This window comes from Gymnoscopelus braueri (genome assembly GCF_963280865.1).
Source record: "Gymnoscopelus braueri genome assembly, chromosome: 6".
Classification (NCBI taxonomy): Eukaryota; Metazoa; Chordata; class Actinopteri; order Myctophiformes; family Myctophidae; genus Gymnoscopelus; species Gymnoscopelus braueri.
Window position 1 is genome coordinate 30,724,316 of NC_137607.1, and position 114,146 is coordinate 30,838,461.

Genomic DNA, 114,146 nt, shown 5'->3' on the forward strand with positions numbered 1-114,146 from the left:
ACACTCCCAAAGCTGGCGCCGCCGGCAGCTCCGCGGCAGCTTCCGCTGCCGGAAAATGCACTCGCTGTCCCTTTTTTGACCTGCAGTCTCTCCGGCACTTTGTTACTGCCACAAAAGAGTCACTCCTCACTTCAGTGTGACGTTGATTCACATCCCATCTATCATGCATGCAGCCCTTTGTCATCACTTGGTAGGTCTTGTCAAGGCCGATATATGTCTGTTCTTGATGTTGCTTTTGACTGGCACCTCATGAAAACAGAGTGTCATAATCTATCTGAAAGGACGATGTCTTGGTGATGCAATGAGTAAGAGGATAATGATGACAATGAGTTTGAAACTAATGTTGGAAACACTTCTCATCTTAGAGCTGAAGATAAGATAAGTTAAGATAAGCCTTTATTGATTCCAGGGAAATTCAGTCATAGCTACTGTGTATGGTAATCTGTCACCTTTGTTCACGAGTGAGGTTTCTTTCTGAGGAAATTCAGTCATGTAAGAAAAAGCTTGGCTTCATCCTTAGATGGAACACAGGTCTTGAGTGTGGGGGATGGACAAGGTCATTAGAATATATTATACCGCCTACATCACAGATTAAAGGATTTTTGTCTCAGCCGGATTTGCATTCATCTTCAGTAGACTTGACTACTGTAATGGTGTCTTTACAGGACTCGCTAAAACATGATCAGAATGCTGCTGCTCGGCCCGGACGGCTAGGGTAGCGATCTGGGCACCTAGGCTGCCCGCTTGAGTCCTTAGCATAATCACTCCAGTTCTTAGATCTTTCCTGGTAGGCTATGTCAAAAGAAAATATTTCAAAATGTTGCTGTTGGTTTATAAAGCACTGAATGGTTTAGGGCCAAAATACATTAGTGATCTTGCGCGATATCATAAAACCATTCAGACCTCTCAGGTTATATGGGAAAGGTCTGCTTTTTCCCCCCTAGAATCAATACTAAACATGGAGAAGCAGCGTTCAGTTTTTATGCACCACATATCTAGAACAAACTTGCAGAAAACTGCAGGTCTCTTCTTTTAAATGACAGCTAAAAAAACTTTCTGTTTGCCGCTGCCTTTTATTGAGATTTCTTTACTTATTATTCGGCACTGTAATTTTACTTTTTTTATGTGAGTGTGAGTTTTGTTTTTATTGTATTCAAATGTCCTTTTCTATTGTGTTTTTTGCTCTATGTCCTGAACAGGTGTTTTCGATTAAGGAGATAGGGTGTTTAACTTTCTGAATTTTTACTGAATTCAAATGTCCTGTTATGATGTGTTTCTTTTACTTAATGTTTTGTATGATGCGCATTGAATTGCCTTGTTGTTTAAATGTGCTATACAAATAAACTTGCCTTGCCTTGCCCATATGCTCTTGGCGTGCTGGCAATCAAAACCAGTTGCTATGATAGTAATAGCTATAGCACTACATATGCTCTGCTTAATAACCACATCTGGGATCACTCCCACAGCAATGGCATCATTAAAAGAAGGAAACACGCCTCTCCGTCTTTACAAGGACCCCATGGGGAGCAAGAGCCCAAGAGACTTGCCCCCAAGAGCAGAGCGCAAGAAGCACTGACAGAATGTTAAGTCTCTGCTCCTGTACCCCCATGCAATGTGAAGTGAAGTCTTCACTAAAAGATGGACGGACGGACGGACGGACGGACGGACGGACGGGATAGACAGACAGACAGACAGACAGACAGACAGACAGACAGACAGACAGACAGACAGACAGACAGACAGATGGTTAGACAGATAGATCATATACAGTAGAATAGATGAACAAAAGGACAAATTAAGTCCGATTCAACAGGGCCATTCCACTGTGATTAATTTACCTCATTAGTCCAGTGTGTTTAAATACACTATATTTTCCCTTTTGGTCAGATCTGTTCAGCTTTAATGAGTATATCAGCTGGAGTCACACAGGCAGCAGTTAATTACACTCTTTGAAAGTTTGACTTGTTTGACTTTTGTAACAGCCTCACTGATACCCTTTCGCTTGTTGACTCAATGTTCCTCACACTATTCTTTATTTGGTGGCTCTATATGGCTGCCAAAGAGTTACGTATAAGTCTAAGTTAATTGGATGGAAAGAGCCAACTTGTCTGCACTTCCCCTCTAATGATGCCTTGTAATTGAACAATGCCAGCCTTGCATTAATCACCATTATCGCTGTACTGCAAAATGTATTCACAAACAGGATATTAGGGCTTTGTCGTTCATTAGGATGCTTTTCTCAGCTCATTGCAATATTATATTCAAGTGCAGGGTTTATGCATATGTTACTGTCGTATATGGTCCCATTGATCAGACAAAAACAACACTATTCCCTGAGTGTAAGAATAACAAGAATCCAGTTTGAAAGTGGGTTTGTCCATAGAAATGTTTCTAAACAACAATATCATTATCAGTTTCTTTTTTCATGTAATTATATGGAAATGACTTAGAATTTGTAATTGATTGAATTTTCCATTTTTCACAGAAAGGTATGACAATAAAGGTATTCAAATTGATATTTATTGTTTATGAAAATTATCTGTTGCCCTGCCTTTAAAAGTATAGGGTAAGTAAGATTTTTCTTTGTTAAAATAAGTTATAAATAGCTCTATATATAGCTCTATATAGTCCTCTAAATTGAGTGTTTGTTCAGTAACAGGGGTCTCCTTGTCTCTCCAGCTCTGTAGTAAACAGATCAATTTTCAGGTCAGGATACCAATTTGATACAATAAGGAGATACAGTAGAACTCACACAGAATACAAGATAAACAAATGAAGCTGGAAGTAATGACACAAAGAAATGAGCATACAACATTGGAACTGTAACCCGTTATTGAACAAACACTCTATAGCAAGGATTGCTATACGAATATAATGCTTTAAACCTTTAAGGAAAAACTTTATGTTTTAACCAAAAAATATCTCTTATAGCCTACCATACCTTTAACTATGAGAACAAATGGAACCAAATGGATCTTTACGGGTCCTTTTGGTTCCATTTTTACACTCTCAAAGTTAAATAAACACGCAGGATTCTCTTATCCACAGGACCTAGCCTAATACAACATCAAAGAGCATGAGAATCGAGCATGCGAGGTGGTGTATTTATAAGAGTCCTGAAATTTTTGTTTTAAATGATCAGGGACATAATCCAATGGTTCTCAACCTGTGGGCCGGGGCCCACTGGTGGGCTATGAAGATATTGCAAGTGGGCCCCTAAATAATTGGCAAAACACTCAAATGATATTATGATAACATAACATTATACATAATATGTAAAAAATTACATGGTATTCTGTTCTTTTAAATGAGTTTTCACTACCGATGCCGATAAATAGGAATACTGTGTTAGTTTCATTGATCCACGCGGGATCAACTTCAATTGATTGATCATTAAAACAAACATGCTCTGAAAATGCACGTGGCCCACCCACTTGACCACTTAAAATGGCTGCCGTGCCCGTTTTAAGGGGTCAAATACTACCCGCGATGAGAACAAGCCTTCAGGCTTTTAGTTAGCTTTTATCCTTTTGAATTCATTTTCAATAAAGTGCTCAATCAATCAATCAATCAATCAATCAATCAATCAATCTGGGTGGGCCGTGAACACTTTCAAGATTCTTAAGTGAGCCCTGATCCAGAAAAGGTTGAGAACCACTGCTGTAACCTGACCGTTAGGAGCTCATGAGTTCTTTGTTCTTTGGAGGAACCAGTCGGTTGGGGACCATTGGATGATTGCTTAGTAAAAAAAAAACAATGGATTTCAGAAATCCCCTGCCACCCCTCTGAGCAAGCTCAACTTTCCAGTTATTGTGGTGTGTAAATCAGCGATAGACCCATAGGGAACGTTTGTGTTGAAAAGGATGACAGCAGCCAAGCTGGTTCTGTCAGACCACATCACAGGCCGGCTATGGGTAGATCGTTTGTAATTCAGTTCCGCGTGGGTAGCATTCAATTGCATGTGTTATATTTTATGACTACGTCAAGTAATGCGTGCGATAAACAATTCACAGAAAAAATTAAGCTGAGGGAAATTCACATCTGTCACGCCTCAGCCCTCTTGGGACTCTAGTAATATTTAATGGACAAACATGGCAAGGACCTGTCAGTCACAGTGAAGTGGTTTGCGCCACAATCTAAAGCTCACATTTTGTGCTATAGGGCATTGCAGTGGCGGGCATTTTGTGGTGCCGCAGATCGAAAGCCCATAAATTCCTCCCATAGAGATTTACGAAAATATTTATATTCATTATTTTATGCATGCAACCAAGCCATCCAGGCTCATGGTGAATCATGGTCATAAAACATTTGATTCTGTGTCAAAGAAATATTAGAAAAACGCAAAAAAGGGTATTCATTAAATATAGTATATAATGTAATTATATATTCAAATACGTTTTGACACAGAATCAAATGTTTTATGGCCATGATTCACCAGGAGCCTGTATGGCTTAGTTCCAGGCTTAAAATATTTAATATAAATATTTTTGGAAATGTCTTTGGGAAAAAGTAAAGGGCTTTTGATCTGTGGCACCAGAAAATGGCCGCCACTACTATGCCCTATAGTCTTTGAATGAGAATTTGAGGAAAATAGTGGCTGATAGGTGATAGTGCTGGGATGTGTGTGACACGTGTGTGTGTGTGTGTGTGTGTGTGTGTGTGTGTGTGTGTGTGTGTGTGTGTGTGTGTGTGTGTGTGTGTGGGGGGGGGGGGGTACCTTTACAATAGTGAGTTATGATGTGAGATTGGCTAGCCTCTTCACTTGCAAATTATTTCCACGAGCAGGTAAAAGATGTTCTCTGTGTAATGGGCATACTGTGACATTCCCACAGGTACCCCATGTCCTCACAAGAGAATTCAAAGGTACCCCACAGTGTCGCAAATGAATTTATGACCCATGAGATGTAAAAGACATGCATACTCCTATACAGAACTCTCTATTCAGGCACCGTGTGTGCTTTAATGACACATTTATGAGTGGCGATAATGATAAATTATTAAAAGAGCATATGGCAATTGAAAGTCATAAATCTCACGGGTGCATCCAATAAAAGCCCCCTGTCTCACGGGAGAAGAGGACCTTTGCAAATGGAAATTGAGCAATGATGAAATGTGGTTATTCATCAGTATTGCTTTGTTCGTTATTCATTTATTGTACCTTATTGCAGGTGCGACAATTACGAACAAATTCGTATTAAGTCATTCTGATTAAAGGCCATGACCGTCTTTATGGAAAGGTGATTAAATATTATCAAGGGGGTTTGCAAATTTGGGAGCCAAGAAACACCCAAGCAGAATCCCCACATATAGAAAGGTTTTATGAAGGCTATGGCTATGGCTATGGCTAAAGAAGATGATGTATGTATGTTCATTTGTTTGTGATAGGGTTATATGTTATCTGTTTTATATATGTGAGTCATGTATCAGTTTGTGGAAATATGTAAAAACTTTAAATAAAATGATTGAAAGGAAGGAAAGGTGATTAAAATATGTAGTCTTAATGAATATGTAGACTAAACATACAACTCTGTATATAGGTTCATGCTCTTCATTGAGACACTGCTTGGTTGGTTGATTATCCAAAGAAGAAAACATAAAGGTCATTGTTTAGTAATCAAGTACAGTACAGTAGGCTACTGCTGTTGTCCTCCAATCCTTGCAGTCGAACAGCAGACCTCCCATGGGAAATATCCCAGTTTAGAGACAACATAGTCATGTTCAAATAACCACGGCGATACAATGGCTTCAGCTCCATACAGTGGAATGGATGAAACGTCTTGAAAGTAGTGGGGGCAGCCCATGAAACATTTAGATCCATACTGCTGATCTCTTAACAAAACAAAACAATACAAATTTGGTGGCAGGAATGGGCTTCCATAGTGAATGGCTGAGTATATTGATTTGCAGTGCCGTGGGTAACTTGCTGCACATGAAGGGAGTCACTCCTTTCATGGTCAGCAACCTTCTATCAATAAAAAGGACCGAGGAGGTGATAAGCCAGTCAGCTGCCATGTCTTCCTGAGGGGTCATACAGCAGCTGACCAATCAGCTCAAGGAACTTGGCCACCAAACATGATTGCTGTGGATGATGTTTAACTGGCACAAACACTGTAAACAGAGTGGTAAACAGTGAACTTAGATGCTTCACAGAACGGCTTTGTACCATGAGGCACGCCAGCAATGGTTTCCATGTTCTGAGACAACTCTCCCTAGTGGTACTATGGACTGTACCATTTCATTTGCTGGGGGAGTTCCTCGTTGACAGTAATGTTAAACATTCATTTAGGCTTAGCTCTTCCCCCTTTTCTCTCAATTTAGTCGTTACGCCATTTCCCATTTATCCACACATGTGTTGTCCCTGTCACTGCTGACCCCTACACTTGACAGTGTGGAAGGATGTAAGAGAGTTTCACCGGGAGGGCATAACGCATGCACATAGAACATAGTTCCTCTCCCTGCTGAACAGACATCCTGACCAACCTGTAGAGTCGCTAGTGCAGCGGAAATTGTCATTTAATTTTGTCACTTCCCTTCTTGAGGACTTAGGGAGGACGTAAGGGCGCGCTACATCCAGGAGGACATAGTGCCGCCATCCTACTCCTCCCGTTCAACACCCTCCACTGACAGCTTGTTGAGTCGCTAGAGCCTCGGCTTCCCACCCAATAAATCAATTAGTCAGTCAGTCAGTCAGTCAGTCAGTCAGTCAGTCAGTCAGTCAGTCAGTCAGTCAGTCAGTCAGTCAGTCAGTCAGTCAGCCAGCCAGCCAGCCAGCCAGCCAGCCTGTCTGTCTGTCTGTCTGTCTGTCTGTCTGTCTGTCTGTCTGTCTGTCTGTCTGTCTATCTATCTATCTTGTATACATACATAGAGAGAGAAAGAGAGCGAGAGCTTCTATGAGCCTTGTTGGCCGTGACACTTCAGTGGGGAATCCTTAGAGGGTATTCAGATCACGTGAATCTAATTTCCCTTTGACAGAGTGGACGTAAGCCAGGAAAAAAGACCCACATCAAAGCAGACCTGATACGCATTTCTAAGTGTGATAGACATTACAAAAGACTGGAAAAATGGCCAAGACTATGACAATCACGTTACAGCAAACCTTTGATATGCAGGAAGCAGATATGATGTGAATTGTAGTACTACTGTATATATCACAACACGACCAGTGTTGGACGTGTTTTGTGTTCAAAAGGCCTGCGTGGTGATTTTACTGTATATGAGAGCTGATGAATAGCTGAAACACTTGAAGGGGCAGTCATGTCTCACTATTTAATAATACAGGGTTCTATACTAGGTCCTCTGCCTTTTCCCTCTACACCGAATCTCTTTGCCGAAAATAGCTGAGTTTGTATCGAATATTTTTCACAAATGTTTGCCCCAGAATAGGGACGCCAAGGTTCATGTGCTTAACTCTGTTCAGTATAGTGAGCTGAGATGGACAGGCCTTAGAGTCCTTCCAAGCCATGTGAGGGTAAAACGTCTCTCTCCAAGTGTCCGTCCAGGTTGTTTAGGCCTACAGTATACAACAGATTACACACTACACTTTACAATTTTGATTCCATCAACCATCCAAAGAGTCTATTTGCACTCGACATGTTCTCACCGCGGTTTTACCCAGGTCCAGTCTGTAAATGATGATCCCGTTTTTTTCATTGTAGGGAAACTTGGCTGTATTTACCCCATGAAATATTCCACATTTGTTAGAATTGTACTACGTACAAGACAGAATAAAGTGTAAATTAACACCAACAGATTTGGATCTGTGTGCTCAGAAAATGAACACGCACGCACACACACACACACACACACACACACACACACACACACACACACACACACACACACACACACACGTGAATCTGACCGGTGCCCCTGAGTGCCCAATGAAACCTTTCCCTCTGCCATTGAATCAAGATGACATTTCCCTGTGCAGCAAACCTCACGCCTCATGGATCTTTTATGCATTAGCATTATACTCTGGCTTTTTAAATAGCTGTCTGAAAAGCCTCGCTGTTTCAAGTCCCCATCACTTTAGACAACACATTCCATCCCATGTACTGTCTATTCATCCTTCTTTCATTTGACTGGAGGGCAGGCAATACAGAGGAGAATAACTGGACACTTGGCTACAAATATTATAATGCATGTCCACCTTTTTGTGTCCATCTCTCCACCCTAGCATATCAAAATATGACACTGAAAGCTTGCTTGCTTGTTTTTTGGTGAGAACATTTTTACTGAGTAGAGGAAATAGGCCTATACTGTAGGTGCAAGTTTCTGTGGAATGGTTTAATACAGCACTTAAACCCTGTATACTTAGTTCACAGGGGACCCCCTGGGCTCAATACTAGGTCAGCTCCTTCTTTCCTTCTAGTCTATACCAAATCTCTAGACCGGGTGCAATTATACGTACATAATATAGTGTTATATACTAGAGGTTCGGGCTGCTATGAGCAGCAGATTGTGAGGGCACACCGATGCTGCACCTCTGATCTGTCCCTTTTGTGCCCATATATGGAGATGTCTGTTTCTGTTTGTCTACCTGGGTCCCTTTTATGCCCATATATGGAGTTTCCTGATGTCATCAGTATATGCCCATACATTGGAATGCCCATATATGGTCAGCGATCAGCGCGGTCGGCGGTTCTGGTCTGGACAACTGGATATCCGAACTAGTCGACGACGGGCACCGCGCTCCCTTGAGTCCATGCCGCTGCGCATGCTGAGTTTGAGTTTGAGTCGGTCCCATATATGCACATGACCAAATCTGGGCATAGCGGTCAGATCTGTGGCTCTGGACAACCGGATCTCTGTATCTGTCAGTCCTTGTCCCTTTTATGCCCATATATGGAGATCGCTGATTTCATCAGTATGCCCATATATGGGCATGCCCCCTTTTGTGCCCATGGAGCTGACTAATTTGTTTGGGCCTGATTCCATGACGACACATTGAGTAATTTAATTAGACAACACATTCCATTTTACAAGATGAGGTACTGTACTGACATATCATGTGCCAGACTGGGTGGTCTAGGCAGAATTACAGAAAATGCATTTCAGGTTCGGATACCAATTTCATCCAATTAGGAGATTGAACTCATACAGGATACAGGATAAATAAGTGAAATTGATGACACAAATAAATGAGCATACACAATTGGAATTGGAACACTATAAAATTGAAGCTGATAAATTGGTTCTCTCTTCTGATTGATGAAGAGAAAATGTGTTTTCTGTTTAATAAAGAGATGGTGAGATGGGGAGACTCCTGTTACTGAACAGATTTCTGTCAGATAACTCACGAATAGATTGAACCAATATTATAGACCGAATATATTTAAGCAATATAATAGAATGAGAATACAAGTGTGGAAGTAATATTTTATCTTGGCGTTCAGGCTCTGCTATATTTTTTTCTCCCTGCTCAGCACAATCATACGGCCATCATTAACCATTAAGAGCAGGGAGATAGATATACCATAACATAACAACCCCCCATGGGGAACAGACCAATAGCAGAGCCCACTGGTGGTGCTGGGGTGGTGGTGGGAGCAAACGCTGCATGACAACAAGCTAGAAGACACAACCGGATGGAATGCCCGATTCAAGAGAACTTAAATACCCGCCCAATTGGACAGCTGATTGCCACGTCTGTGTATGACGTAAGGATCTTGCATGACGCTGTAAACAGCCATATAGAATGAGCAATGCATGTAACCTCTCGAGTGTATGCTGCCAGAACTAACTCGCAGGCTACGTATAATTTCTGTCAGATAACTCACGAATAGATTGAACCAATATTATAGACCGAATATATTTAAGCAATATAATAGAATGAGAATACAAGTGTGGAAGTAATATTTTATCTTGGCGTTCAGGCTCTGCTATATTTTTTTCTCCCTGCTCAGCACAATCATACGGCCATCATTAACCATTAAGAGCAGGGAGATAGATATACCATAACATAACAACCCCCAACACGCGTGACCTACGGTGAACGCTCACCGATTCATCCAAACAGATATCCCACTAAACTCCTTCAGGAGACAGTGACGAATATGCAGCTAGCAATTCTGGATCATGCTAGGATATCCTAACATAACCCCCAACACGCGGAACCAAGAACGCCCTACGGTGAACGCTCACCGATTCATCCTAGCAGATATCCCACTAGACTCCTTCAGGAGACAGTGACGAATATGCAGCTAGCAATTCTGGATCATGCTAGGATATTCTAACATTATGTGAACTTGAATGTGAAGCCATGGCTACGCTTGCCGTAAGCCTTATCTATGTGAACTTGAATGTGAAGCCATGGCTACGCTTGCCGTAAGCCTTATTCTATATGATAGGAAAACTATGTGTGGGGTGAATTCTCAAACCCATACCAATTGACCAAGCTGATATCCCATCCACCACAGACCAGCGTCTGGGATCAGCGAGGACATACTAACTTTATGTGAACTAAAAGGCCTTAGCTGCCATGCACAGGCAGCACTTAACCATTCCTCTAATAGCCACATAGAGGAATATACTACATAAACTTAACATGCCTAAGTGTTAAGAGTTGATGCCCCCAACCGCATCCTACTGATGCCCCCAACCGCATCAACTCTTATGCAAGCCAACTGCATCACCGTGATGCTATACCCAACCGCATCAGCCATGATGCAAACCAACCGCATCAACCATGATGCCACGTTTTTTTTTGAGTTTGAGTTTGAGTTTGAGCAACCAGCTGAACTCTTTAGTGCCAACTAAAGAAACATTTAAAACTTAACATGACTTTGAAGTCACGCTACACCCAGCGACCACCAGATATGCATGGTAATAACAAACTACCATTTACATTTAGCTATTACAACACTTGTATTCATTACATCCTGAGCCAACAAAGAACTCCCCATTTTAGCGCACATGACGAACATGGCACTAAGGACCATTTTATTCAGAACGGTTGATCTGTGCACCAACTGAAAATATGCAGATGGTTAAGATTTGTTCTGTTGAATTAAAGCTTAAACTGAAGATGGGACATGGCCTGTTTGAACAAATGAGCCACAGATAAAACATAATGCTGCTTGTGTGAGAACAGACTAAGATCTGTGTTTTAACAGCTAAGATCTATGACTGCCCCATCTAACCATAGATTGACTTCTAATTAACAAAGAATACTGAAGCAGCTTCCAATGAGAGATTTAAGATATATTCATAAAATGTCCCTCCATAGAAATGAAACATCAGAAATCATGGATGCATGACTAACTCTTGATATACACTTAGATTAGACTCCACGTAGATGAAAGCAATGGTTATCGACTTATAGTAGTTAGTAGTACCAACAATATTTAATCTGAATCCAGTACTCCCTTTACATTACATGCTTGTAAAATTGCAACCTTGCTTACAAGACTGCAAGAAGAACCACGCCAACATAATACCAAGAATGATAAGCCACCATTTAAAGAACATAACATTAAATATTTGCCTCCTGAGCAGATTTTAATTAATGACCATAACATTCATTATCCAATAACTTCATAACAATAATAACGGAACTAAGTTTGGATTCCAAGAACCTTTGAAATGCCCATCAACCATGACTCTACTGAAGAGCCCCACCATTTATCTGGTAGCAATAACTTTACTCCTGTAGCTTGTCACACAACATGACATCAATTGTCAACCGCTTTTATAAGAATGCATTACATCCGGTGATCTGAACATATGTTGATCCCAAGATAAGACATGAGTGCCCTCATAAATTGCTCCCCTCCTTTATGCCCTGAGAGCATGAATGCCCTCTGCTGGACTGACTGCATTTCGCAATTAGCAGTGTTAAACCATCTTTAATATAACAAAGACCATTTAGATGGGCTGCTATTGCTAAAAATAAAGAAAAGCAGTTGTTTTCCTTCAAGTGTTTCAAGATTTACTTAAGAAAATCCCTGTAACCTACCAGTCTCTTATCCAAGGTGTAAGCAGCAAAATGTATATCACCTTGACAGCATAAGCAATAGCTTAATTAGCTTTGCAATACAATAGCACAGGGGGTACTTTAGAATGTAACCAAAAGCTTACATCTAACCAAGCACTGCAGCCAACACAGTATAATAGCCCATAACTTACTTGATTTGCACAATTTACTTCATTATTATATTTACCAGCCTCCACTATATCTTAGAGGCAAATTATAACCAGAAAATGTAGCTACATCAGATGGAAATAGCTATAGCCACCAATTAGCACATACTAGCTGCAACATAACATATATTACCACAATATAATGGCCATACTGCACACTATAGTCTACTATAGTATAAAATTATGCACCATGAACCATAAGTTCTCTTTACGCATATTTGAATGCAGTCTCCTAGATTTGAAAAACTGCTGAAAGAATGCATCACTAATATAAATAGCCTATATATATTTTAACCAACTGTAGATTAATTCCTACACTGAGATACCTGGTGCTATGCTGCTTTACTCAAGTAAATCCGCAGACTACTGTCTGCAACACTAAAACGAGATCAAGAAAAATGACTATTAGTTATAACTTGTGCTTATAATAAGCGGACATGGCAACCCAGCACTGTGTTGCGTCTATGCTTGCAGTCCCATAGCCCGGAGGGAACGCACTCGACGTTGATCAGTGAGTGAACCACAACATGTTTGGAAGCGCAAGAACACACACTAGCTCTTCTTCATCCACAAGTGTACTTTCTTATCCCACTCAAGATGACGGCCAGACTGTGCATTAATCGTTTTTAACCAGTACATTATATGAAACATAAGATTTGAGCAATGCACTGCATAAGTGACACTAACTATTGGTCCTCTCTCTCCCTCTCTGCTCTGAACAGCTGATCACTGATACGTGCAGTGATGCCGGTTTGAGAGAGAAATCAGCCAACCTAGACCACGAAAATACTTGTATTTAACCTGTATTATGCTAATGTATGCATTGCCATTGAAATAGCCTAAAGTCAGCTTGTAGATGATCTGCTATTTCGAAATCTTGTGATAAAAGTGGAATATGTATATTTTTAACTACACATTAATCTGGGGACCATGACAGAACCACATAAGAAAGCGATCCCAAAATAACTTTTCCCCAGAAATAAGCCAAACCACCATTAATAAGCGATTTGACAGAAAACCAGCCAATGTTGCTAATAATGAGATGAGGCCCCATAGCCCGGAGGGACACAACAGAAAGCTCTGCTGGCTGAGCTAAAACACCGTTGTTTTTCAGCTTAACTTTGAAAACATTAGCAAGGAGCAGTTTCACTACAATTTAAGTTGCTTTGCTTTTAGTAATAGAACAAGTATTATATAACAACCAGCGGCACCAGACCACCACTGAAACCTCAACAATGACATTAGCATCAACAGCATATTAGCTTTTTTCAGCAGCATAGAGAAGAACACAGCAGCCTTAGTAGATAAACAAACGCGACGCCATACCACCTGGCCTTCACAGTAGCCTATAATAGACAGCAGCTTATGAGCAGAAAGCATGATTCAAGTAGCATGAAGCAGTAACAACAGCAGCTTCTGGGAAGCATGATAGCAAGTAGCAGTAGCTCCAGCAAACAACCAAACAACCAGCCAGGAACAGCAAACGCTGCATGACAACAAGCTAGAAGACACAACCGGATGGAATGCCCGATTCAAGAGAACTTAAATACCCGCCCAATTGGACAGCTGATTGCCACGTCTGTGTATGACGTAAGGATCTTGCATGACGCTGTAAACAGCCATATAGAATGAGCAATGCATGTAACCTCTCGAGTGTATGCTGCCAGAACTAACTCGCAGGCTACGTATAATACTCTAAATAGTAGGGGTGTAACGATACGTTTTAACAACGATTCGATACGTATCACGATACTTGGTTGTCGATACGATACATGAACGATACAGGTTAATTTAGAACGATACGATACGTTTCGATTCAGCGATTTAGTCGATACGATACATGAACGATACAGGACAGGTTAATTTAGAACGATACGATTCGATTCAATGATTTAAAATCGATATAGTAACTATTTATTTACCCAAAAATTCTGTGTGAAAAATAAATACCTGGATACTGGATATAAACCCCTCTTTCTCTTTTCTTCTTCTTAAAAGTACTTAGTATTGATATAATTGATTATTTGCATTGCAGAACGATTCGATACGATTATTTGCATTGCAAAACGATTCGATACGATTCAAAGTCAAACGATACGATATTTAGCTGTTTGCATATCGATATAGTAGATCGTTGAAAATTCAAAACGATGCATCGATGCAGTTACTGTATCGTTACGGGCCTACTAAATAGCAATGATTACTGGTCTGCTGGTTGATCCACCGTCCAATATGCCACCGTCCATTATCCTACAAAGGATTGGACAATCAGTCAGAGATATCATGGAGGTTCAGCTCATGTACATATTTTATCCACAAAGTGTATGAGTTTATTTAGGATCCCCATTAGCTGTTACACCTGGCAACAGCTATTCTTCTTGGGGCCCACACAGAATAATATACAAATATACAAAAAGCTAAAACTAGTTTACAAATATAAAGAATAAATAAAAAGAATTACAGCATAAAACACTGTTAGTGCATACTCATAAGTAATATTACATGGTATAGCGAAATAAACAGAATTACAATTATTCCTCTGGATTTATAAGAAAATGTTTTAGTATTTTTTCTAAATGCTGCAAAACGGGGATAGACTCCCACGCTCTGGCTGATACTGACAATAAGCCTCTCCGACCTACTACTAAATGCCTTTAACCTTAATTTCTGAGATGCATACTGGTAAAGAGTTCCAGAAAGTCATTGCCCTGTAGCCAACATGACTGTATTCTTCATAGCGTCAGTTCTTGGCCTAGGCACTGTAAATTGACCCATCGCTGCATGTCTGGTATTAATTCTGTGTCTATTACTGGTATAATGAATATTTGCCAGACCCAGGGGGTCAGGCCTACATGAGGCTTTGTCGGTCCCTCTTTCGTCCATATATGGACGAAAACGGTTCAACGTTTGTCGGCCCCTCTTTCGTCCATATATGGACGAAAACGGTTCAACGTTTTCCTCCATATACAGTATGGTGCATATATGGTGCTTACATGTCCCTCATTTTGATTGGCGAAGCTTAGCATGACGTAGTGCTCTGTCGGCCATTAGGGGTCTGGCATTAATATCCCTTATATATATATATGTGATAAAGCAAACATTTTTAACATAGCTAGCTCTGACATCAGAGAACCCCTCCTGGAGGCCCACATATGGAGCTAACTGAAACATCCAAGAATGACATCATAGACCCATCTTTGGGCATAACAGTCATCACTCTCTCCATATATGGATATGACTGACATCACCATAATGTCACTAGCACCGCGGCCAAACGTATAAAGGAAAGGGACCCCAGGTTAAGTCAGTCTACTCAGCGACACTCAAAGCAACATGAACTCTCTTCAGAGAAATAGGCATCGACATACAAGCAGCTCTTGAGTCCGGTTCTAACCAACCAGCCCATTATCTGCTTTATAATACCGTTTGCAGAATTTATTGGTGAAAACGGTTGTTACGCAGCACGGCAGCAGCAGAACTAACGAACGTTTGCATCGAGAAAGTCGTGGAGATGTTGACTGCATCAAGGCATGCCCGCAGAAGCAGTCCTGATGGGACTAACGTGGACAACTCATGTGAAAAGGAATTGGATCCCACAAAGGACTGTGACACAGACAGACTTCTCCAGTGTCCATATGATAAAAACCACCAGATTCGGGCATGTCACTTCCAGTTCCATCTGGTTAAGTGCATGAAGAATCATCCTCAACTAGCCCGCAAGTTAAAAACGTGCCCTTTCAATGCTCGCCACCTGGTGCCCAAGAATGAGCTGGCCCACCATACTGCCACCTGCGAGGACAAACATTGTATCCATACTGGAACCAATGACACGGAACAGCAGTACAAATGGCAGGTCCCTTGCCCTACATGGACAACACCTGTCACAGAGGAAGACTGGGAACAGGAATCCGCCGATTCAGCAACTCCTTTTGTTTGGGGCCTTACGACAACTCCAAATCAAAGGCTTGCGTTGGACACTAACAGCCTTACCTCTATACTGCGAGCCCCCAAGACACTGCCATGGCCTGCCTACCGGCAGTAATTGCCAGACCCAAGGGGTCGGCCTACATGAGGCTTTGACCCATTTCGTCCATACATGGGCATAAAAGTATGTCCATCTTGTCCCTTTTTTGACCATTTATGGACACATTCTGGGTCTGGCAGAACCAGGTCTCCTGGCCTTGTTTTATATTTGCATGTTTGCCAGACCCAGGGGGCCTACATGAGGCTTTGTCGGCCCCCTTTTGCTATCGTTTTCGTCCATATATCGACGAAAACGTTTTCTTACATGTCCCTCTTTTTGATTGGCCAAGCTTAGCGTGACGTAGTTTAGAAACCATTCAGATTTCCGGCCATTCAGATTTCAACCACTAGGGGTCTGGCAGTACCAGGTCCCCTGGTTCCCTTGTTTTATATAAGCATTTAGTTTTTTTTATTTACACAAATATTCCAAAAAATATAGCCAGACTGGCAGCTAATCTCTGCTCCACCAACAGCCAGGATAGATTCTGAATTAATAGTGTATTAGATCTAATATTGCACTTAAGGGCAAGACAAGCTGCCTTATTCTGGGCCATTTGTAATTTACGCAGGTCCTTTTTTGCTGCATTGGACCACACAACTGGACAGTAGTCAAGATGCGTTAACCTTGACAGCAGATGTTGGAGTAAAAACTCACAGTACACACTTCACACAGCACATCTCCTGATCATGGACAAAGCCCCTCCCATTTTTGTCTTTGCCAGTCCGAAAGGCATGGCGAGAGTATGTTTTGCACCCTGTCCGTCCGTGTGTCCGTGTGTCCGTGTGTCCGTGTGTCCGTCCGTCCGTCCGTCCGTGTGTCTGTCTGTGAACAGCTAATCTCCGGCACTGTTGGCCCGACCGCTGCGAAATTGTGCACACACACTCCCTGGATGCCAAAGTCGAACCTCTGCCCCAAATTTTTCACATGGGCTATTTACCAGGAGGCCGCTTATTGCAAAACACATTTTTTTGACAGGTCTCCTACAGATTTTGTCCAAACATCACGCAAATTGGTACACAGTATCTCTATAGTCATTAAACAAAACAGGTCTTCACATTTTTCATTTTCCATCCTGATTGGCTAAAAATGGCTTCCAAAGTTTGCAGGAGTGTTGAACAAAATGCCTAAAATCATGAACACAGCATGCAATTTTCGTGGAATTTTGCACGCACATTCCCACTAGCCCGAGGAAGAAATGCCACTTGACATTTTTTTTTTAAAATCAGTCTCATGGTGGCGCTAAAGCAGGCCGATTCGTGTTTTTACCTAGAACTGCACCGATCTGTGTTAAACTTTGTATGCCCAATCCCTAGAGGGCAAGGACAAACCTTTGCCCTGCATTTTTCACATCTGCCTCTTAAAGCGCCACCAGGAGGCCGACTTATGTAAAACACATTTTTATATTACTCCTTCCCATTCTATCGAAATTTCACGCAAATCGGTACACATGATCTCTCTAATCATGTGATCAAGACAAATCTGTTTTTTTTCTGATTTTTCATATTACTTCCTGATTGGCTAAGATTCACATCTAAAGTTTGTAGTAGTGGCTTGTTTTGAACAAAATGCCGCAAATCATGAACGCAGCATCCGATTGCAGTCAAACTTTGCACGCACATTCACACTATGTTGAGGAGCAAATGCCACCCTTTTAACATTGACCTGTTATAGTGCCACCAGCAGCTCTAATTTAGCAAAACACATTTTTGGAACAAAATGCCTCAAATCATGAATGCAGTGTCCAATTGCCATGCAAGGCCTAAGAAGAAATGGCACCCTTTTCACATTGGCCTATTATAGCGCCACACGGAGGCCACAATAGCCTACCTGACCTGGCGGAGACCTGTGCTCCAAGGAGCACTTTTTCTAGTCTTTGTTATGTTTTCAATGTGAGTAGACCATGTTTGATGACTGTCTGTAACAAGTAGTTTTGTTTCATCTACCTGCTCAATTCCTAAATCCCTCAAAGACAAATTCAGTTTGGGGTTTGACTTTAACATATACTGTGATCCAAAGACATTTAGGATTGTGTCTTTGAGATGTTCAGGACCATCCTATGGTTCACCACCCACTCTGTGTTGTAGTTCCTTGTTAATAAAAGCTACAGACAGGTCTTCCATATTAGTAGCAGACATACAAATGTTAGGTTAAGACTTTGACAGGGGCCAGTAGGGTTTTACACTCCTTTACTCCTTTTGGTAGGGCATTCCACATTTTTATTGCATAGCATGAGAAAGAGTTCATTCCCTTTGTTGTGCCAAATCTGGGTTGAACATGATCCGTGGAGCTGCCTCTGGTATAGTGATCGTGGACTTCATTTACGTTTTTGAAATGGATCCCAATGTTGTGTCGTATCTTGTAGACTAGGCCCATTGCAAGTTGCTGTACTCTGTCCTCAACCCTGAGCCATCCAACCCTTGCAAAGTGAGCCGGGGTTAGATGGGTTGTGAGTTTGAGGCGAAGAAGTAGCCTTATTAGTTTGCTTTGGGAAGTTTGGAGCCTTATTTCTGAGGCCTTGGTGGTGTTGTGATACCATGAGGAGCATGCATAATCGAAATGACCTTGTATGAGGGCCCCTGCAAGAATCTTCAAAGTATTCATACTGACTAGGGGGAAATCCAATACAAATAGCGAGAGTAATTGGTTTAGTTACCAGGTGTACATCGATCTTCAGTAACTTTCCATCCAGGTTATCCAGGCCTGCAGACTTCTCACTGTGTATGGAAAGTAAAAGTTTCTCCATCTCCTCAGAGCTAATGGGTTCAAAACTAAACATACAGGACTTATTCTTCATAATTTTGTCTAATATAGAGGAAACACAATGTACATCATTACAAGACCCTTTCTTAACCTGTCTACTTTACTGGTGAAGAAGTCATGTACTGAGCTATGTCAGATGGCTTACAGTATGTAGCTCTAAGCGTAAATTTAATAAAGAAGATCTCTGAGTTGTCATTCACAGCTAGCACTTCTAGCCAATCTGCCAATCTGCAGTCAGCCAATCACGCAGTTGGACTCCGCCTTTAAATATCACTGCCTCTGACACTTGTCATTCTCTTTCCAGCAAGCAACAAGCAAGCCACCTCCATCCCCAAACTCCACCAAGTCTCAATCGTCTAGAGTTGAGAAGGAAGGAGGTTCTCTGCACTGCCACCACCAGCGTCCAGACTCCGGGGGGTTCTCCCTATTAAAAGCATATCTTATCCATATGTACATTGCATATGTACACTCATTCACTGCCACTGACGTAAAAAACGTAATTTGTCCCGTTTACCAATCCTGCCACTGACGTAAAAAACGTAATTTTTTTTTTTTTCAAAAAAATTAATTTTTTTTTTTTTTTTTTTTTTTTAGTTTTTTTTTCAAATTTGACCCAAAGACCAAGGAGATATGATTGTTTAAAGATCTACACTCCCATCCACTTCCTTGTTAACTTAAAACTTAAAAATTCTGTATCTCGGCTCCTGAGTACTTTTTTTTTTAAATGAAAAATCTCTGGCAGTGGGCAAACGCGGTCAGCAATAATTGTGGCAGTGAATGAGTTAAATGTTAATGCAGTCTAATTGCCAAAAATGTTTATTGAATCATTTCCAAAATGTTTTATTCAATAAAATTCTCATTTACAACAACTCGATCTCTCTCTTATTGAAATAAAAGCCCCATCAACTTCAATGAGGAAGCCCCATTAGAACCACTACCCAAGGCATTGTTAAACGTTTTCCACAGCAGTTAACCGTCAGTTTTTATTTCATGTATGCTTGTTTGATAATACAATTTATTTTTCTTTCGATTCATTTTTGGCATATTATTCATTATTATTATATAACATTTACAGTAGATCTGCCAGTCAGCCAAACTTCCAGATTCACTTGCCTTTTGCAAGTTCTTGATTTAACAGTTTATTTTCTAACTGGAGCATGCTTGTCAGCTATCGACAAAAATAACTGCATAAACAAATAAAAATTCAAAGCCAACTTTGGATACTCCTCTTCACCTGCAGTATGCCATGGTATGTTTTCCAGCTCTTCTAAAAATGATCCCTCACTGAAGTTCTTATAAGATCTTTTGTAGATTACTTTTGGAACCGCTTTTGGAATGTTTGCCTTTCTAGTAAAAGCCACTATGTTGTGGTCAGTGCACCCAAATGGAACTGAAATCACATTTGAGCATAGATCAGCTGCATTTGTAAAGACATGATCAATACAGGTATAGGAGATCCCGGATATCGTTATTTGAGTTCTTGTTGGCTTGTTAACTGTGTTGAATGACATGTGTGAGAGGGTAGGAGATTTCCACTTAAGCAAAATTAAACGTCTAGCTAATAAGGTAACAAAGGCTATAAAGGCTACCTCCAAGGAAAAAAGGGACATTGAAGGAGGAGCAACATTGTAGGAGGAATCACCGCTAACAATGCAGCCATCGCATTAGGCTCAATCAGTTTCCCAGTTATTCTAGACAGTGATTCGAAGATTTCACCCAATATGACTGCAAAACAGGACAAGACCAGAACATATTACGCACATGGGCTCGCCAGTGCTTGATGACATCTGTCACAGGTTGGATCCACATCATTATAGATTTGAGTCAGTCTAACCTTTGTGAAATGAGCACGATGATAGATCACCATTCTGATTGTGCAAAGATGTCACAATTGTCCCCGGTCACTCACAGCAACAAACAGAATAGTATTAACAAAGATGTATGACATTTTATGAGCATTAGTTTTTAATATAATTTTGAAAATGATGACATTAAACAAAGATACATATCTTAAGTAAAAAAAAAGAAAGAAAAAAGTAATGGCCATGAGGAGAATGCTCTTCCCTGAGACAAAATTGGAAACGAATATTCCACATTCAACATCTTAATTTAGATTACAGTGGTGTCAGGTATGAGCAGGCCATTAACAAAATATACATTTCCAGACATTTCAGAATGATTTGTTACATGGTTTCCCCTGTCTTTTACAATTACTTGTCAGTGGTAGGGAGACAACTATTCACACTATCGTCACTGTTGGGCGCTATAACCTTGTATGTCCAAAACAGTGGCTTTTCAGAAAATCAACTAATAAAATAACCCATGTGTTCCAATGGGTCTAATGTAGGGACAGACTTAACCACTCCTGCCGTCCTGATTTTGGGTATGACATTATAGTAGGTTTTGAAAATGTTTCAAGCTTACGTGTCGCAGCGCGACAAGCTCTCAGCTTGTAGATCGGCTAATTTAGCTACTTTTGTTTGACACTGTCATACAATCAACTATAATTTATAAGCCTTAATTTATGAAAAAAACATAAAAATATGGAGACATACGGTTTCTGCCCAACGATGCTATGGAGCAAGAATTCGTAGGTTTACAAAACACTACAGAAAAGTAAGGTTCTTACATTAGACAAAATGTGCAAATATCTTATTTATCATTGCCATTATATACATTTTTTATTCAGATTTTCTTCCATCTATGTCATGAGGATAGATAAGAAATTGACATGTACCCCTTTAGCTTACAATCCTTGCAGGTGTTCCAAACTGCATTTTGTCCACATTTCCATATAATGTATGCACTCGTGCACTATTGTCATGGGATATTCCTGCTACGTCGTTCAAGTTATGCACTTGTTATGTATACCATGTCATTGTGTTGGACTGATCAGCTGTGTTTGTCTAGCTGTACCAAATGTTACCTGCTGTGTGGTTAATTATGAAACAGATATACAGTAATTATGGTGGTCAATAAGGCACTTGCATGAGCACAAAAGAAAGGTTATAGTTGGATGATGGATATATTCATAAAGCCAGCATGACATCGTCTTTACCCACATCCATCAAATGCGTTCCATAGTGCAAGGCAGCAGTTTCCTTCCCCTCTGTCTTGTTTTGGAGACCATTTATTACCAAGTATTTGGTAAAGAGATAGAGAGGAAAATGTTCATCTTGCATCCAACAGGCTGGTTAGCCACAATATCCTGCATCATGCTAGCAATATATGACATTAACAACAAAGCTAACTAGTATGTTAGTTTCAATGAACATCTTTATTGCAACATCTTTATTTAGCTGCAATGTGCTTTGCACTAATAAGCGATGGTTTTACCAATCTCTTATCGGTATGGAGCTGTGGGGTTTCCATGGTGGTGAGGTCAGCGGTAGAGGCACATGGTCGTGCTCTGGTACAGGTACATATAGGCGTCGCAGAAGAGACGCTTGGCGACGCCTTTCATGTCACGGGGCACGTGACTGGCCAGCTCCGCTGGCGACATTTCCAGGTACATGCCCACCTCGGGGCAAGCCTGCACCTGAGGAATGTTGAAGCCGTCTGTCCCTCCTGAGGAAACCCACATAACAACGCATGAGTGTGACAAAGCTTAATCACTTGGACCGTATACGTTAGTTGACTAGAGTCTCCCTATAGGCCCACCTCCTTTCCCCTCCTAGACCATTATCTATTCACCAACAAAAGTTGATCTACAAGCTTGCAGACTTTTGCCGAATGTTCGCCCCCAGAATAGCTGTACCAGGGTTCATGTGGTTAGTGCAAGGTGGAGCAGTAATACTGGATCATACTATCAAGATTCACAGTTTGAGGGTCATACAAGGAATGTACTGCTTTACTGCAGAGACAAGCCAACACAACATGATTAACACAGATGAACTGACCACATACATGGATATACAAGAGTCACATACACAATGGGCTTGGGCGATCCTTGCTAATTTGATTCGTGGTCATTAAAATCACTGATATAATCCGATTGCCATGGGGCGGCGGGAGTAGGAGGGGTGGGGTGTGTCATATACGGAAAAGATTTACAATTAGAGATCTGCAGAGAGATTTATTTGAGACTTGGAGTTGACCTGCTATTGAGAGAGTTTAATTAAAGACCATTATTGGAATAAATAAGCCTCTATTCTTTTACAGGGGGAGTTATGTCACAGCACGGAGCTCAGTGAAATCAATGCCAGCATGGCCGGTCTTTAAGTGTTTAAAAACATAACCTCTTGTACTTGTGAATATTATGGGTTGTTCCCTGATACCAAAAGGTGAAAGATTATAATAACTGATTGAATATAAATGTCTCAACAGCTCCCTTTTTAAAGTCTGTGTCTGTGCTTGGTGCAACAATATCACAGCATGATGTTGATGCGCTTAACATCATCTCATCTTTAATATAGCAATCCAAATCATACCCATACGTTAACAACTCCTAACATAGTTCTGATATTAACACATTGATTGCCTAGATCGAATTAATGCGTTTTTCAAATCCATCGCTTGCGTGCCGCAATTCTGAAGAAAGCATATATGCGTTCTTTGGAATTTTCATTGTTTAATCTGTGATCGCGCTTTCCACTTACTTCACACTCACCGGGATCCGGTTTCATGACGCAGATTCCGTTTCCGGTTCTCTTTTTTTTCCCCCGTCATTTTAGGCCAGAATAGGGAAAAACAAGTTTTTTCAACTCTACTTCTATTTTCTTAAGTCTGGGTGACGAACAGTCATCGTCGTCGTGTATCACATCGTACTTAAGCCCGATCAGCGATTGTCGAAAACGTCACATCCGGCTATGACGTATTGACTGTTTGAGCCTGTTTGGGGGGAGGTCGAGCGAGTCAGCGAGTGATCAAGGTGTCCATTTGCTGCTCTCTGCTGGTAGATCTGTCGTATGTGTTTAAAACCGCAGGCAGACCATTTATTTGAATGAAAAATTACAAAATAAAAAAATAAAAAACCACGCAAATCGCTGGCACAGGGGTGAGTACATTATGAATAAACTCTGGCAGTCAATGTGTTAAGTTAGTGATCATCTATCACCAATCGGAACAAGCCCATTACACAATAAAATCCTGAGTGTAACCTGTAACAGTTACAGGGCACTGCATTTAGACATGCAGAGATCCAGACTCAACCCGGACAAAGTGTATTTGCTCACCGTGCCTGTCAGCCATGCTGTCAAAGAAGATCCAGTCATGGTTGTTGGGTCCGTGTTTAATGAAGGAGACATAGTGGCTGGTCTCGATGCAGAGCACGGCAAACAGCTCCAGCTTGTCTCTGGCCAGGACTTGAGGCGCGACGCGTCCCGGGAAGCCCTTTGGCATGTCCAGGCGGGTGGGTCGATGGGCACGCCGCTGGGGGTGAGCGTGCACCTGGAGAGAGTTTACACACACAGTAGTTCTCAAACTTTTTCCTGTCAAGGACCCCAAAATGTATATTTGCCCACAACACAAAATTTGGAAAATGTGAAATATGTTTTTAAATGTGTTTCCATATACGGGATATGGAAACACATTTAAAAACATATTTCACATTTTCCAAATGTTTTCAAGATTGTTTGAAAATAACAGATCTACAAGCTCACAACGCGCATCGCTACATGTTGTAAGCTTGTAGATGAGCTATTTTCAAATAGCCAATGTACAGTATGTACGGTTGAAATGGTTCAACTGATTTTGATGATATATTAACTAATTCTGCTGGGCCCCCAGGAACCCCCTCAAGGACCCCTAGGTGTCCCCGGACCCCACTTTGACCCCATTTTGTGTTTAGGGTGATCAGTTCACATAGTCACTGGCAGGGACTTTAAACTGAACTACAGCCTGTGCTCAAACTGAGATGACAGTGTCAACGTGTCATTTTGCGTCATTCATACAATGATGCAAAGTGAAAAATGACGTGCTTGACATCACATGGCTATTTTAAGTTTTTGCCACACTATGAAGTACTGTATATAAGATCTCACACTTAAAACAATGGGATTTGGCCTGGGCCGCGGCGTGGCGTGGCGGTCCAGGCACCCTAGGCTACAATGCCAGCCTGACAGCGTGTCGCGGGTTCAAATCCCGATCCTGCGACCTTTGCTGCGTGTCACTGAGTCCCCATCTCTCTCCCCATTTTCTGTCAGTCTACTGTCCTATCATTAAAGACATAAAAGCCCAAAAACAAATCTTTGAAAAAAAGAAAAAGAACAATGGGATTTTGGTTCAAAATCCGCAAAGGGTTCCTTATTATTCAGTCTACGCCAGACGTCCGGCCACCTAGGCTGCTAATGCAGCCTGACAGCGTGTCGCGGGTTCGAATCCCGATGACATTTGCGTGTCACTCCCCATCTCTCTCTCCCCCTTTCCTGTCAGTCTACTGTATCTATCAATAAAAGCCAAAAGAACATCTAAAAAAAGAGGGAAAAAAAGAAAGAAAAAAAGGTATTTAGTCCATCAAGTGGCTGCATAGGGGTGCTTCAATTTGTGACCATTGTTATATGGGCGCGCACGCACGCACACGCACACACACACACACACACACACACACACACACACACACACACACACACACACACACACTCCACCTGAGTAGAACATGTGCGGCAGAAGAGTTTGAATCCTGTTTGGCCAAAAAGTGGATCCTTGAAACAATCCACACACTCTTCGTAGGCCAGCTGCCCACACAGTGTGCACTGCTGGGGGCCTGAAACACACAAAACATGTTGTACCTTACTTTATTTGTGGAGGGTTTGAGTGTTTGCTTGTATAACTGCGTGTGAGACAAAGAGAACAAGTGTGAGTGGGAACGTGAGAGAGAGAGCGAGAGCGAGTGTGTGTGTGTATGTGTGTGTTGGGGGTAGGGCTGGGCGACTTCATATCAATATCACAATTATTTCAAACTTACGAATAATGAACGATTATTTATTTTTTAAACTAGTGAAAATAGCAGCTCTACAAGCTCACAACCCATGGCATCAGCCATTTTTACAATTTTCGTACACCGAAGTATATTACAGTGTTAAGTGGTTAATCGATTTAGTTGATTATCTACAAGAATTTCTTCCTGTCCCTGATTCATATGACATTTTTAAATAATAAAAAGAAAACCTGCTTCTCAATTATTCCATTAACCTACATGAGCAAGATTAAGTCGGTTAGAGGTTCTAAATTTCTGTTTTTATATATTTTTGATTTGATTGCCCATCCCAATTTACTACCTTCTGAGAGGAGGTCAGTGATGTCCAGTTCTAGAGAGGGGATGATCTTGTCAAACATTTTGAACTTCTTGCCAAAGCGAGGCATCTGGAGGATTAGGCAGGAAGGCACCTGAACACAAAACACTGTCAGATAACAATACCACAGCCAGCACTGGCTTCATAAATGTAGAGTAGTACTAGGATGTGATGACGAGTGGAAACTGACCAATACCGCCATCTACTGGAAAATAATCTACAATCAACAGTATATGACACAATTAATGGGTTATATGAAGCTAATCTCTCCCACAACACAACACTAAAATCTATTTTGTTACAAGTTGCAGAGTTTAGCCAAAATCAAAGCAAACACAAGACTATTAGTTTGAGTAGTTTGTGTCATGTTTGGTTCAGGACTCTTCTAATGTAAATTGCAATAGTACAACGATTAATCAATTCTTAATAATTTCATAATTATTATGGAGGATACCATACAATACCATTGTGTGTCCGAATCATTACACAGATAACTTAAAACTGACTAGTCCCGACCTTGATTAGCAGTACATTAGGAACATTCCTAACAGGGGCGCTGGGCAATCCCACCTCAGCCAGTTTGAGTCCCGCACTGTGGAAGGAGTGCTCCAGGAGCTGTTGAACAGTGGGCAGCACCAGGTTGTGGTTTTGCTCCAGGAAGATCTGGTAGCAGTAGCTCTCCTGGACTTTACCACCAGCTGAGCTGAGAGTGGGCAGCAAAACAGACAATGACATGTTGATCGCAGAGTATTCAACAGCTTTTCCAAACAGGGAAACAATTTCCCCTAAAAATCTGTGGATTTAAGACCTCTGCCATATTGTGCATAAGTGCAAGCAGCATTTCAGTTTGAACCAAACCATACCCCATCTGACTTAATTAATTAGCGCACCTGACCTTCAAACATAAGAGGAGTAAAAACACTTGGGGTTGTTGTTGGTTGGAAAGAAAAACCTTCATGGCACAAGACGTCTATACTTATCCCCCTCGTTTTTTCCCTCTACACCAAATCTCTTTGCCAAAAATAGCCAATCTACAGGCGTTGTGAGCTTGTAGAGCTGCTATTTTCACCAAAAGTTCGCCCCCAGAATAGGGACACTAGGGTTCATGTGGTTAATAAAATGTGTAAAATCCCAGGGGCCATTATGTGACATATGAGAAATCAGACAGGCGGCATACAGTTTTAGAAGAGGATCCAGGGCGAGAATATAGTGCATGATGACCGTGAGGAACTCTTCTGGATCTGAAATGGAAACACATAAGTAAAATCAAACACACATGCAAAGTGCGGCCAATGAATGATCTCTGTCGTGGCTTCTGTCCAAACACTTACGTATGCCCTATTTTACACTTTAGCTATTTCTAAAATAGCCAATATACAAGCTGTGAGCTTATAAATATGCTATTTAAAAACAAAAACTTTTTAACAATTTTGAACATTTTCACCTATAATGACATGCGCGAAACAGGGATGCCAACACAGGGCAACGTTGCCGATTTTGCACCCAAATCCTGTTTTAATGAAGTCGAGGACATACTAAACATGATGTTGGAGTGTGTTTTGTGTTTGTTCTGTGTTTTGATATTTTGAACATAGTACAGAATGTCAATTTTTACAGCCCGTTTCCCGTAGTTCAAGTCAGACTGGCCCCTCCAGCAAAGTTAATAAACTGACCTTTCTCGTCGGTCGTGAATGTGCGGCTGTAGCCGTGTTCCTGCAGCTGCTGGCGAAGCTTCATGATGTGTTTCCCTTCCACAAAGCCCTCACTGTGTGTGGATAGCAATGCACAGATAGATAACATGTTCATTAATGTATAACAACACTTAATAGGGAACATTATTGCCAAGCTTTCCAAAGCATTGCCATATCAAAACACTAAAAGACTCAAACACAAATTCTTTGCTAGTAAAATGAATGCAACTAAAATGATGTTCAATACCTTATGTGCACAAACACATACCTGCGCAGGGGGTTGACAATGTCATAGAGCAGAGTGTCCTGAATGGGGGTGTCTCGTGGCTCTGTCGACATGAACAGGAGGGAGTCCAGCACGGAGGAGCAGGAGAACAGACTAGAAAGACAAGAGAGAAACAAAAGTCATATGTTTCAATTCTTGCTCCAAGACTCATTATGACACCTTAGTATCACACTGCAGTCCCCTTTCTAACCTAAAGAGGGTGGCATCCATGTAGCAAGAGTTGCAGTGGCCTTGGATCCCCCTCATTTGACCAATCAGAACCTCAGTGACTCGCTCGGTCGTGATGGGAGCGATGGGACTCTCTAGAATTCCTCCGCTCTGTTTTCTCTCTCTTTCTGGAGAAACGCGCACGCACACACACACACACACACAAAACAATGCAAACACATGCTTTAAAGCAGCGGCACATAAAACATTACACCACTTATGGCCTGCAACTTCACATTTTGGAATCTTCTCACCGCAATTGGCTGACGGATTCTGAAAGCGCGAGTCGGGGCGGCAGGAGAGCAGCTTGATAAAGAGAGCTCTTCCGGCAGGACACTGGAAGAATCGCTCGTTCTTAAATGTGCCGTCACTCACCCCACAGTAGTCCTCCTGGAGACAGAGACAGAATGATGTGAAGGAGTGCATGAAAATTACTGTACATAAGAAAAGAAGATGAAGAACTGCACTGCAGTAGTACAACTACAGTAACTCTTTACTGCAATAAACATAGGAGTCCTTTTTCTATTCTAACCACATTGGGAGATTAGGGCCATCGCAGCCAGGTACTTTCTTTCTTCAAATTGTGCCAGGCATCCGGTTAAACTTTTAGACTGATGTGTATTTATCCAACTACCAAAACTCAAATCATAAACCTTTTCGACAGTCACAGAGCAGAAGCTTCAAATTAATGTTGAAAATGTTTGGAGAGTAAGGTTGGACGATATGCGCAAAATCAGATACAAAAAAAAAGCACATCTGCAAGCTCATAATCTGAGCTTGTGAATTGGCTGGTTTTTTTTTTACATTTAAGATGAAAGTATAAAATAGGGCATAAGTGATTAAAACCAGGAAAAGACAATATTTATATAATATATTACCCAGGCCAGCCCAATTTTGAGAGTCTGAATAGGAGAAGTCAGTGTTCACAGTAAAGGGTTCATTTGGTTCCATTTTAGTTTGTAGTTACCAGCTCTAGTCCAGCCATGGTTTCTTCCCGACCAGGCAAAGTGCCGACCCAGCGGATAATCCCATAGGTATTCCCAGTAGCCAATGACATCTCAACCACAGAGTTGACACCCAGGCCCTTGGGATGAGTGTCGAGCGCTGGTACTGCCAATGGAGCATCACTGGTGTCCATTCTCTCTGGCTCTACAATCAATTGAAAGAATTGTTTTTCATTTCATAAATGTAATACAACTGTTACCATTATGTTTATATACTGTTTCCTCAGCCCTTTGGAGATTGTTCAACTTCTTAGTACAGCTTCATTGCTGTGTTTTGCATTTACTTCTCCTAGGAATATCTGTAAAGGACCTTTTAATTTTAAGGGCTACATTATTGACAATTGTTATAATTGTACAGAAATTGTGTGTGAAATTGCAAAAAATAAAAAAGCAGCATATCAATCACCTAAACCTGCAGGATGCACCTCGTCCTCCACCTTACAAACACAGTTCAGAGGAACCTCCGTCTCCCCTCCTCTCGCCCCATTCTTATCCGTATCCTGTGAACACAGACCAAGATGGAAACATTGCACCTATACCACAAACAGTTGGCTTTAAACCAAAGTAGGGATACTTCAATACTTACAATGGACAAATGTCTGCTGTGGCCCACTAAAAACATTACCAATTCAACATATTTTGTTTTCCATAAGGAGGTTTATTTTTCAACATGCGGAATATATAGCTTACGCACAAAATATAGGTTACCCTGCAGCACTGTAAACATAATACATAAATTATAAAATAGGCCTACATAACAAATATATAACTTAAATAAATGTTCAGCAAATAGTAGCCTGACCTACAAATGAACTAAATTTAATTCATCGTTTTATTACAGTCAATTACAACTCGTACAAATGCGCACCACGAGCGCACTCGCCTATTAGTTTGTATTGGCCAGTGCACTCAGTGCTATATTTCCGAACGCACCCTAAATGCCTAATCATTAACATCCCCAAACCAACGCAAATAACTGAGAATGACATCATCACTCACTGTAGAGAGCCGAACCATCTGCTGTCCGTCCCTCTCTACCACATCCATGACCATGCCGTGGCCAAAGTGATCCCCATCCAAAATGAACGTGACTCTGTCGCCTAAGGCCAGGGGTTCTGCTTGGGCCTGTGGGCTGAGCCGTGGTTCTGAGGGAGACGACGGGCTGGACACCACGGGTCTGACTTTGGAAAATGGGGCGAAAACACCACAGTCTCTCTGACATTTGAAGAAAGTTCTAAATTTGTACATCCCATCATTTTGCCCTTTTCCTTTGTCCTTTCCCTGGAAGACAGTCAAACACAAAACATGTTACATTAATTCCTCTCATGCTATGTTCCATATCTGCGGCACAAAATGAACACAAATTGGTCAATGTGAACTACAAAGTCGATTTTAAGTTCATACCTGTAGCTCAATCCCAAAGAACATTCCTGATATAGGATGGGCCCATTCTGGCTCGGTCAACTTGCCTATATAGCGGATAATGCCCTGGAGGCTCTCTCCTCTTTCCTCTACAGTTACTGAGGTGTGCACAGTCAGGCCCATGGCTGTTTGCAGAGTCTCCCTCTCTCTGAACCACTTCAGCCTCTCTGATTCATCCTTCACGGCCAGCAACAGATCAGCCTCCTGACTGACCAGCGGTTCCATGTCACTGATATTAAGTTCATGATCTAGACATGAGGCCCCTATGCGCATCATAGGCAACTTTGTGAGATTTTCATTTCTTCTGAGCACCATAGTGTATCTGTTCTCGGAGATGTAGCATATGCTGCCTGTACTCATTATTCCAATGTTTTTTGGTTTCTTTGTTAGGATGAAGTACATGTGGGTGCCTTGTGAGGCCATGGCTGTGGAAGCAGGAACACAATGTTATAGTGGAATGCAGTTAAACACACAGTCACAGACACGTCTACTACAGTGTGAACTAGTCTCAAGCATTTTGTGATACAACAATAATCATGTGGAATGGGCAGTGGTGGAAAAAGTACTCTATTTTTTTTTTTTTACTTAAGTAAAAGTATCAATGCTGCAGTAGAATGTAGAAGTACTCTGTTACAGGTAAAATTCCGGAATTAAAAATGTACTTGAGAAAAAGTACAAAAGTATTGGCATCAAAATGTAGTGTACCAAGAGTAGAAAGTACTCATTACTCCCATTCACAAGCTCACAATGCGTCACTGCCGTCGCATGATCTCGCATCGCATTTTAGAAGTAATAGTATAGAAAATTGGAAATACTCCATTAAAGCAAATATACCTCAAAATTGTACTTATTACTACAGTACTTGAGTAATGTACTTAGCTACTTTACACCACTGCGAATGGGTTAGCATAGCACAAATCCAATCCCGACGCCTTGATTCTGTAGGCAGCTCTTCACAAAACTAACGTTAACCACAATAACCAGACAACAAGTGAAAGTATAATCAAGGAGAACTTCGGCCTCGGCTAAAGTGCACAGCAAAATCATGGCTTATAATCAATCTAGAGATAGTCAACAAGCTCGATCACACAACAAAACAAAGACACAACTTTAGCATTAAGAACTGTTTAAGTCAGTTCGGATTACCTTCACGATCAAGTCAAGTTAAACTTTCAACAACACTGTCTAATAAATAAATCAGGTTAATGATAGTTAATCCTCAAGTGGTCACCGCTGCCATGTCATGTTTCACTTCCCCTTTCATTTCAGTGTCGTCATCGCAAAGTACCGTTTTACTTCAAATAACTACAATGACATAATTTTCAATTGTTTGTATACTACTTACATGCCTTGTCGTTCATGACTTAGCGTTGGTTATTCGATAGCAGTTATTGTTATTGTATTTAAACACCTTTTTGTTGACGTGTTGATGATCCTGTCGAGACGTTAATAACAAACGACGCATGGACGAACTTGCTATGTGATTGGATCCGTGTAAGTTTAGATCCAATGACCTGGACCGACGCTCACGCTGTGGTTTGCTCGTTGGTTGCCGGGCAACTGCTGACGCACCAATCACAGTGCGTCCACTTAACCATGGCTACACGACGCTCGTCCGTCACGAGCGTCATGGATGAACTTCAACCTGGTGTTTGCACTTTCTTTCTTTATAACTCGTACATCTACGCAAACGTTTACATTTAAAAAAATAAAGTGCTTATTCTATGGCCACAGGTGGTAAAATACTTTACGGTTTCTTATAAGTACCTGTATGTTCCGTATTGTTCAATAAAAAGCATTTTATTCCGATTGGTGGCTATTTTCTCCGAATTATCTCCCCATGCTTTCAATTACGTAATCCTACCGGTTGGGAGGTGTATTGCAATCTTACACATTATAACTCTATGAGAAAATAGCCGCCAATTGGATTAAAATGTTTTTTTATTGAACAATACGGAAGATACAGGTATTTTTGAGAACCCGAACATAATTTTAACATTTGTAACCATGGGGTAAGCACTTTATATTTGAAGTTCAAACGTATATGTAGATGTACGGGTTGTAATAAAGAAAGTGCAAAAACCAAATAGAAGTTTCGTCATGACTGTCATGATATGATATGAGATGTCATGTTTCCAGGCTGTGGGATCCAGACTCGGAGTGTGTAGTGAATAGGGTATTTTAATACCATGAATTGGTTACAGTTGACAATGTAGGCATTGACTGCTGTAATTTTGCTTGTGTATAATGATAATAATAATAATAATAATAATAATAATAATAATAATAATAATAATAATAATAATAATAATAATAATAATAATTATTATTATTATTATTATTATTATTATTATCATTGATATTATTTTATTTTTTATTTTATTTTTTACTAATAGTGTAAAACTGTCACTATAGTTTTACAAATACAAGCAAAGAAAGTTGATGACAAGTGCTTATTTCGAAGTTATCTAAATTAATTTTCTAGAATCTAGATCAAATACTCATGCTTTTATTGCATATGATAAACAGATGATGATGATAAACAGATGACATTTAGATACAAATGTTCAATTTAGATATCCATTAAGATGGGTTGGAACATGGAAAAGGAAGAAAGAAAGAAAGAAAGAAAGAAAGAAAGAAAGAAAGAAAGAAAGAAAGAAAGAAAGAAGACTATTCATGGCTTCTTGTTGAGGTTGTTGGTGCATTATACTGAATGACTGGGTTCAAAGGAGGATACCTAGAGTAAAGGATAGGAAAATATATAGCCTACAATAGACGCTAAGGATATGGCATATGGGTAAATAATATGATATCCAGTGGTGTAAAGTAACTAAGTACATTTACTCAAGTACTGTGCTTAAGTACAATTTTGAGTTATTTTTTACTTCAGTGGAGTATTTCCAATTCTCAGTACTTTTACTCCACTACAATTATTTGAAAACAACAACAACGTTACTAGTTACTTTGTAGATTTAGATTATTATTACAAAACAAACATACATGACCCACTTCAGCCCTACTTCTGCCTTACACTTCAGCACTATTTTGGTCATTTGAATCTACAAGCTCACAATGCCTTGCGATGCGAGGCATTGTGAGTTTGCAGATCTGCTATTTTCAAAATATTTTAATACATTTTATACAGTTGAAAACTTGTGAAGTAGAAAGTACTCATTGTGCAGAAGGTCCCATACCTTCTGCACAATGAGTACTTTCTACTGTTGGCACTTAAAGTACATTTTGATGTCAATACATTTGTACTTTTACTCAAGTTTTAATTTAATTAGTAATTTAATTTAATTTAGGACTTTTACTACTACTGCAATGCAGATTTCTGCATTGCAGTATTGATACCTTTACCTAAGTAAGACATTTGTTGAGTACTTTTTCCACCACTGATGATATCACTTGATAAATTGTGTACAATGGACTTTTAGAATCAAGGTGTTTGTGTGTGTCTGTTTGGCTGAGTTACGGGTACTCCTTTATCTTGCACGAATCATGACAAAAATGTACCCTATGCTTCCACCTTCTACTGTTACGTCATGTCTGCTGCTGTCAGGCGCAGCCTGATGACATACCCGTTTCAAAGGTAAACATGGAGGAGAGAGAAGCGTTGAAAAGACAAATTGAACTTCTTCAAAGTAAGTTGTGGGTTTTAAAGCATCAGTGAATGTGTACGAGGAGCAAATAGTTTGGAGACTCGTGTAGGAAATTACGACCACTTAAACATTCCTGCTGTCATTTTGATCTGACGTTTGATAAGCACATGGAAGGCAAGCTAACAGTTAGCAGCAGAGACGTTGGGACGTGTCCGTTACTCGCCTCCACCAGGGGTGTTCAACAGGGGGTCCGGGATCCCTAGGGGTACCTCAGTGAGTTACTACAGGAGGGCCGCCAAATCTTTGTGTGATTTGATATTTATTTTTTAAATTAACCACTTTGAACCCTAGCATCCATTTTCTGAGGAGAACTTTAGCCAAAAAGTGAGCTTGTACTGTAGATCTGCTATTTTTGGCAAAGAGGTATAGGTAGAGGGAAAAAAGAGCAGACCACGTAAAAAAAATAAGTTTTACACAATTTTATATAATATAGAGGGGGTCCCTGCTTCATCTCTCTCAGCTAAGGGGTCCTTGGCCGGAAGAACGTTGAAGACCCCTGGCCTCCACGATTATGTCACACTTGTCTCGACTGTCATCCCAACACATGACACGAGGCTAGCTACTGTACATGACTATTACTTATTTTCAATAATAATTTGACTCTAATAAGATTCTACTAACTTCTACCGTAGATCTCATCAACAACCACAAGAATGTCCACGGCGACGCCCCGTCTAGCAGCACACGCCAGTGGTATGCAGAAAGACCTGTTTCGGCCAGTAGCAGGGGTCAGAGCACATCCTTCGTCCATCCACACGGCTCCAGGGGAAGCTCCTACGGCCACCAACCCCCTGGACACTGGAGGAAGACGTATTCTCTCAGCAACAAGACCCCACAGTCCTCTACAGGACAGCCCTCGGTATCCGCCACCCCATCCGTCCCTTTATCTGGCACCCTGAAGGAAGCAGGCACGAATACACTGCCCGGCCACAGCAGCAAGGGCCCTGGCCGAGGGCCTGATGGAACCAAAATAGCTGTTGTACCATCAGGGATTCCTCCTGGAGCTAGAGAGGGGCAGAAGAACGCCATCACAGGGATCGGAATAATTGCACCAAGTAGTGCATCTACAGGAATTTGTACAAAGGTGTGTAAAGGGACACCTGAATCAGGGCACAATGTTATAAATAGAGGTCATGCTGGTTCAGGCTTGAAAGGTGCCCTGCAAAAAGACCACCAGAGACAGACCGCAGATCCCCTGCAGAGGGCCGGAGAGAGGAAGGACAGAGGCTCAGTAGATGTCACCTCCTCAGTCAAGACCGATACCTCTGGCCAGACACCGAGCAGCACACAGGTGGAGATCAAACCACGTCTGCCGAGGAAACCCACAGAGGTGAAACCGACAGTTCACATGACAGCCCCTGATACTCTCCCAGTGGGTAAATCCACACCAGCTCTATCTGCTCTGCCCAGCGCGCCAGAACAACAACTCTCCCTTAGTCCCAGGTCTAAGCCCAGCACAGACCAGCTCGCCGCATCGCCGCAGAAACGATTCACCTGGGTGAGGAGCCGGCCGGGCACTGGAGGAGAGGTGTCCTCACAGGCTAGATCCCCACTTCAGTCCCCTGAAAGAGGTTCGAGTCCTGCTCCGACCTCCATCTCAAATGCTTCACAGGCCAGTGAACGTTCGCCCCCAACCGCCGTAGGTAAAAGAACCCCCAGCAAGAAGCTGCCTCGAAGGCTGAGTCAAGCCACTGGAGCCCCCAAGACCTCCAAGTACACCTGGATTTCATCCTCCTCGACTGTCGGAAGCCAAGCCAAGCTGTCTCGCAAAACGCCATCCCCGAGATCTGTAGCTCTTCCACAGAGGGCTTTGGAGAAGGGAGTGAGCGGATCCAAGCTCAGAAACCCCAGCCCAGCTCTCACTCCTAAGGCAAGGAAGGGGATGGGGCCCTCCTCTGCCGGCGGCTCTCTCAGCAGCCGTTACCGCTGGAAGGCAGGCGGCCAGAGCACCGCTGGGGTAGCTGCCGCTGCCCGTCGCGGGTCCACCTTCCACTGGACCTCAGAGAAAAGCTATAAAGCAGCGAAAGGATGGCTGGCTGTTCCACCATCTCTCCCTCAGCGTGCTGCTCTCCAGTCCTCCTCTCCCTCGTCCTTCAAGCTCCGCAGCCGGATGAAAATCATCAGGAGATTCCCTAGCAGGTGAGTCGGACCAACAAGAAAACCGGATCTCCTATTTATCTGTCTATTCTTCAATAAAGAATACATTCTCTGTCCTCTGTGTCCTGTTAGACACCTCAGTCCAGACTTAAGCAATACTGTCTTTTGTCAGTAGGTGGTAGCAAAGTATGACTTTTATTTGAATGTAGCATTATATATAAAATAAAATGACAAATAATAGTGAGCCTGCCACTCGTTCTGTACCATCTTCAAAACCCACCTCTTCCATATCGCCTTCCCCAGATTTTTTCCCCTTCGTTCCACTGTTTTTATTGATTTTAGTCCTTAGTCTTAGTGTTTTTTCCCCCTAAAAAAGTTTTTATTTGTTGTTTTCTCACGCACCCATGTAAAGTGTCTTTGAATACTCAGAAAAGCGCTATATAAATTCGAGATATTATTATTATTATGAATGGAGCATTTGCTGGTTACCATCTTAAGGCCAATGGAGAATTGTTAATTGACCAATGTATGCAGAGCTTGTTGCTGTTCTCTGTCACATGTGTTCCTGTGGTCCACAGCGGATCTCTGTCGGAGAGGAAGACCACAGTGGGGTCACCAGTGGGGATGGTGAGTGGGAGGCACAGCTTCCGGGGACGGGCACAACCCTTATCTAAGAGCCCCACAGGTGGACGGTCGAACCCCTCCAGGGAACTTGTGTCTTTTGGGAGGCATAAACTGCGTCGGCTCTCCCCTGCCTCCTGCAGGACAGGTAAGGGATTATAAACAGGACCCACAGCTCTCTCTTTTTTTTTGTTCTCTTTTTGTTACTCTTTTATACCTACCTAACACCCACCAGACCTAGGTCTGTTTGCAATTTGTCATTCACTCTTCAAATAACTCTCTGATAGCACATCAGTGTGAGGTACAGACCCACACTGAAGTGTGTGTTGATGTTCAGACTGATCATTGATTTGCTGTTCATGTTCATGGAAGATACTATTAATTCAGCAGAGCTTTTTAGTTTTCACCCTCTGCTATGAACAAATGCTCTAATGAGCTCTTAACCCGGCGTGCACGGTACATTTCATTACACGGTAAGACTAAGAAATGTATCTAATCCAGGTAAAGAGTTGAGATATCAGTCTGGGTTCTTATTAAAGGGTCCCTTTTATTCTTAAAAGTCTTCAGCAGACAGGCCCACGATTCTTATGGCTAAGCACCATCCCTAACATCTCCAGCAGAGGGCATCATCACACACCTTTGTACTGCCATAGGCTCTTTGTGTTGGGTGAATGTTGGGGGAGAGGCTGGTGAGTGTGGATGGGGGGGTTAATTGATTGCCCAATTCAGCCGTGATGGTGAACAAGTGCCGATAGTGGGTAATTTGCAGAGGTGGAGGCGGGGAGCGGCCACTATCAAGCCACGGCACTACCCCCCCACCCCCACCCCAGTAGATAAAAAAGGAGCTAATGCATAATTATCCTTTTGCAAATTGGATTGTTTTTAACGAACTGTAGAATATAGGCTCAACCTGATGGAAAGCAATCAGTGTTTTTACAACCTCCCAGGGCCCTCCATCCCTTCCTCTCTTTCTCTCTCTCTCACACATACTCTCGCTCCCTCTATCTTACTCTTTCTCTCCCTCCTCTCATCTCCACCCCCCCCCCATAACCCTATGGTCTTTCTGCCTGTACCCGCCGTCCCCTTGCGTCCCATCTCAATGTAATCTCAACAACCCACTCCTGCCCACCCCCAACTCCAGTCAATGGAGTCAGAAGGCATTAGAAAAGCCATCACTATTAACATTAGGCTTTATTCATCCCCGTGGCCGGTGCGTCTATCAGCCCCGCCTCTCCGCTGCTCACTTCTTCCTCCCTTCTCTCGTGTTTCCCTTCAATGCCCCCCCCCCCTCTTTCCCTAAAAAAATCTCCTGGCTCATTCCTCCCCCCTCCCATTACTTCTGTTTGTTTATTTTTAAAGATTCTTTTGCACACAAGCTGGCCCCAGAATGGCCCGCAAGAAGGCCGCAAAGGTTTTCTCTGGTTAAGGTGCAGTGCATTGAGAGGAAAGGCAGGGGCCCGCGAGTACAAAGGGATGAAGGCAGAGGAAGACGGAGCGAGCGGAGTGGCCTGTATAGCCATCTGCACCGCAGATAAGAGCCGCTAATAAAGAGCAAATTGAATTACTAATGATGGGGAGCAGAGTCTTACAGATGGGCCCGTTAAAATCCAACCTTATGACCACACACTCACACATAGAACTCCCGACCGCTCACACATACGCGATAATACACACACACACACACACACACACACACACACACACACACACACACACACACACACACACACACACACACACACACACACACACACGCAAACAATGTCTCTTAATTTCCTCCTGGATGGCTAGTGTTCTGCCTCCTCTCTGGGCGTTTATTTAGGTGCTCAGTTATCTGCGGTTTAATTTAAAGAGGGCATAAACCTAAGTGAGCAGTTAGGGCTGTAATGAATCGAGAAGAGCCGAGCTGTGTGTGTGTGTGTGTGTGTGTGTGTGTGTGTGTGTGTGCGCACGCACACGTTCATGCATCTAAGTGTGTGTTTGCATGTGCCTACGTTTGTGTCCACAAAATGCGTGTGCCTGCGTGCACACGTTTGTGCCCAGAGACAGCCGTGGAGCCCAGATAACCTAATAAAGCAGATAAACGTCAAGAACGGACAGAACACAGAGTGGAGGAGTGCTGAGCCATGCGCCTTCGGCCCCCATGTGACAAGCTTTTGGAGTGGTGAAGGTCTCTATCTCACTCACTTTCTTTTTCTCTCTTTCTCGCTCGCCATCCCTCATCCAGCCTGCACCCCCCCCCCCCCCCCCTTCTTTCTTTCTCTGTGAGTCTCTTTATTCTCATGCCTTTGGCTCTAGCGGACTTCTCTGTTCTGTTAATTCCCCTCGACTATTATTGTATGAATGCAATCTATAATCCTGTACACTGTAAAATCCTGAGTGATAATTTAACTCAGATTACTAAAATAACACAGATTTTAGGCCCTGCCTAAACGTCATCTTCTCTTTCTGGGTCTGAATATTATCCTGTCCTACTGTCCTCAGTCCGTTTTTCTCCTCAGTTGACCATCAATCTGAAATTGTACATTGATCTGCAGGGACTGACAGAGCTGATTTTTCACCTTTCCCAAATTTAAGCTGGATCTCTAGTCCCCGGGTATGGACTAGTGATTATTAAGATAATGATTATTATGAATGACTTTGAATGCATAATAATGAAATAAAGAATTCCAATCCAGAACATAATCTAATAGGGTGGACTAGAATTGAAAGAAACAATTTCAAAACAATTTGAATGATTTCACAATCAACATTGAAAAAAGTACAGCAGGGGGAAAAAAAATCTGCCATGTTTATGATTGACTCTCAAGGAGATAAAAACCTTCTGTCACCATAGGAACTTACACCCCTTGGTCCATCGCAGAGGGGTGTGTGTCGATCAGGTCAAGAGGGGAACAGAGGTCAAAGGTGTACAGGTCAAGGCGAGAGTTGATGCAGCCAAACGTTGGTGTTTGGAGGTATCTATGTTTGTGTCTGCGTCTGCTGTGTGATATGTGTGTTTCGTGTGTTAGTGCACACACACAGTGAGTTATGCACACAGTGAGTTTATTGCTCAGACTATGGTGAACTGATCAGCACTGAGGAGAGTTAGCAGCAGCATTAATTTGTATCTGGTGACACACACACACACACACACACACACACACACACACACACACACACTCAGTTCCTCTTATCCCCCCGGAATCAGTGGCTGGAGGTAAATGTGTACACTGGCTAATGTTTTACTGCCGTTTCTGTTGTCAGTTGGTTCCCGGCCCTGTTTGCATAAATCATGCCGGGTGAGCCGATCTCTTTCGCTGTCAGGCTCACACACGCACACACGCACACGCACACACACACACACACACACACACACACACACACACACACACACACACACACACACACACACACACGGGAGGGTCAGAGCATTGACCTGTTTGTCTGTCCGAATAGGAGTGGTCCACTCCACATACAGTAGTAGCCCCAGCAGTAGCAGCTCCCATCTGACCCCACTGCTAGCCCCCCTCTCTCTTTAGCGTCAACTTACCGCAAAACCCCCCCCCGCCCCACCACCTCCATACCAAACCTTCACCCCTCTGGAGCCTGTTGCACCCAGCATGAAAAATAAATCCTTTACCCCCCCTCCTGCAGCGACCCCTTCCCCCCAACCCCACCTCTCTCAGGGGTCCTGTTACCGCGTCGACGATGAGCCCCGTTTATTTCGTTCATAAATCACGGGAATGCTGTCTGTCAAGACCCAACTCTCACTGACATTTTCCACTTTCTTCACACACCACACACACACACACACACACACACAGACGCGCACATGCACACACAGACACATTGGGACACAAGTGGCCCATTAATCTTGTTTGTTTCCAAATCGAGTACCCTGCTGTAAAAGACTAATCCTTGGAGTATATTTGAATGATTATTATTATTATTAGTTAATAAATGGTAGATGACTTCCAAAAGTTGTGCGGCCACATGTGCACATTTACTTAAAACTAGCATCAGGGATATCTTGGCCCCTTTTTTTTCAGAGCTCCTTGCTTGTCAAAATTCATGTGTCACTCTATCCCAGCCGAGTAAATCTTAATTCGAACTCGCTGAAAGCTTAACATTTCCAATGAAATCCAATATTGTATTCCGATATTGTTTACGGGTACGAGTGACATCTGTGGTCCGATGCGGTTACATACAGTAAAAAAAGAAAATTACTCGATTTATCGTCGCCATATCTAAGCCTTGGCTAAGTTACTCTTGTCCTAACTGATTATCGAACTCTAAAATAAACCCTTAAATCACTCACACTGCATGACGCCCCAAATGGCCTTTTTCGGCAGAATCGGCATTGGCCTGGTGTTATATTTTTGTTTGCTTATTTGTATCACTCGCTGGTTTGCACTTGCTCTAGTTTCTTCCACTTTTCCTTGACACCACGACCCGCTGTTCCACTCTCGCTCTCTCTCTCTCTCTCTCTCTCTCTCTCTCTCTCTCTCTCTCTCTCTCACACATTCTGTCACTTGTACAGTACAGATCCGTGCATTGCACACTTATAGAGGGGGACGTGGGCTTTAACCCATTAAGACCTGGACCACGTCTGTGTCATTTTAGATTTATTTGGCTATTACATTTTTTTTCTCCAGAAATCGTGAAAATCTTTGCAAATATTTGAATATATATTTGCACAGAAGCAAAGATTTGAATAAGAAATGTTCGCTTTAATATAATATATATATTCACACATTTTCATGATTTTTCACAAATAGCGGATCTACAAGCTCGTAGCGCGGCACTCATAGCCGTGCTATGAGCTTGTAGATCTGTTATCTTTGAATAGCCAAAGAAATCTAAACTGACACAGATGCGTTCCCGATCTTCATGGCTTAAATCACCAGGTCTGTTTGTTTGGTGCTGCTATGCTCACATGCGTCACACTGTGCCGTCTGTGTGCGTGTGTGTGTGTGTGTGTGTGTGTGTGTGTGTGTGTGTGTGTGTGTGTGTGTGTACTAATCGTTCAGCATGCCATTGTTGGTCCCAAATGATTTTAATAGTTTGTTGTGCGTGTTTAATGTGTGTGTGCATGTGAGAGGGGTGGGTGAATATTTGTGTATGTGTGTGGGGTGGTGGTATTTACTGTGTGTGTGTGGCTACCATCAGCTGTTTTTCTAAGTACCGATCTCTAAATGCCATTCCATAGTGCTCCCATAGTTTCATCAGTTGGACACTCTCTCTCGTCTCTCTCACTCTCTCCCTCTCGCTCTCTCACTCACACACACACACACACACACACACACACACACACACACACACACACACACACACACACACACACACACACACACACACAGTCACATAGTCTGGACCCAAACTCAGCACTCACACACACACTGACATTCTGCTCATTCCTCTGCACTTTCTCAGGCCCTCTGTGTCAAACAGGTGGACCACTGTCTTCTCTGTCTATCCATCTTCACTCTGTCTGTCTGTCTGTCTCTTTTCGCTCTCTCTTGTAAACATCTTATACAACCCAATTTATAAACAGACGCACACACACACACACACACACACACACACACACACACACACACACACACACACACACACACACACACACACACACACACACACACACACACACACACACACACACACACACACACACACACACACACAGTACATGACAGTGACAGTACACATACTCTGATTGCCATAAGGATTTGAACCAATATCATGTGAAGCAACACTGACTATGTTATACAATCCGGGCCAGCAGTGGCTCAGGTGGTAGAGTGGCCGCTCGCCAATTCGGAAGGTTCCCGGTTCGATCCCGGGCTCCTCCCCGTGTTACTGTCGAAGTGTCTTTGAGCAAGGCACTGAACCTAACTGCTGAGCAGGTTGGTGCCGTGGCACTATATAAATGTACCATTTACCATTCATACAATAATATTGACAGGGTAGGCTGGGCAACTGTGTGTGAGTGAGTGTGTGTATATTTATGTTCATGTTTGTATATGAATGAGAATGAGAGACCTGTGAATTCTGTATGCTCTATTCATGTAAAAATATAGTACCGAACATAACCAACATACATGTCTGTATGTATGTGGTGCATTTCTTCCTCTCTATATTTAAACGGTGCGGTTGTGATGTTTTGTGAGCGACACTTCACTTAACTTCTCTGTGAGGACAAGCTCATATATAGTTCACTCCGCCTGCGAGTCACGCTAACATTTGGCATTTTGATAAACGTCTCGGGGCCAAAAGAACACGCATGCCAGCTTTACGGCCCCTTTTACCTACAGTATCTCGCTACTGGTGACCCGCGTGACCGCGTCCCCACCGCCATCTGCTCCCCAGGACAACCACCCTCCCCAGCTACTCATCAAACTGTCAACTGGCTGTAATTAAATCACCGATCGACAACACTTATGTTAGGGGCAACGTATAGACCACCCAGGACCCTGGACGGGGTGGAGAGAGACGGAAAGCACTAACATGAACATATCCACACCTTTGCTGGAGTGGTGTTTTGGTTTGTGTGATTAGATGGATTTGGAGTTTGTTTTGTCAGTAAGTTTCTGTGAAATCTCGTGAGGGTTTTACTCCTTGGAATTTAGTCACTTCACCCATATACTTAATTGACCGGGGTCCCTCAGGGGTCTGCACCAACTCTTTGCTGAAAATAGCTGATCTACAAGGGCACAAAGCGACGCGTTGCAACGCATTGTGAGCTTGTAGATTTGCAATTTTTTGCAGAATGTTTGCCCCCATAATAGGGACATTAGTGTTCCTGTGGTTAAAATGTTTTTATTTATTTAAATAGATGATTATGAAAGATGAATCTGTGGTCCAGCCGTCTAGTTGTCTTATCATTGTATCAGAGTGTTGAGGTGAGCTCAGTGTGTGCAGCGCGTCCTCACAGGGGGTCGGAGTATGATTTTCCAATCCACGAGGAGACCCGAGGAGCATGTGTTGAAACGTGTAATCAATACGATTGGGTCCAGAAACTTTATCCCGAATTTACCGTGTCTCCTTCCCAGTTAAGGAGGTAAATGTTTTCTTGGTATCCGGAGGAGCGGCCTGTGTGCCAGGTCAACTCTGAATAAATCAGAAACCTAACATGACGAAGGCAGAGCCTACTAATTATTTGAGAACACATGGCGGGCAGGGCACGTCGGGTGCCATTTAGTGGTAAGTGGCTCCCTTCATGGTGGGGGGGGGGGGTGAGGGGGTGTCGCCATCTTTAGCCGTAGGATCACACTCAGCCACACTCTTATCAGTCTCTATGCCTATAACTGAATCCTGTTTACAACCTTACCGGTATTTAACTATCTCTGGGCAGGCCAGTGGCCAGTATAACTTGGTGCAGTTGGTAGTAATTTACTGCTCAACTTTCTTTCGGTGTTTGACACACTCAAAAATGAAATAAGGGGCTAAACCCTGCTCTCTTGCACCCGATGTGAACTCTGACCATTCCTTGGGTTCTTTTTACATTTAGGTATGGAGTGAGTAACAGTGGATGTGCTGTTTGGGGGTCCTGTTGCATTACGTAAAGCCTTGGTTCTGTTCGTGGTGAAAGGAGAAGGGGACAGTCGGGGGCCCAGGAGTAGCCCTTCCATAAATCTTCACCTTTTGTCAGTCCGATGGCAGGTTGGCACCACCACTGACCCCCCCCCCCCCCCCCACTCACACACACACACACACACACCTCCCTCCCGAATCCCACTGTAGCCCCCTGCCCACAGGACAGTAACCCTATCCACCCCCGCTCTTCTCCATATGTCCGCGGTCACACTGACGTGTCACCATAATAATCATGAGGGTTTGGCATTTGCGTGGGAAGACGAGTACAGAGTCTAAGGAGCGATCGGCATGATAATTATGCTCCCCCCTCAAACACATGCAAGCACGTACACACACACACACACACACACGCACACACGCACACACACACACACACACACACACACACACACACACACACACACACACACACACACACACACACACACAGGCCACTGGATGGGTCATCAGGACCAGGTCTGGGTTGACAGTATACTGTATGTAGCTGGGAGATACAGTATAGGCCTATATGACTTAAAAATGTATTAGATGTATTAACATAATGATCTATGTGCAAAAGTATTCCATATGCATCATTCTCTTTTTATAAAAGTATTTTTTTTTGTCTTTACTGAAGCCTGCTGCCTAAAGAAGACAGTTTAGGGAGTTAAGGGAGGGAACGCTTATTGTTAATTATTTTCTTTTGTTGTTGAAAAGATAGATATTTTATAATGTAAAATTCTTCATGTTCACTGGATATCTCTCTCATATTGGGGTTTTTCAGGGTATTGCCTAGCCCTAGTTTACTTGGTATTGGGCATGTGTTTGAGCCTGGCGACACTGATTTTGCAGGCCTTCGGTGGGTCTTTTAACCACATGAACCCTATTGGGCATTTCATTCTAGTGGAACATTTGGCAAAACATTGCTGATATACAACCTCACTATGCTTCGCAATGAGCTTGTAGATTGGCTATTTTCAGCAAAGAGATTTGATACAGACCCCTGGGGGACCCCAGTCAACAAACTGTATAGGGCTTAAGTGGTTAGGAAAGTGGGTGGGGGCAGCAGCACTGCATAAACTCATCTTCCTCTTAAGGGACGCTTTTTATTAGTTGTAAGCCTCGCCAAGGGGATCGCTATACCCCTATATAGGTTACTTTATTCACTTAGTGCGACAACCCAAGCTGTTTAGGGAATTCAAATTAAACAGCATTACAGCCTAATATGTAGTGAACTACAGACTTCAGCGAAAACCTCCTATTGGGGAATGAGCCTAAATACTAGCTAAAATACTCTCCAAGCTTTTCTACAGGGGACGTTGGACACCGCAAACGGGACAGACGGGCGACTTGTTGTTGTTGTCACCCCCTTTCCATGCGGGTCACGGCCAGTCAACACACTGACCACACACATCAAGGCTGGGATGTATTTTCAAACAGCCCACCCTCACCTCAGATCTGCATTCTCAGATTCTGCAGGTTGCCCCTTCACCCTGCCTCCGACACTCTGTCTCTGCCTTCCCTTCTATCCAGAAGGAGTGAATGTATTATTGTCTTAATTGATGTATTGGCTGGGAATGTGTTGGTAGGCTGCCGGAGTCAAACAGAGGCCAAGGCCCGTATTCACTTAGTCTTCAGTGAAGTATGCACGGCCGCCCGTGACGTGAACGGCCATTCCAGGCTATAGGACTCATGTTTTATGAGTATATGTTTTATGAGTATACGGGGGACAGATCTCTTTATTTCAAACGCTTCTCTCTCTCCCTTTCTGCCCCATCTAGCTCCAGCTGGCCTTCTCCCCAGACTCTCGCGGGGCAGGCTCCAGGCCGTAGGGCCCCGGGCCGTAGGTAGGGCCCCCAGGCTGAAGGGGAAATCTGACCCCCTAATCTCCCTGACATTTTTTTTCCCAGGCTTTCCAACTTTCCATTTCAGTCTTACCAGCTCGGGACACCCGAACCCCCCCACCAAGTCTATTCTGGTCCTGGGGAGTTATTCAGTGACCCCCTCCCCACCATCCTCCCATTGCCTACTATCCCCAAACCTCTCTCCTCTCCCCCCCTTGCTCCTGCCCACCTCAGTGACTCCTTGGCGCTCCTTCCTCCCCTCACGGGGCGCAGTGCGTCCCATAGGGGCAGTTACGTTTCTGCAGTCTCCTGGGGGCCCCTCCGAAGCTATTTGGCTGTGTGCACTTCCAGCCATGAGTGGCACGCAAACCCCAGGGCTCAACACCAGACTTTCCCCCCTAAGCCCCTGACTCTCTCTCTCTCTCCCCACCGTCCGACCTACCGCCACCCTATGACCCAACCGCTCTGCTCTCCAAAACACCCTCGCCATCGCCCACCTCCCCGCCAAGGAGGCCCCTAAACCCCAAAACCTCCTTGTCTCTCCTAGGGCTTTGAATCTTCTGCTATCTCACGATTCGATTAGATTCTTGGGGTCACAATTCGATTAATTTTTTTTTGTATATATATATATTTTTTTTTCCCAATCAGTTTAATCCAAATGATTTCAGTCATATTGTTTTCATCTGGACTTTAACTACCAAGTGTAGCCTAGTTATTTCCAACAGCTCAGTCCAAAAATCATCAAACCATCAAAGTGCCAATGCGGTGCCTACATCTATCAAGCCTATCAATAATCCAATCCAGTGCACTAATACAAATATAAAACCCCATTTGGCTCCTACAGTGTGTTATAGCTATAACTGTTTCGATATGCATAGATTTCTATTCATTTCAGGGGTTTGAGGGGCTGGCTCCCCCAAAACATAATTTGCCTGCGCGGCCGGAATAAGTGTCCTTTATTTCAATTTCTGAAAGGTGGCAACCCTAATGACTGAAGACATGATAATGTTTACTGTGATTATGGTAAGCTTACTTCATATCACAAACACCATCGAGTAAAAACTCATGTAACTTTAACCAGCAAATTAGAAATTGTGAATCGATTTTTAATCTTTGAAAATAGGAATTCTTACATGAATCGATTTCTTTTCAACATCCCTAGTCTCTACCATCCCTCCTCTTCGGCCGTCCCCTGAAGAATTAACAAAGCTGCCAGTGGTGAGAGAAGAGATGACAGACAGGTGTACGCTTTGTGATGGATCAGCCCCCGTCACTCTCCCTGCATACCTATTTAAATTTCTCTGCGCTTTTCAGACTCCACCTTCCCTCAATCTCACTTAACTCCTCTCTCCCCGCTCCCCCCCCCCCCCCCCCCCCCCCGGCCGCCACCAACACCCCCACACACCACAGACCCCACCTTCTCTCACTCCCCCACATGTGTGTATTTAATAATGGATGATTGTTTGTGTTTGTCAGTCAGCGTGCTTCTTGTTAAAGGACTTTAAGATAACTGCTAATTCCAGCAGGGGCTGTATTGATTAACTGTGCCGGGCGGGGGATTGTTTTATAGCCACACCCCGTCCACCCCTCCTCCTTCCCAGTCTCTCAGTCCTCTCCTCTCTTCTCCCCTCATTGCATGGAGGGTCTCTCTCTGGCTGAATAATTAATGCTTAACCTATTTAATTAGTGAGATTTGCTCTGAACAGAGGCAGAGTAATTGACTCCTCAAACTCTGGCTGTGCGTGTGCGTGCAGCCGTGCACATGTCTGTGTGTGTATCAGAGTGGGAACGGTTACATCCGTGCGCAAGTGTGTTTATCCGTGCCTCTGTGTGTGTGTATGTGGGTGTGTTTACTGTCCATGTGCGTGTCATGCCGCTGGTGTGCAGTAAACGTGGCGATTGTGACATTTTACGCTTGATTTGAAGCGGGTAAAGGGTGATGTGCAGTGCATCGCCGCAGCAAGGCTGCCAATGCAGTTGGCATCAGTGGTAAGTGTTGGCACTTGTTTGGTATGGTAATGTTGGCAATGAAAACCGCGCCGGTGCCAGCGTGGGCTTGACAGGCTTGGCACTCAACAGCGCGAGTGGGGCAGGAGAGTAGTTAGTCCGTTTGGCTTATGTGGGTTATAAGCAGCGTTTGTGACACTGACAGTAACCAGACACAACGCAATGATTATCACTTAGTCTTAGTGGTCTAAGAGTGATGGGGGTTAAATATTGGGGGCTGAAATGGTACTTTGTTTTGGTGTGTGGACGCCTTTACGGAGTCACAATACAAGGGGAAACCTTGTTTTTGTGTTGCAGAATTTAAAGGGCAAGACCACTTTGGTAGAGGTTTGGGTTGTGTAGTTACCTTGCCATGATGTAACTCCAAAGGTGGACAAGAAATTAAAAACACTTGCTCCATTGTTTGTAAATGGATAATAATTCTAAATATGCTCCTCATTGACTTACATTGTACGGTGAAACAGCTCTCAAAGTCACTCTTTTAGCATGTAAACGAACGTATACAAAGTTGATTCAGACAATATAGAACATCACCAAACCCAGTACTGGAAAAAAAAAAGAGTTAACTTCCAAGGGGGCACGATGGCACAGTCAGTAGCGCTGTCGCCCCACAGCTAGAAGGTCCTGGGTTCGATTGGTGAAAGGGCCTCTCTGTGTGGAGTTTGCATGTTATCCCCGTGTCCCCTAGGGTAGGTACCCTCACTAAAACATGCAGTAATCCTGTTCTCTATACTGCCTCCCCCTGGTCAGCCGGGGCGCCTGATGGAGGGGAAAGGAACTGGCTGGAATAACGTGTTCCTTCCACGCACTACGTCTAACCAGGGAACCTCCCCCCTGTCAGGTGATAAGAAGCGGCTTGCTAGCTCTCATGCATTGAAGGAGGCTGGGTTTGGTGAGGTTCTATACTGTCTGAATCAGCTTTGTTTGTGTTCGTTTACAGGCTAAAAGAGTGACTTAGAGAGCTGTTTCACTGTACAATGTAAGTCAATGAGGAGCATATTTTGAATGATCAATTTCTAATCAATGGAGCAATTATTCTTTATTTCTTGTCCACCTTTTGAGTTACATCATGGCAAGGTAACTACACAACCCAAACCTCTACCAAAGTGGTCTTGCCCTTTAAGGTTTGCATTTCAAGTTTGAACACTACCACAATAATAATAATTTTACGGCTGCTCACTGCTCCTAGGATGGGCAAAATGCAGAGGACAAATTTCGCGTGTCAAATATACAGTGAGAAAGAACACCCCAAGGAGTGGGGCCAAATGTAGGGCTACAAAGTCAAATTTCAGACTTTTTTTTTACTATTAGGTAATTCCAAGGTACTGTGAGTATTTTTTGTTGTTGTAGAGAATTACATATCTATCTTTCACTCATTAATCTGGAATACCTTGATCGTTGAGTTCAACAAATCGGTGCAATATTTCCACCACCATTATGTTCTCCCCTACTCGTAACTGGACGCCTAACTGTGACTTTTTGCCAGCAGGTTGGTTTCTGTCGGCTGTAATGATGGCTGTACTGTTGTCCCGTAATCACTGACACTAAATCTCCATCTGTCAGTCAGTGCCGAGCAGCGAGACCAATGGTGTCTGTCAGGTCAACTTGGCACAGAGACCAGGCTATAACCAGCAGATATCACTATTTGTGCATACCTGAGACTGGATCAGTATGTACAGACAGATTCAAGAACACATGCTTACATGTACACACACACACACACACACACACACACACACACACACACACACACACACACACACACACACACACACACACACACACACACACACACACACGTGCACGTGCACAAACACACACACGTGCACAAACACTCACGTGCAAACAAATTGTATTGCTTGCATTCCTGCCAGTGTGCTGCAGAGGGGGCTGTACACAAGTATACTGCTGGTTCAGCAACCTGACTTAAGTGAACATAGAACAGAGTGGAGATACAGTACAACCTCACTTTGACCCAAGTTCAGAGAGAGGTTGCTGTGACATGCCCGTGTCCTCTATGGGTCAAACTGTGGCTTTGTGTGTGTGTTTTGTTAGTTTTTTTATGGCATGGCTCCTAGAGGGCGAGCTATCTAGAACAATGGTTCTCAAACTTTTGTAATTTCAAGGACCCCCAGTTTGGTGTGCATCTAGGCCACGGACCCCCAAAAGTCTTACAAGTGTAGAAATGGAACCAAATGGAGCTGTCAAGGGTCCATGACTGATGTCATCAATATTATGTCATCAACATGACGTCCGGGATCCCGCCGTTATTTTGCCTTGTTAGAGATGTCATGGTTCTACCAATGATGTTGCACCTTCCTCCAGTCACTCATCTCTCCGAGACAGAGGGTCCAAATGGGTCCATTTGGTTCTATTTGTACATACATCTGGGTGTTAAATGAACACAGAAGATTTGACTGTGTATGTAACATTTATTTAACGCTGATGCCTTTGCTTAACACTGGCATCATTTTACATCGTTGCTGGGAGTGTTTGCCTAACAGTATTTCATCACACATTTGTCCCTTACAGCTGTTTTTCACAGTTTTATGATATTTAATTACCTTATCCTTACCAACACATGTGAGTTTAAACTATAGAATTGTATTCTGTCCCTATTCGATGTATAAGCTCACAACGCATCGTGCCGCGTTGTGAGCTTATAGATGGGCTATTTTCGGCGAAGATATTTCGATGTAGAGGGAATAAAGGAGGGGGCCAAGTACAGACCCCCTGGGGCACCCCGTCAATGAAATAAATTTGATTTAAGTGGTTTGACATTACATGGATCAGTGTCACATCTGCCTAGATTAGAACATCAGGAAATGCCAGTATAAGTAAGAGACAATACTCATGCAGCACTTAACTCATTCACTGCCACTGACGTAAAAAACGTAATTTGTCCCGTTTACCAATCCTGCCACTGACGTAAAAAACGTCAGTGGCGTTTTTTTTTTTTTTAGTTTTTTTTTCAAATTTGACCCAAAGACCAAGGAGATATGATTGTTTAAAGATCTACACTCCCATCCACTTCCTTGTTAACTTAAAACTTAAAAATTCTGTATCTCGGCTCCTGAGTACTTTTTTTTTTAAATGAAAAATCTCTGGCAGTGGGCAAACGCGGCCAGCAATAATTGTGGCAGTGAATGAGTTAAGAAAAGAAAAGCTGAATATATATAAATTATACTTTTTAAGACTATTTAAATCCAAATTCACCTAATCCCAAGAATACATTTTTTAAAAATATTGTATTATATTTATTTCAGAGTTAATGAACATTCTGGGATTTTTCATGAACACTGTAGTTCTATCCAGTGGTGGAGTGGTGCCGTGACCGCAGAGGTCCTTGGCATCGTCGTCACCAGCTAGCTTCTTTTCTTCCACCCCCCTTCTTTTCTCTCCTCTTTAACTCTGAAGCTACAATGACAGGAGACAAACTAGCCATTTCCCCCAGAGCAACTCACCAGGGACAGCAGAAAATGAACTGCCCCAGATCAATACTGTACATGCTCGCTCTCTCTCTCTCTCTCTCTCTCTCTCGCTCTCTCTCACACACACACACACACACACACACACACACACACACACACACACACACACACACACAGTAACTCTCTTGCTACCCCCCATCCTCTGTTCTCTCCTCAGGAGGAGTCACACAGGAGTGCAGGTGACACAAGTAAGCCAAAAAAAATGAATTAATCAAGACACTTAAATTTGGGCTCAGAATTTCAGCGGGAAACATCTGTCTGTGTGTTTGAGTGACTGAAAGAGAGCGAGAGAGGAGTGTGGGTGCACATTGTTTGTATGTTTATGCACACATTAGTGTACAAGTATGTATTGTAAGTGTGTTTTGTGAGAGCACAGGTTTGTTGTTGCTTTTTTTGTATGTTTATTGTTTATTGAGATTTTCAACTTGTCAATGTCGGGTGGAAATCTTGTATGTCCAAAAACATTTCAGGAAATTGAAAAATAACCTGTGTTCCAATGGATCCAATGTAGTTATTATTTAGTCACAAGCTCTTGTAATACTTTTCTTTGGCTAAATATTTTTAAAACCCACAGACAAACTTAACACAGTTTAACTTTAATCCTATATTAAAATTGGCTTAAGGGAGGACCGGCCGGCCGGTGGACCTCAGATGTCAAACTCATGTCACCATGACTAAGCCATAACCATACAAGGAGTTCCCAATGTAGCTACGTAACGCCCAAATATGGAGTGTGTTGTCTAACCTCAATGTGTCGTCATGGCATCAGGCGCAAACAAATAAGTCGGCTCCATATATGGGCACAAAAGGAGGCATGCCCATACATGGGCATATACTGATGACATCAGGGATCCATATAATATGGGCATAAAAGGGACAAGGACTGACAGATACGGAGATCTCCATATATGGGCATATCAGCATGCCCATATATGGGCATCTACTTTACTGATGACATCAGGGATCTCCATGTATGGGCATAAAAGGGACAAGGGCTGACGGATACAGGGATCTCCATATATGGTCATAGTAGTCGGATCGGCGGTGTGAGGGCCGCCCGAACTCTAGATGTTCGGGGCCCCGAACCTCTAGTTTTACACATTTTCCAAAGTGGCGACAATAGCAAATTTTGCCAGACACATTTTGGGCATTAATTTAAGAAAATACTTTCCCCACCTGGTTGTACCAGTTGTCAGAGTACCCGTTGTACTCATGTTCCTTTTATGCCCATACATGGAGATTTCTGTATCCGTCAGTCTCTTTTATGCTGCTGCCCATGTATGGTGTTCCATTTCAGGCATTCCCAAATATGGAGTCTAGGCCAGTCTATGACGTCAAATTGATCAGCGTACTCATATATGGGGATTTGCAGTTCTGTCAATATTTTTGGGAGATCTGCTGATCCGACCAAGTTCCTACCACGCCCTCGATTCCTCGCCAATACACACGCCGAGTTTGAAGTCTGTCGGTCAGATACTCTACAGTATATGGGCTTAGCTGTCGGATAGCCATATATGCCTATATATGGCCGTATTGGTCGGATCGGCGGTTCTGGACAACCGCCTTTCCGACAGACAGAGATTTTGCGCATTTATTGTAGGATATTTGCGGAAAAAAATATTGTGGTGCAGAGAGAGCTCTATTATTATTCTATTCTATTCTATTATTATTATTATTATTATAGAGCACAGCTACTTACTTCTAACTTTCCTTGTTATGGAAAAGCAGGCAATTGGATTTTCAGGCATTCAGATTGTTTTAAATATAAGTGATCAAAATGCTTTAAGCTTAGTTAACACAGGACCAGAATGTATGGGCATGCTTGTTTTTATGTTTGTGTATATACAGTACGTAGGCTATGTAGTATCATTTGTGTTTGCAAGTATACTACAGTATGTACATGTTTATGTGTATGCATGCACGCATGTGAGTGCATGCATACATTAGAGTGCATGCATACATTACATGCAGTATTTGTGCTTATAAATGTGCCTGTGAGTGTGTACATTTGTAGTTGTAGGAGTTTGTATGTGTACCGTACATGCACATATGTGTTGGCCTGATATTGTGTGGGCTTGCCTTAAAGAAGGCAATATTGATCATTTGCCGTTTACTGTCCCCAGCTCCCTCGTGAATTGCTCTGTGGGAAGTGGTTAATTTGTCTCCTGTCCAGGGGCCTTCTGTGTGTGTGTGAGTGTATATGAGTGTCATGCCTATACGGTGTGTGTTGTCAATTTGTCTCCTGCGTTGGGGGAGGGCGGGGGGGCTTAGCTGTTAAATACCTCTCTCCGTCTCCGCGGAGACGTGCACCGGTGTCATTGATCCTCCTGTTCAATGACAGTAATGCCAGACTGATTGCCAAATAGCCATCATTAACAATATGAACTCTGTTGTAGATAAAAGTCTGTGGCAGTGAAAAAGGCCCTTTTTATGTGGGCTACCCTCCCTGAATAAAGGTGTTATGGAGAGGAGACTGCGTGTGTGTGTGTGTGTGAATCGATAGGTCCTGTAACCTAGGAGGTTTGGATTTGCATTTGATAGGCGTGCGAGGTGTTGCCTGTTTGCTCTACCCTGGCTTTTGGCCTGGTGTTTAACCCATTCAACCCGGGATCTCTGCCACTTTAGATTGCTTTGGCTATTCAAAAATAGCAGATATACAGTACAAGGTCATATGAGCTTGTAGATCGGCTATTTTGGGGAATAAAATCATGAAAATGTGTGCAAATCTTTTAATATACTGTGTATACTGTGTATATATACATTTTTAACTAAAATCTTTGCTTATGGGGTTCCCTGGAACAAAATATTTTGAGATGGGGGGGTCCGTGGACAAATACATATGATTTTGGGGGTCCTTGACATGAAAAAAGTTTGAGAACCACTGATTAATTTATTTTTTTTAATCCCCAGAAGCAAAGATTTGAGTTAAAAATATATATTATATTCAAAGAAAAAAAGAAAGAAATAGCAGATCTACAAGCTCGTAGTGCGGCACTTGGTGCCACGCTATCTGCTATTTTTGAATAGCCCAAAGTATATGTGTATGCGTTCCCGGATTGAATGGGTTAAGATGTGAGAATATCTGGTGACACTATGGTTTAATTCACACTTTGGTCAATCTGGCTGTTAAATGTATAGAACCTATACTTCGCTGAACAGGGTCCCCCAGGGGTCTGTACTTTGGCCCCTCTTTTTTTCTGCTCTTCACCAAATTGCTTTTGTTGAAAATAGATCTACAAGCTTGTAGATCGGCTATTCTCACCGAATGTTGGCCCTACCATATCTTTGCAGACTGTTGGCCTATGATGACATGCCCTGGAAAGGGACGCGAGGGTGCATGTGGTTAAGTAATGGATTAAAACAATGGTTGGGGGGATAATACAGGGGAATTATAATAGACACGTTGTGCCACTACTACTCTATTTTGAATGAACTGTTCCTTACAAAAATAGAAAAGTAGAAAGGTTAAGCCTAATTTGTCATCGCCTTAACATAAAACATTAAAAAAAGTACATTTATTAACCTCGTAGTTAGATAAAAGTATACAGTAGGGCTTTCACCGTATAACCACTAGTCGACCTTGTTGGTACTAGTCGAATAGTTGGGGGGAAATCTTTTTTCTTTTTTTTAATGCCATAGTAATGGCCCATCTTACTATTATTATTATCCTCCTGACTTAATTTTTTATCAAAAGGGGGTCAAAAGTATGCCCAATAAAAGCCTATTATTGGGCAATGGGGATCCTTGGAGACGCTGCTGTGGTGCTGTGCTGCTGTGCCAGAAGCGCTTCCCTTAAAACGCCATAAAAATAAGGGCAGGAGGATAATAATAACAGTAATATAGTAGTAGGATGGCATTAAAACAATGCCCCCCCTAAAAGAAAAAAAAAATATATATATATAATATATATATACATTTTTTTTTTAATGTAAATTTCGACTAGTCGACTACCACTGGGTCAAATTAGTCGACCTGTAAAAATCTCTAGTCGTGAAAGCCCTAGTATACAGTACAGTACGTAGCTCTATACTTTCCAAGGGTTTATGTTTAGGAAATGGACATGAAGGCTTACACTAGTTTGAGTCATGCATGGGTGTCTGAGGCGTATTGCATGGCCAGTGACTGACTGTTTACAAGGAGCTTCGAAAATATCAGTTTACGACAACTCATTTTAAGCTTCCACTATGCCTGAATGGGTTGTAGCGTGTTTGTGTGTGTACTCTATGGTATCTCACTGTGGTGGTCTTGACTCTTGAAGTATAGAGTTCATGCCCTTCGGTCTATTTTGGAATAAATTACGACCAGTGGTGTAAAGTAACTAAGTACATTTACTCAAGTACTGTACTTAAATACAATTTTGAGGTATTTTTACTTTACTCAAGTATTTAAAAATGTCAGTACTTTTACTACTTCTCTACTACATCTCAGAGGCAAATATTGTTCTTTAACTCCACTACAATTATTTGAAAACTTACTAGTTACTTTGTAGATTTAGATTATTATTACAAAACATACATTACCCACTTCAGACCTATTTACATTTCGGCCGTTTGAAAATATCCGATCTACAAGCTCATGCAACGCATTGTGAGCTTGTAGATCTGCTATTTTCTAAAGATTTGTATACATTTGAAAACTTGTGAAATGGGACATTCTGAATAATGAGTGCTTTTGAGTGCTTTTACTTTTGTACTGGAACTGGTACAGGATTTCGAAGGCGTTTTTAGAATCGGCCTCAGGTCTAAAAAGGTATATTTTGATAGATAAAAATTGAGTACTGTTTCCACCACTGATTACGACACTACCCTTTTCTTTAGGAACCCCCCTCTGTCTCACTGTCACTGCGGCTAGTCTTTCAGGGCATTCTTGGTTTAACGAGTGTATACATATAAATTACTTGCAGGGACATGTCTCGAATTACTCCAGTGGCGATCACTGTATCATTCATGCAATAGTTCAATCAGCTTTAAGAAAGTTCAACGTGAAAATCCAAACCAAACCAGAATTAGCATGACATTGCAGGCATCTCGGACAGATAAGTTCCCATTCACAAATGGATCCCTTCCAAGACACCTGTGAAAACTGTTGAGATGTTGCAGTTCATCAAGTTCATGGCTCAGACGGTGCACAGGTTTTCAAAGTGGGGGCCTGGAAGCTTGTAGATGTGCTTATTTATTCATTTTAAACCCATTTCACAATAGGGGGGCCGCAGCCAGAGGCTTGGGCTATTTGGGGGTCCTTGGCGTGGAAAGGTTTGGGAACCCCTGGCTCCGTGCATACTTGGTAGTAAGTCACGTTTTGTTGCATTTTCAGTACAGCAGTTCAAAGGAAAGTCTTACCACCAAGATTACATTTACTTTTCGTGGACGCCTTATGATTTATTTTTGTTAACAAAAACATTCACAAACTAAGTAGGTAAGCACTCTGGCTGAAGTTATTGAAGTCAGACTAGACATGATTATACTAAATGTCTCCCATTCATATGTTTCTTCGTATTTCTTCCCACATTAAATCATTCTTTCGCTGATAATCTCCGATGCCACCAAGAGGAAAGAAAAACAGAACTCACAATGACTGCATTGCATGTGACTCTTTGTCACATGTAACATGAGTGAATAATCCTGTGATTAGGGTAGATTTTAAAGCAATTAGAATGTGGCTTTTCTTTTGGTTTTATTCTTTGGTCTACCATGACATTGAAGGACCTTTTTTATTGGTACCGTATGCTCCTGTCTGTACCGTATGTGTTTGTGTGCCAGCGGTTCGGCAGTGGTGTCCGCTCCAACCAGATGCTGCTCCCGCTCCTCTGCTGGTCAGGATCAGCAGTTTAAGAGGCCCGGTGCCAGTTCTGCCTGGCCCGAAGGGACCAATTAGAGCCTGGCAGCTGCACCCACACAGCCACCATGGTGAGAGAGAGAGAGAGGGAGAGAGAGAGAGAGAGAGAGAGAGGGAGAGAGAGTGGGAGCTAGGGTGTCTTGAGGACAGAACATAAGAGAAGGGCAGGTGGACCATTGGATACATGTTGCTGGGCCATAAGAGTGAGTTATTGGAGTGAGAGGGGCCTATGATTGAGACACAGCGAGGAAGGATGGAGGCAAGTGCAGAAAGTGGCCGATTACCTGAAAGCTGTGGGGGTGGGAGGGGGTGGGGGGTGTTTATTTGGAGGCTTGCTCCTTCAAAGCACCTGCTGGAGTTCAAAAGGCATTAGTGAAAGGAGAGAGGCCGCCCCCCTGGCCCTCTGCCCCCCAACAAATTAGCGCCCCTGTGGCCGGCCCCCACTGCACCCCCCTACCTCCCTGAATCCTCACCTTTCACCCCCGGTAAATGTAGCGCCTTATGCAAATCCACTGTGTCCCTCTTCCATGTGACTGGGTCGAAACGTGGCTGGGGGCCAGAGTAAGTGGTCAGACAGCAGGTCATTAGTCCGGGTTACAGTGGGACCTCAAAAGGTCAAAATGTCAATGCCATGGGTCACCTGTAAACCTACACTGTACGTAGGACACAAAAACCTCCAGGGCAACGTGAGAGGTGTGCTCACAGTTCTTATTCCGCCAACCTTACATACATACTGTATATACACTATTTCTGGGCAGAGAGCTGTCATCGCGGACAACGGATAATTCAATACAGCAGGCGTAGGGGTCTTCCCACCTTTCCGTTCACCTATAAAGAAAGTATGAAGTGAGGCAGCCGCAAAAAAAAAAGAAAAAACCCTGCGATGACAAATATAGAGCGTGAAGGAATTGAAAAATAACGTGACAAGTCTTCAAGCAGTTTTGATAAATGGCGAGACTATTAGACGGAAACCGTGTTGATTTGATGAAGACGCATGGTTCCAGATGTACCGTTTGTCATTCATCAACGCCAGTCCTGCGATTTATTGCGTTAGCACGTGCGCGCCACAAACTGCCAATCACTAGCCATATAACACACACCCAACCAAACACCTGCAATAGAAGATAAACAGATTGATATAAGGGGGGAAATGGCATTGGTGGAAAACAGTCACCTCTGCCTTTTTGCTCCCTGACCTTGATTGAATGTTGCCCTTTCTAGACCATATCTATATCTCCCTGAAAGTTGCACCCCTGCTTACCCCTCAAGGTTAATAAGGTTAAATAAGGTTTCTAAATGCACCCGCCACCCGACATTTCTCTCTTAACACTTTCACACGTTTGTGTGGCGTTGTAAGCCGTGTCCGCATCTCTCACTCAGCGGCTGAAATGGAAGAAGCGCAACCCTGCAGCCCCCACCCCCAAACACAACTCCTGCACTGGTGTCCCAACAGAACGGCCTCGGGCTCAATCACTCACTAACCCAAAAGAATCAACCGGCGTGATGGATGGGTGTACCGGGTGGGCATCTGCAACCGGAACCCTCTCTAAATGAGCCCCCTCCCAAACATACATGCCACCCTGCCCCACGGTGATTGACATATCACAGGACGCAGCATGTGTCTCGAACCCGTCACTCAGTAGTGTGAAATAAACCCTCCAACCGAACACGGATCTACACTTGTACACCTGCTCTTCCACCCCTGCCTCATCTCTCTGTCTTTCTCTCGCTTTTCTTTCTGTCACTCACTTAGTCACACACGCACACACACACACACACACACACACACACACACACACACACACACACACACACACACACACACACACACACACACACTTTCAGATTCCCTTCTGCCATCCCGGGGGACTGCTTAGTTCCTGGCGGGGGTCTTGACATGTATCAGTAGGGGCAGGGTTCACATCCCCAGCGGCAGCTTCTGTTGCGTTTTAGGGGGGGGGGTCCGCTCACTTAACCTTCAAGTGCTCCACTCACACTTGGAAAAAAGGTTTTTATGGCACATGCCGCCCTCCTTTCCCTGTGTCTCTTACATACACACACTACTGTCTGTCAGGCGTGCACACACATGTACTTCGCAAGCGCACAAATGATGTGCAATCCTCAGATGGGATAGAGCCCCCCAGGCTCTTCCTCTTGACACCGCTAATGGGACATGCTGATTGACAACCCCACACATCCCTTTGACCAGAAACAACACAGCATTTGACACTCACACACACACGCACACCACAGCCAGACACATGTGAGATGGATTTTTGGCGACATGGGACATCAAAAACCTGAAGGAAACGCATCCGTCGGTGGCGATTTCGTCAGCTCTGCGGGGTCAGGGTCAAGGTTTAGGTCACAGGAAATGTGTTTTTTTTTTTTCTTTAACGTTATTGACATGCCACAGAGCTGCTGGAGCCTGCGGCGACTCTGAAGTAAGGACCTTTGTCACTCAATTATTCATCAAGGTTGTTGTGCTGCTTATTATTCAAGATTACAAAGCAACAGAGGCCTCCTGTCGGAGGTGTGTTTTTTGAGCCCTTTGTTTGTATGGCAGTGTTTCTCTACTAGTACAGTGGTTCTCAAACTTTTTCATGTCAAGGACCCCCAACATGATATGTATTTGGCTGCAGACCCCCATCTTAAAAATATTTTGTGCCAGGGACTTGGTGTGTCCCTGGCACAAATGGCAAAAATGGCAGATCTATAAGCTCATAGCGCAGTACTCTGTGCCGCACTATGAGCTTCTATATCTGCTATTTTTGAATAGCCAAAGTATAAAATATGGATAAAGGGGTTAAAATGATTGACGCTTTATTAACTAATTTGGCTGGGGACCCCCTGGTACCCCCCCCCCCCCCCTGACCCCACTTTGAGAACCAATGCTCTAGTATCTGGAGACATCATCTGTCCTGTGGAACATCTGACTGTCCAATATTGCGTATAGTCTTAGAAAACAGAGATATAGAATGCAATGACAGGAGCTTCCTGCTGGAAGGTGTGCCAGTTACACATGGAGAATAGAACTCCCAAAATGATGTAGATCAGGGGTCTTCAACGTTGTTCAGGCCAAGGACCCCTTGGCTGAGAGAGAGATGAAGCAGGGACCCCCATTATATATTGTATAAAATGAAATAAAAATAAGACTTGTTTGACTGCACTGTCAGTGTATGTTGGATTCATGTTAATGTGTACTTTCAGACATTTAACCACTTAAACCGTCAGTACTAAGTAAACTTTCACTCTGTACTAGGTCTGCTCTTTTTTCCCTCTACACCAAACCTCTTTGATGATTGAAGTTGAAGTGGTTAATGTAAAAATCACACAATGATTTGGCGGACCCCCTGTAGTAGCTCTGAGTACCCCCTAGGGGTCCCGGACCCCCTGTGGAAGACCCCTATACTGTATAGTACTTATTTTTTATAAAATGTGTGCTGGTATGTTATTTAACATGCCAATGGAGTATGCATTTCTATGTGACACATGTGTCACTGCATGTGTGTGTGTGTGTGTGTGTGTGTGTGTGTGTGTGTGTGTGTGTGTGAGGCCCACCCCTCCGGTCAGAGCAACGGAGGCCCCGAGGTCAGCTGGTGTGCATTACAGCTGATGGCTTCACAGCGATGATGGACGAGGCAGCTATAGCCAGTAACCATACCCACACCACCACCACCACCACCACCACCAGCATCATCACCACCATGCCACACCCCAGACAACCCCCCCCCCCCCATCCCCCAATTTAATAACGTCAACCTACCTCCCTACCGTCCCCAACAAACACACCCCATCTCCGGTGACCCCCCAGGCCCATGGGAGAAGGTGATGGCATGCACTGGGGGGAGGGGTGGGTATTCATCCCGTGACAGTACCGAGCCCCACCCCACCGTCTGCCTGTCGGTGCTTGTCAGAATACACCCCCACCCCCCCTCCCCAGCACCACTCCAGAACCACACAAAGTCCCTGTGGAACCCCTTCACACTAATCATCTCCCGCAGGGTTTTGATTGCCCTTGTGAAAGGCTGCAGTGGGTTCCACCTGTTTGTCATGTGAGAATGTGTTTTTTGTTTTGTTTTCAAGAAGACTGCTTTTATACAATATTGCGCGTTCTCGTTCTTGCATCTACAATCGTGGCCAAATGCGTTCGCCAGGACCAAGTTGAGAGAGACACCGCGCTAAACCAGAGAGCCGCGGCTAGGCGTGGAGCCCTCTGTCCATCACCACCAGCAGTCCCCAGGTCTCTGAAGGCAAGACTGTTTTTAGTCCTTAGAAACGCATCAAGGTCGAGAGAATGTTAAGCGTGCGAGCGTGTGCCCCGCACTCAGATCATTTATTTATGTTGTCCTCGAAGATAAACAGCAACCAGCATTATAAAAACGGAGGATTACCGGGGATTGCATAGCACTCATCATGGACATATTGCATTACCAAGCATACACCAGTTGGACATATAATAAGAAAGCATATTTCATTTACTGATTACACACACACACGCACATGTGTGGACTGTGACAGCAGGCCAGGGACCGAGGGAGGATCCACTTCCTGTAGCTAAGTGCGCAGAGGGCCCGTCAATCATCTTGGAGGAGAGAGGGCTGCATTCTGAGTTCTTCAGGGGTTGGAGGATGGGTTTTAGGGAGGGGTAGAGAGAGTGGAAATATATAACATAGAGGCCACTCACTCCTTATTACTTCTTTCCAGAATTCAGCAAACTTGGATCACATCAGCGGGAGATTGCTCACGTTGTCTACTGTCTGACGATGAGCGCCATCTGAGCACACTGCAACCATACGACACCGCAGTGGTCTCACAGGCAACAACGCATCACTCACACATACGTCATAACATAGTCTCCATGCTGTACACAAATACACACACACACACACACACACACACACACACACACACACACCACACAGACACAGTCACACACAGACAGACAGACAGGCAGACAAGCATGTCCAGCTGAGTTATTGGGCTCATATATTTTTAAGATCGCATTATTCGTCTCTCTCTGTCAAAAAAGCGTCACCCCGTGTGTGTCAAGCGCACGCAGATCGTATTTGCATAACCGCGTGGTGCTCAGAGCGGGGCTTTTGTTAAATTGCAGTAACTCTTGTTAAGTCTGACGTTAGCGTCGGCAGAGCTGTCTCCATCAGAGCCGTCCGTCGTGGTGCAGAGGGAATCAGAAGAGCCCCATGGGGATCACCGCACAGGACTGTCAATAATAAGATTTATGATACATCAGGGGGTGGGGGTGGGGGTGGGGGGGGGGGGGGGTCTACACATGGAGCGCTGTTCTCTGGAATTAGCCGTCAGGTATGAAGAGGGGGGATCACCCTAAGAGGATGGGAGAGGAGAGGTGCCGGGGAGCAGCCTGTCAACCGGCCCCCAGTGAGTGGGACTGTGGTTTTAACACGGGAGAGTGGAGCTATCAGGACCCGGGGAGTGGCAGACAAGTCCCTCTCTACTCCTCTCACGTCATGCCCCGTGCTACTTAAACCGGGGCTCAGTCGTGTTAGGGATCCTAGTTTAACATTCACAGATCCACTTACACTGTCAACACAACTGCATGATTAATTTGGGGGTTTGAGTAATTCTCAAGTCTGTGCAGAGTCTTTACGGGGGGAAAAAAGCAGTCAAGCAAATGGGAGAGGGGGAGCTCCTCTAAATCAGTGGTTTTCAACCCTTTTCACATCAAGGTTCATTATTTATTCGGCATTTGAGCCACAGACCACCATTTGATGAGATTTAGCCTCTCAGACCCCAAGACTTAGAATATTTTTTTATCGCTGGATACAATTTTGTCCACAATTCCATGCTGTATTGATGTGGTACCATAGGAGAGATAACAGGCAAACGTTGATCAAAATTACAATTCTTTAATTAAGTAATTCAGATGTTTAACAATAATTTAACTCTTAAGAGTGTAAAATGAAACCAAATGGACACGTAATTGTCCATTTGGTTTCATTTTACACTCTCAAGAGTTAAAGATCTGTCCATTTGGTTACCAACTCTCCATCACTTAGCTGGGGACCATCTGGAACCCCCTCAAGGACCATTGGTGGTCCCCAGACCACTGGTTGAGAACCACTGCTCTAAATCCCAGATGGAGAGGATAAAACGGGTTGGATTCCAGTGTCCTTTTGGTTAAATGACTGTGAGTGAGTTGACTTCTCAGAGCGTAGCACAGGCACGCGATGCAGAGCAACCAGGGGAGATTATCTGCAGATGTGCGGCGTAGAGTTTCCAGGAGATGGATGGTCCAATGGCTGTGTGGAGTGAGCACGCGTGTGTTTTACGTGTGAGGTGTGGGGGGGCAAATAAAGTGTTTACAGCGAAAGGGGCCCCCCTTCTTTCCTCTGCTCCCCCACGTCGCCAGTCAGGCCACTGTCAAAGGTCTATTAGCGGAAGATTGAAACCCCAGGTGTAAGACCGCGCATGTCTGTGTGTTGATGTGTGTGTGCGCGCACGTGCATCCACACGCTTGTTGGTCATGTTCTTACAGAAGATTGAGACCCCATTGCTCCTGGAGCCGCTCAAGCAACACAACCTGCAGTGGTTTACAATCAGAGCAACCCCATCCATCCATCCACTGCTGACACACACACACACACACACACACACACACACACACACACACACACACACACACACACACACACACACACACGCGCACACACGCACGCCAACAGCTCACTATAGCTGTCATTAGACAGCAGCTAAGGTGGAACAATGCTCAGGACACGGTTGGAGAACGGTGTGGGTGGGTGCTGTTTGGACCGAGGGGCTTTCATTGAGAGATAGGGGGTTGGAAGTGAGGGATGCTGGAGGTGTGTGTGGGGGTGGTGTAAGAGGTTGGGAAGTGGGGGTTGGGGGGGGGCTGCTGTGTGAGCCACAGCAGCTCCTTCGACAAGCCCTATTTGTCATCTGCCAGGACGCCCAAATAGCTCTGACTGCGATACAGATGGTTGCCGGGAGAAAAAGTGACTACAAGCCCGGCAACTAATCCTGTACCAGAACACCCACCACCTCTCTTTCTCTCCCCCCTCCTCCTCCTCCTCTCTGTTTCTTTTTCCTCGATCTCTTTTTTCACGCTCATGACCCACCACTCGTACAGTTATACCAGGAGCCCATTTGATAGCCTACTGTGTATGTGTGTCTGTAGGCCTTGTTTGTACGTGGGGGGCGCGTGCAGAGACCTACGCGTGTGCACGTAATCCCTGAAGCACGCACAGCGTTCTGGGCTGGTCCCCTCAGCTTGCGGTGATTTGTTCATCTGTAAATGTTTGTCTGAGATGAATTCTCCAGCCGATCCACAACTGTGTGTCGGCTGACAAATGAAACGGGAGGAAGACAAGAGCGAAGGGGAGGAGGAGGAGGAGGGAAAGGGAGGGTAAGGGAGGGGAAGGGGGTGTAGAAGGACGGAGTGAGAATTGTGGAAGCTGTAGAGCCGGTGCACAAGTGGGGGAAATTGAATCATTTTATTGTTTGTCATTGTGGCTTCTTCTTTCTCTGGTCATGCTTTGTTAATGGCTGCTAATTAAAATGGCAACAATCATGGCAATTGGCAATTATGGCCTTGTGATAGAGGTGAAGTGAAATGAGCTCATTGTGGAATATAGCATCTCATTTCCTAAGCCCCTCTCGCACTTCTTTACCCCCTCCCTTTTTTTCTCCATCTCTCTCTCTCTTTCTCGCTCTCTCTCTCTCTCTCTCTCTCTCTATTTACTCATTAAGAAGACAGAGTGTTGTCACTGACCGCTATAGTGAGTAATGTACGGTACAGGGAGCGAAGAGGGTAGAGTGAATAGATTGGTGCTACAGATTTATTCTTTTTGTTTGGAAGGAACGCGTCTGAATGAAACAAACAGTGTCCGACTGGTTGGTCTAATCCGTCCAGGCCTGCATACAGACCACAAAAAACATAGAAAGAAAAATGTTCTGGAAATAGTGAAAATGGCAGATCTACAAGCTCTCAACGGGTTGCGTCGCTATTCACCATACGATTAAATATATAGGGCTTAACTGGTTAAAGGTGGTGTAAGGGATCTTTTTCTATGTAACTTTCCTGTTCTACTCCTTATCTTTTTACCTGACCTTCAGGTAAAAAATTGTGTCAAACAGGATCGCGTCAAAGATGGTGTCAAACCAGAAACAGGATCTAAGGGCAGATTCACACCTGTAGTTAGACTTGTGCGATTTGGGGGTGACGTTGCAACATTGTTGCATTTTTCATTTGGTGCGGTTTGTGTTCACACCAAACATGTAAACAAATGTCACGCAGTTGAAACGGTCACTCGTTTATTGGACGGAATTTCTAGGGAAACTTATGGAAGTCCATTGATCCAAATAAATACCACAATGAAATAAATGAATGCACTCATTTTATTGTATTATGTATTTATATTATTGTTTTTTATTTTATTTCATTGTCGATTTTATTTATTTCATTGTGGTAGCTCTTATTTATTATAACATTTTCGGACTAATGGACTTCCATAGAAATTCGCCAAAATGTTCTTGTCTTCCATGGGATTGTATAGAAACTGCGTTCAGATGTTAATGAAGTAACTTCAGGGTTAATCCTTACCCTTTCAGGGTTTACAAGTCGGTCGACGGTCGTTCACAACGGGTCGCGGACAGATGCGTTGTCAGCTTGTAGTTTGGCTATTTTCGACGTGCGAACCGTAGTCGTTACGCCACAGTTATCAAGCTTTACCGGGATACGCAACAGACATACTGTAGCTGCAGGTGCTGGGTGGGTGGCCCTTGCATTTGTTTGGTCCGCACCAGAGTTCGAATGAGCGTTCACACCAGCACAAACAAACTGCACTATCCGACAATACGCTCCAGGGTTCATTTTAATCGCACTAAAACATCCAGGTGTGAAGGCACCCTAAATGTCTCCATATAAGAGCAGGGAGACCACATACAACCACCCCAATGATATAAGTTATATTGTGTCCCCATCTATCCAGCACTTCAGTAAACAGAAAATACATTTTAAGGTTGGGATTATGGGATACCAATTGTATCCAATCAGGAGAGAGAACTCCTACAGGATACAGGATAAATAAGTGCAATTGGAAGTGATGAAAAAAAGAAATAAGAAGACGAAATTGGAACTGGAACACTATAAAATTTAAGTTGATAAATTATTTTTGTGCGGTTCTCTCATCTGCCCCCCATCTCCGTTATTTGGAGAACAACAGACAAGTTGCAAAACTAAAATGCAATTAAAGCCAGTACTGTTGTCTCTTTTCATTAGACCCACCCTTTTAATCTTTGAGTGACAGACCGACGTACTGATTCCACTTCTTAGTGTCAAACTTGCGACCTATAGACCATATTCACACGGCGGCCATGTTGCCATTAAGTCAATGAAATGCCACCCCAGTTGCCACCCCAGTTGCCACAGCAACGCAATGTTAAATTCCAAAATGACCACCGTGTGAATATGGACTATTGCCCTAATCTCGATAATGTTTACAGCCCTCAAACTAGAGGCCTCTGTCAACACCAAAGTAAGAAAAACACAATACTGTACTGTCAGTTTTTGCAGCATGACAAATTGGGAGTGGTTCATAGACATTACAGTGACAGTTAACCATTAACAATCAATCTTTGCTAACGCCAACCCTTAATTTTACACCACTCAGAATTCAGATTTCTGCCTTTGGGTCAAAATGAAATGAATGAATTATTTTAAGGTAATCGTTCTGTTCAGAATCAAACAATGATTTATGCATGGAACGTCCGCAAAAGATGCCAAGAAAATCTCACTCCAGCAAGTTGACCAAAGTTGGCAACACTGTCATAGTCCTACTTGGATACAGTACAGGCGTACATTCTACCTACAGTATGTGCCCCTATGTATCTCAGAGCTCGCCAAATTGGCATAAACTTGCCACTTTCAGAAACCCACGATGCAAATTCAGTCCTTTACCCCCAGAGAAGCATCAGAGCATCAGCCAGTCCCCACTGGCCCATCATAAAGCAAGGTGTTGATGGATACACACAGCAAAATAAATAAATAAAAACACTTAGTCCTTTTTCTTCCCCCCCTTTCTGTCCCCTCCCTTCCCCTCTCCCCACACTGCTCTGGCACCTCGCCCCTGATGGATCTGTGAAATGATATAACGAATGAGACTTAAAGAGAGGGAGTGAGGGAGGGAGGGAGGGGAGGCTAGGAAGGAGAGATGAGGGGAGGGAAGTAAGAGACAGAGCATATGATTTATTAGGCTCATAAAAATTCCTGCCTTTGTTATTCCCTCTCATTTTTACATGTGAAGCTTATTAAAGAGTGCATCTGCCAGAGTTCTGTGACCAACTTGTGTGTGCCGGTGCGCACAAGTATCTGTGTGTGTGTGTGTGCACACATGTGCACAGCCGTGCACACACACACACACACACACACACACACACACACACACACACACACACACACACACACACACACACACACACACACACACACACTATCTAACTTAAGTGTAACTCCTGTATGAGATTCCAGTGCTGTCAAGTTCCATGTTCAAATGACTGCGTATTGATCTTTCAAACATTGCTTTGTTTGACCCCCCTGTTCAGGCCCCTCCTCTCCTACCCAGCGAGGCCCCGCCTATCAGAGAGTATTCAGGAGCCGCTACAAGATGGTGACCCGCCAGGGGACCGCAGCCTCTGCACACACCTTCCACTACGGCCCCGCCCTCACCTGGAGAGCCAAGAGGATCCAGTCTGCCAGGTAACACTAACACTAACACACACACACACACACACACACACACACACACACACACACACACACACACACACACACACAGAATCTAACACCAGCCAAAAATGTCACATGTCTCCCCCCTTCTTCGCTCCCTCCATTGGCTCCCAGTTACTGGCCGCACAGAGTACAAAACACTGATGTTGGCCTACAAAGCAACCAAAGGTATGGCACCCCCTTATCTTCAAAGCCTGATCCAACCCTACAACCCCTCCTGCTCACTCAGATCAGCTAACCACAGGGAAGCTGTCAGAACCTTCCCTAAAACTTCCCGGGACAACGCTCCACACGTCCCAGACTCTTCTCCCTTCTGGCTCCCAAACTGTGGAACAAACTCCCCTTTGCAGTTAGAACTGCAGACTCACTCCCAATCTTCCACCGTAGTCTGAAGACTCATCTCTTCAGACTCCACCTTAGCCGTAGCACTTTCCGTAGCACTTGCCGTAGCACTTGACTTAGCACTTGCCCTAGCCTTGACGACCTTGCAGGCTTATGCAAAGGCTAAAATGTAATTTAGATAGCATGTTATGTAGACAGATTCCAGGTCATTTTTAGACCTGGCATCCTATAGTGTGTGTAGTTTCAATTCAACAGATTATAGACTTTTTTGATATTCTACTGTTTAGATTGATGATAAGTTATTGGTTTACCTATGATCCTAGATTTTTTCTATGCATTTGATGTATTACCTCGTGTTTTCCTTGCTTACTTTAAATCACTCGGGATTGACCCATTTTAGACCTGTTGTAACCTATACGTTGTTATACCTTTCAATCCGGGAGCCACCTCTGTGTCTCATTAGTTGTTGCTATACATATAGCAACAATTTATTTTTTTCTGATTAAGAATTTGAACGTTTTCAGAAAACTTAGGTTTTAGAAGGCGTTTTTAGAATCGGCCTCAGGTCTAAATTTTCTAAAAAAGAGTGCCTGCTAAATGCCTAAATTGTAACACCATTCTATCCTTGTTCATGTATACAATTGCATATTTCATATCGACACTCAGCCAGGTAGGTAGTGTTTTACCCGGGGTGGGGAAAAAGTGGTCCACGAGACGCACTGTCAGGGTTACAGACGAGAGCCACAAGAGCCACTGTAATACCGGATCCTAGTTGGTTAACATATTACATATTGTGTCCTGGCTTCGGTGCAAAATTAGCTCCCTTCCCCCTCTCCGCCCCATTCTGAAACCAGTTGGGAATCTCCATTTCAAGGCGCATACGCAATTGAACCTACACACGTGCCCGGGTCAGTGTCGCTGTGACGCTTCTCTATGCTTAATTTCGCTTAGTGCCGAGCATCGGCCTTGTCTTTTTATGTCACAGCCATGTGAAAGGGGGCTCACTAATTTATGGCATTCATTTTTACACAGTAGATAACCCTGGAAATAAAACATTTACACCAGTCGGCTCCCCACATTAATTTCCACCGACAGGGAAGGGAACATCGCCCGGGACAGATGCAAGGGGGGCATGGGGGGTATTTTTCTTGATATCATTACAACTGCCATCTCTCCTCTTTGGCTGGTGTAGAAGTTGTTGCTTATTAATCACTTAAATCCTACTACTTAGATCGAGGTTCCCCAGGGGTCTATACTTGGTCCCCTCCTTTTTCGCTCTACACCAAATCTATTTGCCGAAAATAGCTTCACAACGCGTCGCAAGGTGACTATGGCGTATTGTGAGCTTGTAGATCTATTGTTTTTGACAGATGTTCGCCTATTTTTAAGAATCAAGAATCAACTGTATTGTCACATCACTGGTTTACAGGTGTAAAGAAGTGGGTGGAATTTGTTTTTAAGCAAGCTCCATGATTTTGTTTTTCAGAAAGAGAGAAAAATAAAAAGGAGGGAGGGAGAGCAGGGAGAAAAAAACAACATTAAAGAAGCATATCAAAGAGAGCAAAGAAATATATGTCTACATACAGTACATACACATAGCATATACACCTACACCTGTTATGATAGGTGTAGAATGGGGACACTAGGGTTCGTGTGGTTAAACTGATTCAAGTAAATTATTTACAAAATACATTTTTAAATCAGCACCTCATTTGAACTTGTTCCCCATCTTTTTATGTATGTTCATTCATTAGTCTTACTTACTTTCTTCAGACGATGGGGGTGAGTGGTGAGGTCATCACCGAAGGCCAGAGAGTTAATTAATGTTTATGATGAGGTCATCTCTGGGTGACGGACATTAAGTTAATGTGTTATTCATGGCTTCATTGCTGTGAAAAAAGATACTTAATTGATATTTTATTATGATGATTATTAACCAAGTCATATGAATTTTTCCAAATTTCTTTATTAGAGCGATTATGAATGCGGCCAGTGATTTTCAAAATGGTTAATGGATTATTATGATTGGTCTGGAAGTTATTATGAATTGAAGGGAATTAACTATTGAAAATGACCCTAACTCTAATCGTGATCCAAAACACCAAAACAGTGCAACTGGTTTTTGAAGCTACAAAGGGGCTACAGTAACATGTAGCTGAATACACAGGTGTGTTTTGTGTAATGTTGTGTAATGTCTGGCCATCAGCAGGTGTGTGCACACAGATGTTTGTAGAGGGTAGGAATACTGCCTGAAATGATCTCATGCTCTCGCTCTTGTTCACTTTTTCACACAGCTAGCAGAAAAAATAGATACTGATTTGACTCGGGTTACCGTTCTGGACAAAGTACTGCACTTTCGAGGATGTCTTAACATTTTTGTAGATTCAAATGTTTTGTGTTGGTACAGCTAGGACTGTAACTATTGATTTATCTTCTTAGCGATTATTCTATTGATTACTTTTTTGATTAATCAAATCATTGAGAAGCCTTTTGGGGCCTCCATGGTGGTGGGAACGTACTTTACCACTGCGCAGCCCGAGCACAGGGGCATAATGTTATTAAATATTTTATCTGAACGTGAAAAACATTTCTGTTTTGTAATCGACTATTGATATGTAAAAATAGGGAAAACAGACAATCTACAAACTCACAACACGTTCATTGCGTTGTGATGCGAAAATGGATTATGTTCTCAAAATAATCACTTCAATCATCAAATATTTTTTTAATATCAATTAAAGCTATTAGTTTGATTAACTGTTGCACCCCAAGGGTCAGCACTGTGTATTTGCTCGTGCCATTGCTGCGTCATAGTTTGGTAGTATATGTGTTGTGTGTGTGTGTTTGTGTGTTTGTGTGTGCACATGGGGGCTCATTTGTGTAATTCAGATTTGGTGAGCCAAAGGGGCCTGGGCAAGGACCGGCCTCAGCCTCTAGTGACTTATTACTATTCATTTAGCCACCGCAGTAAATATTGATTCATCAAGGGATTTTCAATTTGAGCCCTGCGACATCTCGTGAAATATCACCCCTTGTGTAGAAGCGCAGGGAAGACGGGCGGGGGGTGGGGGGAGCAGGATCTCCCCTCCTCCTGTATGCACACGTTTCTCTTCTCAGTTTTGACTCCAAAAAAGCCCCCACATCACCATGAACACAGATTAAACCTCATCTATTCGTCCCGTGAGCTCATGTTCTCCCTTCTCCATCTCCACCCCCGACGGACCCAATGATCCCTGCCCTCATCTGTCCCGGGTCGCTCAGTCTAACCCGCGTCGCTTCGCGGCTAAAGCATGGCCACCGATGAGCTCCTCCAATTATTTGTCTCTCGTCTCAAAAACCTCAGGGGAGGGGAGGGCGAGCTAGAATCTCCTAAAATCCCTTCTATGGTGGCAATCGTGTCATCCCTGTTGTGACCCCATCTTTTAACCCCATTGCTAAATACACTAAAGCAACCCCTCTCGCCCCCATCGTCCCCCAACGAGAGAGTTCCCCACCGCTTCTGGGACCGCAGGACACGAGGTGACCCACGCCCGGCGTGCCGCACGCCTCTCTCCCATGTCAGCGGTAATGGGGCATCGTGGGTGATTGAGTGTGGGGGGGAGCCCAAGGAGGAGGGGAGAATGGCTGCAGTAATTCAACCCCCCGCCATCAGAAAATAGATATAATCTCAACATTAACTCCATTAATAGTAGCAGGAGTTGAATTAAGAAAGCCGTAAAGCATGCGCAGGCCAAGGATAAATTACTGCCCGGGCCCGCCCTTCATCCCCCACCCCCACCCCACACCTCCCACACACTCCCCTCCAATTCTTTCTTTCTCCTCTCCCATTCTTGCCGCCTGGCTTCACACTCCTTCCTTTCTATGCTTCTTTGTGTTGTCCTTCAATCCATATTTTGTGCTGCTCACCTTGTTCGACTTCAGGCCTCATCTCTGCCCGTAGGATTGCAACTTTCTCCCTCCTAGCATTGCTGTCTCTTGTCTTGTTCACTCCCTGTGCACTTTACAATTATCATTAGCTCCACTAGCTGGTTCTAGCCTGCTATTTCCCATGTAAGTCTGTTCATCTGCTCCCAAACAAGACAATCTAGAAAACTGGAAAACTTGCTCCCTGGAGAATGAACCCTGCTGATTTTGGTTACCCCTTGAACTTTCCTTTGGTGCAGGGGTCTTCAAGGTTTTTCAGGACCCCATAGCTGAGAGAAAGGGACCGCCACTACATATTGTATAAAAAAAAATCCCCATAGATTTCATAGATAGCTGGATTCAATGTGTATTTTCAGACAGTTAACCCTTTAACCCATTTTGGGCGGGAAGATGGGAACCCCTTTTTCCCGTCTTGAAAATTGCACTCTGTGTTCCTGATTTGAGGCATTTTGTTCAGAACGGAGCACTCCTGCAAACTTTGGAAGCCAATTTAAGCCAATCAGGATGGAATATGACAAATCGGAAAGATCTGTTTTGTTTAATGACTATAGAGATACTGTGTACCGATCGATTTGCGGGATTGTTGGACAAAATCTGTAGGAGCACTGTAAAAACAATAGTTTTGTGCAAATCGGCCTCCTGGTGGCGCTATAACAGGCCCATTTGAAAGATTTGGTGCAGAGGTTCTGCTCTGGCATCCAGGGAGTGTGTGCGCACAGTTTCACTGCGATGCCGGAGATTAGCTGCACACAGACAGAATGACACACACACGGACACACGGACGGACGGACAGGGGGCAAAACTTACTCTCGCCATGCCTTTCGGCCTGGCCGAGACAATTAGGCAGATTGCGGGATGAACCCACCATTTCTGTTTGGGTGCAATGAGAAGCACCACCCCTAAGGGCTGCTAGTGGAACTTATAGGCTCTGTCTGAAACCACTCACTCATTCACTACTCCCTACTTCCTATACGTTGAGGCAGTTCTATGTAAGGCACTATATAGAGAACTCATCAATTAAAGAAAAGAAAAAAACACATTCCGCGTGCCAGATAAGCATCTGCATTTTTCTTTCAGCACAATGTGTGATTGTATGTATGTGTTTGACTTTGCGATAGTAACCATCAGTTGTATGAGTCCAATGTACTGTATAGGGTATAATAATATTATCACTAATACATTTGGACACCACTACAAAATGGCATAATCACTAGATAGTACACTATATAGTGAGTGGGAGTGATTTGGGACACAGCCTGTCTTGTTTTCATATCATGTCTTCTGGTATAGTAGAAGGGGGAAATCTCCAATATAGGGTTGCACTTGCAGCCCAAACACGGGTATAAAATAAAAACACACCAAACATGCTATATTTGACTGACATACCCTACACAAGATAAACACACACACACATACACACACACACAGGGCATGGGTATGAGCCCGTCCACAGGGCCTTCATCTCGTTTAGTGCTCTGATATCGATCAGTACAGGATGTAAGAGACTGGGCAATAAAGTGAAGCCACGCTCTCTCTCTCTTCTTCACTTCTCTCCTCCTCCATATTCACTCACCCATTCATCCCCTTTTCATACGCCGATCCATTCATTTACTCATTACTTATCACACATTACTCATCTCACCACACACACACACACACACACACACACACACACACACACACACACACACACACACACACACACACACACACACACATTTCCTGCACCTAGGCTCTCTCACACAGGCTCCGTATGCTGGGCCCCAATTCCCTTTCTGGTGTCTCCTCTCTCCCACTTCTAATGCCCTTTTCTGCCAAAAAGATTTCTCTCATTACAGTGCGAGTGGCTTTAAGTCAGATTTGATTGCACTGGGACGTATAATGGCGGGTGCTTACACTCCCCCTTAACTGCATCGCCTAAAGCAAAAGAGAGGCAAGTCCTCGCACTGTAAGGAAATTAGCCAGACGACTGTTTTCTTGCCTTTTTTCCCCTCTCTCTCCTCCTTTTTGCTGCGCTCCGTTTCAAGGGTAACTGTTTCCCGATATGAGCTTACTAATGCTTGGGTTGCAGACAAATAGACAAGAGCAGCATTATTCGGAGCAGTCGCGCGACCCTCCGAATTCCTCGCTGTCACCAAAACAAAAGTCAGAACATTCATCAACGGCACCAGTAAGTGCTGAATCGCTCTCTCCTTCATCTGTGCATCGCATGGTCAGAGCCCAGCCACGCACACACACAGACATGCTCGCAAACTACTCACAAGGGAGTTGGTGTAATACCCTCTCCCCTCCCTTCTCCTTTTCTCCCACTGCTGTTCTTTACCCTTCTCTGTGGAGTTAATCTGCTCTCCGTCTCACCTCTGCACACTCTCGTTCTCTTGTATTTTACCCTCTACACAATCGCAAATGCACGGTTCACTCTGAAGTTCCTAAACCTTCCCACCCCATACGCCAGCCCTGTTCAAACCTGTTCAATCATTATTACACTAGCTGTTGACGATGACGAGGGTCGGACAAGATGTGTCCCCCTCAAGGCGGAGGAGGGGAAGCGAGTGGTATATCTTGAGTAACACGTGCCACTGAAAGCCTCCCCACCCCTAAACGACTCAGGCTGTCCAGCAGGGGAGGATTTGTGTGGTGGACGGGCCTGGAGGCTCCCTGATAACGGATATACCACAGCGAGGTCAAGGGCACCGCGGAGAAAAGGTCAAGGAGAGAGCGGGGAACCAGCTATCAATTTCCTCTCTAAATGATCTTATTGTGCTCTAATTCATAGATTCTGTATTTTCGTATCACTGTGTCATCCACTCCCTGTCTGATGCCTTCGCTTTTACTTTTCTGCCTCTCCTCCTGTCCTATTACCAGGGTTATTGCCTTAGTGCACAGGTATTCTGCTCCCACTGAGACTGTTGCTGGCTAATGACGTTGGCCCCTGTGTGTGAACCTCTCATACACACAGCCTCACATTAGTGCAGTTGTTGGAAAGTCCACACATGCTCACAGAAACGCATACACAAGACTAGTCTTAGAACTTACCTTTATGCTGTAATTAAGCCCATAATCTCTCATATGCACACACGCGCCACTCAAATATGCATATCCAATCAGCGCTCATTCCTACAGGTTAAAGCACGAGGGAACCTAGCACTCCCACCATTGTGCTTGCCCGTCACCCCCACCCCCCTGACTGTGGCCCCGTGTCAGGGTTAACTGCTGTCTATGTTAACCGTTTATGTCATATCCCCATTAACCTCCACTGAGGCTCCCCAGGCTGCCAGGGCTCCTGTTTAAGCCTCCCCCGGGTGGCAGTCACCGCTCCAACATTACCCTCCATTACGGCTCCCCAGGCTGCAGTTGCCCTGCGTAGGGCAGCCACCGATCTTGTGTCTGGTGAAACGGAGTGTCTCTGCCGTTGAGTTATAGGGCATGCAGTCGGGAGGAGTTGCGTACTGGATAACCAACGATGGGTGATATTTGCTCTTCTTCTCGTTTATTTTCTCTTTATTTTTTTTCAGCCTGCACGAAAACCCCTTTTCCGCTTCATGTAAGCGAGCATGGGTTTGTTTGGTATGTGTGGGGGGCGTTGTATGTGTGTGAGCGCGTGTGTGAGTGTGCGTTTGGGCTAACCCTCGATTCTCTCTATAATGGGAGGCATGAACTCTCGCTCCAAACCCATTTCCAGCCCATCTGAAATACGGCAGCAAATTACCTCCAGCGGCGCCCTGCACACCAGCCCCAATCCGCCCCAAATAGAAGTGACAGGACAGTGCAATTTATCGCCATAACCCCTGGCCCACCACCACCAGCCACCACCTCCTATCCAACACACTCTCCTATACACACTGTAACTGAGTGACTGAACATACGTGTGTAGAGACCTTTTGTTGGTGGTAAATACTGTAGTGGTATGCATTGTCACTGGTTGGTTGGTGTGTGTGTGTGTGTGTGTGTGTGTGTGCGTGCGTGTGTGTGCATATACACACATGTTGGCGGTCTCTACGCTCCAGTGTCGGGGGCCAGCCTCCCGACTCTGGCCCCCTGCCCTGCCTATTATCTCATTGATTTCCTCCTCTCCTCTTTTCAATTCTCTCCATTTCCACACTGCCGTCCTTTCCATTAGAGGAGCAATTTAACAGAGTGCTGTGACATGGGAGGGGAGAGAGAGAGAGAGAGAGAGAGAGGAAGGGATGGAGGGGGGGGTTCTGGGAAGATGGGAAGCATAAAGTGGGGAGAGGAGGAAGAGCTATAGCAGAGGATGTGGGCGGAGGAGGAGGTGTTGCCAAGGGGGAGGGAGGTGGTGCCAAGGGGGAGGGAGGGGTGCCCGAGTTCTAAAGACTAATATCATTTCAGTCATGTTCAGAGGATAGACTGACGGTGACAGTGGTTTGTGAGCTAAGCCCTGGGTTCTGTTTCTCCACCACCCTTCCCTTTAAGCCTTTTATTGAAGGTGGTGATTAGAGGTGTGCAGCCCTCTACCCATTTCTTTTCTCTTCTATTTGGCACTCGTTCCGTGTTTCTCCGTTCAGTCCAGTTTAATTTGGTTCAAATTGCTTCACTGGCACAGCTGCCGAATTAACAACGGTGGCCTGAGTGGATTATAACGCATTGCAATACATAATGGTCATATCAAAACTCTCTCACTCCCGCTCTCTCTCTTTCAGGTCTGTGCTCCAGAATCGTCTAAGGGCTCCCCAGGACAGACACCTGTCGCCGCAGCGCTGGAGGGGGCGCGGCATCCGCTGGATCGGGGGCTCCCTGTACAGAGTGTCGGCCAATAAGCTGTCCCGCGCCGCGTCTAGCAGCCCGCCAATCAACCGGACAGGTGCGCTGACAGGCGACTTGACACTTTACTGCTCACTCTCACAACCACCATCACAACAACAACAAAAAAGAAACAAGAATGAGAGAGAGAGAGTGCATATTTATGTTCTGTTTGTGGTTGTTATGTCTAGGACATGTATCATGGGTGCACCGGGTGGGGGGGTGATAGAGCAGTGTTTATTCATGGCCGTCCATGTTCTGGCCCTGTCCGGTGCGAACGTAATATACTGGAGGGGGAGTGCCTGCTGGATTTGCCATCTGAAATGATAAAGTTGTCATCTGTCAGAGAGGCATGGGGGAGGGCCCGCGGAACTGGACCGCGCAGATTAAAGCCTAGATCTACTCTCTCGCTCTCTCTCTCTCTCTCTCTCTCTCTCTCTCCCCCTCACTCTCTCCCTCACTCTCTCTCTTGCCCTCTTTTCACGTTTCTCAGTTTCTTTTTTCTCCTGATTTCTCTCTTGCACCCCCTTTCATGTCTCTCTTTCTTCTTCCCTCTCTTTCTTTCACTCTTTCTCTCACACACAGACCACACACACACAGTAAAATCCTGAGTGTTAATTTAACTCTTTCAGTGTGTACAAATGTGTGTACATTTGACTGTGTAACCGCTAACGTTAAAACCTGTGGGGTGAAATTGAAGAGCTCTGGTCTGTTAAGCTCGTGACCAGCATCCTGATACACTTACAGGCATTCCAGTATGGTCCGAACACGCCTCAGGTATCCTTCGACGGGGAGTTGTGATTTCACATCTCCCTGGCTGGGCTCGGGTTCCGCCTCACATTTGTTCCTGGTCCAGTGCCAGACGGCCTCCTGCGGTCCCCGCAAACCACTGAAATCACACCGGAACACACCCTTGACAAGAAAACGCGTTCCTCTGTCCGAACAGGTTCCAAAATTAGAGGATCATCTGCCCCCTTTTAACCCATTGAGACCTGGAACGCATCTGTGTCACTTTAGATTTCTTTGGCTATTCAAAAATAGCAGATATACAAGTTCATAGCGCGGCACCGAGTGCCGCGCTATGAACTTGTAGATCTGCTATTTTTGAAAAATCGTAATTTTTTTTTTTTTTAGATTTTTTTTCAATTTTTTTTTTTTTTAAAGAATCGCCTCAGGTCTTAATGGGTTAACCCTGCTTTCCAACTAGCCTTATACTCCTCTTTTCTGCCTCTTCTCTTCTCTTCTCTTTTCTGCCTCTTCTCTTCTCTCTCTTCTCTTCTCTTCTCTTCTCTTCTCTTCTCTTCTCTTCTCTTCTCTTCTCTTCTCTTCTCTTCTCTTCTCTTCTCTTCTCTTCTCTTCTCTTCTCTTCCCTTCCCCAGCTGCCCACCACCTCTACAGTGTTTGGCCACAGTGTGTGTTTGTAGCACACAGTGTTTATGATGTTCTCAGACAGAGCTCCATGGCACGTTTGGCTCTGTCAAACCACCACAGTATAAATAAGCATACTGATCTCAAGTTATTATGGCACTTGGCTGAACACACACACACACACACACTCCTCAAACTGCAGTTCATCTACCAAGAATAAACCTTTAAGCACAGTGCTTCTTTGTTCCACGTGTAGGAAAGTGGTCCAGTCCGCACCAGGTCTCACCCACCACCTCTCCTTTGGGTCGGCCCTCCAGCACCCGTCATGTAGCCAGGTAGGCTCTGTGCATGAATAACAACAATAATAACAGTCAACTTTTTTTCCCTTTCATACGTGGTATGCAATTCTTTACAAGCAGCGCAGATTGTGTATCTGTGCTGCTTGTAAAGACGAGACAGAGGAAACACAGCGGAGAAACCGTGTGAAGAATATAATAATTTTCCAAGGAGACGGTTGACGTTTGATAGTAGCTATTTTTCAGCTTTGCATCAGCTTACACATTTCACGCAACTACAATGTCAGATTGGAGTGACTGTTTATTGGACACAGCATGAGAGGATCCAACCCTTACAGCCTAGCTGTGCCATTGTCTATTAATTGAGTTCACAGGAAAACCCTGAGTGTTAATTAAACTCTTAGAGTTACGGGACCATTTGGTTCCATTTGTACACTTTCAGAGTTATACATGTCAATGAAGTTAAATTAAGTTTTTATTTACTTTTTCTTTTTCACAGAAAGTTGTGGCATAATTGTATTCAAGACTAACATTGAGGATTTTACTCTGTATTGTACACTAACCTTTATTAAGCCTTATACATTTAAACCAGGGCTACTCAACTTAAGATGGCTCAGGGGCCACTCAGCAAAATACCAAAAGTCCAAGGGGCCGCAAGCTAAACATGACGGTCCTATTTTGTATTTTTCGATTTTGTAACACACATTACACATTGTTATTGTTATAAGAAAATGTACATTTTGACATCATATTCTTTTCACTGTACCTGTTTATTTTGTGTGTATGTCCAGTGGCATCAGTTCAGCAAAAGCTAAGGTATGGCAAGGTTAGGGTTGCCAACTCCCAGAGATTGAATTAAGGGACACCTATCCTGGGCGCGTGCGGAAAACTATGCATTATACCTGTAACAATTGACGCACCTGTATGTATGTCTGTCTGTTTGTTTTGGAAAAAAAATGTAGCAACCCATATATTTGAACGGAAATGTATATTTTTATCCTGTGCTTTAAAAAAAAAAAAAACATGAGGGGCAACAGAGACGCAGCTGCGCTGCCAATTGTTCGACACCGTAATCATAACGCTATGATTCATGTGGATAACTAACAATTACTTTGTGCGTGGACGTCGCTGCGTGTGTTTGTTTTTGGTGAAGTGCGGTCCAGAGGAGCCTAGCCATCATCAGACATGCTCGTCACAAGAAGCCACAGGAGAAACAGTACTGCATGTACTACAACCGCTTTGGGAAGTGCAACCGGGGCACCAACTGTCCCTACATCCATGACCCTGACAAGGTGGCTGTGTGCACCAGGTAACTCCCTCTGCACTCGCACTCATCCACTGTAAAGGTCCCCTTGTGTACAAATAATACTGCTGCTCATTTGCTAGCTTGAGCCCTGAGGCCCCCTTGTCATTGGTATCTGCAGGTTTCTACGGGGGACTTGCAAGCAGGCAGACGGAACCTGTCCGTTCTCCCATAAGGTGGCCAAAGAAAAGGTAAAGCCAGGAAAATGCACACGTTGGTGTTATTTTAGGTGCCGTGTCCACAGAAAGCATATTGCTATGGTAAAGACGCAATAGGAGCGCTCCTCTCCCAGCACCACGCCTCACAATTTGGCACTCTCGCGTTTTTTTGGCTGAGCGCTCTGGGTTCCTCAAGGTGAAAATAGTTTCAACTTTTGGAGAGGAGCGCTGCACATGAACGTTGCTTTTTCCCGACCAACCAATCAAACTCGAGGATAAGAGGCCAGACTAAAAAGACCAAGGAGAGGCTGTTGTGCACCCACATAGTCCTACCCCGTCTCCTTCTCCTGACAGCCAGATCTTCAACGAGATCCACCGCAAGAGCAATCGCAAGGATTCGGTTTCTGGCATCCATGTTTACCGTTAATGATATCAGTTAGCTATTTTGGTGAGGCTATTTGTACGAATAACGCAGATGATGTGACGATTGAACCTAGCAACAATAAGCACTCCATCCGCTTTGAACATGCTCTTAGAATTCATATTTCTTTATATCCAAAGCTCTCTGCCATGGAAGAAACACCTTCTGTGGACACACGGCCCTCTGACGTTTGTGAGACCCGTTTGGGGTCAGCTTCAGATATGCATGCGAATGATGATCCATCTCTGGGTGTAGCAATCTTAGAGTCATATTCATATTCTTGGCAGAGCTCCTGTTTCTGCGCCCTGAGGGCGTGCTGAGTCCAGGAGGCATGACCTGATTTGGGGTTTTGGGGCGCAAGTTGAGGGCGATGGGGTTGTGTGTGGGTGTGTTTGACGGGGGAGTAAGTGTGTGTGTGTGTGTGTGTGTGTGTGTGTGCGTGTGCGTGTCGGTGGGGTGGCGTAATTGAGCGAGTGGCTAAGTATTGAATGATGGGGTGTTGTGTTTGCAGCATGCCTTGTCCTGGTTTTCAAGTGCCAAAACACGGTACACTATGTCCACCTCACACCTGTGGCTAATACGGGCCACCCGGCCCCTATTAGGGCCGGGTGGGCAGCAGCAGCAACCTGCTACAACCCTGGGCAAACCAGTGCCTCAATGTACAGTATATTGGCCTGATTACCTTCACAGCTGGTTATTTTAGCCCACTTTTACGCTTCCAATATCCCAGCAAATAGTTCAAAAGTAGTTCAAAAGTTAAAAATAACAGCGTGGTGTTTTTTTACTTGGTCATCATTATGATATTACGGTTTTGGCCATATTTAACTTGCTAAAAAGGATTTTTGACTGACTTGTCAAAATGCTAGACTCTGCAGCTGTGTGTGTGTGCGTGCGTGCGGGCTCTTATGCATGGGTGAGTGTACACGAGCGTGCACTATGATAGGAGGAATAATCTTGTCCGTATAGGGGAATGTGTAGACACTAAGGGGAACGAGGAAAGCAGACTTTTTTTTCCCTTTGAGACAAACAACCCCAAAACAGGTGCCCAGACTCTCCTTCCAACACACACATGTGCGCACGCACACACACACACACACACACACACACACACACACACACACACACACACACACACACACACACACACACACACACACACACACACACACACACAATGCCGTGCACCTGTGTCAGTTGTCATGCTGTGGTCCCTAAGTGCTGAGAGCCCAGCTGTCTGTTTGCAATGCCATCTCTCTAAGGGCCCCACCTGTCCCTATCAACCCCCCCCCCCTCCCCTCCCTTTCCTTCCCTTTCCTTCCCTGTCTGCTTTACTCCCCAGCAGTCTCTCTCCCGCAGGGCGCCACTTGAAAGCCTGCTCCCCTTTCACGTAGACCCCCTTAACAGAACTGAACGGGAGTTGGGGAGGGGATGGTGCAGGGTTATGCACCCCCCCCACCCTCCCACCACCGAACTCGATCCAGGCAGGCACTAGCATGGGTAGGGGAGCTGCCCCCCCCCCCCCACCCCACCCTCCCACACACACACACACTCACACACACACACACACACACAAATAACTTGAAACCAAAGCCTCCTTGCTGCCCCCGCTCTACACCCTACCCCTCCTGTTCCTCCTCCCAGCCTGCTCCTGGCGGGGATACACACACCCTGCACATAAACACATCATGATAGCCGGACAAGCTGCGGCCTGGATAAATATTTCTGTAGCAGTTAATTAGGTAGAAGCGATCCCCGCGCCCGACTAGATGGGCTCCCTCTCATGTTCCCCCTCTTACCCGCGACCCCCCCCACCTTCCTCCCCCAGCCCACCCTTATTGGCACTCACTCCCTGCCGAACCCCCCATGGAGGTATATTTAGTGTTGCCCTCCACCGAGCTCACCCCGCAATCCGAAACAGTAGATCTCTCTGTCTTGGACACACACAGACAGACACACCTGCACCCATGTCGTCAGACCCAGCATTCACTTTCACTTCCAAGTGTGCTGTCAACTGCAATTAAGCCTCTCTGTGTGGGACAGATTGTTTGGCAGACAGGCAGAGTCACGTGTGCATTGTTACACCATTGACTGCTGTTGTGGTTTGGAGAAACCACTTGTGTGCCTGTGTTTACACGTACGTAGAAAGACAAGAGAACACTACCCTCTCACCTCCCCTGCACTCAGTCTTCTGTTTCATTCTCATATTTGCTTTTTTTTTCTTTTTCTCTCTCTCTGTCTGTCTGGTTTTCTGCCCTTCTCTAGATGCCAGTGTGCTCGTATTTCCTGAAGGGAATCTGCAACAACAGTAACTGCCCGTACAGTCATGTGTACGTCTCACGAAAAGCTGCCGTGTGTCAGGATTTCATCAAGGGCTACTGCCCTCAGGGAGAGAAGGTAATATACACACACACACACACACACACACACACACACACACACACACACACACACACACATACACACACACACACACAAACACACACTGTGACTGAGGCGCAATTCGTAGTGTGGGATTCATGAAACTTACATTCCCTTGATTTTGTGCCTGACCCATGGTGTACCAGATGATGAATGCTAGTTGTTGTCTAAATTAGATATGCATGCCTTTTCATTTATTGGCATTGGGAGATGCCCTGTGGACACCATAAAATGCATGCAGACTTATGGGTCATTTGCAATTAAGCCATGGAGAACAGTTTTCAAGCTGTGAAACAAATGTAAAAAAAATATATATATATAATTTCCAAACGTTTTAAGTAGTAGAATGACAGGAACAGATAATAGAAAAAGAAACATGACAAGTACTTAATTGATGTATGCTGTCAACGCTGAAAGGCATACCAGCCACTGATGAATTCAGAAATACATTTCCTTAATGATCCCTATAGTGTATTTCTGTCACAATATATGAGTGTATTGCATTGAGAAAAATATTTAACTCAGCTGTGTTAGGACCTGTTGCAGGGAGCTCACATTACTGTACGTCATTGCTTAGTTCAGTTTGGTTCTTTACACCCGTTTAAGTGACACGAGCAAGCAAGGAAAATTATTGTAGCACTCTTTATCAGGGGTTTTCAACTGGTGGTCGGTCCGTGGAGGTATTGCATGTGGTCCCTGATCATGCATTCAGTAGTGTAGGAAAGTGAAGATTTATTTATTTTCATTATTTTTTATTTTGGAGGAACTTAGTATTTTGGTATTTGAGGACAGAGGAATTAAAGACATTATCATCATTATCAGTGGTCCTTTGAGGAGGCTCAATTCCAAAAGTACTTCAAGCTTAACAACTACAAAAGAGGATCAGCTCATTGCCATGTCCACAGACTCTGTCAAGAGGCACATGAAACACAGTCCCTTGTGAAGTTCTGGATGAGTTGTCAGGCAGAATTCCCAGAGCTTACGTTAAAAGCTAAATGTATTTTACCTTTTGTAACTACGTATCTCTGTGACGGTAGTATGTTCATGCTGGCATACCTGAAGAATGTGTATAGGGCAGGGTTTGAGCCATAAAATGACATGAGACTCCACTATAGCCAAGAAGAGACTAGTTGGGAAACAGTTCACTCAATGACCTGGTGACCTAAGATGACGCGTCAATGTAGTTGACAGCAGTTACTGGGAAGTAGGAGGTCAAGAACTTCCACAGAAAGGGGAGTTAGAATCTCAAGAAGGGGAAGTGTACCGGATTGCCTTAATTATCATTATTAGGAAATGTGCCCATGTAATAGCATGTGTTTGCTCACTCATACATAAGTTACAAATCAGTATATCAATTAATTTAACATGAGTTTATTTATATGATATAGCAGGTTGGATTAAGTAACAGCATTTCTCAAAAACGCTCTGCTCACTAGCGTAATATTTCAGTCAATTTTTAAGAGCATGTGTCCATGGTTGAGAAACAGTCTAATAAAGGGTTATGCGTATTTTAGTTCTTAACTATAATCATACAGTGTCATAAGCTGATTATAAATAATGCATAGCAAGTGTTACCACAAACACTAATCTTAGCCCATATCCACCCAACACAACAGTGGTCCCCAGGTTGATTCTTAGTCAGGGTGGTGGTCCCTGGTTCACAATCAGTTGAAAACCCCTGCTCTATATACCCAGTGTTTGCCATGGCCATGGCCAGTTAATCAAAGATTTGGATTAAAATATTGGTGCAATAATTGGTGAGACTGCACTGTCGTGTCAAATCATGCAAAAAACATGATTTGGGTAGCAGGCTACTGAGTGATTGTGTGGGCTACTGCCCTCAGGGAGAGATGGTAATATACACATGTAACTGAGACAGCACTAAAATTATTATGCAGAGGCAATTGACCTCATTCACAAAAGCTTCCTTAATTTCTTCTTTCTTTTGTTTTTGAGAAAAGACTGAAAAATTGCGGGCGCACAGATATGCCCATATACGGACTGGACATGCCCGATGTCAGTGCAGATTGGCCATATATGGACTGGATATGCTTGACGTCAGCGTTATTGCAGTTGCAATATTGATGTCAACCCCACTCATCATATCATTGGAACAGAGTGTGTTTATTTGTTGCCACTGTTAACAGAATGTTGCGGCTTCGTTGTAAGACCAAAAACGGGACTCAAATAATGCAAGGCCTGACCCATCAGTCCCGTGTTAAGGAACTGAAGAGTAAGGTGGAGGAGCTCACTGGCATCCCCTGTGAAGTGCAGAAAATCATGGTTGGTTACCCTCCTTCCAGCCTTGACCTCAGAAACGGAGACGCCCGCCTCAAGGATTATCCCATCAAATCAGGCGACACACTCATCGTTGAGGAAGAAAAGAACAAACCAAAGCCTCGGAACAATTCTACTTTGACCAAGGCACCGCGACTAGAAGTTGTCCCAGTACTGTCGCGCCGTGTGGTTCCCGCTGACAACTCTTGCCTCTTCACCAGTATCAACTACGTGACGGAGGGCGGCGTCTACGACCCGGCATGCGCCCCCCAGATGCGAGGCCTCATTGCCCGGATTGTCTCCAGTGACCCAGCAGCATACTCAGAGGCGGTGCTCGGGAAGAAGAACGAGGAGTACTGCTCCTGGATACAACGCGACGACACATGGGGCGGTGCCATTGAGGTGTCCATCCTATCCAAGTTCTACCGTTGCGAGATCTGTGTGGTAGACTCACAGACGGTGCGTGTGGACCGTTTCGGGGAGAACGCTGGCTACCAGAAGCGCGTGCTTCTCATCTACGACGGCATCCATTACGACCCACTGCAGAAAGAGATGCTCGGTTCAGATGTCCCGCCCCAGACGATCTTCTCCACCGTGGACGACGTGATCTTGGCCCTGGCCCTGGAGCTCGCGGATGAGGCACAGAGGAAGCGGCAGTTCACGGACGTCAACCGTTTTGCGCTGCGCTGCATGGTGTGCCAGACGGGCCTGGTGGGACAGAAAGAAGCACGGGAACACGCCAAAGAAACAGGCCACACCAACTTTGGAGAGGTGTGAACAAATTGTTTTCTTGTATCAAGGCCCACAAGTCTCCCATGTATGGCAACTATCTGTCCATCTCTCTTAGTTGCTCTCTGTCTGTCTGCTGCTGTCAGTCATGGGGTCACTAAAATAGTTGCTGTAATTTCTTTCAACCTGTTTTCATGTGTTCTCTCTGCTATGACTACACAATGTTTGACTTTATTAATAATTTTTTTCATGAAGGTGATTGCCAAGCAAGCATTACTTTTATCATTGGCCTTAACTTACAGTCATAGGCTAAAAGACAGCTGAGATGAGCGATACTAAATAAAAATACTATTTTGGCCATTTTGGTTATTTAGATTAGACACAAACTAATGAAATGAATGGTAATTGCAACTTATTTTTCCATTGTAACTTTTCATTAAGATAAGGAGTTCAACTCTCGCGCACAGCTCTCGTCGGGTGCAACAAAACAGCGAGCCATCATCTTTTTTACTGTGAGCACAAACATTTCAGCTATAAGCCATCATCAGCATCACACTGATTATTATCTAATCTCTATCTATATAATGTTCTATTTGTGGTGGAGGTGTCTGTGGCGGGAACACAGATATGCCCATATATGGACTGGACACGCACAACATCAGCTCAAATCAGCAAATATGCCCATATTCTGGACAGGACATATCAAACGTCGGGACAAATTGGCATTGTTAGGCAGCGGTTAAATCAACGCAAATCGCCATTGAACAGTTTCTGTTCTGTGTGACGTCAAACTAAAGCTTGTTCAGCGAGAACCCCATTACAAAGAGAGAGAGGGAGAGAGAGCCTATTTCACCCATGCAATAACCCGGCCTATGCTGGGTACTGAAACCAGAATATCACCTAACCCCGGCAAAGCAATATTCATTCATTAAACCTGAATCGTACTCCATGCAACTATGAAAATGCTAATGACAATGCCTGACTCCAGGTGGCACAAACGTGCATCTCTGGTGAACATATTCAACATGCACTTTTGCGCAACAATGGTGAACATATTCAACATGCACTTTTGCGCAACGATGTAACAAAATTACATCATTACCTGCTACAGTATTATGAAAGATAGAAGCAGACAAATCCAAGAAGACTGCTTCATTCTGTTGTCTGTTGGTATAGAAACCCTCACTGCAATGCACGTCATGCTTAACGAGGCGTGCACGATGGGTGTTAACTGCCTGTTATCAACCTCTATTGTTTCGTAGATGGTAGCTGTGTGTGGCACAGCAGGCTGATGCATAAGACATTTTTTGATTATTTTTTTCCCCCTCCAAAATCATCCACCGGGCCAGATTGGGTCCCTTTGCATGTGTCCCAGTGAGCCGCCAGTTTGGCACCCCTGCTCTAGAGGAAAGGGCATGGAAATCACCGAAATCAGTAGAATTAATCCTTGCGGAGCGCATGAAGTTTCATGGCAGTCTGTGCACTTGATTTTGGGATACAATATTGTGTGTGCAATTTGAATGTGTGTTGACAGTGAACACAAAGAAAGAGTGGAAAGGAGAGTGAAGCTAGGCAACATGAAGTGGTGGGCAGATTGACCAACCGACCGATTTTGCCAATCTTAGAGCCCTGCTGCTAGTGGGGATAAAGACTGCAGCAGCCTCCAACAAACGTAGGCAATAAGAACAAAATTACATCATTGAGATCTTCGGCAGTGACTGTCAGAACAAGGTACGGACATTCTTGCACCTCTGAGATGTTCTATCTAGCCAAAGAACGTTCCAGGTGGGTGTGATTCATTTTAGTTTTGTTTCTGCATTCTGCCCAAGGCTTCATTCTGTCAGCAGTGAAAGCAGCGATAGCTTTGAAGAGACGTTGGCTGAGGAGGTTAGGAGGTCTCACGAGCCGAGCCAACCTCCAGGAGGTACAAACACCTCTGTAATCCCTCTCTGAGTGACCATAAACACATCCTGTCACAGGAAATGGCAGAACCTCCCCGTACTGTGGCAAATTTGCTGCAGCATGTCAGAGGGAGATCCAGGTGTTAAAATCACTGGTTCCAGTGCTGTACACACCTTCAGTGGCTCGAGTGCGTGAGCCTGCCGCGGTGTTGCAGCATACAACACTTTTGTCCTCTCCGCACTTTCATCGGTTCGGTAAGCCCTTCCAAAGCCGAAAAAGCCGTTGTTGTTTGGCCAGGAGTCTGCTGCAGGCTTAAGAATCTTACTTGTTTTACCTCTCTACTACGCTGAGCGTGCCCTGATAACGGTGGGCGTGTCATTTACATTCAACCGTTCTTTGATTGACAGGTTGATGGCCCAATACTAACATTTGCTAACCGCTAGTTAGTTATGCTAATGAGGCAGTCCAATGCTTGCCAATAACAGATGAATTTTGGACAAAAAACTAACAAACTCGCTACAGGTCAGTACTGCAGACTGGAATTAGACGACGAAGAAAATCCGCCAGCCTTATATACTTTCACTGTAACTAATCAGCATTGTATTTGGGTGAGCTGTTTGGTGTGATTTTATGCAACTAATACAATGGAATGTCTGATTTCAGGATTGACATTTAATATTCCGTAATAACTTATTCTTCAAATGCTTTAACTCAATTTCACATTTCACAAATGCAATTGGAATTACAGTTGGCGCTCACACACACACGCACACACACACACACACACACACACACACACACACACACACACGCCTGCACACATGCATACAGTATGGATTACACAGGTTACACATTATACCGCTAAGTTAGAGCCAAGGCTAAAATAAATCTGTCTCTACTTACCGTGTTTAATTTGTGAGTGTAATGTGACAACATCTCTCGATTTATAATGATCTGCGTTTAACTGTGTGTTCACTGTGGCAGAAGGGAGGGTGTGTTTTAGGGGCCAGCAGAACATGCAAAACGCATCGTAACGTTAATAGTTCGCTCTGCTGAAGTTGAACCAAGGCTTGGGTAAACAAGTGGAGCTACAAACACCGGACACATACACACGTGTGTGTGTGCATGCATGCATGCATGCATGCATGCACGCACACACAGGCAGGGACAGCTGCAGGGGCTGTGGTTCATAGTGGCATTACTGTAGTGACTGAGTGACACTTTGAGGAGCTGATGGGTAACGGAGCCCCCGGGGCTCCACATGGCCTTAGACATGCCTCTGACTGTCCCCACATCCACTTCAAGCACTTTACTCCTCCCTTAAACCTAATTTATGCTGTATGTCACACAGCTGTAACGCTCGCCCAAATCAATTGAATTGATTGATTGATTGATTGATTTGATTGGTTTGATTTGAATTCATACATTTTTTAAATCCATGAAAATCAATCGATTTTCGTCAATCAACGCAGTCGTGCATCGAAGCATAAATTAAGCCCCTCACAACACGTCCCATCGATTTATACTTGGTTGCGCGCCGGTGTCTGCGCACAGAAATAAGCAGCTCGACAAGCTCACACCGTGTCGCGTTGCAAATTCATTGTGAGCTTTTAGATCTGCTATTTTCAGTGTATGTTAGACAAAGGCTTTATTCTCCCCTTTTTCTGAGAGCGTTCCCCAATAGACCCTACTCTCTCCATCTCTCTTCCCCTTTGTCTACCACTCTACCTCTCTATCCCTCGCCTTCCCCTTGTTGTTTTTTGAGGCAGAGGGGGTGAAACCGATGCTTTTTCACACTGTCAGAGCTCATTTAAATAGTGCACGGGGAAATGAGGATATATAAAACAAAAGGGATATTAATATTTATTCTATTAGCCGAAGTGCTTAGGTCTGTGATTTCCACCCCCAGCGTGTGTGTGTGTGTGTGTGTGTCTGTCTGTCTGTATACTGTACATGCGCACGTCTATTGTGCATGTCTGCATGCATGTGCACACGCTCATATTTACATACATGAGCATGTGTCTGCGTGTGTTTGTGTGTGCATATCTGTGTGTGTGCGTGTGTGTGTGTGTGTGTGTGTGTGTGTGTGTGTGTGTGTGTGTGCGCACGCACTGTGCTGCAAGGGTCTGGCTGCTCTGTGATGGATAGCAGGCAGTAATTATAGATGTGAAAAGTGCTGAGGATGGCACTCTGGGCCAGGCAGGCAGACAATCCAGCAGCTCAGGGGTTAAAGCCCGGCTCGTCGTCTCCATCTTCCTCCCCTCTCCTCCTCCTCTCCCCCCGCCCCCCCCTCCCCCTTCCAAACCTGGCTTTGTCTCACAGTCATTCTCCAGTGAACTGGCTCCTGCTGTGTCTCCCTTGTTTTAACTTGCCAATTTGTCCCTGTGATTTCATTGTGTGTTATATTCACAGATTTTTTTTTAACACTTTGCTGCCAGTTGTTCTTGGTCTATATTCTCGTCTCTTGTATGAAAATGCCTGAAATAGTTCAAAACTTCTCTTCTCTGTCTTTTTTTTGTCTGGCAAGTTTCTGTCAGTATTATGATAATCTTGTCTGAGGGGTGTTGGGCACTGGAGTAACACTCACATCAATCCTGAGTGTTCATTAACTTCATTTAACTCTGAGTGTGCAAAATGGCGCTGTAAGGGTCCATTTTGGTCCAAGACTCAGAATTGTACAGTGTGGTCAGGTGTGATTTAGACCCTTGAACTACATGCCGCCAGGTACTAGTAATTATTTGCCGGTGTAAGAGCATAGACGTATTCCTCCGTCATCCTCCATGCTAAGTCGGCCGGTAAAATGTTAATGTCTCTGAATGTCTCCGTTTCCATCTCCTCTCTCTCACTCTGTCCTATCTCTATATTTTATCTTTCTCTCGCTAGTCTGTCTGCCCCCCCCCGTTCTCCCTCTGTCTCTCTCTCCATCTCTCTCCCTCTCCGTCTCTCTGATGGTAAATGTGCTGACTCGTCCTGGTTTGGGCCCAGCAGAGAGCTTTCTAATAGGCCCCTGAGACGTCCCAGCATTCCTTAAATCAAGTGGAAAATTGTTAACTTGGTGTGGAATAAAGACGTCCTGTCCACTCTTTTTTTCTTTTTTTCTTTTTTTTCCTCCTCCCCATTTCCACTGTTGCTCTTCCTACCTCTCTCTCTCTCTCTCTGTCTCTCTCTCTCTCTCTGTCTGTCTGTCTGTCTGTCTGGAGACCTTTTATGAAAATGAGGATGTATGGCACTGCAGGGAGGTAGCTCGTTATGGACGTTTCTTTACACACACACACACACACACACACACACACACACACACACACACACACAGAGAGAGTAGAAGTGCTTCAGCTTGCTTGGCTCTTTCTCTCACCCTGGTCTCCACACCAGTGCCCTTTGCCACATCAATGGCTAGTCTTTAAAACCGTCATTTGGGGTTTCCCACAGCCAAACATACAGTAGACTCAATCTTTTGATTGATATGTTATTAGTATTTCACCTGACACCATTTCAGCCTTGCACATATCCTCGTAATAATAATGGTGGCTTGCATAGGTGTCACTTGGATATACCTGTGTGTGTGTGTGTGTGTGTGTGTGTGTGTGTGTGTGTGTGTGTGTGTGTGTGTGTGTGTGTGTGTGTGTGTGTGTGTGTGTGTGTGTGTGTGTGTGTGTGTGTGTGTGTGTGTGTGTGTGTGTGTGTGTGTGTGTGTGTGTGTGTGTGTGTGCGTCAATTAGCTTCGCAGATTACTGATTGCCAGATTGGTGTGACGTTTGTGCAGCTGTCAATCATAGCACTGACATCATAGACTGGCCTCCAAGTACTCTGACAATGGGCACTAACTAACTGCACTAGTATTGTTAAAATAAAGGATTTCCTGGCATCAGCTCAGTTGGTACAGCAGCCATCTGGGAATTAGAAGGTCCCTGGTTCGATCCTCAGTTCCTGCAGCATTTGTGTCGAAGTGTCCCTGAGCAGCACACTACTGGGTCAAATGCAGAAAAGTAATTTCCCCTCATATCAGTAAATACCATCGTGTAATTTTATTATTATTATTATTATTATTTAATTTTACATCTTTTAGCCCGCTATCTTTGTTTTGTTTCTTAGTTTCTGTTGCTGCTTGTATCTACACGTCAGCTCCCACAACGACTACATTTCCCCTCTGGGATTAATTATCTTTTCTTATCTTAGTGGGTTGTCCGGTGACAGACAGGGTCAAGGGAGTTCAGTTCCCTAACGTCACTCACCAAATATAACGCAATATACATCATTCACAGCGGTGGTCTAATGCCACACTGTGGGTTTCATCTTTTTGTGGCTGACTTAAAAATGGCAGTACGATAACGTGATCCTGAAAGACGTTTGTGCGAACTGATCCCGGGCTGCCCTGGCCTCCAGGGTTCCAGGAACATGGGTGTGAGGGAATGAGAGATGGCTCTGATGGCAGCGGATGGAGGGGGAATACAGACAAGGTGTGTAGGGGTGGGGGGGGGGGGTCTTATCTGGGCGCAGCGCTGCCACAGTCAAGGCTGTGATAGGTTGGCCTGCAACACAGGTTGACCAATAGTCCATGCTGTTCCCAGAAACACTATCTGTAGATCCCTCACCCTCCTAACACACACACACACACACACACACACACACACACACACACACACACACACACAAGTTTCCCCAATCCACACTCTATTTCTGGATCAACCTGCTCCTGCCCACCCCCAGTCCCACGCTCCTCACCCCCTCTATACATATACACACACACATACACGCATGCACGCACGCTCTCACACACACACACACACACACACACACACACACACACACACACACACACACACACACACACTTGTACACACGCCTCGCACCCTGCACCCCATAGTGAGTATAATTAGCTCTTCTGACAGGTGGGAGGGATCGGATCTCGTGGAGAATGAAGCTACCAATTTACGCCCCTATTACACCATCATACACAGGCATCTGAACGCTCGCCCGCTCATGCACAATGCTCCTCAAAAATTAGACTAGCAATGACCCACTTACCCAAATCACCCGTTCCACGTTTAAGGAGATTGTTGGCTATTAACATCGCTGAACGGATGAGGTTGTCTACACCTATGTGGCCTTAGAAGCCATACTGTACTGGTATTAATATAGTCATAAGTAAAGTAATATCACTCTTGTTCTCATATTTCTGATGGCGACTGGAAGCTAATCCATCAAGATTAGATTTTTGTTGCTCTATAAACTCCTGCCCCGCTTTCTACGAGTGTGCCCTTTATAGATAAGTAAAAAAAAACACACATAAGTTTAATCGTAGTTTGGATTCATGATAATAAAATAAATAAAGACATTTAGAAAAAGACATTGGCTGAAATGTAGTTTGCTTGTTTATGTGTCAATCAGTTTCACTTGCGCCAAATCAGATCACTTCTTTCAAATTAGCTCAACATGAAAATGCATGCCTGACTTTATATATTTTTTAAATCTTCTCTTAACAGTCTATGGACACTATGTATACACTGCTCAAAATAATTAAGGGAACACTTTGATCCCTTAATTCTTTTGAGCAGTTTTTGTTAGCAGTATGTACACAGTTCATGAAAACTCAAAATAATTAAGGGATCAGAGTGTTCCCTACATTTCTTTGAGCAGTATATTATTACACATTATATTTACCTTTTAAGTCTGATTTATACTTGGGTGTCATGCACCTTAAATGGTGAGCTTGTAGATCGACTATTTAAGATTTTGTGACACGATGTACAGCTAAGTATAACTTGGGCTTTACTTTACATCATTAAATTAAATAAATAAATAAATAAAAACAAGTTAAATCAAAGATTTTGTGTAATTATTATTATTGATATTTATTTATTTTTGTCTCCTCACCCAGTGTAAGAAGAAACACACCCTAGTGTGTCCAGACTTCTCCAAAACGGGCTCCTGTCCCCAGGGCACCCGCTGCAAGCTGCAGCACCGCCAGAGAGCTAAGCGCAGCGCCAGCACTCCTGGACCCTCAGCCACCACCAGCAACCCGGCCAAGAGACCCCGGCCCAAAGAGCACGCCAAGAGGTCTGTCCGGATCATCCTCGCAAACGTTCGACCTGGCGTCCTTATTTTGGGGAGGTTTTCAAAACAAAATCCTAACATTTTCCAAATGTTCCATCCTACCTTGAACATTTTTTCAAAATAGCACAGCAAAAACTTGTGTGACTTTGTGGGCTATTTTTCAACAATAATAAGTGGTTAAACTCTTACAGTATAGTCAAATTGATTGTGATTAAGAGCATTAGCCAAAAGGATTTTAGCATCCAATTAGACACATGGAACCCTAGCATCCCTATTCTGGGGCAAACATTTGGCAAAATAACAGATGCACAGGCTCACAATGCAACGCGTTGTGAGCTTAGATCACCTATAAGAGGTGTGGTGTAGAGGGAAAAAAATGAGGAGACCCAAGTATAGATCCCTGAGGGACCCCAGTCAACGCAGTATCTACTGTAAGGGTTGCAGTTGTTAGGGCTCGTGTTTGTAGCATCAGAAGACCTCATCACAGCTGAGTGTCATACTGTATGAATGTGGTGGTTCACCTCCTGCTGTGTCCGTCCTTCTCTCCCAGGCCACGTCTGTCTGTCAACATGCCGCTGCCAGAGCAAGCCCAGCAGGATGCTGGGGACTCCCTGGAGACGCCTACGTCTGGTCTTCTGAAGCTGCCATCTTTCATCTCCCTTTGCAGCTCCCCAGAGGAGGCCGAGGTGCCGGACACCCCACCGGCCGGCGGGACCCCGCATGTTAAAGGTGAAAACGCTTATAGGCCATCCTTGTCCCTACATAGTAGTACGTTTTCTTACCAATTATTTGATTGATAATTTTTTTTTGATTAACACATTGCCTGCCAAGAACGCATAAATGTGTTCTATTATCAAATTATTATTTTTTTGAAAATTCCACAAGGGGCGCTCTAACACAGCTTTGGAATGATCCCTCGTCACTCAGAGAAGAAGTAGTCGGATGTGAAGTCATTCCAAAAAAAAAAAACAGATATCCATACAGCCCAACTATGGTATTTTTAGGGGGGGGGGGGGCAGGTGAGCCAGTAGGGTACAACAGCAGTGGCAAGCAGTACGAGGAATTGAAACGACTAAATTGGGAGGAAAAAGTGGTAAAAATACAAAATAAAGAAAATAACATATTTACAAGTCGTTGGATTGAGAGGCGTTGTGAACTTTTAGATTGACTATTTTTTCATTATCAATTAAATTGAATAGTTTGATTACTGTTAAACCCCTACTACACGATGCACAGTAAAGATTGTTAATTTAACAAAAATTCCCTCCAGCACTCACGGAGTTAGCTGTGTAGTGGAACATACCAACTTAATGGCCAGAGTTGGATCAGTGGTTAAAATGCCCATCTCTAGATTTGTGTGTTCCCTGGAATAAGTAAGGCCTGGAAACCAGCACTGTAAAGGTACATAAGGCAGTAGGAGTACGTACTGTATATTATATACTATATTATAGCACAGTAGTAGGGGATTCTTTTTTGTTACATTTCCCACCATCAAGGGGCATGAACGTTTCGCTCAGTATCAAATTGCCGACTGTGTCCACCACATATTTTTTGGGAAGGGAAACCCCACGTTTTAAACATGTTCATACGGTCCTGATTTATCGACTGATAACGATTATTGGAATCGGCCGTCCGTGTACTTTGTGACAGTGTTTTAACAAGCAACCTAATTATTCTTAAGGGACGGTGGTAATAACGTTTAGGTTTTGGGGGAACGGGGAGGCACAGCTGAGCTCTCTGTTGACAGACATGACAGATAGAGGATTAGAAGGGGCGGTCTGCCTTCCTCTCACCCCCTTCTCCACCCAGCCCTGACAGCCCACCTGCCCCTGCCCCTGCCTAATGGGGACACACACACACGCACACACACTCCCCAGTCCTGTGGCATGAAATCCAGTCCCTTTTTACACCATAACACCCAACTTTAATCTGCCTCACCTTTATACTGCACGTAACTTTGCAATGTTCTCATTTTAACGCTCTAATTTCCTTACATTTTCCGCCCCTTATTCCTGTTCCTCAACCGTCTGTTGTCTGTTACAGCTGATATTGACTTGTTCTTAAACGAGACGTTCAGCTGGCAATTAACAGTCAAAAAGGAATCAATTTGCAATTTGCTGTTATGATGATGACTGGCCAACAGTTGTGTCATTTTGACTGGCGATGCCTTGAACCGTGTAATCGATGCAAATACAGTAGAGCAGTGTTTCCCAAACAATGGGTCGGGAGTCGGGACCCATTTTTATTTGTATTTTATTTATTTATATATTTTTTTACATTTCCTACATTTTAATTTAACATATTAAAATAATATATTTTTCAAAAGGTATTTTCAAAATGTAAAAAAACTTAATTTACGCATGCGCCGAGCTTGAAGTTCTCTTTTGCGTCTCGAACAGAAAGGTTTGAGAAACACTGCAGTAGAGAGGGACACGTTGCCTCTTAGGCCATGTCCACTGAGGCCGTTTTTTTCCCCAGCTGGAACTGCCAAGCCGCTCGCCGAAAACGCTTCCAATGCCCGAGTTGAAAATATTTCAGCTCTCAGCAAGCAGACATGTGAACGAGCGAGCGCAAACAAAATGCTCAGCACCTCGTCACGCTGAGGTTTCCAAAAATGCGGCACTCCCATTGTAAGCTTAAACTTAAAACATACTCTGCTAAAAAATACGTCTGGCCTCTTACACTCTTATTCACGTTCTTTTGTAATCGCTTCCTCTCTAGGTTTCATATTTAGTCTCTCTTACTTGGAAACAAGCATGACCTCTGACCCTGACCCCACTGTCATCTGACCCCACCCTCCATAGGCGCGCACACACACACACACACACACACACACACACACACACACACACACACACACACACACACATCGTCGCTGTCGGGTGGAAACCTTTTATGTCCAAAACTTGGAAAATTGAAAAAGGAACCTGTGTTTTTTCAAGCTTTTGTTAATACTTTTCATTGGTTCAATATTTATAAAACCTACAGACACACACAACAATTTTTTTTTTCAAAAATAGCCGATATACAAGCTCACAAGGCAGACACGTTGTGAGCTTGTAGATCTGCTACTTTTACGTGACACTGTAGTAGGATGAAGTAGGGTATTAATTTACGCAAAAAAAAACATAAAAAGTTGAAATATGGAGATACTAGGTTTCTGCCCGACAGTAACGATATCCATGTGCACACAGATACACTCCCATGCATTGACCTAAGCCCGAAATTCCTCATGCCTCAATTGAGCTAGGAGACAGCAGTGTACATCTGCACTCCTGTCTCCTGAGTCTGTCTGTCTGTCTGTACGCATGCATGCATGTGTATGCTACCATCGGTGCATTCGGACAGTACCTGTGCTCTTTACTGTGCTGTGTTGTGTTGCGCAAGTGCAACAGGTTCTTGTGTGCTGGCCAGCGCAAGCTAGACTGCGCATTAGTCTATGAGCGTACTGGCTTTTTATAGAGCCGGGGGACTCGCTTCCGGAAACCTAGTCTAAGCCTCAATGCCCAGCAACAGCCAACAGAGCCTAGGCATTGAGGAAGAGCTATTCTAGTGCTTTGATCCAGTGGCAATGCCAGGGTGCTCACCACCTACTGTACTGATGTGTTCACACACACACACACACACACACACACACACACACACACACACACACACACACACACACACACACACACACACACGCACACACACACGCACACGCACACACACACGCACACACACACACGCACACACAGGCCTGATTTATCGGTGCGCGTCTGTATGGCGCACCAAAACTCATGAATGCTCAACACTTTGCTCATGCTCAATATATCCATGCATGCATGCACATACACAGAGAAACAATCGTTTCCACGGCCCCCTTTGTCCAGCCGTTTTGTGCACTTCACTATTGCTAATGATAGCATGGGTTCAGTCTTAAAGCACTCCACACCCCGCTGCCTCATTAAGGGTGGAAGACAGCCAAACAAGCTCCTCTTCACTTTACATAAATTAGTCCCAGATGCCATGTATCACTGCCAGAGGATGAACTCTCACACCTATACGCATGTATACGCACACACACGCCTCCATCCAGCCCTCCCTGTTGTCCCGTTCACTTATCAATTCAGGCGTCATCACTCAGCGTTTTGAACGGTACGGGGATCTACGTTCGAACGTTTCGACATAGATCAGAGTCAGTTACACACCAATGAATATGCATCGCACACAAGGGCGCAGTGCACGCCGCCCGCACATTTCCACCTGCCCCGCCCCCTGTCACAACATAACATAACCCCGGTAGCTGCCACACCATCTCTTTGTAATTTTATTTCTGCCACCATACTTTACTGTTCTCTTTCACTCTAATCTTTTCTCATCCCCCCCGTACAGAGAGAAAATTGCAGATCAAGCCACGGCTTTAGTTCTACAAAGTCCGACGGCGGAACCTGCAAAAGGCTTGAGGTTCCGGAGACGCTTTGCCGGAAGGACTTTCACTTTGGAGTTCCCGTGCCGAGCGTCTCTATCCCCCTCCCTCAATATGGTAAAACTCAGGGTCTGAAGATAAGAATCATAAATCTCTTTCACATAATGCACTCCAATGTTTACAGTACCGGTACACACTTTTAATCGATACATGTTTTTTGTGAACGTTTTTAACACTGCCAATAAAATGTTGACTGTATGAGAGTTGTCAGTGTTTTTTTTTTGTGTGGTTATTTTTTGGGGGGCTGACGGGCACCGTATAGTGCCAAAGTGTTTATAGGGAGTATGTGTGTTTCTGTTTTGAGCACGGTGGTATCACTGTGCATCTGTGCATGTTTCTGAGGCTCCCCATGGGAGCAGGACTGTTGGTCTGCAAGGTGGTGACAGGACCAGCAGTTCCCCTTTGGTTCTGGTCCGAGATGGGGGACACATGAGCGTGCGATGACCTCACCGTCACCACCCAGCTGGGTGTGAGCGTGTGCAACACAGACAAGAGCAACGGGGAAGGACTGTCACTCTTGTCCCTTGAAAGCTATTTAGATGACAGCATAGTTCACTCATTATCTGCATTCCTCTTCCACTCTTCTCCGCTTCTCTCTCTTCTGAGGCTCGATTTATCTCCCTCCATGCATGTACATTTGTACCTCCCTCCCTCTCTCTGCCTCCTTGTGTGGTTCATGTAATTAGTGTGTGTGTGTGTGTGTGTGTGTGTGTGTGGCACAGAGAGGATGCTGGGACATGTAATTCATCCATTACCTGCCTGCAGTCGGAGCGTGTAGTCCCCGATAATAAAACGATTATTACCACGTGTGTCAATGTGTGCGTCTTTCAGTATGTATGTGTGCAAGTGTAGGACCCTGATATTTAGACCATTAATATGCAATTTAACCGAGGCATCGTCACGGTGACAAATGAGCAACGCGTGGCCCTGGGGAGCGTGTTTCTCCTGCAGCGCTCATGGCAACAAGACACATTAATACATGGCAGGCTCACATACACACCGACAGACCTGCCACCGTGTTAACAAGATAAGGACCCCCAGCAGATGAAAGAGACGGCCGTGTGTGTGTGGGAGAAGGGTGGGGGGAGGGCTGTGAGCATCAAAGGCAACGGAATGTAGAAAAATCTATTGGGATCTTATAAAACTACATTGAAATTATTGGACCATACTGTGTGTGTGTGTGTGTGTGTGTGTGTCTGTCTTTCTTTCTTTCTTGGGGGGGGGGGGTTCTTGGCCACGTGGTTTGATGTGCACAGGGCACAACTATTCCACTCTATTCTGTCCTACGTCTATTGACAGCGGCGAGAGAGATGGAGGGCTCGACATGTTTCTCAGAAAAGGTAGAAGACAGGGAGCCATCACTCTTCTCTTCTCTTTTCCCCTCACTTTTCCCCCTCTTCCTCACCCCCGCCCCCCTCCCTCCCTCTCTCCCCTGTGCTGAAGACGTAAGTGCCTTAGACAGATGTCTGCTGCCTCTTGTCTAAAACGCTCAACGCGAGCTGCTGAGCTCGGCAAACTCTAATTAAGATCAATATTTCAATTTTTAGTAAAAGCGCACAAGACGAAGTGGAGAAGACATGGAGAGAAATCATCTGTCCACAGAGACACGGTGGGACAAAAAAGGAAGGTCAACTGTGATTCTTCACTCACTGAGTGTGTTTGTGTCTTCATTATTCTCCCCCTAGATTAAATACAAGAAAACCAAACTAATTATAAGCACATCAGTAGAGATGACATTTTCTCAGGGAGTATATAGGATTTACTATCCCAAAACCCCCCAACGAACTAACATGCACCTTCTATAGTCCACATCCGTGCTGCTTATTGAACAAACAACCTCAACAGCATGTGGTCAAATTCCTAATTGTCAAAGTAAGCCTCGCTGTTAACTTTAAGGCGCGTGTGCGATACGCGCGCCTGTGGGCCTATCATATCCCCTTACAATTAAAGCTGATTCCTTCATAGCAGTATTACAGTAGTGACTTATACGGCAGTTACAAAACCACCGGGTCGCAGATAACCTTTCAGACACCTCCTGGACTGGAGGTCCACGGCGTGGGGGCCCCGGCTCAAAGCCCACTGTCTACCCCCCCATTTGCTGATGTCCATTTTGCTTAAATCGGTAGAACTGCACCAGCAGCGAACTCCCAATATGCAAAGGCACAATGAAAACCCTGACTTCAAAAAATTTATGTCTCAAGCCCTCGGCCACAGACACTCCCCTCTCCCTGACAATGAAAGGACCACAGCAGATCATCTTATATGTGGCATTTGAATGCAGACTGCTTAGCTTGGCTTTTAGCTCCTGCTTATTTGATAAAAACCTCTCTTAATGACTTAGCAGGCACCTAAACTTCAAATACCTTGATATGATTTCCATCCTGCTCATCTCATAGCTGCCTTTTCATCCTCGCCAGCACATTTGAGCCAGGGAGGGCGCGTATTTCACTGACAGCTCGGACAGGAAGTTAAGCACAGCGGTTTGCTGTCCGTATCTGACCAAGTTAAACTTACTGCCACCTGCTTTTCATGAAGATGGGCCCCATTTCGCCGATATATATCACAGATATCATTTGTAAGGTTGATGGCACACTGGGGTCTCGTGTGTCTTTGGGGGGAGCAAGCGCAGGTCAGGAGCAGCAGAATCTCTGCACTGTAAAATTTTACAACAAGAATGTACAAATTGAACCAAATGGACCAGTATAAGTGCCCATTTGGTTCCATTTGCACACTCTTGGAGTTAAATGAACACTGAGGATTTTACTGTGTGTGTTCAACCACGTTCTCCCAAGACACTTATCTGTGATGTCCTGCTCAGCCTTTTCCGCTGTGGTTCACTTTACCTCGTGTGCCTCAATAGAAGGAGACGTGTGTGTCCATGACGGGGGCGCAGAGGGCGCGCGGTGCGGCGGGGCTTAATTATATGTCGATCTGCGGAGATGAGTCTGGATACAATTTGTGGTTAATTGGAAATGAAAATCCTAGCCAATCATAATTAACCCGCGGAAATTCGGATTGATTTTTGGCAGTGGGGCGCGTGGCCCCGACTCAATCAATCACTGATGGATTTGGAAAAGGCCCGTGCCTTGTCAGTCCCGGGTGTCAGTCCGCCTTAAACTCCATCTATCTAAAAGCAGCACATTCTTAAACGCATATCGCCAATAAAAGCAAATTCACTTGCCGATAAGGACAAGCCCTTTGATACAACCAAATGGAGTTGACGTTAAAAGCAGAGGGAAATCGATTAGTTTGGGGCTGTAGCTGCTAAAGTTAGTCAATTATAGGCTATTGTAATTTTTTTCCTTTTAAGGTGATGTATACAAGCGTGTAGCCTACCATATTCCTTTTTGACATAGCTAGAGTATTTCATTGGCTTGGCTATCAGGCTTAAATATATATTTTAAATTAATTGGCCTATAAAATGCAATAGGTTGGCTAATCGAATCAGACTACGCGAGTTCAGTCTTTTAGACGAGGACAGGGGTTCAGTTTCAACTCAAGCGTTGCGTGACGTGCTTCTTTTGAAACGGCGGCGGATGGATGGAGAAAGAAGTTTACTCAATTCCAAGTAGCCTAAACATTTTCTCAGAGAAAGTACCGCGGGCGCGATTGTGTTTCTCTGCAGCGCGTTCCAGCCCCACGCTGCCTTCGGTGCCTATCTATACTGTCCCTGCAATTGCATGTAGTCAGTCACTAGAGGGGGGATATGCACCTGTTCTGTGGTTCTGGTCCCCCGTGCTGCAGGCAGGAGGCAGCAGCCCAGACAGCTGCCGGTCGGCCCGGCGAGAGGCTGCTACACACTGTCAAATCCTCAGTGTTCCTTTAACTCCCAGAGTGTACATGGAGTAGCCTACACTCTAAGACAGGGGTCTTCAACGTTTTTCAGGCCAAGGACCCCCTAGCCGAGAGAGAGATGCAGCAGGGGACCCCCTCTATATTGTATAAAATTGTGTTTCAGATTAAACTTTTTTTTTAAAACTTGGTCTGCTCTTTTTTCCCCTCTACAACAATAACTCTTTGCCAAAAAATAGCAGATCTACAAGATCACAACGCCTTGCACGGCGTTCTCCTCAGAAAAGGGATGTTATGGTTCAAGTGGTTAATGTAAAATATACATATATATATCACAAAGATTTTGGCGGCCCTCCTGTAGTAACTCTGAGGACCCCCTAGGGGTCCCGGACCCCCTGTTGAAGACCCCCCCCCCGCCCTAGGAGTTTAAATGAACGCTAATGATTTTACAGTAAGGGTTAAATTTGCACTCTCGTCTCGGGGGGTTTAAATTAACACCGAGGATTTTTAAGGTGTTGGAAAGCCATGCAAATGCGCGGCCATGCCGTCTCCTCCCCATTGGCCCGTCGCACCTCTGGGTGGGAGGGGTCGTGAGAACGGCCGTCTTTATATAAGTGCACATTGCCTTTCCCAGCGCCTCAGTGACACTGCGTGGTATACCGGCGCAGCAAAGCTTTAAAGTCAACGTTTTCTCTCCTCTCTGGCCCCCCATACAGAACAAAACTATTAAGTGGAATTTATCACCATCTCCATATAAAACGTAGCAGCCTAATACTGCACACACGGGCACGCAAAAAAGTCAACAACGCGCCCCCGGTGAGCGAGGAGGGGGGGATCGGATCGTCGCTAAAACCCACCGGACCCGTGAGTAGACACCGCTGCTGCTTGCGCACAGATCTGGACACGGGACCCCATTCTCTCCGGTCCCTCCGCGGAAGGACTGTATGTTTGTACTTATCTGCATCCTTTTATTCGTATGAACTTTTAAACAGCAGCACTATATGCCATTCCATTTCGGATTCAACGTTTTAAGAAAAAAAACGGGGACTTTTGGCACATCTTTACGCACGCGTAGCCTGTATACAGTGCAGTGGTTTCTGTAACTGTCTGTGGTTGAGAGAGCTCGTTGCGTTGAAAGTTTTTTAAATCCCCTGGTCGGTGCCGTGCAGTCAGATCTTGGTGCTGCGGTAACTTCAGCCTCTGCTCCCTGGGACTGTATATATGAGCGACTTGTAAACAGTGGAGCATACTGGAAAATAACACTGACGACAGAGAGGGAGGGGGGGGGCGAAAGAAGAGGCAAGCCCAAGCGAATCTTTCATCTCACTTGACCAACCAACCTCCAGGCACACAGTAAATCACTGGAGGCGAATCGACGCAGAGGTGAAGCGAGGACAAGACAGGTTGGTGGCTCCAAATTCACCAGGCTCCGGTTACAGCTGGCCCGGCCGCCCGTGGTATTAAAGCGTGCATTTGACCTGGGAGAAGTTGTCAACAAGAGGAGACGCACGGAGGCGAGCTGGCAGGTGTACAAGTTCATTTACATGCATACGTAAATTCACGCCACTATATATAGAAGTTGTTTTAAGGACTAGCAGCCCCCCTAACACAAGTTTTCTCCTCCCACCCACCTTCCCACCACCGCCACCAGTCCTGCAGCCTGAGCGCACCGTGGTTGTGTCTATATATACACCGTCCAGTCGAGTCTTCCTCTTCGCAGTCTGTATCCGAGGGGGCCGCAGCCCGCTGTCGGTTTGGCTGTGAGGGCGGGAGTGGTCGCATGGACTGACATGGCAACCGACCTCGCCATGAGCGCCGAGCTGCCCAACAGCCCCTTGGCCATCGAGTACGTCAACGACTTCGACCTGATGAAGTTCGAGGTGAAGAAGGAGCCACCGGAGGCCGACCGCTACTGTCACCGTCTGCCGCCCGGCTCCCTCTCCTCCACCCCCATCAGCACGCCCTGCTCCTCTGTGCCTTCCTCGCCGAGCTTCTGCGCGCCCAGCCCGGGCGCCCAGCCCAACCAGAACATGTCCAACGGCGTGGGCAGCAACAACAACAACGGCGGAAACAACAATCAGAACGCCACGGGGAAGCCGCAGCTCGAGGACCTGTACTGGATCCCCAACTATCAGCACCACATCAACCCCGAGGCGCTCAACTTGACCCCCGAGGACGCCGTGGAGGCCCTCATCGGCAACGCCCACCACCACCATCACCACCACCAGGCCTACGAGGGCTTCCGCGGGGGGCAGCAGTACGTCGGAGAGGACCTGTCCGCGGCCTCGGCGGCCCACCACCACCAGGCCCACCACCATCACCACCACCACGGCCACCACGCCCGCCTCGAGGACCGCTTCTCGGACGACCAGCTGGTCAGCATGACGGTGCGGGAGCTCAACCGGCAGCTGCGCGGCTTCAGCAAGGAGGAGGTGATCCGCCTGAAGCAGAAGCGACGCACGCTGAAGAACCGCGGCTACGCGCAGTCCTGCCGCTATAAGCGTGTGCAGCAGAGGCACATGCTGGAGTCTGAGAAGTGCACGCTGCAGAGCCAAGTGGAGCAGCTGAAGCAGGACGTGGCGCGTCTCGCCAAGGAGCGGGACCTTTACAAGGAGAAGTACGAGAAGCTGGCCAGCCGGACCTACAGCGGCGGCGGGCCGGCAGGCAGCAGAGATCCTCCGTCCGCGGGGGGCCACGGGAAACAGGCCAACACGGACTTCTTCATGTGAGAGAGAGACTCGTTTGTACAGCAAAGACTCTTCTATCCCAGTGGTTCTCAACCTGTGGGTCGGGACCCCCCAGGGGGTCCCACATGATTTTTTTTGGGTGGTCCCCAGATGACAGTGAAGTGACAATTGAAGGTGAAACATTGGCCAAATTGTCAAATAATATAAGAAAGAGGCAAACGTTGTGAAAATAGCAGATCTACAAGCTCACAAGGCCTCGCGTTGCAGGCGTTGTGAGCTTGTAGATCTGCTATTTTCACAAATGTATCTGTGGAACAGAGTCAAACAAAATTGAATGCTTCAACTCCTACAATTCCAAGTGCTTGTCAGGGTGGGGGGGTCCCCAGTTCAAATATGATTATTTTTGGGGGGTCACACAGCCTGAATAGGTTGAGAACCACTGTTCTATCCCAACCCACCCACCCTCCTCAAATGTCCTTTTTAAACTATTATTTATATTTTCTCAGTTTGCATTTTGTTTACAGTTATTACTTTGACAAAAAAAAGACTATATTGTATATTTAAAAAAACTCAGAATTGAAACGATGCTTTCATGTCTAAACAAAATAAGCATTTAGAGTGCGCACATGGGTAATCGTTGTGCGCATGGTGGTGAGTCTTAAAGATGTTTGGATGAATCTGTAGCCTACACAACGACCTCTGATCTGGACAAGGGATCACTTAATAATATAGCCTGCAGGCTACTTTGTCAAATAAAAAAATATATGTTTTTTGTTTTTCCTCTGATTCAACAGAACAAGGAAACTGGTCGAAAACCGAAGTCTTACTGAACTTAGCCGATCTGATCAGAAAGGGTTTTTTTCTGTCTTAAAAAACAACTGGAGGTGAATGCATTTTTATTTTAGTCAGATTGGACTGGACAAACAGAAGGAACGAGCAGACACGGGGGGAGAAGCAATAGCCTACACAATCCCCCCTCTCTCTCTCTCATCATGTGTCTCTAGCTCTCTCCGCTCCAGAAACGAACCACTTTCGCCGGACTGTTTTGGGAGGAAAGACGGTGTTGTCTGTGACGCGGAGCAGGAAGCTTTTTTCGAACCACTACTGCAACAACAACAAGCCTAATAGTTCCCTTCCCGTCCCTGTTAGCAACCCTGCATGCAGGACATGTATGGTACCCAACAACCCCGACCTCCGGTCATCTCCTCAAAGCCCCTGACACATCATCATATGGAAAGCATGGCCCATGGTTCTCTCCTCTCTCCTCTTAAACGCATCACCTCACTCCCCATCTCCTCTGCCATCAGTTAAGGCCTGGGTATGCAACCCCCCCCCCCTCCCACCCCCCATATATCCACCAGAGGTACGAGGACTGCAGACGAACGCGCGAATCGACAAGCAATCTGCTATTTAGCCTACATAGAAAAATGGATGCGTCTTACAGCTATTTTCAATCAATTTTCTATTGTTTTAACAAAACAAAACAAAAAAAGAGAAACGACAAAAAGAGATTAAACTGAGCCAAGATTTTAGACTTTATTTATTTCCACCTGTACATATGTGTAGAGAACAGTTACTGTGTTATTTTATCTTATCTCTCTCTTTTTAAGAAAAAAAAAAAAACAATTTACAAACGCCTTTGTTGCTTGATCAGAACGTCTTAATACAATGTTTGTATGTTACAGCATGCAAATAGTCTAACGGTATCCTCTTTTTACTGAACGTGTAATGTCAGAGGTAAGCCTATAACTGCACTATAAGAAGAGATCAAAATTGGGCGAACATTTTTTGTTTTGTACCGATAGGACCTTTGATCTGTCAATTCGATGAGGTAAATCCATGACTTAAATAAATAGGACAAAGACTGCATTCGCTGCTAAATCTCTATGCACCAACCTAATGATAAAAAAAAAAAACTTGGATATCATTTTGTTCTAATTATTTTTTATTTATTTTTTACTTTCACCTAGCCAACCATGTATGAGCCTGTCTAAAAGCTCTTCTATCTGATAGGAGGATACTTGGTTATTGATAACAAATGAGACTGTCTCTGATAGCGCTTATACTGTCTTGGAATAACTCCCAATAATGCATATTTCTGACAAGAAAAAAACTGGTTCGTGTGTTATCTGCTGCCTAGATATATGTGCAATATTGTGCAGAAGTATGTGATGCTCATTCATGCCTATAGCTATACCTGTTGGATGGCAACCTGTGCAGAAATTAGATGACAAGTTTGTTTAAAAAAAAAACACCACCGCAATTAAGTTATCAAATGAGGGAATTCGTTCTCAATTTAATCAGATCACGTTGTAGGCTATACCTCCAATGATGTCAACAGGAATTATTAATTTCAGATTGTTAGACTCCTAACTGATGGGTTTGATTTTTAAATAAAAGCTAAAGCAAAAATAATAATCCCAAATTAGGCCTATATACAAAAAACTAGTGAATCTAAATGTTGACCGTGCCAATCATCTGTCAATCAAGCCATTAACGTCGGTGCTATTCAACAGCATTTTATCGGCTAACATTCTAATTTCCTTATCAATTGTATTATTTTTGTTTCGGATTTAACCCAAGACCCTGAGGCCGATTCTATCAGTTTTCTGAAACACTTATGTTACTATAATATCAGTGGTTCTCCTCAATCTTCTTCATGTTAAGGACCACACACAATGATACGTATTTGGCCGCGGACCCCCATCTCAAAAATATTTAGTTCCAGCAAAGATTTGAGTTACAAACGTTCGCTTGAAAAAATACATATTCAAAGATTTGCACAAATCTTCATGATTTTTCAAAAAATCGCAGATCTACAAGCTCATAGGGGCACTCGGTGCCATGCTATGAGCTTGTAGATCTGCTATTTTTGAATAGCCCAAAGTATGAAATAAGGTTAAAGTGGTTAAAGTCTAAAATGACAGACCGGTCTTAATGGGCCAAATGCAAAGACTTGGCGTGATGGTGAGGAGGAGACTTCTGCACAGTGCTGTTTATGTATATCTGTACATATTAATTTCTATATTTATTCGAGGAACAACATTGTCCCGTGTCAACAATATGTCCGAACGTGTCAACAAAGTGAAAACATACACATGTTTAAAATGGAATGTTGTTGAGAATCTTGTTTTCATAATGTTTAATAAAAAGTTCTGTCCGAAAATATATCAAGTCTGTTCCCGTCATTCGTTTATGAACGGTGAATTATAGCACCTAATTTATGATTAGCCTATATACCGTTTCAACCAGCAATAAATATCTAGATTGACGAATAATATAGACAGGGCTTCTATATCTGCTATTTTTGAATGGCCAAAGTATAAAATAATGGTTAAAGTGGTTAAAATAAAAAATCATTTTTGCCTTAGCAGTTGAATATTCCAAGAACTGTGACACTATTGTAATGACTTATAATTACGCTTAAGCCCTAATCAAAAATAATTAATGCTTTCGCTATAGCCTAACCCGCAGAATACCCGGATTAATAAATGATATTGTTTTTGTCTGTTGTAGGCCTTATGAAAAATCAAGATAAAAGCATTTGATTAATGTGTAAATTCCATTCCAAAGCTAATTTAAACTAAATTAATTTTGGATTCAGCAAAGAAAACGTTATATTTTGTGTGATATTTGCTTAAAACAGAGAGTCGGCCTAATTGTGACGAATTCCACCTGTGAACACTTTATTGGCAGCGTCAGAAATTATATATATGAAAAATATTATATAGCCTAATACATTGTCATAATGTGTCCAATAATTATGTATTGGTTATGAAACACGGTGGGGAAAACTATTTTGTCATTTCGTTTATTAATTAACTGAAAACCCTTGGCGGTTTATATTTCCTTCTGATATTTCCTAGACAGCTCTCGGCTAATAATTTGTGATCAGAGAGGTGACGACGGAAGAAGGCTGTTTGTTTGGGTTTGTGTAATGGCTACATTAGTCTAAATGGCGGCTGTCCGATAGAGCAGTGGTTCTCAACCTGTGGGTCGGGAACCCCAGGTGGGTCCCCACATTTGGGGGGGGGGGGGGTCCCCAGAAGACAGTGAAGTGACAGACATTTTTAATACCTAAAAGAAAAGAAAAAAGACCATTACTGCATCAAAAGTAATCAACAAACTATATAAAAACTGGTCAAACATTGGCCAACTTGTCAAATAATATAAGAAAGATGCAAAAATTGTGCAAATAGCTGATCTACATGCTCACGACAGATCGGCTATTTTTACAATATTTATCTGTTGAACCGAGTCAAACTAAATGTATTCCGTCAATTCCAAGTGCTTGTCAGGGTGGGGGGTCCCCAGTTCAAATATGGGGGGGGGTGGGGGGTCGTGGCTGGAGAAGGTTGAGAACCACTGGGTTAGAGGATGGAGCGGGGAGGATGTGTGGAGGTTGCTCTGGTATATCTGGTAACATCAGTGGACCAATTTATCTCTCAGTACAAAGTGCCACATGCATCATGCATGGGCCCCGTGCCTCCTTCTCTCTCTCTCTCTCCTCCCTCATCATCTGGCCCGGCCGTCAGTCAGCCTCCATCTGCAGCAACACTCGGCAAGTCAAGCCGCCGATGGATGGATGGATGGTTCTCTGAGGGTTACTGTACGTGGGCCCTTTTTTACGGCTGGGAACCAGGCTCAGCACTGGGGAGAGAGTCGTGTGTCTGGCTGCCACCCTCAAAGACAACAAGGTAGGAGAACGTCTGTCTGTCTGTCTGTCTGTCTGTCTGTCTGTCTGTCTGTCTGTCTGTCTGTCTGTCTGTCTGTCTGTCTGTCTGTCTTTCTCTCTCTCTAACACACTCACACACTGTCTGTCTGTCTGTCTGTCTGTCTGTCTGTCTGTCTGTCTGTCTGTCTGTCTGTCTGTCTGTCTGTCTGTCTGTCTGTCTGTCTGTCTGTCTGTCTGTCTGTCTGTCTGTCTGTCTGTCTGTCTGTCTGTCTGTCTGTCTGTCTGTCTGTCTTTCTCTCTCTCACACACACACACACACACACACACACACACACACACACACACACACACACACACACACACACACACACACACACACACACACACACACACACACACACACACACACACACACACACACACACACACACACACACACACACACACACACACACACACACACACACACACACACACACACACTCTCTCTCTCTCTCTCTCTCTCTCTCTCTCTCTCTCTCTCTCTCTCTCTCTCTCTCTCTCTCTCTCTCTCTCTCTCTCTCTCTCTCTCTCTCTCAAGTGTTATTTTAGTGTGTGTGTGTGTGTGTGTGTGTGTGTGTGTGTGTGTGTGTGTGAACCCCTCTGTTTGCTGTGGTGTGTATGCTTGGTCACACAGAGCATTAAGTGGTCTTTCCTCTCATGGTGTAAGAGCAGTGATGGTTGAGACAGTTGTCACCTCATGTTGTGGCTGATGGGACATCCTTCCACTTCCATGCCCAGAGGGTGGGTGACATGAAACGCATCACAGCTATTGCTTAATTCATACACTTGCGTTGTATGATGAAGTATAAATCAGTCTAGTGTGTGCCTGTTTCTGTGCATGCATTGCAAGTAACTTGATAGCACATGCACAGTATATACACACGTTTACAAGTGTATATCTGTGCATGCATGGTAGTTGACCATTTATTTACCCTATAGTTCAGTGGTTCTCAACCTTTTCAGGCCACAACCCCCCAAAATAATCATATTTGAACTGTATTTGAACTGGGGACCCCCCACCCTGACAAGCACTTGGAATGTAGGAGTTGAGGTATTACATTTAGTTTGACTCGGTTCCACAGATAAATATTGTGAAATAACGCGAGGCGTTGTGAGCTTGTAGATCGGCAATTTGTCTCTTTCTTATATTATTTCAAAATTTGGCCAATGTTTTACCAGTTTTTATTGTAGTTTGTTGATTACTTTTGATGCAGTAATGGTCTTTCTTCTGTCTTATTCTTCAGGTATTAAAAAGGTCTTAAAAGTCTTAAAATTGTCACTTCTCTGTCAGCCCCACCCCCCCCAACAAAAACATCCTGTGGGGACCCACAGGTTGAGATTGAGAACCACTGCTACGGCGTCCCCCAGGGCTCTAGACTGTATGTGGTCTGCTCCTTTTGCCCCTGTACACCAACTCTCTTTGCCAAAAATAGCCCATAAGCTCACAACACAACGCTTATAGATCGGCTATTTTCACCGAATGTTTGCCCTAGAATAGGGGCGCTATAGGGTTCATGTGTTAAATACACGTGTGAATGATGTCTGATCAAACTGATTTTGTGTGCATGCATGCAACTTGATTTGTACTAGGTGTAGGCATATACTGGACCCATGTGTTACATAATAGAATACGTTTCTTTAACTCTGATCCCTTAAAAAGGTACATTTTGCATTACACCTTCAGATTTAAGTGTCACCAGTGTTGACTAGAAGTGAACAGGGAAATGAATGACCTTCCACACCACCACTGCTGTGTGTGTGTGTGTGTGTGTGTGTGTGTGTGTGTGTGTGTGTGTGTGTGTGTGTGTGTGTGTGTGTGTGTGTGTGTGTGTGTGTGTGTGTGTGTGTGTGTGTGTGTGTGTGTGTGTGCGCGTGTGCGTGTGCGTGTGTGTGTGTGTGTGTGTGTGCGTGTGTGTGTGCGTGAGCTTACGTTTACATGTATGCAGTAAACACAGACTAACCTTATCCTGCGTCATTTGTGAAGCCTCAGTTCACTTGTGCCTTAAATGATTGCCTGGTCTGTGATGATATTTATCATTGCTGCTATAGATGATTTTGGATTGCTGTTATTGTTTTAAATTTGTTCTTTATGTGCGTTTAATTTGTCTACAGTATGTGTTCTGTACTGTGCGTGTGTGCGTGTGTGTGTGGGTGGGCACGCACACACATGATAGTTTTGTTATTACTGTAAAAATTGATAAAATATATAATATATACATTATTCAATAATTAACCTAATTCTATTTTTCTTATAATGTATTGCATTTTGCTCTATTGTACAAGTGTGTTGAACTTAACATTAATTGATCTGCTGACTTGTGAAAGCTATTTTGGGCATGCATTCAGTTCACCAGTTCAAATCTTTATTCCACCCCCCCACCCCCCTTCTGCTTCCTCTCCTACCTCCTCCGTAGCTCCCTTCTTCCTCTTCCTTTTGCTGACTCAGAGGAAATGTTGACCTACCTGACAGCCATCACTTCACCAAGGTGCTGTATACCTAAACACACACACACACACACACACACACACACACACACACACACACACACACACACACACACACACACACACACACACACACACACACACACCATCACTTCATGATATGTCTGTACTGAAAATCGCGTGCACACACAAACACACATATGCAGAAACACCATCACGTCATATTCTGTCCCAAAAAGAACATGCAAAATCACACGCGCAGTCTCTCTCATGCACGCACGCACGCACGCACGCACGCACGCACTCACTCACTCACTCACTCACTCACTCACTCACTCACTCACTCACTCACTCACTCACTCACTCACTGTTGTTGTTGTTGTTTTGTATACAGTACACACTGGTCCATGTGGGCATGTATGCATGAAGTGTGCTTGCACGTATACATGATGTTACACTTCAACGGTTATGTAGCGCATGTGCTTCTCCTTTCTATAAATCAGGGTTAGAGTCAGTGTTATAGAGAGAAACAAAACAACCCAGAACCAGCAGTCAGAGGTCTAATGAGAGAGCAGGACAAGGATGGAGGGAACAGTAAATGAGAGAGAGAGAGAGAGAGACAGAGAGAGAGAGAGAGAGAGATGGAAGGAGGAAGAGGTGCAGTGTGTCTGGCGTCTGGGCTGCTTGCTGCTGCTGAGAATCCCTACAGTCAGCGTCTCTTCGGCTCAGCTTACCTACCTACCCACACACTCTCTCACACACACACACACACACACACACACACACACACACACACACACACACACACACACACACACACACACACACACACACACACACACACACACACACACACACACACACACACACACACACGCGCGCGCGCACGCACACAGAGTCCAGACAATCACGCTGCACGTAGGATCTATAAGTCATGATACATTCCAGCTGCGTTTCATAAAGAACGATCATCGTTTCACTCTCATCCTCTACACCTGTTGTGACTGTGAGCGTTCTCATGCACATTGATTTCACATGTACGGTAGGCGATAAAAAAAAGAAATACATTTGAAAAAAACGTTTTTATTATAGGGAGTTAAAAAATACATTTGATTTTCAATGCTTTGAATGCTCTCAACTAAATTAATATAAAGTTATGGGTACTGAGGCTTAAACCCCTATGTACTTCGTGGCCCGCAGTCTAGCCCTCCCCTCCCTTTTCCCTCTACACCAAATCTCTTGGCCTATATCTACAAGCTCACAACGTGTCGCAAGCTTGTAGATCTGATAGTTTTGCCCGAGAGTCGAGAATCATGTGGTGAAACGCTTCCAGATACACGCTGGTCCACGGCCATGTGGTTCTGTGGTCCATTGTAGGCCTGCATTCCCACAGGACTGTTTTACATTTAAAAAG

The 114,146-nt window shown here is 44.2% G+C and overlaps 4 protein-coding genes across 5 annotated transcripts; 3 read left to right on the forward strand and 1 right to left on the reverse strand.

Annotated features, from left to right (window-relative positions):
* Positions 1–21,127: 21,127 nt before the first annotated feature.
* cyldl (cylindromatosis (turban tumor syndrome), like) lies at positions 21,128–32,244 on the reverse strand. 2 transcript variants are annotated; one of them, XM_080429696.1, is made up of 15 exons: positions 32,113–32,244; positions 30,750–31,192; positions 30,345–30,626; positions 29,752–29,845; positions 29,309–29,490; positions 28,596–28,731; positions 28,325–28,469; positions 28,117–28,227; positions 27,831–27,922; positions 27,335–27,398; positions 26,728–26,860; positions 26,143–26,251; positions 25,510–25,628; positions 24,100–24,313; positions 21,128–22,492 (listed from the first exon to the last, which is right to left on the reverse strand). In XM_080429696.1, exons 1-15 carry the CDS (start codon positions 32,126–32,128, stop codon positions 22,308–22,310), a joined length of 2,325 nt encoding a protein of 774 aa, XP_080285822.1. In that variant the 5' UTR covers positions 32,129–32,244; the 3' UTR covers positions 21,128–22,307. The 2 variants fall into 2 exon arrangements, with proteins under 2 accessions (XP_080285822.1, XP_080285823.1); XM_080429697.1 differs by having other exon boundaries at positions 32,117–32,240.
* A 2,095-nt stretch (positions 32,245–34,339) lies between these two features.
* On the forward strand, positions 34,340–99,266 carry zc3h3 (zinc finger CCCH-type containing 3). Its single transcript, XM_080431806.1, has 12 exons — positions 34,340–34,414; positions 35,065–36,571; positions 37,108–37,298; positions 68,487–68,640; positions 77,598–77,758; positions 79,322–79,400; positions 80,515–80,670; positions 80,786–80,855; positions 83,506–83,637; positions 94,448–94,626; positions 95,174–95,352; positions 98,998–99,266. Exons 1-12 carry the CDS (start codon positions 34,369–34,371, stop codon positions 99,027–99,029), a joined length of 2,886 nt encoding a protein of 961 aa, XP_080287932.1. The 5' UTR covers positions 34,340–34,368; the 3' UTR covers positions 99,030–99,266.
* Positions 85,810–86,715, forward strand: LOC308087716 (ubiquitin thioesterase OTU1-like; the record flags this gene model as incomplete). The annotated part of the gene is made up of 1 exon (XM_080431807.1): positions 85,810–86,715. One exon carries the CDS (start codon positions 85,810–85,812, stop codon positions 86,713–86,715), a length of 906 nt encoding a protein of 301 aa, XP_080287933.1.
* Positions 99,267–103,665: 4,399 nt separating the features above from the next.
* On the forward strand, positions 103,666–105,844 carry mafaa (MAF bZIP transcription factor Aa). Its single transcript, XM_080430289.1, has 2 exons — positions 103,666–104,409; positions 104,535–105,844. Exon 2 carries the CDS (start codon positions 104,674–104,676, stop codon positions 105,610–105,612), a length of 939 nt encoding a protein of 312 aa, XP_080286415.1. The 5' UTR covers positions 103,666–104,409; positions 104,535–104,673; the 3' UTR covers positions 105,613–105,844.
* The last annotated feature ends 8,302 nt before the right edge of the window (positions 105,845–114,146 follow it).

Excerpts from the sequence above, each read along its gene's own strand:
- cyldl (XM_080429696.1), bottom strand. Across the intron at positions 28,732-29,308 it reads CCATGGCTGGACTAGAGCTG|GAGGACTACTGTGGGGTGAG; the intron begins GTAACTACAAAC and ends CTCTGTCTCCAG. Across the intron at positions 26,252-26,727 it reads CGGGACTCAAACTGGCTGAG|GTGCCTTCCTGCCTAATCCT; the intron begins GTGGGATTGCCC and ends TTTTGTGTTCAG.
- zc3h3 (XM_080431806.1), top strand. The coding sequence starts at position 34,369 with ATGGAGGAGAGAGAAGCGTTGAAAAGACAAATTGAACTTCTTCAAA. Across the intron at positions 94,627-95,173 it reads CCCAAAGAGCACGCCAAGAG|GCCACGTCTGTCTGTCAACA; the intron begins GTCTGTCCGGAT and ends CTTCTCTCCCAG. Across the intron at positions 95,353-98,997 it reads CGGGACCCCGCATGTTAAAG|AGAGAAAATTGCAGATCAAG; the intron begins GTGAAAACGCTT and ends CCCCCCGTACAG.
- mafaa (XM_080430289.1), top strand. The coding sequence starts at position 104,674 with ATGGCAACCGACCTCGCCATGAGCGCCGAGCTGCCCAACAGCCCCTTG.